The 113,970-nt window shown below is 37.2% G+C and overlaps 1 protein-coding gene, 1 long non-coding RNA gene and 5 other non-coding genes across 7 annotated transcripts; 1 reads left to right on the forward strand and 6 right to left on the reverse strand.

Moving 5' to 3' along the window:
- The first annotated feature begins 12,953 nt into the window (after positions 1–12,953).
- LOC121315906 (band 4.1-like protein 4A) lies at positions 12,954–100,450 on the forward strand. Its single transcript, XM_041250504.1, has 24 exons — positions 12,954–13,490; positions 13,808–14,182; positions 54,252–54,356; positions 63,044–63,095; positions 63,540–63,618; positions 63,898–63,995; positions 64,499–64,619; positions 68,813–68,900; positions 69,194–69,282; positions 69,370–69,433; positions 77,467–77,558; positions 78,492–78,569; positions 81,636–81,757; positions 83,692–83,782; positions 84,468–84,551; positions 86,412–86,525; positions 88,949–88,993; positions 91,475–91,552; positions 95,411–95,530; positions 98,343–98,390; positions 98,750–98,818; positions 98,912–99,022; positions 99,551–99,632; positions 100,101–100,450. The coding sequence occupies exons 2-24, from the start codon at positions 14,084–14,086 to the stop codon at positions 100,209–100,211; spliced, it is 2,040 nt and encodes a 679-aa protein (XP_041106438.1). The 5' UTR covers positions 12,954–13,490; positions 13,808–14,083; the 3' UTR covers positions 100,212–100,450.
- A 1,204-nt stretch (positions 100,451–101,654) lies between these two features.
- LOC121315913 lies at positions 101,655–107,470 on the reverse strand. The gene is made up of 7 exons (XR_005950344.1): positions 107,386–107,470; positions 106,479–106,583; positions 105,943–106,001; positions 104,085–104,223; positions 103,589–103,647; positions 102,367–102,424; positions 101,655–101,772 (listed from the first exon to the last, which is right to left on the reverse strand). It is a non-coding gene; the product is annotated as an uncharacterized LOC121315913 (long non-coding RNA).
- LOC121325956 lies at positions 101,974–102,104 on the reverse strand. Its single transcript, XR_005951394.1, has one exon. It is a non-coding gene; the product is annotated as a small nucleolar RNA SNORA13 (small nucleolar RNA).
- LOC121325946 lies at positions 102,501–102,635 on the reverse strand. Its single transcript, XR_005951392.1, has one exon. It is a non-coding gene; the product is annotated as a small nucleolar RNA SNORA13 (small nucleolar RNA).
- Positions 103,782–103,916, reverse strand: LOC121325935. Its single transcript, XR_005951390.1, has one exon. It is a non-coding gene; the product is annotated as a small nucleolar RNA SNORA13 (small nucleolar RNA).
- Positions 105,431–105,565, reverse strand: LOC121325950. The gene has a single exon (XR_005951393.1). It is a non-coding gene; the product is annotated as a small nucleolar RNA SNORA13 (small nucleolar RNA).
- On the reverse strand, positions 106,172–106,306 carry LOC121325940. Its single transcript, XR_005951391.1, has one exon. It is a non-coding gene; the product is annotated as a small nucleolar RNA SNORA13 (small nucleolar RNA).
- Positions 107,471–113,970: the final 6,500 nt, after the last annotated feature.

Below are 113,970 nucleotides of genomic sequence, written 5' to 3' on the forward strand. Positions count from 1 at the left end.
TTCAATCTCATTTTGCTTCCCCCTGTGTGATGTGTGGGCTTGTCTTTCCCTTGCTTTATCATTTTTTTGGTGTTTTATTTAACCTGTAGATCATCCTATTCCAGTTATGCTTGTACCTCTATTGCCACATTTGTAATTCACTTCTGTTGCCAGGCAGCTCTTCTTTCTCGTGTGATCCTTCAGTCTGAGATCAATATGCATTCGGAGCACATCATCATGTCTCACATTACTAATCTACATTGTTCTGTCAAACAGCTCTCTTTCCTGCATCTGACATCATCTGATCATTATTATGCAAATAGATGAATGAACCCCTGAAATAAAGGGACAAAGAGGGGGTGGGGTGCAGCAAAAAGGTTTTAATTTTGACATTTCCTGCTAAAGGTTGCTTTTTCAAAATGCACCTCTGTGTTTGCACTTGTTTCAAAATCTGGCATTCATTTAAAACTGACATATTGTAATAGTACAGATATAAAATATTTAATGAGAGGTAATGAAAATAAATAATTTGACTAAATTCCCATAGGTTATTATTGGTAACGAACAGTATGTGTCACTCACATAATAAGAACTTATATATGGTTTATTTTTTAACCTTCTGAAGTAAACTTTAAATACATCCCAGTTTGTTTAAAATACCAGTGAAGTGGAATTACTGAGTTTTCCTTTGAGTTGAACTTTATGAATATTGAACCTCTTTGGAAGATGTTTTGCTCTGACACTGAAAGAGATCATGTGGCATTCCTTGTAGGGGAGCAAAGGGGAGGGACTTAAGTCAGACACTGAACAATTAGCACCCTACTATGGCCATGTAACCCCTAGGATGATGTTTTAGTTAAGTGGGGTGAAGAAGAGATCAGGTTTCCCTAAAAGGATCTATCTTTTGTTTTCTGATGTTTTAAACTGGTGTGTGAGTTGTATTAGGCATTTAAATGTATTCCCTTGATTGCGTTTCATATTGATATATATATTGATAGACTGGAGTTCAAGTCATTTAAGATCAGGTTCATATCAATTAACTGATGCCATAAACACTCAATATTTATAAGAGATGAAATAGAGAAATAATAAGTTCTCGCAGACCAACAATATGATAAGTATTAGGGCATTCAATGACAGACTGGAAATTCTTCAATACTTTCAGGGTACAATACTACTTGTATTATAAGCGTGGTATTTATCACAGTTCTCTCTTTGGTTTTTTCAACTCTTCTGTGTTCTTCTCACAGTCCTTGGTGATTAAAAATCAATCAAAAGCTATTCTATATTATATGCTGCAGAATGCAAAAACACAAGTAATGTACATAAACAAGAACGGGCAAATACAAGACCAAGCACGAATGTAATGGGGATCTATGCTTAAGATAGACAGTTCTCTAATAGACATTTCTTTTTTAATCATAAGCTGTAGAAAACAAAACAGAATCACCACAGGCAAATATAATGCCCAATGATGAGGCACCACATACTTTTAAGAGAATCAGCCAGAGGACACAGGCAATGTCTCAGTGGTAGAATGAATCCCTGCACAGACGGAGGCAGCCCTGATTTCAGTGAGACTACTAGCAAGAAAGGAAATCCTTTCCATGTGAGAGGAAGTAAGTGGAATAAGGCAGACAAGACAGGCGGGCATAGTTTTGAGTTCAGATCAGTCAAATGGGCTTGACTCCACATCATGAAACTACCACAATAAATTGGCAAAATTCAACACAATTCAACATAATGACTGTTACAAACTGTGGTGAGCATTTTTTAGGTCATAATTAAGGTGTGCATGCAAAGCAAAGCCGCTGCAGCTGTTTCTTTTGGTATATCTATCATCAACACATCCTTTGTGGTCAGCAACCAGGCTTGTCCAAAGAAATGAAGCGCTCCACAAATAAAGTTAGTTTTATTTTTGGATTTTAAAAGTTTGCATCAGCAGTTCAAAGGTCGGGCAAATAAGCAGTTTGTGTGGCTGTGCAAGTTAAAAGTTTTACAAGTGGGATAAAGTTTTAGTAGATCAAGAAAGTATACCAGGACAGCATACAGTAGCAGTTCAGTATGAATCCAATCTAACATACCCTTGCACAAGACAATACTTATTAACAAAATTCTTACATTTACAATAGATGTCAACAGCATATTTAATAGCAAGGTATTAGGGTATTGTTCAGTTAAAACAATACATTACTGGAGCATTAGTTTGAAGTTAAAGCCCAAATTAAACTGTAATGCTCTTTAAAACAAAACAATGAATCTTGAACTCACAGTTTGGAATATCATTAGAAAATGATCACAATGACACTCTGAAACATTGGGTTAGGCAGCCTTTAACAAATAATACTGCAGTGTTCCGGGGTGGGTAGGTTCTGTGTGTGGAAGGTGCTAGCCGCTGTTAGATGCCTATTAAATCGCACTGTATTTGTAAGAGCCTTGGTGCGTGTCCATTACTCCTGTGCTCGCTACAATACACCCTTAGTTTTTCTTGCACTTTAGGGTTCTTTTGACTTTAAAAAGTGGAAGAACATGCTTGAAATTATTTCAGCTGTCTCTTCAGGATGTCAGAAACCATAGAAAGGAAAGGAAGCTGAGTTTGCTTTAAATATATCCACCCCCATCTTCCTATGTGTGTTATTGTGAAAATACACTAGAGGGAGTATTGTTCTTTAAATAGACACTCTAAACACTACATTTGCTCAATATTGTCAGCAATAAGAGCATTGCTGTTAGTTAGTCCAGTTACTAACAGAGTGTAGGGTTCTCTAATTACATTTTATCATGTTTATTGTGAGATCTTTGTGGCCTGAAGTGATAATATGTTTGTTTTCGTTTTTGTTAGGTTTTTTTTCTTGGCACAATTTGACACAATTGACAATCTTTACTTGAGAGGGAGCCAGGTCTGAATGACAGGAAGGAAACATGATACAAATAATGGAATTTTAGCAATTGGAACTATCGTGGATAAGAATTCTTAGACCACCCACTTATGTTTAATGGGTACAATTTAAATCTGCATTGCCTCACAATCCGGATCAATTTCATACTAAAATCTGATTGCTGGTCAACTGTTTATTACATTGTCCTGTTTGTTTAAAGGTTATTTCAGTACAATCATGTTAACAACAGAAAAAAAAGGATTTCTTTTACTGCAATAGTGTAAAATAAATAAAATAAAAATAAATAATAATAATAATAATAATATTATTATTATTATTATTATTATTATTATTATTATTATTATTATTATTATTATATTATTATTATTATTATTATTATTATTATTATTATTATTATTAGGAAGCATACACATGCACATTTTTTCAACATGAGCTTATAAACAACCTTGTTAAATATAACAACTTCCTGTATGGGCTCTACACCGTAAATAATTAACTGTTTTGGGATCTGTGTGTAAGTTGAAAAGTGTCAATTCAATTATTTAGAATGTGGCTGCAAAAAAAGTGGAACTGGACTGGAATAGCCTAGAAATTAACTGTGTGTAATGACTGGCAGGAAACTATACAGGCTGTAATTATGAATACAGCGCTACATATCGATTTTCTTTAAAGCAATGGTGCACAATTATGTGTTAAAAGCATACACTTACCTATTTAATTAATTAAACCAATTACACCTCTATTCAACTATTAATTATTCATTATCTGGTAATTATTTAATTGATAATCTTCCAAACCTGATATGGAATGGCCCTCAAGGGGTAAACAGTACAATACTCATTTATTTGTTTATTTATTAGAGGCAAGACACATGTTAAATGTAAATATGCATTTGTTTTTGGTTATTATTTCTATATAGTACTGATAATATACCAGATTAAAAATGATCTTTATGAAGACTAAATCATTTTGTCAATTTGTTTCATGGCTGAGATGTCAATAAACTGTGCTATTGATCTGGGTTGACAGCACTTCTGAACATGAAACAAGTATTCTGTAACCTTAAACATATCACAAGGATCTAAGCAACTTGTTAAGCTTAGTAGCCAGTCCCCGTTGATCAATAGTATTTTTCAGCCAGGTATAATAGTTGTCAATCATGTTCCTTTGTCTTATTTTATTGAAATTTAATATTCTAATATATTATATATATATATATATATATATATATATATATATATATATATATATATATATATATATATATATATATATATATATATTATATATACAAAATTTGACCATTCTTCTTTACAAAACTGTTCAAGCTCTGTCAAGTTCCTTGGGGAGTGTTGATGGACAGCAATCTTCAAGTCATGCCACAAATTTTCGATTGAATTTAGGTCGGGGCTCTGACTGGGCCACTCAAGGACATTTACCATTTTGTTCCTTAGCCACACCAGTGTAGCTTTGGCTGTGTGCTTTGGGTCATTGTCATGCGGAAAGGTGAACTTCCGTCCCAGTTTCAGCTTTCTTGTGGAGGGCAGCAGGATTTCCTCAAGGAGTTCTCTGTGCTTTGCTCCATTCATTTTCCCTTCTATCCTGACAAGTGCCCCAGTCCCTGCCAATGAGAAACATCCCCATAACATGATGCTGCCACCACCATGCTTCACAGTAGGGATGGTGTTCTTTGGGTGATGCGCTGTGTTGGGTTTGCGCCAAACATAACGCTTTGCATTTAAGCCAAAAAGTTCAATTTTAGTTTTGTCAGAGCACAAAACTTTTTGCCACATGGCTACAGAATCTCCTGAGTGTTTTTTTTTTTTGCAAATGGGATTCAAGGTGGGCTTTCTTGAGTAATGGCTTCCTTCTTGCCCACCCTACCATATAGGCCAGATTTGTGGACCTACACTTTGACCAGTATTGGCCATAAAAGCCTGTAGCTCTTGCAAAGTTGCCATTGGCCTCTCTCTCAGATCAGTCTCCTTCTTGCTCGATCATCCAGTTTGGAGGGACGGCCTGATCTAGGCAGGGTCTTGGTGGTACCATACACCTACCTCTTCTTAATAATCGTCTTGACCCAAGGGATATTCAAGGCCTTTGATTTTTTTTTATACCCATCCCCTGATCTGTGCCTTTCAACAACTTTGTCCAGGAGTTCTTTTGAAAGCGTCTTGATGCCCGTGGTTGCGTCTTTACTTTGAAATGCATTACCCAGCAGCGGGAACATACAGGAACTGCTGAATTTATCCTGAAATCATGTGAATCACTACAATTTAACACAGGTAGAGGCCACTTAACTTGTTGTGTGATTGGTTACACCTGAGCTAATTTAGAATTGCTATTACAAGGGGGTTGGACACTAATCCAACCAAACTTTTTCAGTTTTTATTTTGAATAAATTTTTTACAAATTTCTAGAGTATTTTTTTCACTTGGAAGTTGTGGTGTAGGATGTGTAGATAAATGAAAAAAAAACTATTGATGCTTTTTTTGTTTGTCAACTTTATATTCTTTTCGTATTCCTGGACATGTCTGGAGACTGTAGATATGATTTTCACCTTGATGCTGCATGACTTGCAGCTACAGACTTACATTAGCTTTTGTTGATAGCTCTTATCTACCAGACAAACATTGTTGCTCAAGATTCAATGTCAGCCAGTCTTTATTCTTGTTGAACATGTTGAAGACATGGCATTGTTAACACCTCAGTATGTGTAACTTGATTATCCCAAGGCTCTGTATGGGATTTTATCAGTATACCCAAACAATGCAGAGCTGTATAAAGGGCTAGGAAACATTATTCCATTCACAACTGCACAGAACCATTGCAGAACACCTATAGAAAAGAGAACTCCACTCAAATAGATATGAAAGGCCATTTTTATTTATTTTTCGAGACACTTAAACTAATTAATTTGTTATCCTTGGTTCTATAAATGTAACCATTGCTGATATGGTTAGAAAATATATTTGTAATGAATAAATGAAAACATATAATGCAATATATAAGTATATAAGTTTATAAAATATATGTGTATATATGTAATATATGTGATTACAAATATATAATCTATCTTCAAAAGTACTGAATATTATAAAAGCATAGGTTTAATGCAGGATGACCTTCTATATGACAATACCGTTATTTCTGATGTTTCTGTCACAGGGTTTTCAGTTTATCATGGACGATGGGATATCTGAACAGAGGGCACAGCAGCTTTGGATGAAAATCTGAAAATGGCAAAGCTTCCATGTAGCTGATGAGGCCCAGGCCTCCTATTCTTTGTATCATGAGTCATTTATAAATTTTGGAGTGCAGATTGGTTTCCAGCTGATACCACATTGTGTTAAAGGAGTGGGTCATAATATCATTCTGTGTATGAAATTAACAGAATTGAAATATACAGAGGAGGGTCCTAAGCCATTCTCTGTGTTTACTTGGTTTCAGTTCACAAACTCCTCCACTGACAAGGAATGCCTTTAAAAAGAGTCTTACAATAAATACTGGGCAAGTGGTTTATCTGCACCGTTGCTGAATGACTCCTTCGGTGCCGCAAGCCAGACAGTTCTGGGTGCTTTGACACCTAGGACAGAAAACAGTTCATCTCATAAATCCAGCTGACAGGGGGCGGAATAACGAACCAATTGAGAACAAGAGGCCACATTGGAACGAGAACAACCAATGGGAAGCACCATGTGGACTCAGGCACCACCCAAAATAGACAAATTATCCAATCACAGGGTGTGATAAAGAGAGAAAGGAACAATGTTGCAATCTCCCTCTCGATTAGAAAGGGCGCTATGTAAGGATAGTGGTACGCTGCCTCCTCATGGGACAACGGGATGGTAGGTGGAAACCAGAAGGTGACTACATTAGGGAGAGCGCGTAGTTGCAAGTACCCGGAACGACTCTACTGCAATCAGCTGCGGGACGGCTCTCTATTGGAGAAACCATGGCAACGGGTTGATTGCAGGGAGGAGGTTGTGGGTACAGAGGGGAAGCAGCTACGTCAATACACTGCCTTGAGCTGAGAAATGTAATTACCGGCCAGAGCGGGTTTGGTTTGGTTTTGCTACGTGTTTTCTTGTGTGTTTTGTGTCTTTATAGAGGAGGAGTGAGGAACCGGGGACTAAAGCCTCGAAGCCAGCCCACTTTACCAGAGCACTACCTTCACCTCATGACATCAGCACACCCCCACCCCCACCCCACCGCAGATCTAAGAGCACATTTTTGTGCACAGGACTGTGGATTGGGGATTGATTAGGAATGTACGTTTGTTTTGGTTTGCAAACCAGCCGTGTTCCCCCCGATACCATTGCTAGTAGAGAGGTGGTTCTCTTTTTGTTATATCATTAAGAACACAGACGTTTTGGGAGAAATAACTCACACCACATCACACCACTCTCACCTATCACACAGGGGTAGAGAAAAAGTTACAAAAGAATGAGTGCGACACTCAAACACGAAATCCAAGGCTCTTGATACACAAATAAGTCTCTGAACTTTGATCTGAACTTCGGTCAGCCTGCTACCGGCTTGTACAGAGATACCCTTTTCGGACACTAATATGAGATAACTACTCTCGCGTTTGCCTTGGTATGGAAGTTTCCTGCGTAAGATGTCTAAAATCCTAAAAGTACCTGTAATCAAATCTCAAACTTAGCCCCGATTGATCACAAGAGAAAGAGTTGGATGAACATTTGAAGTCAACATAAATTGAAATATATTCAGTCTTGTATTAGTTAGCTATGCCGAGTTTGCGGTGGAATATCCCAGACATAACTGGAAGAAGAGTGCACACATTGGTGCAGGAATTGCTGTTTTAGTGGAATACCTATATAGTTAATGACTCTTGTTTTTGCAAGGACATTTTTTTCGTACCCTGAAGTGGAAACGAAACGAAGGCAGACCCCAGAACCTGGACCTTTCCTTGCCAACAGGAGAGCCTTTGAGCGCCTGTATTGTTGAAGACATGGATCAGTTGGAGGAGGCAGCAAACGTCCATTAAGTATTCGATAAGTAGTGTTTTAATTCTCTTATGAACTCGAGAACAAGCAGACCTTAAAGTAAAATTAACGTTTTGTTTTGAGTAGAATGTAAGAAAAGCATTATTGCTTTCAATTCATGTTTTGAGTTAATGAACACTATAGCATTTGTTTGTATATGATTTATACAAATTGATGTGGGTGTTACAAGGAAATTCTGTTACATTCTGCTTTAGAAGCTAGAATCCAAATTTAGCTGCCTTGCTCATAGATCATTCTCGATAGGTTGTCTGGACTCAAAGAGCGTCTTTATCTAGCAAGAGTGAGAATTGCCTTCTGAACCAAAACTACATGGATGAGGCTGATTTAACGATGCTTTGATTATCAAATGTTAATGAAAGTAAATATTTGTGTTACTACTAGTTAACCTTTGTTTTAAAATAGCTGTCAGGAATGCAGTTGTAACCTTTAAGGGAATCTCCCATAGATTGCGTTGGATCTCTAATCAACCAGCGGGAGTGGGGTGTAGCTGTTTTATTTTTTCTTTTCTTTTCTGTACTGTTTAGTTTAGTTAATTCTTCATTTCTGTATTACTTTAGCTTAGTTGTTACACCTTTAATTTGTCCTTCATTTTTTACTTCTAATAAAACTGTTCCTTTAAGTTCACTAGAAGCGTTGTCAGATTATTTCGGTAAAGGTGGGTTCTACATTATTTTAATTCAAATAAGGTATTATATTATTACAACTTAAACTAGTCTAAATACAGATATAGCTTGCACACTACATTGTAGAATTATTATTGGACATTTTATGCAGTGCAAATGAGAGCTTGCCATGAAAGGTAGCTGACACTTACAGACTGCATATTCTGAAAAGATAAGTGGAATAGAAAATAAAGCTCATTAATAGTCAACTTGTTCTGCATGCATATAGGTTATAAACAGGGTCATTCATACAACAATTATGATCATGTAAATATGTTTGCAAATAGGTATTACTCATGCAGTTTTATTAGAATGCATTTCTCTGAAACTGTTGTATACCTTACACATATATTTAAATAACAAAGATTAATGAGTAGCACCATGCTACTTTCACCTCAATCAAATTAATATAGTAGACTGAGTAAATATGTGATACTTCATTGATGGAAAAAAAGGGAAACAAACCTTCAAATGGCACTGAACCTTTTAGATGCACATTGAAGTGTTGCTTCACATGGTAGGGGCATCTGGGTTTATAGTTGCTTGGCTGGCAAAGTGGACAGTGGTACAGTGTGCAGCACTTGGTACACTGTTTCAGCTCAGGCAACTCTCCTCCTTTAATAGCTGTAATATGTAACTGAAATATGAAGAGCAAACAGGAATTTCACCTACATCCATGTACAGTATCTACATTGAGAATAGATGATCTGTAGCTAAGGTAACATCAGAAATTGTGGAAAACAATTGAGGATTTTACTATATCAAAGAACTAACGACAATGTATTACTAATTACATTGTCAAGGAATTTATTTCTACAATTGTTCTACATAAATATATATATATTTTTTTTTTAATCAATCTTCATTCCTCAAACACTTCACTTTTGACATCTATTTAATTAATTTTGACACACAAAGACCTCTGCTGAACCCTCTCTTTATCTGTTAATGGAGGTGATCAGATAATGTCCTGCTGGTCTGGGCAATCCTGGTCATGAAGGGCTGGTGTCCCATATGGCTTTTGTTCCAGATATACCCTAAATTACTTCAGTGGGCTAATTATTGGTCCAATTAAGTAATTTCTGGCACAGTTGGAAGAAAAACCACAAGGGACAACCGCCCTCAAGGACCAAGATTGCCCACCCCTGAATCTTGAAGTCTGAGCCTTGTTTACTTCAGATAATTTATAGCATCTATAGTGACTGTCAACATAATACATACGGTACACACATAAACACATACATTAAAATGTGTTACTGTAACTCCATATGAAAAGGCCACTGTCCCCTGAAAGGCCATACTAATCTACAGAAGAAAAAGTAAAACAGACTTTATAAATAGCAACCAAAGGTGAGTCAAATGATATATACACATACATATTAAATATATGAAAGAAAGTGTAGTTGTATGCACAACTGTACAACCAAAACAATATAAATAAGAAACCAAAAAAATACAATTAATAATTAAAGTCTGAATTACTTTGGGTAACTTCTGATGCACTGTATAGCAACATGAATCTTCAGTTTATATTTGAGTGGAAAATAAACAAAACAATAAGTATAACAAGAATAATAAGGAAAAAAAGACACAATTCCAGGATCTAGAATTTTTTTTGTAATGGTTGATTTTCTACGATCTCCCATCCATCATCCCGAGCCTCATGTTAACTTTCTACATCCATCCACCTCCCCAAACCTCACACCCTCTATTTGCAAAACTGTAATGTATTGTTATAAATATTGCTGGCTAATACCACTGACAACTCTTGTAAGGGTTATTGATCATGTTCATCTGAGCAAATGGCAATTACAAATTTGGTGAATTAAATAATTTAAGAAATCTATGAAAGTCAATAAATCAGATAACATAATTTCCAATGAAAAGTACAAATACTGTCTGCTGTTATGCCTTTTTAAAACAACATTTATGTTTATTTTATTGTTACTCATTTATATTTTCAGTCTTGTGAGATTTTCTATGCCCGCACATCATATATATATATATACTGAGTGTACAAAACATTAGGAACACCTGCTCTTTCCATGAAATAGACTGACGAGGTGAATCCAGGTGAAAGCTATGATCCCTTATTGTTGTAACCTGTTAAATCAACTTCAATAAGTGTAGGTGAAGGGGAGACAGGTTAAAGATGGATTTTTAAGCCTTGACACAATTGAGACATGGATTGTGTATATGTGCCATTCAGAGGGTAAATGGGCAAGACTAAAGATTTAAGTGCCTTTGTACGGGGTATGGTAGTAGGTGCCAGGCACACTGGTTTGAGTGTGTCAAGAACTGCAACGCTGCTGGGTTTTTCACGCTCAGCAGTTTCCCGTGTGTATCAAGGATGGTCCAACACCCAAAGGCATCCAGCCAATGGCAGCCCAGTGGTCAAAAACGGCTCATTGATGATAGCGGCCAAAGGAGGCTGACACGAATTGTGCAGAGCAACAGACGGGCTACAGTTAGTCAACTGACAGTCCAGTAAAACATTGGTGCCGAAAGACCCATAAAAGAATGCATAACTCGTCGTACCTTGACACGAATGGGGTATGGCAGCTGATGTCCTAACGGAGTTCCACTTCTTTCAGCAAAACACAATAAACTGCAATTGCAGTAGGCTAAGGAACGAAAACACTGGACACTGGAGGATTGGAAAAACATTGCCTGGTCTGATGAAACCCGGTTCCTACTGTTTCAAGCTGATGGGAGGACTAGGGTATGGAGAAAACCACATGAGTACATGCATCCATCATGCCACGTGTCAACATTGCAGGCTGGTGGTGGTGGTGTGATGGTGTGGGGTGTGTTTTCATGGCACACATTGGGCCCCTTGATAAAAGTGGAACAACGTTTGAATGCCACAGGATATCTGAACATCATTGCCAATCAGGTGGATCAGTGTATCCATCTGATAATGGATTCTTTCAGCAGGATAATTCCCCATGCCACAAGGCTAGGATTGTCCAGGAATGGTTCCACGAACATGACAGTGAATTTAGCTTACTGCAGTGGCCTGACCAGTAACCAGATCTCAATCCAATTGAGCATCTGTGGGATGAGATGGAACGAGCGATTCGAAGTAGAGATCCACTACCAGCCAACTTGACACAACTGTGGGAAGCAATGAAGTTAACATGGGCCAGCATCCCTGTGGAACGCTTTCGACATCTTGTAGAGTCCATGCCCCGACAAATTGAGGCTGCTCTGAGGGGTGCATCTCAATATTAGGAAGGTGTGTATATATATATATATATATATATATATATATATATATATATATATATATATATATATATATATATATAATGTAGCGTGAATGGGGGAAGGCAGCAGCAGGGCTTGTAAGTGACATAATCACATACAAAGACATGCAAAGGAGCCGGCTCCTTTATACAACGGTACTGTTGCTATGTTCTAGTACGAGAGGTCCCAGATTCGCGCTCGCCCTCCACCAGTGTGTGGATTGCCTGGCCCTGTGTGATGAGCCTGCCTGCGGGAACCGAGATCGCTACATTGGTGTCAGAGTGGGTGCAGGTACCCCGGGATACACTCGTCGGACTGTAGCTTGGTGAGCAAGTCCAGGGCGAGTTGAGGCTGGCAGGGGAGAGTGTAGCGTGCACGGGGGAAGGCACCAGCAGGGCTGGTTGGTGACGTAATCACATACAAAGACATAAACATGAAATATTCTCCTTGCAAAGGAGCAGGCTCTTTTGTACAGAGATATGGACACTATACTGCCATGTGAGAGGTCCTGGGTCTGTGCCCGCCCTCCGCCTGTATGTGGATTGCCATGCCCTGTGTGAGGCGCCTACCTGCGAGAACTGAGAATGCTAAGAATATATATGTGTGTGTGTGTGTGTGTGTGTGTGTGTGTGTGTGTGTGTGTGTGTGTGTGTGTTTGTGTTTATTTATTTATTTGTTAAATGTGACATTATTCTCCTGGTCAAAACGGGACTCTTGAATTTCTTTCTCAAATTTGGCATTTAAGGTCGTTATTGTTATTAATGTTATTGTATTAATACTCATGCAATTTCAACACATTCAGCTGAATTAAACTTACCCAACTTGTCTCACACTCCTCTTCTCTAGTTGGTTGAAATACAACAGCACGGTTTGTGTGTGCGCGGAATTACATGAGCTTGGATCCATGTGCTAGGATGCATGAGATAGGGAGCGTCCGCCTGCAACGATACCCCTTTCAAAGTCATTGGACATCCTGGACAGGCGATAAAAAAAGCAGGTGATTTTTGTGACTTCGCTTCATCTTTTTCTTCTCCCCGACAGATGGCAGAAGCGTATCATCCACGTTTGCGTTGCCTTAGGTTGAAAGTCAATTGAAGGCGGAGTCACGGGGGGACAGGGGGGAGCCATCACCAGGGAGACGGACACAGCTACCGAGCAGCAGATTGGCAGAAATACGGGAGCACTGTTTCATGTTCATACTAACAAAAGGACAAGGAAACTGTATCACCTGGACCGAAACAAACTCTTACACTGGGAGAAAGAATTGTGGACCAAAATAAACACACAAGCCTGAAAGACTATAAGAAGAATGGCAAGAAAAGTGACCGACCCTCGTGGATAAATTAGAGCGCGAACACTTATGTGCTTATGACTTGAGGACATCACACCATTTCTGAGAAACTCATCACAAATGTAAGAAGTAATCATAGCCCCAGACCACACCAGGAGACCGCAGTCACGGTCTTCATGTGAGCTTAACCCCTGTAAAAAAAGAAGGAGAACAATAATGCATTTTCTTTTGTAATGACGTTCTATTTATTACATTTGAAGCTAAAGTCAAACCAAACTTTGTTTGTTTTCCAATACCCTACTACAAAAATAAAAGGTGAAAAAAAACACATTCACCGCACAGCCAAAACAAAGCCCTTTGGGATATTTCAGAACACAAGGTAAGACAAAGCAGAATTTTTTGTTATTAATAATTCATTGTTGTAGGCAGCATGCACGTTGTTCAAGTAGGTTTAATACAGTTACAGGTTTATAAAACGAATGAAAAAAAGGCAAAATTAGTATCTCGGTTCTGTGTTTTATGTACCATAGAATTTACCTGCACCTACAGTATGTGGTTTCCTGATATGTACCTCTAAATATTATAGATTTGAAACTATTATTAGCTTAATTTTGTAATATTACTTTATGTGTTCAACATACTTTACAGGGTAATTAACATCGTGTGTTAAAAGTTTCTTTATCATGTATTTTACAGATTTGGCCGAAGAATTTAGAGAGTGAGATACACACGAAGAGGGGGATATTGAATTATTTCTTACTTAATTTCTGGATTTTTTTTATTATTATTATTATTATTATTATTATTATTATTATTATTATTATTATTATTATTATTTTTACAAACATTATGTCGATGAATGCACATCTGTCAACCAGCCTTCCGTGATTCACTGGATTGGAAATATTTATATTTTCGTAAGGTTCTTTCTTCTACTCGTTTGGATCTTTAAGTCCCCGGAACTAAGCCGGGATGGGTTGTTTCTGTGTTGCTCAAGAGGAGTTTTACTGTGAAGTTCTCCTTTTGGATGAAACCAAGTTGACATTAACCACCCAACAGCAGGGGATAAAGGTAAGAATAAACTGACACCCTAGTTCAGGCTCCTGTCTGTTCAATCGAAGGGTCTTTTCCTGACGGGCTCTATCGGGATTTCTTATTTTACTTTGATTGCTAGGTACTGTTACACCCTCACGAAAACCCGAGAATGTGCCAGTACCCTTACGAAATAGCGTGATTACGAAATTATTACGAAATAGCGTTTATTTGGGTATCACTTGGTAAAGAACTGATCAAGTGCCCTAATTTAATGTTGCAAAATAACATAACAGCACAGGAAATTACTTTAAAGGTAAAATGAGAAACGTATACATGTGTGTTTCATATATATATATATATATATATATATATATATATATATATATATATATATATATATATATATATATATATATATATATTTTTTAACGTAATTAGTTACATTTATACAACGTTTCTGAATGCATTATTGGACGATGCTTGGACATTCAGTGGTTGTTTGATAAAAAAATAAAAATAAAAAAAATCCCAGTATACATTCTTGAGAGGTTCAGTGGTGCTCTCAGCTCTGATAATTGTTTTGTTTTTTTTTTGTTTGTTTTTATTACTCACATTGATTAGGGATTCTGGTCCTCAAGCTGCTACAATTCATCACCACTGACTACAGATATATTATATAGTGTAATATGTAATGTGCCTATTAATCTTAAACATTGCTGTCAGATGATCTTTTGCGATGTAATGTTTTAGCAATGCAATTTCACATGCACTCTGCTATAAAAGTGCAATCTGGCCATTTTATATCAACACTGGCTGTAAATCTAGCAGGAGGAGACAGATATGGTTTGATCATCAGATGTGAGGTTAGGCAATTGCTTTTTTTAAAAAATACACAGATATCAATGCGCACACACATATGTAATACTTTTAAATGCTGAAAATATCAGCACTATGTATCATTCCTTTTAAATGTTATTAGTATAACATAAGAACATAACATAATATATTTATGAACGAGAGATGGCCATTTGGCCCATCAGTGCTTTCCTGGTTCATAGTAGATGTTTGATCTCAAAACTTTGTTACCTTCCGTTTTAAAGCATCCCGTGACTCAGTATGAACAACATGTCTATGTGTAGGTAACACATTCCAGACCCACACCACTAAAGAAGTGTCTCCTACCCTCTGGTGAGAAAGGGCAATCACCAATCCCCTAAAAGGTGACGTGACTTGCTGCTGCAAGTAGCTGTTGCTAATTCCCTACAGCAAATAACCTGATTGGCACCAAGGTCTACTTTCTGAAAAAGAGTGCACAGAAAGCTAAATTATTGCATCATAAGCCCCTTATAGCAAAATCTAAACACAAGCGGTGTAATTATTTTGTGTCTAGTTAGTGAACAACTTTACATGAAGCATAGTTCATTGTAAGTACACAGCATTTTCTTTCAGTAAACAGCGCTGTGAAGTTGTGAAAAAATATTTTTACTTTAAAGCTCATCAATTAAAACATATACATGTCTAGTACACAGTGTATGTATGCTAGTTGGTTAAAACACATTTTAAATACCTGTGTCACTGATATTCTATTGACTATAAAACTAATGATGTCAACAGTACAGTATAATACAGTGTAAAAACAAGTGTAGCGATTTCCATGAACCCTGAAGAGATTAACAAAAACAGCAAAGACTTGTAATTTATTCAAGAAATGTGTTCTTTGATGATAGTTTATTACTGGTGAATATGTCTTTTCATGCTTCTAGTCAGAATATTAAAATATAACATAAACAGTCCTTTGAAACCAAATTTGGCAAAACTACAGAGAGAGTAATTAGATCATGTCATTTAGCAGTTCTTTTTAAACTGTGCTTAACAGAGAGTGATTGATTGTATATCTTTGATTGATTATAGTCTCTCTAACTGTTTAATTAAACATTCCAGTGTGAACACATTCCTGTTTCAATGTACCAGTCGGGCCTCTGTTTAAACACTACTAAAGGGCTTATAGATAAGAAAACTATTTTATGTACTCAATTTATCAATTGCTGCACAGTTTTGTATTAAAAATATGTGTTAAACACAGATCAGTAAATAGCAGATTTCTGATTACACCTTTTATAAAATAATATGTTTATAGGTCTAGTCAGTACTGGGCAGTGATCATTATTGATATGTGTGGATTTTTTGTTTTTGTAGACAAGAAATACAGAATTGGTACAGCACACTGTATGTACACAGTTATAACGAAAATGCACCTTTTCACCTCTATATAAATTGATCTGCTTTTAAAATGATGATAATATATCTGAAATTGGTCAGTAAGGTATAAAGAGTGCTTTGCAGATGAGCCCAGCTATTCAAGACTCTGCAGGGAATTGTGAATACAGTGACACTGTCTTCCCTGATGTGTGCCAAATTAATTTAGTGAAAACACTATGACACAGTTTAAAAAATGAATTACCGGTCTTTTAATAAGATTAGCTCTTAGTCAACCTGAGTTTCATGCATCACACATACACGATTTGAATGGAGAGCTGCAAATATAAGAAATACATCTACCTTTTATTTTCACATGCTGAGCTGATCGAGTGCAGATGTTGTGCAGATGTTGACTGATATTCTTATGGTGGGGATAATGTGGTTTTCTATGTAAAGCAGAAGTTATTTGTGTAAAGAAAAAAAAAGAGAACATTTTGTTTTTCCTGACAGTGTTCTTTAATTATAGATGTTGATATTCGACCTTAGCTGTATGGAAGCTGTATGGAAGCCGATATTACTTTAATAAATTAGGTATTAGGTAATATTGTAATGTCATCTGACTTTAATAGTTCAATGTAAAATTGCAGTTTTTACAATGGCACTGTCCGTGTCTGAGGGGTAGCATTCTATTTAATGACTGTGATTAAGTAACTGTGATTATTATAGTAACCAATCTTCAATAATGTATTTAAAATTACTGGTAATTGAACATGCAAGGGGTATATGACGGTGCCAGCTAGCCATGCCTGGATGCAGAGGCTTATAACAGCACACAACAGCAATGCACTGAGCCACTGGGTGGATGTTCTTAATCTTTGTTGAATAACTAACTTCCAGGCATTAGCTATTATATGTGTCTTAGGCTTCAGGTCCTGCGCCAGGTAACATAAAAGCTTCTCTCTCCTCTGTTCGCCAGAAGTTGTTGTGACCCTTCTGTGCAAACAGTAGTGACCTCTTCCCTCTGTCTACTGTTTGCTGCTGCATTTCTGAAACAAGCATGTTTCCCTGTGTCATTAACCTCCTGCAGTTCTGTTCTCTCTGCACAAAAGGCTGTTGGAAAGATCAGGTGGCCCATTCCCTTTTAATTGTTAATGATAACACGAACAGATGGACCAGCCTATACCTTGTAGAATTGTGCAGGCATCAGTTCTGTGTAGGCCAGATAAAAATACAATAAATGAAAGCCTGAATATTTTATTTAATTCACAGTTTGTTTGTTTTTTCTCCACCACCTTGTGTTGGCACAACAAACAACAGGGCAGGTAAGATTAGACTTTTACAGAGCTATGTTGTGAATGAAACACATATTTCTTGTGTTTAGATGCACTAACTGCTAGACCTGAAAAGGTAATACTTAAAGAATAATTAGCTTCACATTCCATTTTCATATATAGAGTCAGCACTCACATATCCGAGCCTATACACTTTTGATCATTTGATCATATCTGAAAGGACTGTGTTTTAAAATAAGTAAGCTTCCATTTTGATGTACTGTATTGGTTTTGTTGGTACAGTGCTATATTTTCAACAGCAGAAGTATTTAAATTCAGAATGATATGATTCTGCAAATATCGCTTGCCAAAAGAGATGACCCTTGGACCGTAATACTGTACATACTTTAAAAACCGGTACAAATTGTAGCAGTATGTAAAATTCCCCGATAACGACCCAACAGCAAAATGTAAATATTACACCTACAATGCAAAAGGTAATGCAATTTAGCAAAAGATTAAAAAAAAAAAAAAAAAAAAACAGTTTCCAGAATTAAAACAGTATCCAAAGTCAGTATTCAGAATTGCAGAATATCTTGCCCGATAAGGCCCTAATGTCACAGTTCACTTGCAAATGAAAATGCACAAAAACAACTAGATCACAGATTTAAAAAAAATACATCACAGTATCTAAAACATTTTAATGATTAACTGTTACAGTAGCTTGTCTCTTTGTTTTTGCTGCATTTTCGTTAGGTGAAACTCGAGGAAGCACTGTGTTGCTGCACAATAAAAACAGACTGATTTGGTATGCAGAGAGAAAAAAAAAGGCTGTGACTGATATTCAAATAAATTGTAACATCTGGTGAAAGACAATCTGACAACTAGAAAAAAACGTGTCAAAATTGAATTCAGCTAAAGATTTAACTAACTGCAATTACATTCAGAGTGAGTGGAAATGTCGTAAAGGGGTAAGTAAACAAATATATGAAAATGCTTAGTCAAATAATTGCATTTGGATGTCACAGCACAGTGAACTTCACAGTCTTGATCAATTGTAGGTTAAAGGTAGCCTCACACACTTTTGTGGAACCAAAAATTGTAAATTGTACTGTTGCATGCAGTACAAAATGGTTATTAACTGTACACTAAAGTGATTTCTAAAGGTCAAGAATTCTTATTGCACTAAACAATCAGTCCTATTCAAAAGCATTTCAAGCTGAGTCATATTTTCATGCATCACAAAAATCATATAGATTTGCCCAAAGATCCACCCCTAATCTAAACAGTGGTGTCTTTTAATGCTGGTATTGTTCCGGTTTCTCTGGCATTCCACCTTCTATGATATATTGATCTGTTTTTCTTATTTTCACATAGCCATATATAAAATGAATGATGTACTGTTAACAAAATGGTTGATGAATTAATATAAATCATATGCAACATATTTCAAATACATGTTGTTATTTATGTACGCTGCCATTCTTATGTTGGTGGTAACCCCTTCATAAAGGCAACATAACACTGTATAACTATGTATGTACATAATTCATAACAGTTTTGTCAAATGTGTTTTCATAACAGTTTTTACTGTAATGCTATAACATTATATTTAATAGATCTCAATAATTGCATTGATTGTTGATGGCTACAATTCAAATACCTGCACTTGAAATGCAGAATTTCAATAACAGTACATTGTTTGGTAGCATATGTTATGAAGACATCTTTTGAATACTGATATTCATGATATGTTGGTTTTCAAATGAAGGATAATGCACAGTTATACAGATGTTACAGAGTCTTTATGAAGGTTTTATGATTCCTACATAAAATATACATTTTGATGCAACTAAGATTTGTGTACTGTGAACAAAATCAATGTTTCCATACTATAAATGTCATACTCCAATACAAATAGACTAAAACATTTTGATCAAAATAATTACAACTTCAGTATAGCTGGCTTCTGTGAGTTCATGGAACGTTTTTGAGGCGCTCATTTGTTGCGCATTTACTCTTTGCATGATTGTCAATACATGTAGATCTTTCCACATTTTAATAATTTAATGTGCATGATAATGTCAGAGACTTGCCCGTAACCACCGTGATATCAAAAACCCCAGCAGTCCAGCCGTATCTTTTGGTCAGTTGCTTATGGTGAAGGTGGAGGTGGCTTACATTGACTGAAAATGGGCGATCAACAGACACAGCACTCAGCAGGGGACAAGCAGAGGCAACGTAAAGTGAAACTGCACTGCTTACTTTTTCATTTTAACATGTATTCCTTGTGTGATGTAAAAGAAAAAAGCCTTTTTCCATTCTCCTTTAATGCATATACAATAAATGTCTTCTTTTTGTTCTGCTTACTTGATAAATATTGATTGATGAGATGTAGCCTTAATTCTCTTCCTTGTCGGCATTGTCACCCTGCAGAGCAGGCTCCATGGATCGAGGTGCCAGTCAGGGGTGTAGTGCTGTGGGGTTGGCACAGAGCTTTTGCTCCTATTAATATATGGAGCTGGATATACATGCGCATAACCCATACAAATAAGCAAAGAATACAAATGTAAGAAACCCTTGAGAGATAAATAATGAAAAAGTTAAATATTTGGCTAGCAGGAAAAATGCCTAGACCGATCTCTAAATGACACCTGTGCATTTTACAAAATAAACACAAGGGGTGGGCTGGAACTGGTTTGGCTCATTGATATAATAAGGAAAACCTCTGGCTTAGTCAATATTTACAGCATTCTCTCCAATGGCCTTTGTGAAATCTGGTTCAAGGAATTTTTTTCAATGTTTTATTTGGAATTTGCCACAAAAAATAGGAACATTTCTGACATTATTACTGAGAGATTAACTATTTTAAACTTCTGTGAACTACAAACGGGGACAGTGGTTCCTTTGAAGGTTCAATAAAACTGTGATTTTCAGATTACAAAACCCTCATGTTGACAAAATAACACAAACATGCAGCCGACAAACAGTATTGGGGCAGTTCTCACTCCTAAAGTGTTTGTATATTTTTCCTGCAGTCCACATAAATGCTTACACTTCTTTTTTCGAATTTCAGAAATAATTTATGATAATAAAAACAGTTTCAGCAAAGGCTACGTCTATTTTCCTGTCACCATTTTTATCTTTATATCAGTTTTTTCACGGCATATTGAAAATCTTTTATCAGTCTCACTCAAAAGGTCACTTAACTCACCAAAGAAAAGTTAATAAGCAGGTCAAACCTTTGTTAGATGTAAGTATCACTGGCCAGCACACAAGGGCAAATACTGTGCCATTCAACTGAGCCTTCAAATAAGGGCTAACAATCAATACTAAATACTGGTCATAAAAATGAAATGTTATTAGAAATCATCCATTAATGTAAATTAAATGGGGACATTCTGACGCATTAAGTGTTTGTGGGTGAAATGAAACCATTAAGGAATGTTCATTGCAAATTTACATGCAATGTTCAATACTTTGACGTGGGACTTTCTACTTGGCAGGAGAAATAATCATTAAAGACTTCTGTTTCTCATTATTTTTGCTATGATTAATTCTATATTTTCTATATTTTCTATATTGTGATGGCATTCGATATTATTATTATTTTTTTTTTATTTATTATGTTCAGTATGTGAACTAAATGCTAACAGAAGGAATCTTGCCCTGCTTTCACAAAAAAAAGAAAAAAATGTTAATGTCACAATCCTTTCATTTAAAACACATGAAACTTTGATACATTCACTTTTTATCAAGTTGTTTGGCCATTAATGTGGATGAACATTTGGAAATAAACAAGGTAAACCCAAGTTTGGTCTTTAAATTGTTTTGAGACTTGTTTGCTTTATTTGTTTAGCTTCTTTTCTTAACGCTAAGATCTTAACAACAGGACATTGATGTTTATTAAAGAGTATTAAAGGGTTCAGCGACATTCATCAGATAGTATGCACTTATAATTCTTTATTCAGCAATATTAGGAATATTGAGTATTGTGAATACTTATTCCAATGTCTGCTTTTCCAAGCATTACGTATTTTACATCTCTTGCACATTAATCATTCTTTCAATATACAGGAAATTAGTATATTTTTCAGGATTTCCCCTTGCAACACCATAAAACCTTTTCATTCTAGAACACTTCTTAAATGTATTCAGATCTTCCTCAGCAGGAAAAAGGCTGTCATTTGTAAGGCATTCATTTACAAAGCATTGAGTTTAATACCATTTCAAATGTTGTATACCTCTTGGAAAATGTGTCTTCATTTTTGCACTTGCTTAACAATAGGGCCCAGAATGTATTATAAATATATTTATAATAGCGTTAATATATAAAAAAATATTAATCTGATATGACAAATAATTACCTGCCTGATAGACAACTAGAAATGAGGTAATGTAATCTTAATTTATGTATGTAATCCCTTAAATTGTATCTGGGCAGACATACAGTATAACCGTTTGAAAAAAAACAAACTGTTTCTTATGAAGCAAATCTTTATACATTGTGGCATAACCAAAACCTTTCCTAGCCCAGCTTTGTTTTATGTACAGTATTGAACCATGTAATGTGCAAGCAGAGGTGAGCTACTGCACCTTCATGTCAGTGACCCAAAGTTGCCCTTAGCAGACTGACAGCTAGGTATTTCTCCCCAAAGTATAAATAAGCTGTAAGAATGGAACGTTTGAGGAAGGTTAAATAAAGGTCATGGGTACTACTGTATTTGGTTATGTACCCAGAACTAACAGTAATGCTGTGGGCTAACACTGGCTTTAGTATTGATGTGCTGTAGCATTATTAACTGATTTAGTCACAGGCTTTGTTCGTGCACCACTTCAGAGATTCCAGAACTAACACTTCAGTTCTTATTTGCTCAGTCACAATCAATTATTTTTCCCATTCTTTGATAAAATGCTTTACTAATGCAATGGCTTCCTCATTATTATGCTTTACATTTTTTGTAAATGTGTTTATATATGTTAACTGTTGTGATGTTTATGCCTTACCTCAGGCGTTGTTTAATTATATTACCCTTAATTTGAATGGTTTTATATTTAACACATAGTCAATAAGTACCAGGAAACCTCAGGAACTTCTCATTTAAAGCCTGTTCCCCAAGATATCTGCATGTTACAAATAGAAGTGTAAAGAACAAGGAAAAAGAACATTAAACTCTTCACCTGAAGAAAAAGGGGACCACTGATAACATACATTGTGCAAATGAAAAGTAAGAAAACAGTAACAAAAGCATTTTTAAAACCGTGGTTACTACCCCTGTGAAGGGCTGTATAGCTGCATATTCTTTTTTTCCCCCCCAAGACTCTTTTGTAAGCTAGGAGTTTAATGGTGTCTTGGGATCCTCCTGTCATGTCTTTTGTCAAGTAACTGTATTGTGAATTGTAATGGGATTTTATTGTCCATGCTGTGGATGTGGTGGGGGATATGTGTATTGAATATTAACTCAGTGATAAAAGCAAATATCACTAGGGATACTGGAGTATTGAATGGAAGCTGTGGATGATGTTTCATTTGTGTTTGGGGTCAAGACAAAAGTGTTTAAAAGATAAATAATTATGATGTAGTTAATATAAAAAAAATTCTTAGAATGCGTTCAGAGACAGGAACTTCTCTCTGATCTGCAGATTTTTAAATTGTTTTTATTTGGCACTATTTTTTTAAACAGGCATATATATATATATATATATATATATATATATATATATATATATATATATATATATATATATATATATATATTAGTTAGTAATCAGAATAACTGTAATTGACATTCTAAGATCTTTCAGTTTTGACACAGAACTAAGTTTTTGTAACAGAGCTTTTGTTTTTCAGTTTAGTTAATGTGATATCACTAATTTAATGCATCCCCTATCCAGAGGTAAATATTTTTGTAAGCTACAAGGCACTGCCAATTTATGGGGTGGTTAAATTTGTTACCAAATTAACTTTAATTTTAATTATATATTTATAATATACAGATTAATAATATCAGTTAAAATAACACAATAGAAAAAAAAAACTAATTGAGTCTAGTTAAGGTTCATTTGAAAAACTATTAAAAGTTTGATTCCATTCCGATATAGTACCATTGACTTGGCTACATTTACACAGGGTCCGTTTCAGACAGACTCTGACTGGTTTGTTTGAAACAGTGTATCAATGTGCTTGCTGTTCACATGTACAGTGCCTATAGGAAGTATTCACCCCCTCTTGGATGTTTTCACAATTTGTTGTGTTACAACCTGAAATCTTGATACATTTAATGGGATTTTTTTTCCTTTGAGTTACACAACCTAGTCAACACTTTGAAGAGGCAAGAGAATTTTTATTGTGAAACAACAGTTAATGAAAAAAAAAAACTGAAATGTCTTGGTTAGATAAGTATTCACCCCCATGAGTCAATACTTCGTAGAACCACCTTTGGTAGCAATTACAGCTTTGAGTCTTTTGGGGTGTCTTTACCACGTTTGCACATCTGGATCATGCAATATTCACCCATTCTTCTTGGCAAAATTGTTCAATCTCTGTCAAGCTGGATGGGGATCGTTGGTGGACAGCAATCTTCAAGTCTTGCCACAGATTCTCAATCGGATTCAAGTCCGGGCTTTGACTGGGCCACTCTAGGACATTCACTTTCTCGTTTTTAAGCCACTCTGTGTCGCTTTGGCTGTGTGCTTTGGGTCATTGTCCTGCTGAAAGGTGAATCTCCGTCCCAGTCTTAGGTCTTTTGCAGACTGAAGCAGTTTTCCTCAAGGATTTGCCTGTATGTAGCTACACTGACAAGCTTCCCAGTCCCTGCCAATGAAAAGCATCCCCATAGCATGATGCTGCCACCACCATGCTTCACAGTAGGGATTGTGTTACCTGGGTGATGTGTGTGTTGGGTTTGCACCAAACGTAACGCTTTCCATTTAGGCCAAATAGTTCAATTTTTGTTTCATCGGACCACAGAATCTTTTGCCACATCTTTTCAGTCTCCCATATGCCTTTTTGCAAATTCCAAGCAGGATTTTACATGGGCTTTTTTCAGAAATGGCTTCTTTCTTGCCACTCTTCCATACAGGCCAGATTTGTGGAGTATCTCAGGTATTGTTGACACATGGACAGTTTCTCCCATCTCAGCCATGGAACGCTGTAGGTCTTTCAGAGTTGTCATTGGCTTCTTGGTGGCTTCTCTGACCAATGCCCTTCATACCCGGCTGATCAGTTTGGGAGGACGGCCTTCTCTAAGCAGATTCTGGGTGGTGCCCTATACCTTCCACTTCATAATGATTGGCTTGACTGTGCTCCAAGGGATATTCAGTGCCTTTGAAATCTTTTTATACCCCTCCCCTGATCTGTGCCTTTCCACAACTTTATCCTGGAGTTGTTTTGAAAGCTCCTTGGTCTTCATAGTAGTATCTTTGGTTTGAATGCAACACCCAACTGTGGGACCTTACAGAGACAGGTGTATTTAATCTGAAATCATGTGAACCACTTTTATTGCACACAGGTGGACTCCAATTAACTTATTGTTTGAATTCTGAAGGCAATTGGTTGCACCTGAGCTTATTTAGGAGTGTCATAGCAAAGGGGGTGAATGAAGACTTTTCAGGTTTTTATTTTTAATTGATTTGTTTTTTCACTGAAAACGTCCAAGGGGGGTGAATACTTCCTATAGGCACTTTATCTGCGAGCAGAGGGACAGAGTTTGTTTGGATGCAAGCTATAAAGTTCGTTTTTTTATTTTTTTTTTCGGACCTAGTTTGATATGGTCTGTGAGCCGGATGTTTACAATGTCCTGTAAGGTATCTTGAAAGATGGCAGCTATTGAAGTATTGCTCAATTTATTAATAGCATGTTTTAGATTTTTACATATTGCTGCGTAAGAAAGCAGGGGAACGAGGGAGCACTTTGCTGATTTAATTAATACATGTGTTGAATGACGTGCAGTAGGAGAATAGTGCAGTATTCAGTTACATAACGCTGCACTGTTCTCCTACTGTAGGCAATTTGAGAAAAGAAAATATATTTTACTATTTTGGTGAGGTTTTTTTTCCAGTTGTTCATCTTGAATTTTGATGTCTGACAATTTATAGCAGTGCTTTAGTTTCTTGCACCCTTGTAATTAGGGTTACCAGATTTGCAGAGTGAAAAACTGGGAAGTTTTTTTTCTTCAATTCACTGATGCCATACCAACTCTGAAGCTGTTAAAATAACAGTATATAATAACACAATAATAGTTTAAAAATTAAACATCGGGTGCATTTATTGTAGATGATAACAACAAATTATTTTCTTTATATTGTCATCTCAAAATTATTATTTAGTTTTGCCATTTAAACATGATAAACATAATCGGAATGATTAAACAAATAATCCATGATTGTTTAGTTTATTTTTTAACCTGATAATCTTTGTTTGACTAAGTAAGATATGTTTTCATATTCTTGTCTTTCAAGCTTTACCATGGCGATCACCCACTCTGTCCGGATGTTTACGATCTTTTAGATTATTGTTAAATCATTCTTGATCAGTATGCACTGTGACAGGGCTGAGGCCCTGCACATTAGAATGTGTGTTTTGTGTCTGGCAGCCATCTTGTCTCAGGAGCAGGGGAACAGCCTATAACTGAGATGGCCACCTTTGCACAGCCACATGATTTTAATTGGGTTAAATGGAAACATTGGCGCCTATAGCCGTATGCACATTACGCACAGTGCGTACCATTGGTTTGCAGAATTTCGGCTTCATAATGTGGACTTGCATTTAATCTTGTTTATTTAGTGGTAGTAATGAGCACACAGAAGCAGATACATTTGGTTGAAGCCTTCAGAAAGAGCTAGAAACTGTCTTCTGATGATCCACAAAGAATATCAGGGAGAGAAAAAACAGTAAAAGCACCAAACCATGTTTCTGGCACTAATGGCAGTGGAGTTTTAAGTGCCGAAAATACGTTGACGGTATTGAGTGTTACAACTGCATTATCAGAATTGTGCTCCTCTTCCAGGATTGAGCACAGTAAATGCACATTTAAAATTTAATTTTATCAGTATCTTTCTTATATTAAAATGAATCTTATATTAACATTAACACATCATTTCCAATTTGGCTGTCACTGTAGTTGCTTTTCTGTCTCGATGGCAGTGGGCTGTGTTTATTCTTTTTTTAGAAAGGGACACGGTGATGCAATTTGATTGCATTTTTTTAATGTGACAGTGTGGTGCTGTGAAATGCAGGAAAGACGAAAAATGTAGCACTCTGATGGTGATGCAGAGTCGTAATCAGCATGATTGAATGTCAGTGTGGTTCAGTTTTGCGTACCATGTGAAATATTTCTGGGGGCGCTCCTGGTTAGAAAAGTGTGTAATGTGACCAGGTGTCTATTGATTTATTGTCAATTAATCCCTGGCCACATTCTTTAAAAAGGGAACAAATGTGTGTTTGGTGCAGCGGAGAAGAAAGAGAGACAAGGGCAGAGAGCAGCAGGTTGTGCTCTCTGTCTCTGCCTATGCACCGAGATAGCCATAGCTTGAATACTGCTTTTGGAATGTTTTGATTTATTTATTTAAACTTTTTGTTTGTTTGATAAGGAATAAAAGTGTGCGAAGATCCTGACCACTAGGACACTGTTCCATGACATCTATTTATGATTAGTAGATTTTTGGTGTAGTGTTTGTGAACATATTAGGGTTTTGTGTGTACTGTACTTTCTTTATAGTGTTCCACCTTTGTCTTTTGTGTTAGTTTCCCGGTGTTTGTAGTTTGTTTGCAGCATTAGAGGGATCTGCAGGCTCGAACGACGGTCATACTGTTAGTGTTTTACGGTCTTTCAAATATATTTTCCTTTTTGATTAGGCCCGTAATTTCCGTCTGTCTGTATTCTGACATCAAAACATCACCTTCTGGGTAGATTAACCTTGTCTGATCCTGAAATGTAGTTTAATAAACTATACAACTAACATCATCAAACAGGGGGTCACTCTAAAACTTAGAATCTAACCTGCCTTTTACAAATTGGTAGTTAATTTCCAAGATCCCCTTTTTAAATAAAAGTCAAACACCAAACATGAAAATCTCTGAACATTTAGTAGCCAGTGGTGGTACGGTAGGTCTTTAAACTGTTAGTATCAGGTTCTGAAGTTCTACTTTTTTTTTTTTAATTCTGTTTTTTTTTTTTTTTTACAAAGGCTCTGGTCAATAGGAGATAGAATGGGAGTCTACAAGCAAGCTGCAAGCTACTTAGAGAAGCAGCTCTGAAGCTGGGGAGCTGTAGAACAAAGAATGAAAAGCGCTGCCATCCCAGGAAAGCAGTGCCAGTCTGTGACAGATGTCTTTTCAAAACGAAGCACTAGTGACATTGGCTTTCTGGTTCCTTTTATACATGTGGCCACTCCCCAGTTAGCATAAATTACCTAACTGGGGAATGGCCACATCTGTGATTGCTGACAGGAACAGATTTAACCCCATCTTTGCCAGCCTTACATTCCCACACACCATTTACAGCAGTAGGGCATCTACCCTGCAACAGTCAGACTAGGGATTTCCACTCTCCTGTAACAATATGTATTCTCCATGAACACACTCTATCAGGATCATTTCTTACTGCCAGATTATGTAAATCAGCAAAGACTGACAAAGGATGTGCAAAAAAAAGTGAACCAGAGTGGTTTGGCAGAGTGAGTGAGTTAGCATTTGGGAATTTATTCTGATACCATCTAGCTAATGCATGAGCAACAAAAGACTTTATTTTAAGGCTTTAAACAGGTGTGAAAAGGTCTCCTAAGCAGGTGTAAAATGTAAGCAAGTGTTCCATAATGTCGTCTGTTTTTCGGCATTCTATATTGACCACATTACCCGTTTAAGGCAGTGTACTTAATGTTCAATCTTCCTACTGGCAGTGTAAGATTAAGCTTATTTACAATGTTGTTAGCTACTGTGACCAAGATGGCCTTATTTCAGGTTTTTGCCGCTATAAACGTGACCCAGAAACTGAAACTTGATTTCAGTGCTTTATTTGCGCATTTTTATTTTAAACAACAAAATAATCAAAAAACAAAATAAACACCTAGCTCTTCCGAGCACTTACTATTAGGGATGCACCAAATCCAAGCTTTTGGGATTCGGACGAATACCGAATCCATCTCAAAAGATTCGGCCGAATACCGGACTGAATATTGAATCTGAAAAAACTGTCAAGAAAACTGAAGGAAACTGTTGAGTGAAAAACAGACTGGCAGCTACTAACAAGGGACGCACACAATCTATAGTTTTGAGCCTTTTCGTTAACAGTATTTTTATTACCAAATGGAACCTCTGGGCGTGTAGTCATATTCCCAGTACCTTCAAGTTATCTCATAAAATTCTTTCTTTTTAAATTCTCAACACAGTTGTATCAAGTCTGCGAGTTCTTGCGTGTGCTAAAGAGAGACAGTCCGCTGCCACGTTCGAGCCTACTTTAAATTACTTTGCGATTTCAGCTTGAGTGCCTTTAAGTAAGATGACACTGGCTGCAACTCTATTGTCATTTTTTATACACAAATAAGCTTACTTAATTTGAAAAACCATGAACGATACAAGCAACTTCTTGCACTACTTGGTTTCATTAAAGGAGTAGTACACAACAAAACATGAAACAACAACGACAACTTTTTAATGAAAAAAAAATATTGTAGCCTACTTCAATCGGAACATTAGCCTGCTATATTATATTAAACCAAAACAATAAAAAAATAACTGTCTGGTTAACTCTTGCATTTTTCAATGAATATAACTTAATTAATAGAGACTAAAAACATAAGATAACTACCAAGCCTAAATTTAATTAATCGTTTTTGTAATCTACCAGCGGCTTATGTTGCATACACATCGCTGATATATAGTACAGACTGTGGGTCAAACCAAGTCCTATGAATGCCTTTTAATTTGTTTGTTTTTAAACCATTTAAATGCAGAACATAACAAAACATGTATACATGCTTTTTAAAAATATATATATTACTTGTCCTGCGGTTGCCTTTAATTATTTTTTCTGCACATACTACTACTTTGTATATGATGTAGAATATGTGAATGTAAACATCTAAAACTAGTAAGTGCAATACTCTTTCAAATAAACGGGTTATGATTTTGAATGTGCGGTTCTTTGGGACGGTATTATTGTCATTGCTTGCGCCCAGCACCTCTTTCTTTACAAATGAAGCACTGCCGAATGGAAATATATCCCTGAATAAGATTTCTGCTTGAAACTTACACAGTTTACAACTAGCCCTCTCCCCCCACAACAGAAACATCAAAATGCACAACTGCTTACTTTACCTTTGCATCTTCACCATAATAACCCACTATTTTCTTTAATGACGTTTCAACCTGTGCGTGCACCACCAGTAGTTTAGGGAGCTGAGAGCTGCGACAGAGTTCAAACATGATCTTATTATTAAATACAACAGTTACATTCAATACCAGATTCCTGTCTTTTATTTAAAACACTGCACACACTGGGGGGCTGTTGGATGTTAGTCTGGGCGGATATATAGGATTTGGATTCAGTTCACCGAATCGTAAGTATTTTTGGATTCAGTGCATCCCTACTTACTATACATTTATGCAGGTTCCCTGACTAGCGTGCAGGACAGCAAAGCTGTTTACCTGGCATAAAATCCAAAACACACAGTACCTTCTTTTTCTTTATTCTGCTGTTTTGCCTTCACCCAGGCTGCACGGGGCTGTTTCTCCTTTAGCTAGTTTTCAGCAGCCCAGAATGAACTAACTCTGGTGTTTATATGTCCCACAGAAACAGGTATAGGCAGCTGGCTCTAATTTAATTATAGTGGGACCAACTGCCAAAACAATTACCAATTAATAATTAAATGATTAACACAAATTAAACACTTTAGGCTGGCAGGGAGGCTTTAAACCTGTCCCTGCCACAAAGTACACATACAGTGCCATGTAAAAGTAATTGCCCCTGTCTGATTGTCTGCATTTTTCACATTGAATTTGGTCAGATCTTTTTGTGGGTTGTAGTAGTATATAGAGGGAGTCTGAGAGAAAAAAATGACACCAAAGTTTGGTGCACCTTTCATTTGTTTGGTGTGCATGGTAATCAAACATGCAATCTTCAGATGTGAAAAAGTTATTGCCCCCCTAGTTAACTCAACCCAATTAAAGGGATAATTAGGGTCAGCTGTTTGTATACTTTGGTTAACAATCAGGCCTGATTTGGGCCAGCCCTGCCCAATATAAATCTGACTAACTTTGGCCCTTACCATCAAGTGAAGTTATCAGCACACAGGTTCTAGAGGCACATCATGTCACGATCAAAAGAAATTCCTAAAGACATCTGGAAAAAAAGTTATATATATAAGACAAATAGGTTCTCAGTTTCTTAGTTACCGATTTCCTATTCAGTATTACATAATGAATAACAATTTTTACCGGATCTCATTTGGCATCTTGCAGTCATTCAAATACAATAATAATCGAGTGAATGACTGTTATATTATGCCATTTTTGTTCAAATTAAAGTATTTCAGAGCATACAAAGTGTAGTGTCTTTGCTAGGTTAGTAAAAAAGACAAGAGTACACGTCATGCAAGAGGTGCGCATCATACAAGGGATTTAACCAAAGATTGCTCAGACTGGCGTAATATACCTGGTGTAATATACTGTAACTGTCTTTGTATTTGAGTCAGGTAGTTGTCAGACTTGCCATTCCACATCCCTGTATTATTAATTGATGACTTCTTGTGATCAGAAAGCCTTCAGCTATATCTGTATTAAAACCTGGAAAGAGACTGTTTGATGTTCAAACTGTGGAGACTGGATGAAATTTGAAAATTGAACTCCATTAGAAGCATTTAAAAAATATATATTTTTTTTTTTTATTGTAAGCCTGAGGCATCTAATAACTAACAGCACCATCAAGGAAACCAGATGCACATATAACGCTTATTATAGATTGATAAGGATCTTTCAATCAATCAGAATATTTTGCCCACTATATGCCGCAATCACAAAGAACATCCATTCATCAACCATATTACATTGGGGTTGTACCATAGTTTATTCTTAATATCAGTACGGTTGACGACACCTCCTTTTGAAAAATCATGTCTGAGATACCTCTCTGAAGTCAATTTAACTAGAAAGTAAATTCAAAATAGTGACATCACAATCAGCCACTTACCTCCGCTATATAGGTTTTTTAATAATAATAAAAAGGTTAAATAAAAGGTGTTGTTTATAATTTATTTGGTAGTTGATTCTTACAAAATGAGTGTGTGGTTAGCCTGTAATTGATGATGCACAATATGACCTAAATGGACTACTTTTAGATGTAGTTGGCTTTGCTCATAAATTAACATGCTATAGGCATCAGTATTGAGTGGACAGTGTTGTTGCCTCCAGATGGAACCCAGGCTGCAGTATGAATACAATCAATATTCCTGATCGCAGAAGGAAAGCCTAGGTAGAAAACAAATTTTTCTTCTGGTGTACAGTTGAAGGAAACTTAATGTAATTATAACCGTCAGCCAGTGCCAGTGATGAAGCTTCTATTTCAGCATCAACGGGCGGTGGGAGTCAATTTAATTGCAACTCATGTCGGTGCAAGAAGTAAGCTTTAACAAAGCTTTGAAAAAAAAAAAAAAATGATTGTCATAAATCAATGATGTGAGCCAGGTAGCTTTTTTATGGGTCTGTTTTCATCTAGATTTTTTGTTTTAGAAGCAGGACAAACAAGGCTTTAGTTCCACCTCAAATACATCACTACTGCATTAGTACAAATTAGGTTAGTCTCTGGTCTTACTAGCACAGATTGGCCTGTAGGCACAGTTTTGAATACCACTTCTACAGTATATAAGAACAGTTGTTTTTTTTATGTGTGTGTACTGTCGGTATATTGGCTTGGAAAGCGAGAATCCTGATTCTGGCAGTCACTCAATGCATACCGATATGCCTGCACCCACAGAAATTCATACATTTAATCAAACATGCAGCCAGTGTGATTATAAATCACCCTGCAAGAATGAGGTAACACCATAAAGGCATGTTAGTAACAAGTGAAACAGAAAAATGAAATCCTTATTAATAGCAGCCCTCAGACTTACCCTTCCACAACTGCATGAATAGGGCTCAGTCAGGCTTACCTGAAAAAAAGAAGCCAAGTTAGAAGCAACAATTGTGTGAATGTTGGGCCCCAGCACCTTTCCAATTGTGCCTATCTGCTTGATGCCTGACCAGGTTGCCCCAATTGCTTCTCCTAATTTGGGCTTTTGTGTTTGATATCACCACTTCAAACAGCTGTTGTGTTTTTCTAACTTGTTTTTTTTTACATTGAGTGTTTTTGTTATAGATATCACTTCTTTTTTTAACCAAGTCAAATAATGAATAAAGCGAGGGAAAGCTATTAGAGAATGCATAAGGTAAATAGACAGACAGACAGACAAGAGAAGAGAGTAATAAGCAGAGTAATATAAGCGAAATTAGAAAAGATTTGAAAGTAAAATAATGGTAGACAGGACTTTTAGGCAGTATTGAAAGTGTAAACGTTGTATTCTTTTAGTTGCAAGATGTACATCTATGAGTGGTGAAAACAATACGTCTATTTTGGTAGGTATTAAAATATTTACATAGGTACAAAACTACAATGTTATGAATGGTTAAAAAAGGTACATATGCATGCCAGTGCTAATGGGTAGTATACTAACACATTTTAATGCTGAAAAAAAGAAAATATTATTCTCCTTGTTATAAAAGTGTTATTAACTTAGGCCAATGTAAGGCATTTGTAAAGCATTCAATCTCTTCATAAAAGGCCATGTCCATGTCCTTTGCCTTTCTTGGCCATGGTTTGACTTCAATGAGTGCATCATTTGCATGCACCCATTTCCCAGTAGCACCCACAGCAAGAAGACACACACACACACACACACACAAAGAACACGCCGTCCAGTGGCCACGCCCCCTGCCCGTGTCACAGTACTGACTGAGGTCTCAGCTGCAGTGTCATGCGCAGGAACATCCAAAGTTTGAGTGTAGCAAAGCGAGCCAAAGTATATGGATGTTTTTCTCGGTGCTGTAAAGGAGCGGATGTTTCCGGCCTGCTCATTTACAGCACCGAGAAGAACTGAGCACAGTTTTATTTTTCTTAAATATATGTTTGCCGATGGATTTTGGACAAAAGAGTTTTTTTGGACAAGAGAGAAAAAAAAAGGTGACAAATACAGATGCAGTCACTTTACAGTATTTTCCAGCATGCTTGTGCATGGTAACCACTCATTTTCCAGTTTCAAACCACAATTAGGCACTTTTATGTTTTGCAAAAATTGCATTTTTTTTTTTTTTTTTTTTTTAACTTTTATTTTTCTTTTATAGTCAATGTGATTGACGTGGCACTTTGTAAATTTTGATTGCTATGATTGATGTATCTACTATAGATAATAATGAAAACAAAGCAGATACAAAAGAGAAACAGGAACCACAGATCTTTTCAAGAAAGCTGGGAGACTTTGTATAAGGAAAGTACAGCTCTGCTTGTGAAGCATCCACACTATAATTTGACAGAACAAGTGATTTATTTGCACTGTGCAGAACCTTATTTTCCACCATTGGTGTTTGAGCCCCGCAGCACTCACAGAATCACCGCCTGTACACCTATTATCAGTGATTAAAGCCTGGTTTTCAAACAAACTGATTATCCCTCAGCAGTACTGTATTGGTATAAGAAAAGTGTGTTTTTAAAAAAGTCATTTTAGCTTCCAATCACTTAAAATACACTGGTGATAATGTAAATAACACCAAGCTACAGACAGTGAGTCCCAAGCTTCAGTCAGGGTCGCAAACAAGTATAAATCTCCACATTTTTGTAAAATCACTTTATACTTACTTCTAAAGATGCAATGAGTTTCAGTAAATTAAAATGATAAACTTTGCATCCAGCGCAGAGGGAGAACACAGTCGTAAAACACCATTAAGTGGGGTTGGCATTGCAAGGGAGATGAAGGGAGGTTTCACAGTTCCGATTGAGTTACTGTTGTCTAAGCATTGGTGAATGCTTATTCACCATTGCTACACCCCGTTAGAAAATTGACGTTGTTGCATTTTTTTTTTTTAATTATTCATCATTTAATCATAAATTCACAATTTACAAGATGAAATACGCTACTATACCTACTGGGCGCTGCCAATAGCGTCATACGACTGTGATACTGCACGCCGATTGGCTCCTTGGATCTGTCGGATTTTGCTAAATTAGTCGTCTGGCGTATAGTACGTTATGGAAAGAAATGATCATTTGTGTTGTATGTAACGTGGTGTGTATCGTGTTTTCAGGACAAAGGACACTGAACATCAGAAAGTAGGCACTGTGAGATGAATGATCCTGCTTTTGGCTCAATTTTGGTGCGAATGGCATATATTGTGTTTTGCATCTAAACTCTTCATATATATATATATATATATATATATATATATATATATATATATATATATATATATATATATATATATATATATAGTGGAGCTGCATTTGTGCCATATAAAAATGTGAGAAACGTCATCCGTGTGTGTTTGTCTACCTGTCTGCGGTTATTGTTCTTAGACAGTTCTACGGTTATCCACCACACATCGATGTGAACACGGTTTATATTTTCTGCACTCTTAAATTAAGTATTGTTCATACACTAGTACAGGGTGGTCCGTCAGCCCTGTCGACTCACTCATATGTGTTCATGGGTTGCTTTGAGCTCCGTATGAGATGTTTGGATACAAATAAGCCCTATATAAAGCTAATTTGATACGAATCATATGCAAAGTTTGAAATGTATACATTTTTTCATTACCAAACAGTATTAATGAGAAAGCGTCTTCGAATTCAATTAGATAACTTCTCCGAGCACTTTATGTCAGCGTTTTTCTTTGCTGGTTATAGCTGGGGATTTTATTTATTTATTTACTTGAGTCAAGGTATGCGATTAATAAAGACAATTAAATGGTATTGCATTCTGAATGTACAGTACATCTTTTCATCTGCAGTCGGCAAGATGATGGGGGAAAAACAGCTAGTTTATTTACTTATATTTAATACCATTTTGTCTGGAGCAGGGGAGCGGAGCGCAATGAAAGAAAGAGCCGAGCGGATCAAAGAAAGAGCGGAGCAGAGCAGAGCAGAGCGGATGATATTATTATGAGCGGTGAACGGAGTTGGCACCGCTTCGATCTGCTCACATTATCTGAACACAACACAGACGCTCGCTGTTAAAATATATTGTCTTTAACACAGGATTTGCGCATCACAGGAGAGTAGAAGTGGGTAAACTCTATCCCTTATATGAGAAGTGGGTAAACGATATATTGCCCAAATTCAAAATGGGTAAACGCAATTTACCTGCGTATACCCTCGACTAAAGTCCAAAGAAAACTATAAAGTACCTGATATTGCCAGGCAGTGTCCCATCCAAGTACAAACCAGGCATGTGTATTATTATTATTATTAGCAGACACTTATCCAGCCCAATTTACAATGTGGCATACAATTACCCATTTATACAGTTGTTTTTTTTTTTTTTTTAATTGGACAAATCTAGGTAAAGCAGCAATATGTCATTCACTTATGATTAAACTCAGAGCCGTCCAGTCAGGCGCACAATGCTCTAACCGCTACTCCACAGATGCTGCAAGTAAAGGCTCACTAGTGTCTCGTTGTATAACTAAATCTGTGCAGTTTCCGACAAATTTTTCTAACTTGTATGAGGAACTATATATATATATATATATATATATATATATATATATATATATATATATATATATATATATATATATCTATATATGAAAAATATTCAATATATTTACAGTTAACGAACTAAATAATGTGCAGTAAACTTTTACTTTTTATATAGTTATATAAATGTCAATTGCTGTGATTAAACACGTCAGCCAAATCAATTATTATGACATGTATTTTTCTAGCTTGCTAGTTATTAATTTATTTATACATTTATAAATATAAACGTATTCATTTCTACATTGATTTAAAAATATTTATTTCTAAATGTATTTATTCCTCTATGCATTTGTTTAAATTATTTATTTATTTCTACCAAACAAATTATTTATGTATTTTTAATTAAACGATTAACTAAATTCTACCAAACAGGGAACCAGATATTTTCAAACAGGAAATATAGCATTTCTAGAATCGCGCAGAACCTTCAAGTTTTCAGCCAAAGCTGGTAAGCTTAAAAAATGAATACCCCAGTGGTGCAGCAGGCTAAGGCTGTGTGCTCTTCAAGGCTGTTATGTTGGAAGTTCAAACAATGGTAATTTTTATTTATTTATTAATTTTTCTTCTTTGTGCCATAAACATAAATACATTGTTTTATATAAATGGTGTGGATGTCAAACTGCTTGCGATCCATGGTTTATTTTGACCAACATGTTGGAATCACATGACTGGTAGATGTCCAGTTAATTAGCTTTTCAGTTTGAATAGTCACTACACACTCTTAAAAAAGTAAACGGAAGAAGAAGAATAATTTATGTTGTTTTTTTGCCACATTTGATGTAACTTTGAGACATTTGGTACTGGTACAGTTGGTTGACTCAGGCAGGGGTGAAATTACAGCCATTAATAACATTAGGTAGCTAGGTTACATTTAAAATTAGGCATGCCTAAAATTCAAAGGTAGAGCACATCACACAGTAATGCTAAAGAATCAAGTAGTGCAGTTAACATATTTAATGACTGGTGAAATACAATTCAAAGTTGCTGTTGACTGTTTTGTCATTTCAAATCTTTTCACAAAAGAAACATTAAGCTGAAAAAACTAATTTGTAGGGGAAAAACGCTAGAATAAAAATCACTACATTTAAAAAATATATAAACGTGAAATTTTCATTCCACTAAAATCACTACATAATCACTGTAGGTAAGAAATTGGAGTGTCCAGTGTGAAAACACAATATGAAATAATAAATTAAATGTAGCATCCAAAGTAGCACCATAGCATTAAAATGTTCAGTACAAAAAAAATGCCTGAATTACAAGCTCTTGCAGTGTCCAAAACAATAATAGTAACAATATGGATTGTAGTGTAACAGCAGGAAAGCATAATCAATCAGACTATGGAGTCTGTATCACCTGAACCTCATCTATTCACGAAAAACGGAAATTAATGGTGAAAATTGGAGTGTTGACTTGGCTGAATCCGGTCTCTCTCTTTCTCTCTCTCTCTCTCTCTCTCTCTCTCTCTATATATATAATATATATTTTTTTATATTTATATATATATTTATTTTTTTTTTTTTCATACTGTTCGTCATTTGCAAACTGCATAATTCTTACCTGTCAGACAAAAAGGTACCGGATATGGCATCTGGTGCAATCTGGCACAAATTAACCCCTGGGTATTGGTGACAGCGAATGAAGGGAGTTAAAATGGAAATAATGACCATTCTGTATTGCCTGCTGATCAGGGGACTGTGCTGTCACAGCAATTATCTGTCCTAGGGATGATGGAGCTCCTATTGGGAGTGGGAATAGCAGGGGGTACTGAACCATCAAACTGAATGTGCATGTAGTTGGCTTGGTACAAAAGTGACCCTCTTGCATCAGTGTACAGCTATGGACAAAACTTTTGCATGAAATGTTAGGATTGAGACATAATTAAAAAAAACAAAAAAAAAAACCTATATGAACATAACTTAGATATCTTATTTAACATCGTGTATCAAAGAAACTGCAAAATGATATGGCAAAAGTCTACAGGAAGCCATAACAGTAGTACAGCATTTATGTTAGATTTCGAAAATGTCAATTTTTTTTTTTTTTTGTTTCGTTTTTCGTTAAGAGTAAAGAAAACTACAAAGCAGTATGTAATTCAATTTGTTAACGTAACATTATTCAGCAGTTAATTTTATAGGTTTTATATTGATAGAAATTAGCCTCATTTAGTAATACAAACCAGGCAACATCACTGTCACTGTTTTTGCAGGATTGATTAGCAGGTTACGCAGCTTTTTCATTAGTGCCTGTAGCCAATGTGGAGGTACCTTGGCATGCAACTTATGAATCACAGCAGTTTTGGTTCCTGCACCCACCTGGCAGATGTTCCTTGGATCTCACCTCAAAGCAACAATAAAGTCAACAGTAAACATTTTGAGGAATGGGTTACCAAGGGCAGGGGGCACCTTTGTGTGAAGGACATTCAACCCCTAAGTTGTGCCCCAGGAGTTGTGGCTGTATCATGTACTGCACAGTATGTGTTCAATTCCCAGGCACTCCCAACACAGGTGAGCACTCTGCTTATTGATAATAGTACCAGCTGTAGGAGGGTATGGGACATATGATATCAAAAGCCTAATAAAAATAACATTAATAAAACAGTTATGAAATAAATAATAATGGAAGCACCTTTGGTTGCTTGGTAGTAAGTTACATTTTTTACATTTTTCCATTACAGTATGTTTTTTGAAAAGGGTTACACTTCATTCATTTTGTTTTTTCACCCAAGTTTCTGTATGTTTGCGGTAACAGCTCCCACGTTGTGCAAGTCTTTACAAAACTGTTTGGAATGCAATTATAGAAACGAGATGGAAGGAACACTTTCTAACGAGGAGTGGCATTAGCAGTAAATCCTTTTTAGGATTGCATAATGGTAAGATTCAATAGGGAAGCATTTCAAAATCTGGAAACATTACCACTAAACATACTTTACATTTTTTGACACCCCCAATCCCCCGCACACATGTTGCTGTATAATGACGCTTCAAACCTCAAATCAAGTACTTACAGTGAAGGTGAGAGAACTAGAAAAGACAAACTTGGTTAGTTGCATATAAAATAAATGCATCGTTATGCCTCTCTGTACTTCGTTTTAAGTGACATTTTATCCAAGTTGTACACGCCTCATTAAACCTCTTAAAAAATGTAATGTAAATAGGGGTCCCGGCGTGACTCATCTGGTAAAAGTACAGCCGTGTCGTGTGCAGGGGTGGAGTCAAACAGTTTGCACAGTGCAGATTTGCATCCTGCAATGGCTCTTGCGCTCCCACGGCTTAGGGAGGCAAAACCTGCCGGGATTTTCTCCTTATCATGCTGCAGTGAACCTTACTAGCCAGGTGCCTAGTGAGCTCTGCAGAACTAAAGGTTCAGTGGGCATCCTCCTGAGCTCAGTAGGCCTGTGGCCAGTAAGCTTTTGGGGGAATTGCTGTAGTGAGAAAACATAATTGGCCATTCTAAATTAGGGAGAAAATGAGGTGTAAAATAATTGGGCACTGTAAATACAAAATAAAAAAAAGGTAAGTAAATATATGAGCCTTGTTAGAAAACAAGTCCTCAGCAAATGTAATGTAAGTCAAAACATTGAATGGATTACCAATGCATTTCTTGTAACACTATTCCTGTACCAAAAAACATTTGAAAAGGATATATTTTTCACTGAAGCAATAAAGATGTCTCATATTTATCAAAGACTTTGGTTTTATTTCTTTTCCAAAAGACTGAGCCTGCAGCAGAAAGGAACCCACACAGTGTTACCAGATAAACATCTTATGGCCTTGAGGACATTATGCCGCCAATGCAAGCTGCTTCTGCAGAAGGCAACAGAATTAGTCACTGCAGTCCGAGTCAAATGTTAACAATTCCATTGCTGTTGTAGAACCACCTCCACAGAATTCTATAAATACAGGCCTATATAATTCTAAAGCACATAATTCCACTTTCAAACAACATTCTATTTAATCTTTTTTTGCCACTGAATCACTAACAATAAAGAAGCGTTCTTGGTTACAGGTTCAATTATATTCCCATAGAATAATTTTTATATGATTATCTGTAGCACAGTTTACCACCATGTTTAGTCTTTAGAAAAGACTTTATTGATGTAGCTTTCATATATGCTTATTAAATTTGAGAAAATGATTTCTGCCAGCCAATAAACTTGACTGAGTCACAATGCAAACCTGATGGGATGCATAACTGGTGGTGCTAACTTTCTAAACTTACAGGGGTTCTCATTATTAAACATCCTTGTTGGTGGGGTATTTGAGGAATTCCACCTTCAATTTTTCATATTTCAGAAACCATTTCAGATGGTGGTGTCATTTTCATATTTTCTGTACTGTTTTGTGAATAAGGCATTGTAAGAGGTTAGTGGGCTGAGTCAAATGGTGGGACTGGCAAAAAGTACACAGGAGGCTTGTTTGAGTTCTCCCCGCAGCAGGGTTTTTATTGAGTCTGGCGTAAAATGGCCACCGACCAGTATCTCAATCAAAAAAAAAAATAGAACAAAAGTAATGAAATAAAAATAGTCAAATTTCTTTCTGGAATTCCCAGACGGTTTGACCTTTGTCTTTTCGCCGGTCTCGTCCCGTTTTATGAAATGCCACCAGTGATCGGGAGGATCGACCACAGCTCCAACCCATTGCACCCCCGTCACATATTCCCCTCCTCAGAGTGGAGCCGTAGGCCCACTCAGCCTCTCCTGCGTCCCCAATTGACCTCCCTTCCCTTGAAAAGAAACCAGCATTTTGGTGTTCCTTACCCGCACGATGTCTGATAGTATATTGGAAGGGTTGCAGCGCCAGACTCCACCGAGTAATCTGGGCATTCATGTCCCTCATCATGCTTAACCACTTAAGAGGGGCGTGGTCTGTGACGAGAGTGAACGGTCGCCCCAGGAGATAATATTTAAGGGAATTCATAGCCCATTTGATAGCGAGACACTCTTTTTCAATTACTGAATAATTTCTTTCTCGAGGAGCCATTTTTTTACTAAGATATAGAACAGGGTGTTCAACTCCATCAATCTCCTGAGACAGAACAGCCCCCAGTCCAAGTCTGAAGCATCGGTCTGGAGGGTGAACTCTTTGCTGAAGTCAGGTGACACTAGGGCTGGAGCTTGGGAGAGAGCACTTTTGATACGATCAAACGCCTTTTGACATTGTTCTGTCCATTGTACTGAATTTGGGGAGCCCTTTTTCGTAAGGTCAGTGAGGGGTCCGGCAATGGTGGAAAATGATGAATCAGAGATAATAGCCTGCCAGTCCCAACAATGACCTTACTTGGGCTTTGGTGTGAGGAATCAGAGTCTCCACCAAGGCCTGGACCTTGGAAGCGACTGGTTTCACTCGCTCGTTACCCATAATGAACCTTAAATATTGAGTCTCTTGCTGTCCAAACGTGCATTTCTCCAACTTGACTGTTAGCCCCGACTCCCTCAGAGATTGAAGGATGGCGGCTAATTGATCCAAGTGCTCTTTCCAGGTAGAGCTGAAAATAACTACATCATCAATATATGCAGCTGCATACCGATGATGTGGGGCTAATATCCTATCCATCATTCTCTGAAAGGTGGCTGGGGCTCCATGCAACCCAAAGGGCATGGATTGAAACTGAAATAACCCATCTGGAGTGGAGAATGCCGTTTTCTCGGCAGGGGGTTAGGGGAATCTGCCAATATCCTTTTGTCAGGTCCAGAGTTGACAGATACCTCGCGTCCCCCCAGTCGGTCAAGGAGTTCGTCCACTCGGGGCATCGGGTATGCATCGAATTTGGAGACCGCATTTACCTTGCGGAAGTCAACACAGAAGCGAGTAGTACCGTCCTTCTTGGGTACCATTACTACAGGACTGCACCACTCGCTCAGAGAAGGTTCTATGACCCCCAATTCGAGCATACTCTTTACTTCCTGGCGCAAGACCTCTCGTTGACTCACCGGGACACGATAGGGACGCTGCCGAACTACTACTCCCGGCAAAGTGATAATGGCATGTTGGATGACGTTGGTTCGGCCAGGCACCTCCGAAAAAACATCTCCATATGCCGCCATTAACTGTTCCAACTCTTGTTTTTGGCGGGGAAGTAACTGGTCCCCCACCTTAATCGAAGCTGTGGATTTTGGAGCCCCTATTTCTGGTCCAAAATCCTCACTTATGCTATCTTGCGTAATAAATGGAGCCTCTCGTTCTTGCCAGGGTTTTAACAAATTAACATGATAAATTTGTAGGGGCTTTCGGTGGTCCGGTTGCCGAATTTCATAATTCACTGGCCCTACCGCTCGAACCACCTCGTAAGGGCCTTGCCACTTTGCATACAGCTTCGATTCGGTGGAGGGAAGGAGTAACAGTACCCGGTCACCCGGTCGAAAAGTTTGAAGCCTAGCTCGTTTATTATAATGCCGCATCTGTTCTTGCTGGGCGTTACGTAGATTCTCCTGGGCCAATCGCCCGATTAGTTCTAAGGACATATTTAGCCACATTTTTATTGTCAAATTCTCGCTCCTCCCAACCTTCTCGTACCAGGTCGAGAATACCCCGTGGCGGTCTCCCGTATAATAGCTCAAACGGAGAGAACCCCGTAGAGCTCTGGGGCACTTCTCTCACTGCAAACATGAGAAAGGGGAGGAGTTTTGCCCAATGTTTCTTTTCCTGATCTACGAAACGCCTCAGCATCTGTTTTAAGGTCTGATTAAATCGTTCCACTAATCCGTCTGTCTGTGGATGGTAAACTGACGTGCGGATGGAGCGGATTTTGAGCATTTTGTAGACCTCTTGCAGGGTGTCGGCCATAAAGTTAGTCCCTTAGTCCGTTAAGATCTCTTTAGGAATCCCTACTCTAGCCATAATGTGAACCAATTCTTGGGCGATGTTTACGGCATTAGAAGAGTGCAGCGGCACCGCCTCGGGATATCACGTTGCGTAGTCCACCACTACCAATATGTGCATATATCCCAAGTCGGCCAGCAGCAACGGTCCTACAATGTCCATCGCAATGCGTTCAAAGGGGGTACCAGCCAAGGGCAGAGGAACCAGTGGAGCTGGGCGCACTGTAGCCGGCGCTACTCGCTGCATTCGGGACACCCCGCTACATATTTTGCCACGTCACCGTGCAGTCCCAGCCAGTAAAATCGGGCCAGTATTCGTTCCAAAGTCTTTTCTCGACCCAGGTGACCGAAAAAAGGGATATCATGTGCTAACCGCATTATCTCAGCGCGAAAAGGTTTTGGAACAAGTAACTGGGTTACAGGCTGCCCTGTGCCCGAGACTCGGGATACTCTATATAGTAGTCGCCTGGACACGATAAAATGGCGAAAAACAAGCGGCCCGGCGCCTTCAACATCCTTCCCCTCGATCGACCGGACCCGTTCCCGGGCATGTACCAGAGTGGGATCATTATTTTGCTCCCACTCAAGGTCCACATCCCGGTCCCAGGTCGATGGTAGCTCGAGCGGTGGTGACGTAGCATCTGCCCTTGGGGCCTCAGTGGCCAGTTCCTGTGGGTCACACTGAACTCCCACCCCCTTCTTTCGTTTGGTCGGTTCAGAACACTCTCCCACCAATCCCCATCCTTGTCTTGCTACTGCCCACCCAAGCTTCTCAGCCCTCCGCTCTCGTTTTGTTTTCCGGACACAATGGTGTGGTTACACCCCGAGTCCACTAAAGCGTGGGTACTCACATTCTCTATCTGAACAGATACAAGACAAGGTTCCTCCCGACCCCTTCCCTGGTACTTACCCTCCGCCGGTGTTAGGTATCGGGAGGCCACGTCACCCTCCATTGCGGCAGGACACACCCGGGCCAAGTAGCCTGGTTCGTGGCATCGAAAGCAGACCGGGGTGGTGGACGTTGCAGGAGACGGCTGCTTGTTTCCAGGTCCACCTTGAGTGAGGCTTCCCGGTTTTGTTCTGGCCCAGATGGGGGCTAACTTTGCTCTCCACTTTGGGGGCAAAGCGCCCGAAGGGTCGGTGGAAGCCGGAAGCCTCATTGTTGTCGTATGCAATGTCATCTGGGCTCGGGTCCGGGTGGGCGGAGACGGGTTCCGAAGTTCCCGTCATTTTGCAGCGTCTTCGCAGGCCTCAGCCAGTTCAATGGCCTGCTGCAGGGATTCGGGAGCATGACGTGCCACCCAGTCCCGAGTTCCCAGTCCCATTACTGTGAGGAACTGGTCAATGGCCACTCATCTGTTACGGCGTTCTAGATTTTGGGCGGAGCCATCGAGTGAGGTGATCCCACAGCTGTTGGGCCACTTGCCGTGGCCGGGCACCAGAGGGACGCACATATGCCCGGAACTTCCGACAGTGCGACTCTGGTGTTAAGTTCAAGCGTCGAAGAATGGCTGTCTTGACTTTTTGGTAGTCCCGGGCCTCCTCATTATCCATGGCCTGGTAGGCAGCCTGGGCTTCCCCAGTGAGACAGAGACCCAGGTGTAGCGCCCAGTGATCCGCCGGCCAGGATGACTCTTCGGCGACCCATTCGAACATAGTCAGAAAAGCCTCTGGGTCGTCCTCCGACGTCATCCTTTGTAGTCTGATCTTGGGCAGGGCAACTCTTGCCTCCATCGGGGTTGAAGCTTTGGCGGCTTGTTGGGCCTGGGCCAGGACCATGGACTGTACAGACTGGCAGATGGAAAGCATCCTATCCGCCATCGTCTGCATAGATGCCGCTTGTTTGGCCTCCCTCTGGGTGTCTCGTTCCTCACGTCGACACTCCACTCCGTCCCGGTGTCTCTCCAGATCCTCCAGGAGAGACCTGAGTCCTTGCCAGTCCAGACTCATCCCACTTCTGACATCAAATGTAAGAGGTTAGTGGGCTGAGTCAAATGGTGGGACTGGCAAAAAGTACACAGGAGGCTTGTTCTAGTTCTCCCCGCAGCAGGGTTTTTATTGAGTCTGGCCGTAAAATGGCCACCGACCAGTATCTCAATCAAAAAAAAATAGAACAAAAGTAATGAAATAAAAATAGTCAAATTAAATTCCCCCACCAATATCAAAAATGATAAAGTTGCAACTAACAAAGTCCCGAATACAGTAAAAGATTAAACAAATAAATATAAGTTCCACTGGCGCTCCCGCGCTGACCTCTAGGGGGCTCCCGGTCCTGGGTAGAATTTCAGTGACGAGGTCCCGGTCGTTCTTCCGGGTACCAATCCGTAACACCGTCTCCTGTCTCTGCAATACAATACACTCTGATACACATTAACCAATTTAACAGCACGTCTCCTTTCACTGTTCCCCAGGACTGAGCAACCGAGCTTAGATCGGTCACATCCCGTTTTATGCCGCGCCACCAGCGGTCGGGAGGATCGGCCACAGCTCCGACCCATTGCACCCCCGTCACAGGCCCCTTTGCTTCATACTTGGTACTCAACTGTGTTTTATGATTTTATCATGTAGAAGCAATTGCTGACAAAGCAGTAAATGTGCTACAGTACCTTTACCTATACCATTTTGAGATCATGTGGTATTTGTAGACTTTTTCTGTGGTACACTGCTGCATTCTATGATTCTCTCGGTCAAGTTCTATTACCTGTATTGTGTAGTAAAAATAATCAGTTTTTACTGCTTATATTCTTGTAACCTCCAGCCTTATAAAACACACTTTTATTCTCCATTCCAGTTTTTTGTCCTAAACAATGGGCCCTGGTGAGCCAATTAATGTGGATTACAAATTATTCTGATATTTCTGTACAGTTTGTCTGTGCATTGAAACAGACTAGCAATGTCTTTATAGACCCCACAGACTCCTTTCCAGTGCCTGCAGGACGTCGGGGTTGCTCTCACACATTTGTATTTCAGTGTGACATTCTTTTTAATCACATAGAAACATAAAACTGTTAAGTGTGGCAAGGCTGGGAGGCCTGTGTTTTATGGCCTAACCTTAATAGGACCAATTATAGCTGTAGTACTTCTTTTTTCCAACCAGTGACAAATTCTTCATGTGACATTCAATGCCACATCACTAATTAGATTGCCTGTGGTTAAATGTCATACATTGTAATTACTGCAGAGATATGGTGTGTTTGTTTATGCTGCAACAGTACTTTTCCCTAAGGATTTCAAAATGCTTCTTTCGCTTTTAATGGGCAATGCACTTACAATGCCAGAAAGTCTGGGAGGCAAGAATTAATAAGAACCAGTCTTCCTCTATTGTGCTGCTTTTGAAAGCCTTTCCAGAAGGGGGAAGATACTTAGGTATTTTTTTAAAGAGTAGTGGGAATCACAACCAGGTTTCACTCTACTGATATTTTTCCCTATGGGTCCTATTCCTAGAGCTTTTATTCAAGGGTTATTAAAAAAAAAATTAAAAAATGTTAGTCTGTTCTTCTGAATAAAAATGGTTTGATCTTCTGAAAACTGTTCTGGACTGCTGTTGGCCTCTTTAACAACAGTCTGTGTAAGTTTCATAAATATCAAACTTTATATTCATAAAAAGATAATTAAAGCTTTGTGAATTGTTATTATTAATAATAATAATAATAATAATAATAATAATAATAATAATAATAATAATAATAATAATAATACCAGATATAAAAAAAACAAACAAATGATATACCTTGGTAAAACACTACACCTAGTATTGATATTACATTGTTCATGCTTTAAGAGAACACTAAATACCCAAGGACAAATGTAATCAGATTCCCTTACTTGTGAGAGATAGCACATTGTTAAGGGCATGAGTTTAAAAAACAGGGTTCACTATTATGTGAGAAGTTTTTAGCATTATTTTTTCAATTTTTTTATTTAAAATCAACTAAGCCTAAAATGTATGCTTGGCTTTGCTTACTTGAGTTTTTCTTAAAATACCCCATATACTAAATTTTTTAGTATAGTTATAGTTGGTAAAAAGGTGTGCGTGTGTGTGTGTGTGTGTGTGTGTGTGTGTGTGTGTGTGTGTGTGTGTGTGTATATATCTATATATATATATATATATATATATCTATATATATATATATATATATATATATATATATATAGTGACGGTGACGGTTTCCCTTCTTCAAAGCTTCTTCAAACAAATACTTAACAATTAGGATGCCAGGAAACACCGTAGCGTGTGTTTATTTTTTACAATACAAAGAAAATAAACAAAACAAAACTTAACAGGTCAATTGCAACAAACTGAAAGCAGTGTACTAACTGGGGATGATCCTGTGGTTAATACACACCTCCTTACTAAACTAGTGTGCAAGTTAAATACCAAATGCAACGAACTTGGCAGCTGAAGTTAGTCCCCAGGTGCGTACTAGAAAAGGTCTTAATTGCAACGAACACAAAAATAACTGCATACTAAGTATGAGACTAAGTTAGTCTAACCCTTTCTATAGACTAACGATTTGATAGTACCATACTAAGAAGAACAAATGTGAAAAATCTCAAAATGTATTGACAACTTTTGTAACTGAACAATTCATAATCACAAATCCAGGTACCTATATTTTACATAAAAGACATATTTACTAGTGTGTGTGTGGGTGTATGTGTGTGTATATATATATATATATATATATATATATATATATATATATATATATATATATATATATATATATATATATATGTCATTGCAATTTATTCATGTAGTGTTAGAATGAGTTTCGCGACATTATAACAATACCAAAAACAATACCCCCACACTGATCAGATCGCTTCCACAGTGAAAAAAATGATCTAAAAGCAATATATTACAATTACGGTTGAAAGGATTTATTACAAATATCATGAAATAATTGAGAATATATTTAAAGCCATACAGTAATTATGTATTACCCACATTGAACAGAATTGCAATATTTAATATACGAGTAATATATTTTAAGCTATATTTAGCAGGCTATATGTATACTTGTGTCAGAGTAGTCAAAGTATGCTTTTAGTAGCCAATGCTACATATCAGTAGGTTGTAGCATGCATGGGGTAGGGGTCAGGACTGGTAGGTGACGCAACACAACAATATTGATACACTTGTAAGGGGTCACGGCTCTCTTGTATAGAGGATTGGCGCTGTAGCCACTGTGCCGGGTTCGATCTCTGCCTGTGCACTGCATTATCTTTTTTTTTTCTTGCGAAAAAAATTTAATATTTAAAATAAATATAGTATTCAATGTTTAGACTACATCAACAAGTTTGTCAAGTGCGGCTTGCAGGGGGGCGGGTGTCGGGTGTCTCATTATGATTTAAAAAAAAAAAAAAGCGCAAAAGGCAATTCAATATTTGTTGTGCGTAAATATACCTTTTCAAGTTTAAAACTTAAGCATGAATAAATAAAAATAAATAAAATTAAGATGTTTAGGTTTTGTAAAAAAAAAAAAAAAAAAAAAAAAAAAAAACCTTTACGAAAAACCACGCTTCTGAAATATAATTTGTTCCAATCGATTTTGATCCCCGGCCCTCTTCAGTTCCTGTTTGGACCCACACCAAAACAAATCACAATCTTAAGTACCATACTAAAGCTGGAGATCAGCTATCCCCAACTTTGTTCCTCTTCTTTTTTTGTTGCAATTGGTATTAAGTTAGTACGCAGCTGGGGATGATCCTGAGATAGTACCATACTAGCTAGTATTCAGCCCTGTACTAACTGCAAGTGCGTTGCAATTGACCCAACCCGATCTTGGGCGCTAGCTAAACAAATGATGTTCCTAACTAATATCGAGGCAGGCTAAGCCTGTTACCTCATCACCAAAACCAAATCGCAATCCAAATTGTAATCCAAATACCTTTTCCAATAGCACTTATGTGCGATTTTATTATTTATAGAAACAAAAGAAATTAAAACAAAACAAAAACCTAACTAACACATGGAGTACTAACTGTACTTTGTTCAATCTTTAACAAGATAAACTTAAACAAAAAGGTTTTGCACACCTTTTTTTTGTATTATTCCTATTTTTTTTAAAACCACACAGATGACAACCTCTCTCTCTCTCTCTCTCTCTCTCTCTCTCTCTCTCTCTCTCTCTCTCTCTCTCTCTCTAAAATAAATTAAATAAATCAATTAGAATAAATAATTACACCTGTGGCTGTGCAAATGATTCTTAGTGTTAGATCTCCCTCCCGACATATGAGGTTGCTGTGTAAAAGGAACAGAGTACCTTGGATTGGATGGCCCAACAGTTAATTCCCATGATTAGGCAGAAGTTGGCCATCTAGAAAGGGGACAAAGCTACGGTACACTAAATCAATGTGGCAGCCGCGGATTGCAGGAGCTGGTGCACTAGTTAACCAAGGGGTCATGGGTGAAGTATAGTCACTGTATATTCACAACAAGCATTAGAGCATGCACTGTGGACTTGTGTTTGTGAATATATAGTCCTTGATGAAACAAAGTGCAGTGATGTTGATTCGGGTTTAGTGCTGGCCATTGATAACAGGTCTAGGTCGTGTTAGCCATCTAAATAACAAAAAACAGTATTTAAAAAACAACAAAACAAACTCTCACGATTATCACAGCGCAGTTCTCCTTTTAGTTACCAGTTTTTAACCATTCACAAAGGAACAGATCACATCACTAGATCCCCTTAAATACCTTCAATCATAACCCCTTGGTTAACAAGTGCACCCGGTCCTCCAATCCACAGCTGCCACATTGCTTCCCATCCGGGTCAATGATTTAGTGTACCGTAGCTCCATCCCCTTGCTAGATGGCTGACTTCCACCTAACCCTGGGAACTGTCGGGCCATCCAGTCCCGGGTACTCTGTTCCCTTTACACAGCAACCTCGCAGATCAGAAGGGAGATCTAACATCAAGAATCATTCAATCTCTGTCACAAGGCCGCATATACAAAAACAACCAAAAACAACCAAAAAAAAAAGGATTAATTGAGAATGTGCAAAAGAAAGCAAAAAGAAACAAAAAAAACATAAAAAAACACATTTAAATTATTCATCCAGGGACCCTGATCATGTGGCACAAGATAGGGCTGTTCACTGTGGCTTGAATGGCCAGCACAGTGGCGACCATGGCAGTATAACTCTAACACCTCTTGTGTATCTGATCCACAAACACGAAAAACAAACATATATTTATCGGAAAATAGGTCCTTGTGTTTTTGTCACCAGGTCTGTCTTACAGCACAGCAGTAACATTATAAAACACTTGCATTCATGGCTGTCTCCTAACATGGACACTTACCAGAAATGCATAAAGGACCTTGTTTTAAAGCTCTGACTCCTCTTTCCAATGGTATATCGCAAGTAAGGCTGTCTCATACAGTGCTTGATTAAAAAGAGTTAAAAGGACAAGTCGCTGGTGAGATATTTAACATTGGGCAGTTTATTACCATGTTAAGAATATCAAATATCCATGGTTGACTCAGACTGCTTCAAAGCTGCAGAAAATGACTTGGATCAGAACATTCTAAATGGAGCATTTGGAAATCAAAGCAATCTGTGTATGGTGATCAGCATATAATACCCAAACAACTTTCTGATCCCATGAAGCCTGTCACTTTTTCATGAGTTCTTGTTATTCCTACTGACAGCTGCATGACCTGCAGCCAGTGACCCATGGTAGTGGTCAGTGAGGCTTTCTTATAAGGTCTGCACACAAGGAAATACCAGCTCACTGTGTTTGTTTTTTCAAGCACAACTAGAAGTGAACTCTCACAATAAAAAATAAAACTTGAATAAAATGTTAGCTTTTCACGTCCTCTATTTCCATAGTGCCACACAATACACTTGTAATGAAAAGAGCCTTTTAACTATACGGATACCAAAAAATGTGTGACCTTTTCTTTCAAATCCCGGATAATTTCTGAGAGGTGAGGGATGTCCACTTTAGTTTAAGGGTCTGCTGCTCACTGTTTTTTGTTTATTGATGGGTAGCTTTCTGAAACAGATTAAACAGCAGGATAGGGATAAGCAGGAGGCCTTTAGTTTAGGTCATGGGTTAAATTCTTAGAGAAGGTTGACTTAGATTCCGTTCACACTACTGTGCTGGCCTGGGGCCGCCTCAGGGCCACTGCATATTTAGGTATGCAACCCTGTTTGCATTTGCAGTTTAAGGCACCTTTGTGTGTAAAATGTAGCCAATTGTTTTTTTTTTTTTTTTAAATGGAACTATAGCCTGCACTCAGAATGGAAGAGCTACTGGGACCGGTAATGCTTGATTTGTAGCAGATGTTTCTTATATATAGCACAGTAGCATTTTAGATCAGTGTGTGTGTGTGTGTGTGTGTGTGTGTGTGTGTGTGTATATATATATATATATATATATATATATATATATATATATATATATATATATATATATGTGTATGTGTATATATATATATACACACACTGATATATTATTGACTATTTTGACTTAATGCTTAACCCACCCACAATCACATTATTCTCTCAAGAAGACGGAGGTATTTAGAACGCAGGAAACAGCAACTTGCTAGTGTTCACAGGTATAAATGTTTATTTTCTGAATGAATACTTCACTCAGATTGCAAATGACTAACAGGTTGTACATACAATGACTGACATTCACAAGACAAGGTCACGGCTGTCCATCTAATGCTACTGCTCCCTCTTAAGGAATAAGACACGGCATTAGATAATTAATTAATTGTTCAATAACTGGTTACACCTGGAATCATTTCATTCAAAAATAAACTATCATTTAACAGTCATTCCATTTACAATAAACATTCATATATTTTACATGACACATGTTTCTTCTCATTTATATGTATTTAACTTGCATGAATACCGTCTTTGTTTACAAACACAATCTTTAAACTATTCTATTGCTTACTCGTTATTATCATTGTCGTTACTGCTCTCTAGTCCCTAACCATTACCAGTAAAGACTGAACATTAGTATTACCCCTTCTCTTGGAAGATTACCGAACATATGACTATAACAAAACTCTCAATACAAAACCTTCATTCAAGGAAGTGCCCTAATTTAAATACAGCAATACACGGTCAACACCATGCAAGATACATAGTAAACAACTGCTCTGTCGCCAGTAGAATAACATTAACAATAATAAACACAATAACAGAAATATTCTAATTGTTACACTTTCATATTCTAAGCAAGTTACAGCTTACCAATGCCATTAATCAATAAAACAAACAAACTTAGTTTTTTTTTTTTTTTTTTTTTTTTTACTTCAAATATTACAAATAGTTTCCTATTGTCAATGTTTTAAAAAAATCATGTTAGTTCAACTCTGATTGTTGTGAAATGCAGGCACAGAAAAGAATCAAAAGATTGCTGGTGTTTACATTTCCTTTCATTCAATTTATGTTTAGCGCTTCCCATGTGGTCTGCCTATGAGTGTAATCTACAGCCTTGCTGCATGAAGTACAAAACAACACATTACCATCAACTTGAAATTCATCCTTGCCAAACTTGTTGATCCAATCTTTAGGGGTGATTGTATTACCTAAAGCAAAGTTGCCTGTGTTAATGTTTATATATGATAAGTGTATTGATTTGGTTATTATCAAACAAAAAAAAAAAGCCTTGCTTTTTTTTTGCCCCTCTTCAAATGTAAAAAACAAAATCTCCAACATCATAGAAAATCAGTGTTTTTCCGTGTTATCATAGAAAATCAGTGTTTTTCCGTGTTATCATAGAAAATCAGTGTTTTTCCATGCAGTTATAGAAAATCAGTGTTTTTTCGTGTTATCTTAGAAAATCCATGTTTTTCCTTGTTATTCTGCAGCAAACTGATTCCTATGATTCCTGCTACTGAGCTACATAATCAAGTTGATAATGTGATACGAAAAAGCAGCCCTAAGTCTGCTTTGCGTTCATACATATGTAAAGGCTGGCTCTGGTCTTGGATTGCTGGCCCTGGGCCCCATCAAAACAGTGGACTAAATCTAGGCCGGCCCTGGACTGCCTTTTCTTTTTTGGAGCATTCACATGTGAGAAAAGGCGGCCCTGAGACCTTAAATTGCAAGGGTGAATGGGGTCTTAGAAAAGAAAACCTACAAAATAATATGAGGCACATTGACTGCCTGTTTATGGGGTCCTGACTTCATAGATCCACCTGCAACAAAGCGATGCCGCCAGCAGTAAAATAATTCTGGGTATAGAATATGTGCAGTTACCCCACTTTACCCTGATGATATGTCTCAGGTCTGCTCTGTCAGGACCACCCACAAACGATATAATCAATTCAGTCCCTGTGCCCATCCAATACTTGAATTATTTGAATGACAGCCAACAAATACCATTTAGTATAGTTTTTTGTGATGTTTTCATGCAGTCCGCATGGAACTTTGGTAAGATCACTAGAACCTGGTTCATGCACATCCCCAGTAATCCGGACTGATATTTTTCAGTCACTTTAAACCTGGACTTTTAAAAGTCGCCCTCAGAATCCATTGAGACAGACAGCCCACTTATACAGATTCCTTTGTGAGACTTGGAGGGCCTGTGTGTTTGTCATCTGGACAAAGGTTACATTTAATGATGCTTTTTTTGTTGGATATTTGAAGATGAATGGAAATGGGTTAAGGTAGCATTTCCCAAGTTTACTGGGGACAGCAGTGCACATCACAAGCCACATTTCCATTCTTGGGTATTTCAACCATTTAACCCTTTCATGGATGAAATATTGAAAATAGTTGAAAAAAAATAGTTTTGGACACATAATAAATGTCCAGCAAGAAGTTTACCAGTGGCATAATGTACATTGTGCTGACAAAGCAACATGTTTATGAATATATTATGTACATTTTAGAATAGAGAGATACAACGTGAATCCAGAGAGGACACAGCAAGTCTAATAGATCTGAATCCCTTTCTGAACAAAGCTGAGTGTGCTGTTTATTGGCACCACACACAGCAAACAAAGCCTTGGTATGTTTCTAAAGGAACTCTTTAAATTCTTTCCCACAGAAGTCAACGAAGGGGTCGGTTGTCCTGGACTACGTATTCAATCATGTAAACCTGGTGGAGACAGATTACTTTGGACTGCGTTTTTGTGACAGGAGTCATCAGACGGTAGGTGGATGAAAATGGATTGATGCACAATTGCTTTCACATTCATATTTAAATGTAGGCATTTAAAATACGTACATTTATTTAGGTTTTCATTATACACTTGCACTCTAATAGGGTCTGAATAACCCTTAGAGGAGTTACTCTAGCTTTTTAAACAGCAGAAGCAATTGAATGACTTCCATAAACCTAGCTCAGAATTCTCTAAGCAAGATTACACAACATTTAAATGCACGGTGCAAGGTGTGACACTAAAGTGTTAGGAGGAACTTATTATCTTCGCCTCCAGGCAAACTCAAAGGTCAAACAGAGTGCAGAGATGTGAACACTCAGGATTTCTTGATGGTTGACAGCTTCAACATTACTGGTGGATATTACCCCTATGTCTGTGCCGTGGAAATCTATTGTTCCAGGACATCACTAACATTACAACATAGCTGTGCAAATAATACTTCTTGTTCTCTTTTCTTAAAGTTAAAATGTGTTAGAGAAGCATTGCCATCCAATATCACACCCAAGACAACCCAAAACAAAAGATAAGACTAACTTAGTAGAAGATCTTCAATTAAAGCTAATGTGTGTGCAGGTGATACGTAGGTACTGATTTACAAAGTTGCTCTACTGGTCAATTAGGCTTGCAAAGCTAAACCTCTGGGTCTTAATCAACCTGTGCAGCTAGTTCCTAATACATCTGGCTCTTAATGCCCAATGGGGAACTCAGTTAAGGTTACGCTCATGGATTCTACAATACATTTAATTAAAATAGGTTTATCGCAAGCTTTCTGTTTCAAGTGGTTTGTTTTTTTTTTGTTTTTTTTTTAACCAGGCTTTTATAATAATAGTTAGGCATGCCATACACATTTTTGATTATTCCTAACAGGTTACAGCCTTAGGAAAATGCAGCGATCCTCATTACAGGGTTGTCCTTCCAGTGCAAGTTTGTGGCCCACAGATGGGAGATTGTAAAACACATTTAAGCAACTTGGGCCAGACTGATCAGACAAAATCTTTACTCCACAGTGCAATTTCAAACCAAAAGATACACTTCAGCCTAGACAAAAAATATTTAAATAACCATTGCTTGAAATGTATTTGTACGTATAACACAATTTATAAATGACTGTATAAAACAGATGTCATACAAAGGAAAGCATCATTGCATACTTCTCTATAGAAAGGTGTTTTGTGCCTTTCTAAATTAGGTTTATTAGTCCCCTCAGATTTTCTGTAATATATTATTAATTATACTTTTGTTTTCCAACTTAAACATTTGTATATTTGAATATTTGTTTACATTTTGAAAGAATATCCACACATGGAAACTCCATGTTTGTCCCAGCACTACTTCAGCCCCACTGTGTACTGTACAATACTCAAATCCAGTTTATACGATTACTAAACTCTACTAAATTTTACATTGTAGACCCAAGGCTAGGGAAGACCTTAATTCTTCACCTGCCTTAAATTCATCAAACAAACATTACATAATCTGCAAATTATCAGAGTAAAGTTATGCACCTGGTTCTGGGTTGCAGAGATTTTGGTGTGAGCAACAGCTGATTTATAATTAATTATCTGTTTGATCTGCAAACTCATTTGCCAAACAAACCTTCAAATGACAATTGTTATAATGACTCAAGCACCACATGACCTTCTCTAACATTTGCATGTGATCCTGATCACAGTCTGAACGCAATTAAATTACGAACCATTTAACAGTTAAGTGACACAAGCTCAACAGTAAAAATGAAAAAAAAAACTGCAAAGACAATTAGACATTTAGAGTACTTTTGAGGCTCGTGTAACATTTTGAGCTCCATTGTCTGATTTTGTTGCTGATTTTGATAATGATTTAATCCCAAAAGTATATGGCTCCATTTTTATTTCATTAATTCATAACCCAGATTATATTAGGGGTACATATCAAAAGCTAGTATTATTTTTTACACATTGTAGATACAGTCAGATGTTTTGAAACAGCCTTTTATGTGAAAAAAAATATACTGACTTAGAAAACGGGGAGTACATGATAAACACTACCATTAGTCTAGAGTACTCACTCAGCAGAAGTGCATTGTTTTTAAAAACTCTGAACATAGCTTAACTTTAATATGAACTGAAAATGGTTGGGTCCTTGCGATGGGTTAGAGACCCTTTTGCTATTCATGTTGCTGTGCCTGGCACTTCTCAGTGTTGGTGATTTTTTTAACATTGGTTTTGCCTTTAGCGTCGGTAAGAAAACATAAGGTCCTTTCATCCGCATGTACATTTCCATCCTTGTCCCATTATGGGCACTATAGTTTGTAATGGGCAATAATCCCTTCCAGTAATATCCCACTCTCAGCAAAGAACCAAGCAGCAGGAGGTTGTCCCAGACAAAGGGGGGCAATTTAATACACATTACTGAGCGATAAAGAACTGCAAGTGGGAACTGAGTTTGGGTCACAGGGCATGTAGAGAATGAGAAATCTGCTTCAGAGCTAAAGGAACAGCTCTGCCAACCAGTCAGCAGATATATTTATAGCTCTCACTGTATTTATTTAAAATTTAACATTTTATTTCATTCTGTTTTTCCCATTCTCATTTCAGTTTTTAGTCCCACTAGTCAGATTGAACAAGAAAACAATGAAACTCCTTCTGGACGGGAACATTTCTGCATTACTAAAAAAGCAAAACAAGCAGCATAATAAATCAAAAAGACTAGAATTCTTATTGTAATTTAAAAAAAACAAATGTTCCCTGCTTTCTTGCCTTGCTAACCTCCAAGATACAGGTATTGATCTAAATCTGTACATCCGTCTAACAAGTATATATTATGTCTGCCTGGGTGAGAGAGATTGAGGGCTGCTTCTTGATGAACATTATTTGTCAGGCTATATTTGGTTTGGCTGTAAGTAGTGCAGTATGCGATCTTAGACAGTCAAAAGATGCGTCTGGTGGGTTCTGGAGGTTTTTAAGAAAACACACACAGACTGGTTTTAGACAGGGAGAGACACACTTTATTGTTTAATTTTAGCCTAAACAGGTGGTTAAGCAGCTTACTGTCCTTAATTATTAGTGGGCCTGAATGGGCGCAACAGCCACCGATGTATGTGCACCTCCAGTGTCACCTTCTGCTCTCAATCCTACATTATTTGTTAAACCCTGCCCCCCTCAATCTCTGGCGACGTATGTGATCCCATCCCAATCACACACACACCTCGAAAAATCACCCATGCTCAGCCTTTAAGTGGGCAAACGACCCAATGATAGGACGTAAAAGAGAGGGCCCTCGCAATTATCAACTTGCTACAGCCACACTGAACATATCCATGACTGTAAACATACTGTAGATGGTACCCTGTGGCACGCTCCAGTAACAATCTCTTGATTTAATATAATGTAACCAGATAACTTTTATTTGTATAATCAGGAAGGTCATTGTGTGCATTCTCCTGTGCTACTCTAACTACTCCAGGTACACTTTAAGAATACCATTTTTTTACCTAAGGTGATGAAAAGTTGGAGAAACGAGACAAGTGATGGATTAAATTATATATTCTAGATAATGTCAATCTGATTATCACTGGGCAGGGTTTCATTTCTGCATGGCAGTCTTTAGTTAATGTAATAAAATGTGCAATATGACAGCTGCATGGTTGGCGATTCTCTGAATCTCTGCACATATGACACTTTGATTAGATAAGTGTGTCAGTTTATTTTACTTTATTAAAAGCATGAAACTGAACCCTTTTTGTCAGGGAATCTGTACCATAATATTGTGAGAATGCAGTCATTTATACCATATCCCATCAATATGTTACACGGCCTGCAAATTGTTTAACTGAAGTGCCCTTCTCTGTTTGCCAGGTCAGACCCAGTGAAATGATATTAGCATAACATTAGTAGTCACTGAATTACACCAGCTTGAGTAATTTAATTAGTACAAATATTAAAAATTAAAAATTTAATTCACTTGTTTTATTATTTGTCATGCAGAATTTTCTCCTAATCCTGTTTTCTATATTTAGTAGGGGTTTGTGCATTCCATTTGATGATCCATTGAGGCTTTCTTTTATTATAAACAAGTATAATGATCAATGTTTGGATCTACTGCAGAACTTTATCTTTATGCAGTAGGTACTGTAGCTAACGCTAAAGCCTTCCACTTAAAAACAATGCACTTGGAGAGTTTTTTCCAAGTACTTGACTAGCCTCTGTGGCATAATAGAGGGCCTCATTTTCACTGAGATTTATCAAAGCATTTTTGCACTTGTGTATGTTAATATTTGTGCTTCAAAAGACAGTTTACCATCTCAAATACATGCTAATTAAGGGCCTGGACTACATATTTTTAAGAAGATAAGGTCTAGATTCATAAAGCTCCAGTATTACATCAGGCTATTATATCTGTACAATTATATATTTAGTATATATGTGTGATAGAGAAAGAATGAATCTTGGTTATAAATCTCCTTCCTGATCTGTAAGGACACTGCGTAAAGGGAACAGTGTGCCTCAGACTGGATTGTCTGACAATTCATTCCAGGGGAAGGTGGAAGACGGCCATCTAGAAAGCTGGCAAAGCCACGGTACACCCATGGGCAAAGCCACAGTACACTAGGTTGGTGCTGTCGCTTAGGCCAGCACCAACCCGAATAACACATCACTGTCCACTAATAAATTGTATTTCACCACTTGCACATTAGCACTGTATATTTTTTTATAAATAAAATATCTAAAACACAGAGAGATTTCTAATTGAAATGACAAAAAAAGATTAATAAAAAAAACAGAATTGCTGCTTTTGACCTTTCCTCTCTTGTCACACTGAAAAAGCTCTGTATCATATTGACCCTGTGCTTTCTGCATGGCCAGTGTACTGCGCAAGCAGCTCCATGACAACTCCTGCTAACACAGTAACATGATTATTTCCCTGCAGGTGTAATCAGATGTTAAAGACATGTCTCCTGCACCAGGCCACCTTGCCATGGTCGTGTCAGCCTTTGTCTTGTTTCAGTTTTGCAAGCTACAAAACATTCCTGCAAAAAAAGCTTTTTTAAGTCAACCCTTTGTCTGTACAAGTCATTAAGTGAAATGTAGAAGGTCTTTTTTGTCAACTTTCATATTCTCCCTGCAGGTGAAATCTGGATTTTAAAAAATGTGATGCCTGTCTTCATTTGAAAAAAAAAAAACAAGAAGAAATTGTCCTAAAGATTAGTTTTTATGTTTACTGAATAGAAAGAGTTCCACAAGCAGGCCCCCTAGAGGCAAATAAGCCTCACAGATAGTAATAACAATAAATGAAAGTATTCTCACAATAGTCTTACATTTTAATGATATAAATACTACTACCCTCCATATTAATCCTGCTCCCTCAGGACTGATATAAGGAGGTCTGTGACCAGAAAGTTTTAAGATTTACTTCTATGATTTTTATTTTAGCTACAACTCAGTTAATGTGTGTGTGTGTGTGTGTGAGTGTTTGTTGCTGTTTGAAGAAAATAGTCCACTCCACCCTTCTCTGTTTGACAGTACATTGAGTCACACTAGTAAACATATTAGAAAGCGAATAAATAGCTGTATTAAAAACACCTGGATATAGTGTTTCATTTGTAAGACATACATTGATGTAAAATGACAGAAACTGCTGATACCAGCAATGCCCAGAGCTTCGCCTAATAACCAGTACTTTAAGTTACAAATGTAATTTAAGTGCTAATACTTGCAACTAAGTTGTGTCTTGATATATATGTAACTTAACAGTTTCAGTTTTGCATTTGCTTTCAGAAAATGTGTGAATTTTAGGCAGGAGCAAAACGCTAGACAAAAATATATCTATATATAATTAGTCTTTAATAGCTAACAGTAAGTATATTTTTACTTGTGATTGGCACCACTGGGACCAATCAACTGTCAAAGAGAGCTGGCATTAAAGCCTATACAGTATTACCAATTCAGCATAACATTTCTTAGTTGTTTTTTTTTTGTTTTTTTTTTTTTTTTTTTATTTCTTACTGATCCTTTGGAGAACCATTTTAGTTAATTATTTAATACAGTGGTGTCAAGAGGAATACATTCGTTTTAGTTAATATGCCCTAATGTGCCTGAAAGAATTTGAATTAAGAACACAAGAGATTTCTTTCCATGCTGTCCTATTTTATAAGCTTGGTGATCACTTGGTTCTTGTGCTGCTCACGGGTGATCATTCTGACAACAAGATGACATTTTGGTTCAAGATTCTATCCCATATACACTACCAGTCAAAAGTTTTAGAACACCTCCATTTTTCCAGTTTTTATTAAAATTTACGCAGGGTAATGTCTCAATGTACTCTGAAATTAAAGCATAGAACAAATAAACAATTGGAGTTAAAAAAGAAATCATGGAATCGTTTTGTTTAACAAAATTTAATCTAAATTTTTGACTCATCAAAGTAGCCACCTTTTGCAGATATAACAGCCGAACACAATCGTGGCATTCTTTCTACAATGGAAATCAAATATTGTTCGGAAAGTTCTTCCCAACACTGTTGCAGAAGTTCCCACAAATGTGTTGCACTTGTAGGTTGCTTTGCTTTCACCCTTGTGTCCAGTTCATCCCAAACCAGCTCGAAGGGGTTTAAGTCTGGAGCCTGTGCTGGGTATTCCATGATTTGAAGCCTACCGTCTTGTTCTTTTCTTCTACGGAAGTTCAGACATAGCCTGGAGGTATGTTTTGGGTCATTATCTTGCTGTAGGATGAACCCCTGACAAACTAGGAGTATACCAGAGGGTATTGCATGGAGCTGCAAAATGCTGTGGTAGCCGTTTTGGTTCAGGGTGCCACTCACTCTGTGCAAGTCGCCGACTCTGGATCCAGCAAAAGAGCCCCAGACCATCACGCTTCCTCCTCCATGTTTCGCCTACACGATGGCGTACCAAAACCCTGCGTGATGAACCGAAGATTTCAAATTTTGATACATCAGTCCATAAGACCTCCTTCCAGTCTTCAGAAGTCCACTGGCAGTGCTTCATGGCAAGCCTCTTTCTTATTTTGCCAATGCCTTTCTTACTCCCACTCAACCTGTCAAACCTGCAGCTCGAAGTCTTCTCTTCACAGTTGAAACTGAGACTTGCTTACTTCGACCAGTGTTAAGCTGTGCTTGAAGCGGTTGTCCTGTGAGCCGCCTATCACGCAAGCTGTTGACTCTCAGAAACTTGTCTTCTGATTCTGTTGTGGCTTTGGGTCTGCCAGACCTCTTCCTGTCAAAGTTTCCTCCAGTTTCCAAGTGCCTTTTGATGGTGTAGGAAACTGTATTCTGACACCTTGGCTTTCTTTGCAATTTCTCTAAAGGAAAGACCTTTGTACCATTTCAGGTTATTCACTAGACTTCAACTGCTTAAATTTCAATAAAAACTGGAAAAATAGGGGTGTTCTAAAACTTTTGACCAGTAGTGTATGTCTGGGTGGTAGGATTTCTTCTTTACAACTGGGAGATGTTCTGTTAAATTAATTTCCACCTTGCCAACAGATACCTGCTTTCCAGCCAGGATTCTTGCATTTTATAAAGCAGTCAGATTCCTAGACCTCGCTGGTGCATGCATGCTGCTTAATCAGCAAGCTGGAGATTTCCTTGCTAGCTGCTCTAACAACATGAAGTTCACTGTACATTCTCTCCTACTGGGTTTATTAGAAACAATCCTATTCAGCATGAAAGGGGCTGTCCCTACACAGTGGTGTGCCTAATAAATCTGCCACACTGCAGTTCTGGGACCTGTTTCATAAAAGTTCTGTGATGGCAATGAGGTTGTGATGTCACAGAGGTTGGCATTTCATAAAGCACTTTGCCAGTGCCGTCACTTGCGATCACTTTTTTGCGATCTGCAATGAGTGAAATCAATAATTCGGTAATAAAAAAAAAACATAAACACTGTGCAGTAACTGTATTTAAAGAAGACGTTTACAGCTCTGTGTTTACTTTTCTTGCTGAAAAGGGGCTTTTGGCTGAAAGGTATGTTGCCAGCAAAGCACACTCGCTACCTTGACACTTATATTAGTCTTTATTAGGGGGCATGTCTGATAATCAAGCTGCGTTTAGTAGGTGGCTGCTGCAACAAAGTTAGTTTATATACCTTCTGTGGACTTTTAATGCTTTATCTGAATACAGAAAGATTAAAAAATTCTACAAATTGCTATCTGGAAGTGACCAAAGACATACAGTTGGCTTGGATGTGCACGTGTTGTTTTCAGGCATATTTTATAAATATTTCCCATTCAAAGGAAACACAGCAAACATAAATCAGGCTCTACAAATCATTTACTACAGGAGTTTCAGAGTCTAGTGCTAACAGCAACCGAGGCAGGAATCTTGAAGTTTGAGTTGTTAGGTGAACCAGGATCCAAATACTAAACCCCTGGAACTTGTGGTAACCTGCTGAACACTCCTGCTCTCTAATTGCTGCAAGTCCTTTATGAGCCCCATTCCACAGCCATTACATTGAGTCTCTCGGTTGTTATGCTTACGTTAACATGTCATAACATTTACCTCCAGCACCTTGTGTATGACATTAGCATATTATTTGGTGACGCCTTTTTAATTTTGATCTGCAGTATGCAAGCAGTCCCTCTGATTTAAAGGCATTGTTTTCCAAAATATTATCAAATATAAATACTGTAGTTTTTTTTAAGGTTGCTGGTTTTTTTTATTGTTTTTTTATCTTTTTATACAGTATTGGCTGGACCCTTCAAAGACCCTTGCTGAGCACAAAGAGTTAATAAACAGTAAGTTTGTTCTGAACATAACTCTTAACTCTTTATTCTTGGTGGGTTATGCAGAACTTACCAATTGTGGTTTTAATAACTTAGGTACACAGCATATACAGTGTATTCATATAATGATACACCCTTAATTTCAGACATGATATTAAAGTAGCTTCAAATGTAATTTTAATAGTTATTTTTACATCTCCATTATCATGATGTTTACCATCATTCTGAGGGACAGAAAAATAATAATTGTACTTAAAATTTTCAATCAGTTACCATTTTTGTTAAAAAAATAAATTAAAAAATTGCAATATCACATGTGCTGCAGCAATATTAGGTGCATGTATTTACCAGTATGTATTATTTGAGTAACAAGAAGAATAGTACAGTTAAGCATTTACTCAGTAGAAACAGTAATTGTTGTCACGTGTGAGTCAAAGATGTTTTATGCTTTCTTAGCAGGACCCCCCTATACTCTGTACTTTGGTGTAAAATTTTATGCAGTTGACCCCTGTAAACTTAAAGAAGAAATAACAAGGTGAAGTATTAATACAATATTATATTCAACCATTTGCATTTCAATTTTAATACAATCTTTTGGTGTTTTAAAAGTAATCTGTATGGTTGTTTCCATAGCCTCTGTAGGCATGTTAGTGATTATATAGTAATGTTACTGTATCAGAAATTCAAGGTAAGTATGAAGCCAGCAGGATTCTAATGTTATATTGCTCTGTGGCGTATGATTTTGTTTTAGCAGCATTGTGTATTTAAAAAACTTCAAACCACCTGTCATTATTGCATTTCTTTTCTCTCGTAGGTATCAGTTTCTCTTGCAAGTCAAACAAGATGTCCTTCAAGGACGCCTGCCCTGCCCTTTCAATATCGCAGCACAACTGGGTGCTTATGCCATCCAGTGTAGGTTTATATTATATTATAACATTAAACCCTGTGAAAGATGAAGTTGCTCTGCTAGTTTGCTTGTGATTTATGATGCACTCCCATATGAATTAAATGTGAATCTTATGTGAAAGATGTGTAAGTGTGTGCATACTGCATACCTTTAGTTGTAAAATACCTAGTGATTAGGAGAACAAGAAAGGGTTCCACTATCTAAGCTGAGCACTCCCTGATTTCATATGACACTATCACATATGGATGCATGAGATACAAATTCAGAAGCAGACTTCAGACACAAATCATTTACTCAACTCAGCTCGTGATATTAGACACCGATCTGCATTAATCCATCCCGGTTTTATGTGGTGGTGATTACAACAGCTTAGTTGGTGTCATGAATGGGTTGAAACAAACTCCTGAACTGCCACCTAATTAAACAACACCCATATAAGTTATGGTGCGTGTAGTTCACATGGGAAATGACTAACATTAATGTGTTTTTTCTTTATCCTTCTTACCAGCTGAACTTGGAGATTATGATCCCTATAAACACACAGCAGGCTATGTGTCAGAATATCGCTTTGTCCCAGATCAGAAAGAGGAGCTTGAGGAAGCAATTGAACGGATTCACAAAACTGTAACGTAAGGAATATTTGACGTGTAAAGGTCTTAACTGGCTTTTAATCTCAACCACATTTGTAATTGAAGTAATAGTATTGGATATTTAAACTGCCATGTGAATCCAGTCAAACGTCTGTGCTTTTTAATCTTTAGATGCATTTTGTAATAAAGCTAAATTGTTTCTATAATCAGTTGTTATGAAAGTGGTTTTGATTCTAGTCTTCAACTGTCAGATCTACAAAAGAGCCCTTGGGCAAAGCATTTTAATCTATAGCTGTATTTTGTAATAAAGCTAAAATAAATATATAATCAGTTGTTACAAAAGTGGCTTTTGCTTATAGTCTTCAATTGCCAGATCACTATACTATCGATATATATATATATATATATATATATATATATATATATATATATATATATATATATATATATATATATATATAGTGAAGAATTCGCTGTCGTTCACCAGGTTTAAAGACGTTGTGTTGTGTAAAATAGTTGAACAAAACCAAACAAAAGCCGTACTTGAAATGAAACATGCCGGAGTGTGGTTTTATTTGAAAACAAAACAAACAGAAAACAAAACAAAAACCTACCCCGTTCTCAGGTCCTAAACTAAACACTTATTATTTTCCTTTTAAACTAAACAGGGGCAGGCTAATTCTGCTTACCCTCCAAACAAAGTCTCCTTTTCAATTTTAAAGTTATCCGATCTCTCACCGTTTCGTCTCTCTCTTGGTCTCTCCTCTCTCTCTCTCTGACCATCTCAGCTTGACCCGTTTTAACTGCCGGGCAATCAAGCAATCACATGATTAAGACCAATTGATAATTACTCTTGACAACAGCCTGTTCCCCATGGTCCTAAAACCCATGACCTTATTTCCCAGTTTGTTTATGTTGTCTTCAAATTATTTTAGTTTCCTTTTAACTTAACCGTACAACTCTTAAGTAGGCAGATAAGGAATGTACGGTCCTTACGCCACAGCCTTCCACTGTTATACAATATTTGTTCTGGAATGTGTGTGTATATATAATATATATATATTAATATCTATATATCTAATATAATATAATATATATATTATATATATATATCTATTTACTTAAACTGCCTCAGAAACTGAATTTCAACTATTACTGGGAGTAATGTGATTCCAATACCAAAGGATACTAGACATGTTCATAATATAGCAGCTTTTGAACCCTTAAGCTAAAACCAGGATCCAAATGTAATTCAAGCTGTTCATTTTATACTATTCAAAGACCCTGTCAAAGAATTACAATGGTGACCTGTACTCACCCTTCTCACCTGTTTGGCATGCTAAAAAAAAGGATTTTGAAAAAATAGATTAGTGGCATGGTGACAAGACTGGTATGAATGGCCTCTGTTGTGTTGGTATTACCACGTACACTCCATCCAAGTGATTAACCGAAATTCCGAGACAGTGAGGGATTCTGCATGGCCCTGTTTGTTTGTGGTTTCTCCATTGTCTCAAATTATCAATAATCACTTTCATATTTGTGGATATAGAATGCTCATTATGTTATAACAGACCGCTGTGGAAGTAACCAGGTAGAATGCATCAGCCGACAAACAAACAAACAAAAAAAACAAAACAAAAAAAAAAAACACAACAACATAGATTTATACTGTGTTTTAAATCTAAAAAGGAAAAGTAGTTTAACAGCCAAGGTTGTGCTGGTTAATTATTCTTAAAAATAACTGTACAGCCAGACTGATAACTTGTATTTTCAACTTTGCAAAAACCTTCACTTGTCTGTTTTATAGAACAGTCTATGCTGGCCACTTTGCAGTAAAATTTACTAGCTGGGGGGTGTATACTTCTGCAAAGCAGAAAGATGGCTTACTTACAGAATAGGGTGTTTTTTTTTTAAGGGAGTTGTTTAGTTATCCCATATTGAATCTGTATTTCCCACATCTTTCAAGAAGTGTATGATTACATTAAGTATGCATCTTATTTTTAAAATAGAAAAAGAGTTTTCTCAGTCAGATTATGTAGCAAATGTATATATAACTTGGCTGTAGACCTGGGCTGTTTGACAAGAGTGGGCCTTATTTGTGTCTCATCTGAAGGACAGCTGTCCTAGTTTGTTGATATATCAAACTTAGTGATTCTTTGATCTCACTTTCTATAATTATATTCTCTTTATATATTTTCCTTTAACTCTTAATTGACATTTGACTTTGACAAATGCATAAGGCATTTGCATTGAATTTTTTCCCACAAAAATTCACATAATGCACTCTCAAGTAGAACAGAGCTGTGATTTTGTTTTATCATGCTTTTGCTCTTTGTGCATTACCGCGCTTGCCTATAATTTAGAACAGTTTAGTACACTTTGCATTGCTTTTACCGTAATAAACTTTTATGAGGGTAATGTGATTATTACTTTTTATTTTCCTTGCTCTCAGGTTTCTTGAACTCAGATCTCAGAATTCTATAGTGCTTGGTATGTAACCTGAGATTCAGCAGAGATGAACAGAGCCCTTGTGGAAGCGACACTAGTTTTCTCGAGGACCACTTTAGCCTTGCCAATATCTGATGATGTTAGAAGCAGGCGTGCCATTTCTCATGTTAAGATGACATATTCCACTTTGTACTTAGCCACCTAATCTAGAGCTGATGTCAAGAAATGATTAAAAGGTTAATTTTGTTTGAGCCCCCATGCTCCTGGGTATTGACATAAATAACTTCTTTGCCATTTTATGCTCGAAAACTGTTACTTTCTATGTACAGTTTAGATATAAGGAATTACGTTCAACATAGCTGAAGACAAATGACTTCCGAAAGCTGTTTAGGGTTTACACACTTGGCACTGGAAGATTTTTCAGTGGAGTTTTCTGAAATGTAATATGCAGGGTGACAGCTTATAATAGACGGAAATGACAGATTGTGTTCACAGCAGATTATCCTTGTTACAAACCACTACAAATATTTAAATAAGTATATAAAATATCAAGAAAGTTAATTGCAGTCTCAAATTAATTCATTGGCTTTTTTTTTCAAGCCGTTGCATATGCTGTTTGTAATAACCAAAGCAAGAGCATACTTGTGGTTTGTGCAAACATTTGTTCAGGCTTGGTTAAGGATTTCTTTGTGTTAACAAATAATTGCTTAGATACTCATAGTTATTTTGCTAATATATTATAAAATTAAATGCCAAGAGTTTGGGATTAAGAAGATTAGCTTGAAAATAATAAAGCGTAGTTATCCCAAACAAATGTGATACCCATATAATCATATAAAAACCAGTAGTACAAGTGAAATTGACTTCCTTTACTGGAATGGATGCTGGAACAGTGAATGAGATGGTCACACAGGAAGCTTTATTATTGTTAGACTTTGCAGTTATTATTATTATTTTTTATATGGTAGCAATTTCCATTCAAATAAAGGGATCAGGTCTGCAATGGTATATTTGTATGCCTCCTATCAACATGTGTATTATTACTGAGTGTCTAATTCAATTATCAGAGCTTTTACACTGACTCAGGCACTTTGGAATCTAATTCTAGGTTTTTGTTTAAACTCAAAAAAGGCAAATATGAGGCATTCGCCCATAATATTATCTGTACTGACAAAGTCGAACCACCTTATAACGACCACTCATTGGACAATCTGAAAATGGTCTTTGCCGACAGGTATTCTTCATAGCTAGTTTAGCATGGCAAATGGTTTAACAGGGATTCTTTTGAGTGGTCACTAGATAATCCTTTATAAGTAATCTTTAATACAGGTTTGACTGTATACAAATATATAAACAGCAGTATCCTTTAATCTTTACTGCTCTGTTTTTATTGTTATATTATATTTATATGTTAAAGAACTTTGATTTATGCATTCACCTCAGTAATGGGTTTATAGGTGCAATATACAATGTGCATGATGTTAATGATAGCATAGTAACAGTTGGTACTCCTCGTTCACAATGAGCACCTTTGAGGTCTGAGTATGTCTATCAGTCAATCTATCACACTCTACATAGTGAGCAAGATAATTGCTTTTTCTCCAAACTTTTATCATGGACTCCAGGTCTCCTTTAGATCACCTACACATGAATGCAGTCCAAGATTCTGGGGACCCGCTGTATGTCTGTGCCTGGGTTTATTCCGTGTAGAGTTAAAATTTAACAGTTTTGAAAAGCCACTAAACTGCAAATAGATTAACCCCATAAACTTCTTTTTTTTTCAGAGGTCAAGTTCCTGCAGAGGCTGAGGCTCATTATTTAGGAGTCGCTAAAACACTGGATATGTATGGAGTGGACCTCCACCCTGTATTTGTAAGCCATTCCATTGCGAAAATATTATTTGAAGTTAACAGCAAAACCATAAGGAAAATGTCAAATGCAAAAAGGAATGTGTCTATACATGACTATAGAATCCTAGCAATTAGTCTAGTTACATGAGTAGCAGTTTGCATCATTCAGAATTGATGGTTTTGTTTACCTATAGAGAATTCTGGACAGTAATTAAAACACTGATGTTGAGTTGAAAGTTTTAAGTAAATACAGTATGTATCATCTAAAAGTAATTGCTAAATAAAGACTTGAATTGATTAATGTTTACATTCCAGGGAGAAAACCAGTCCGAATATTTTTTAGGGTTAACACCAATCGGAGTTGTGGTGTACAAGAATAAAAATCAAGTCGGAAAGTATTTCTGGTGAGTGTATTTATTAGCAGTATTATTCTAATACCTTTTGGCTTGATTTTATTTTTCATATGAATTGTAATTTTTTTAAATTTTCAGGCCAAGAATTACAAAGGTTCATTTCAAGGAAACGCAGTTTGAACTCCGGGTGCTGGGAAAAGATGTAAGATTTTTATTTTTTTTGTCAAAACATATTGGAATGAAAATTCCTGAATGAACAGTGTTCTAAATAGTGTGAAATGATCTCTGTTTGATAGTGTTATCTCTTATAGACTAAATACTTTAGGCTACATGGAAATCCATTCAGCAACTATGAGGAAAATGAACTATGCTCCAATTTAAATGTAGTATTTTTATTTTCAAAGAGAAGGGGGCACTTAAAGAAAAACAGTGGAGATTTGTATATTTGTATGGCATGCAAACAATTTTTGTTGAAACCACTTGTGTTTCTAATAATTGCTATGCTAAAATAATATTTAATAAAAGAAAACAAGAAACACATCATAAAACAATGCACTCCATCACTCTTCAGCTTCTTCCTGAACCTCTTATCCAGTTTATTAACACCTTGATTTTGTGGAAACTTGAGCTGTTGCTGTCTCCAGAGACACCTTTGGAAATCAGACAGTTCCAAAAACATTTTGTAGGGTATTGTTACCTATTATATGAGAATAGCACATATTAGCCTGTAATCAGAAAACACATATATGGTTATGATGTGATTCAGTTATATGACTCATGGTTCTATATAAACTAGCACAAGCCTTGTACAGCTTGCACTTATCTAATGGCGATTTCAAAACAGACTTTGATACGATAGCCAGGGAGGATTTGGGCTGTGCGCATTAAAAGAAGAGAAAAATCAGCAAGTACACCTTACTCACAAACAAACTAATCCTATCCACTGATGTAGTTTGATACCAAATGAATTACTTTGGGGGTAAAATAAACAAAAATCCCAATAAACATATTGAGAACCTCTGCATTGCACACACTATTTGGTTAAAAAATGTTTACTAAACACTACAGTATATGGCTATGGTGTTTGCCAATGCTTCCTAGTTTGTATTGAACCATGTCTGAAAGCTGAGAAATGATTGTTAAGAGGTAGATGATTTGAACATATTTGTAAACAACATAATTTTAATATATATTTCATGAGGCAGGAGCCAGGCCTCCGTAAAGGGACTACTAGAATAAGACTAAGTGTAACTTTAGCAACAGAATAGGGGTTTCCCCTTGACTACTTTTGCTGAACCGCCCTTGCTGAGGTGAGGCCGAACTGATCGACCTCCAAGGCCGGGAAGCGAGGAACTTTCCCCAAGGGGAAACTAAGGCAGGATGGAGGACAAACTAAGGTCTCCCTGGCTTACTGAGACGTTTAATTGAGAGAGGTCAGACTCGGTGCAGGGAGAACAAAAGCTCTGGAAAAGAGAATAAAGAAATAAACACATAAAGAGGGCCAGGGGTCCCCCCAGCTGCAAGAGCTGCCTTTGATAAGTTGTGTCAGTGACTAGCTCGAAAGTTGGGAGCAAGCTTGCTCACCAAAGGAGGAGATTGAATGCAAATGAATAGATTTAAGCAGGAGAATGGAAAATGAAATATAGTTAGATTTTTAGGCCGGGGACGTTGTCAGCCTCTAAGGTTGGGAAGTGAGCCAGTGATTTATTACAATTTTTTTTTTTTTTTTTTTTTATTATTAAAACTAATTAACCCCTTGGCAGAGAGGCACCCCCCCCCCCCCCCCACACACACACACCCCCACACACACACCCACTTTTTGTGGGAGGAAACCTCTGGTAATGGCCCCAACTCCGGGCATGCTAGCAATACTTTCTTGAGCAGAAATAATATCAAGGAGAGAAGAGCGAATGTAAGATTCCACTGTAGATGAAGATCAAATACTGGTTCATTTTATCTTTGGCTGCTGATGTTGCTGCACCTATAGGAATGAATGGGAGAATACAATTGAGGAAGAAGACCAGCTTTAGAAATGAGCTAAAGACAGAAGATTGCAAATGTATAAGTTTAGTTGAAAACCAGTTAACCGAATGGAGGAATGGGTAGAGGGAAAGGTTGAACTGAGGGAGCCAGATGTCTGACTTGAGCGTTCTCAAGTAAGGCTGCGGATTTAAGCTGAGGAGGGAGATTTTTTATTTCTGGTGGCCAGACATCTGAGAACCGTTGCTTTAGAAAAATTCCACCAAAACCGACGGAAGAGCTATCTGTATGGAGTGAGAAGTTGAGGGGGGGCAGAAATGAAGTAATTGTAAAACAGAGAAAGGCCATTCCAGTGCTGTAGGAGAGAGGATCACATCCTAATGTCTTTCCTGGCTTCAGCTGTAATATTAATGTGAGAGTTGCAATTTTTAGCTTTTGTAGAGAGAGCAAGACGAGAAATAAACATCCTACCTTGAGAAATGATGCAAATTGCAAAATGGAATTGTCCCAGGGGTGAAATAAGATTATCTTTAGAAATGTAATGATTGATGTCAAAGAGAGAAGAGAGACCTCAGTTCTAAGAACACTTCAGCTGGAGGGGCTGATGGAGGAGATATAAGGAGAAGGTCGTCCAGTAAGTGCAGCAGAAAGGGGATGTGATTGATATTGAGTAGAATCCGGGAGAGTGCTTCAGAGTGAATCAAAGATCTTAGAGCTGCTGCGGCATCCAAAAGTTAGTTCAGTAGCAATGTAAATTTGCCCTTTCTAACAGATAACAAAAAGATGACAGAGTAAGTAGTAGAAGCATGACTTTAACAGTGTCGGAAATGTCTGCTTTAGCTAACCAGGAACCCCATCCTGATATTTTGATGGAATGGGTAGCATCAGATATGGTGATATAATGGAAAGAAAACTGATCCTAGGGAATGAGAGTTAATGCTGTTGATAGAAGAGCCACAAGGGGCAGAGATTGGATGTTTTTTACAAGTAATAGAGGAAGAAGGAATGGATTTTAAACCAATAGAAAAACCATTAGTAAGTCCAGAAATTATATAATTAACAAAAAAACGATCAGGATGATATTGAAGAGCATCTGAAAGAGTCGGGGTGTTGATGCAGGTAGAATCGATTAGTAATGATTGATGTCATTTAGATGAAAGAGGGCAGATGGAACATGAATGAACATTGCCACAGAAACTACACTTATGTAAGAAAACAACATCCATTAGAAATGCAGAATTAGGAATTGAAATCATTGCACAGCTGTCTGCCACCAGAATATTTGATGGGTCTTCCATGAGAATCTTTGCTTGTTGAAAAAGCAGGCAGAGCTGAAGAATGAATAGGAGAAACTGCAGACGCACGATTCCTAATCGACAGCAGGGGAAGAATAATTTGAGGCTGATGAGGAGACTGAAGAGGAGGCTCCTTTTGGATAAAGAGAAGTAGAATGGGCAGTAGAAGCACAAACTCTGCAAGCGTTAGCATGGAAACCACTGAAGAATCTATTAAAAAGATCATGATTGGGTTGAGAGCAGTCAATCAGTGTATTGTCCAATGCTTTGGCTGAAAAAGCTTTATGATACTCATAAAAAATGGTATTGCCATATCTGACCGAGATCAACAATGTTAAATAAATACGAGTCTAGTTCTTGTTGTCTGTGAGCATAAACTTCACAAAGGACAGCACAAATTCTCCAAGTGTACGTTTTTTACACAGCTGAGGATCCCGAGATTTCAGAGTAACAGACATCTCCACAGTCAATTACCCTGTGATCCAGAAATTCTGAGGTAGCAATAAGAATAGAGACCAAACTAACGTCTTTACCTGCAACAATATTGTGTCTCAGTTGAGGAGAGTGTGGCAAAGAACAACTGAAGCAGAGGAGGTTCCTGAACTAGACGTGAACGCTAGAGTGAAGATTGGAAACTCGAGAGTAGGTGTGGCCGTGGCTGAAGCATTGGGAGAAACAAATGCTGTTACTGTTGCCACTGATGAGAAATTAACGGCTGATGGTTCCAAACAAGTGATCCTGCTATTTAGCACATCCAGGCGATCAGATACTGTAGAAATTGAGGTGGAAAGAGGATAAACGAGTTGCTGCATATCATTTTAAATCTGATAATGCAAATTGGAGGAAGGATCAGATAAAATTGAAAACTGAGGGATTGTAGTTGCTGGATCAGAGGTGAGTGAAGCTTACACAGCAGCAGGGGCGGAGCGTGGAATGAAGTTTGGATCTCTGCTGTGACTTTTGAGGGAGAAAAACATACTTGGCAAATATGGAATTGCAATACAAACAAATAAAGCAGCCCGATCACTCCCTGCTTCAATGGTCAATCCTTTTTTCAAAAGAGCTTTGACGAGTTTGTCGATGGGTCAGTGCTTGTAAAAAAGTTGCGCTGGAGAATCATCCTGAGGTTTGATGCATTTGAAGAGGAATGGCAGCGGGAATAGTTGGATAAGTGGAGGTTGAAGCAGCTGGATTAGTGAAGGCTTGATGGAAATTTTCAGCAGCATTGTGACATAGAGGAAAAGCAGGATGTGTGGATTTCTTTGAGAATTTTTTCGGTGGATTGTTTGTCTGAGTCAGATGAAAATGAAAGCTGCCTCGGGTGAGTAGTCAATTTAAACAGATTGAAAACAAAGTTTTTTTAAGAGTCGGCAAGTCTGGGTGGTAGCTGCAAACTGAAAAACAAGACAAGAATTGAGACAGTTTAAAAAGGGTGACTGACAGATATTGTAGTGGGAAGACAAGGGAGCAGCCCCAGCTCCAGCCCCCTGAAATACATGGAGGTTACAGACACCCACACACACACACACACACATATATATATATATATATATATATATATATATATATATATATATATATATATATATATATATATATATATATATATATATATATATATAACACAGCAGGGAGGGGGTTAATATCCTCCCTGCCTAAAAACATGAGTTATGATTTCTAAATATTCTAAATTATTCTAATAATAATTACATGATTATTACTTTATTCTAAATTATTCTAATAATAATTACATGATCATTACTTTATTCTAAATTAGAGTGAGGTGCAGGGTATTTAAGGAGAGCAGTCTGCTTAGGTCTGGTGCTGTGTGGAGAGCCTGATTGATGGTGTGTTCAATTGTACAAAAAGGTACTGTGTAAAGCCTTTGTTCTTTAAAAACTGTGTGTTTTTCACCTGGTAAAGCGCTTAACTGTCCGGCTTATTAGAATAGGTTCCTGACAAATGTCTAGTTAGCGCTGCTGTATATATATATATATATATATGTACACACACACACACACACACACACACACACACACACACACCATATTTGCTGGAGTATAAGTCGGACTTGTTCTGTTTCACTGAACATGCTTTTATGATTCACTACTCTGCTGCTGTGTACCTGCATTGCCATGCCTATCTTTCCCTTGTGGATTACAAACTAACGAAGAATGAAGATTTAATTTGGACACTAAAACTCAGGTCATCTCATTGCTACACTAGTCTCAAATGGGTTTGATAAACACAGTTTAATAATTTTTTCTTGCTGGATGGCTAACTTGGATATTATTCTTTAGCCAATATAGATTATGCTACCTCTTCATAAAAATTACCATTCTCTTGTTGTATGTTACAGTTCTTTAGAAGCAAGTTCAAGAATAGGTTAGGAAAAACTACAGTAAATAACCTTTGTGCTGACATACCTGTATGCAACTATGAAAACTAAAGATTGGGGGCAGCAAGCATTCTTATATATTTACTTAACCCCCTGCCCCATTCTTCACTAGTCTGTGCTACCATAGCTACAATGTTGCGCTCACAACTTGTCAAATCCAGTTTTGCGCAGAACTGGGAGGACTGCAGATTATCAGAATTGATGTTGGATGACATGCAAAGCTGAACCAAGCTTTTGTTCTGCAAAATAGCCTGTTTGTGATTAATATCCTACTGATATGGTGGACACTGAAGAGAGTATGCTTCTACCACACATACACACATTCATTGATTGGACATTTTAACATGAACCATATGTAATATAAAATCTTGTCACATCATGTATTGCCAGCTGCATGATCACTGGCATAAGCCATAGTGCTGGAGGCTGCAAGAGTCTTTCATTCTATTGGGTTTTCTTAATTTTCCTGATGACTCTGACCTGACCTGAAACTGTGCTTTAAAGGACTGCATTAACTCAGTCAGAGGGAGATATTTCCATGTTTACCTTAATCAATCCTTCCGGTCACATTTAAATTTAATCCCATTAAAAAAAGACATATTTGGCTATCAGTTACAATGTTGGCTATAATATATTTACAGCAGGCTAAAGGGACAGCATCTGTCTCATAATAACATTCTAGTGTGCCATCTTAGTCTGTGGTCCAAACACAATTCCCAATCTTCAGTGACTGGAGCTGTTTTTTAGTTGTAGCATTCTGTATTTATTTCAGTTATGATGTAATGTAGTCGAATTTGGATTCATATAAATTAACCAGATGAGTAAAGACTCAGCAGTGTTTGGGTGAAGGGGATGAAAGGTTGTAACTGCACCTTCTGGGACATCAAGGACTGTTGTGTCTTCAAGGAGTGACGAACCTCCAAAAAAACAGAACAGTCTGTATACTAGTTAAAAATACTAGTGCTACTAGTTAAAAATAAAAACATTCAGAACTCATTGCATGGTCCTATACTGTAGATTCCAGGCACTACATCAAAGACAATAATGAAATAAAAGGCAAACTCATTCCGCAGAACAGCACAAAGACAATAGACTGGATGAATGTTTAAAGATGTATACCACTTAGAAATCATCAACATGGCAGTTCACCTTCAGTGATCCAAAAAACCTACTTTGTGGGACAATTACTCTGCTCCAGGAAAGATCTTATTTTAATAATGAAATGAACGGATTCAGATCCTCCTTTATTCATATTAATTCAATAGACCCTTAAATATTTGTAAAACTATGTCAGATTAATTTTGCAGTATGTATTAAAAAAATTATAGTGAATATTTATTCCAGATCATTGAACCAATGCATTTTTCATTAAAAAAAAGAGTATGCAGCTATGGCTTTATCTTCAGACAGGCATGTGAAATATTGAACAAGTGCCACATCGAAATGACTGATTCAGGGGTAAAGGTTTGTAGATAAATAGTGCTTAGTAAGGCATGTCATTTAATTTACGAAGCAGGCAATTAATATCAAATCCAAGACTTAAGTTTGCTACAGTGATTTTTGATGTGCCGTGCTAGATGAGGACAGAGTATTCTTCTGAGTGATTATATATATATATATATATATATATATATATATTAGGATATATATATGATAAATATATATATATATATATATATATAAATTTGTTTATTTAAGCCTTCTGAATCAACATGATGTTCTCAGGAAAATATTCATTGCTTATTAACCTACAGAAATCCACTACAGTCTGGGAATATATCCTACATCGCCTTAGCAGTTATTTATTGTAGATAATGCTGCACAATAATGCTTTCACAGTACAGTAGCACAGAATGAAGCTACACAAATTTGACTTTCTGAGGTATAGGTTATAAATCTGCGAATGGCAACCTTTTAAATATGATACAGTTAGAGACATTTGTTTTAAACGGTGATGGCTAACTTGTTTTTTTACCTTACTGCTCATATGAAAGTCTGAACGGGATGTTTATTTATGAAACCACTTTATTCATAGTATATTTTCAATGATACAAGAACAGTGAAAATAAAATAAACAGTTGTAAGCTATTAGACATTTTAACTGGAATAGAAATGCATTTATATTTGATGATTATACAAAGTGCAAAATAGAATGCTTTCCAATATTCTACAGGTGTTGAAAGATGTAGCATGGAATGACTTTTCCATTTTGAGTGATTAATGTTGCATTCTTCAGTGGTAGAATGGCTGGCAAGTGGAGTGCTGTGCTTATTTGATTCATGAGAGTGGCCGTAGACAACACGTTCCTCAGTCCTCAGTCCAGGAATAACCATAGTACTCCCAAGCATGTTCACTGTGCACACTCTATGTTTTAAAAGGGTACAGTTTAAAATAATGGTATGCTTTCAGAAATATTAAAATGCTTCTAGCTTTGGCATAGTACTGTATATGGTAGGGTTGTTATAAAATTTTTGAAGAAATGTTACTGCCCTTGACAATGGCTTACAATCTGTGGAAATCATACTTCTCAAACTCTTTTTTTTAAACTCTTTTGTTTTTCAGTGCAATGAGACATCTTTCTTTTTTGAAGCACCAAATAAAACGGCTTGTAAACACCTCTGGAAATGCTGTGTAGAATACCATACATTCTTTAGGTAAGCAAAACAGAATCTCATAACATCCAGTACTTCATTAATCCCAGCTGTTATTTTAAATGCCACTGGCATTAAAAATGCTCAAGAGAATAAAGTGTAATTTCTGATGTTTATTTTATTAAATTATGGAACTTTTTTTTTTTGCACATAAGCATACTAATATTATAACCATGTATTCATGAGAAACTGCTACAGTCATTACTTAATAAATTCAAGCTGTGTCACAATTGCATAACACTGCAGCAAACTGGCATCACATGCCATCTTCACAAGCTACTGTGCATAGTTACATTAAAGATGCAAAAACTAAAATTCCATTGAGATACCATTATAATAGGAATGTACACCCCTGGAGAAACTTTAACAGAGAATATAGCACACCACAAGAAAACTAGCCATGGCAACACAAACATTTGGAAGAAATAGTGAGCAGGGCACAGTAGCCCTGATACGGTAGATCTTTGGTATAGAAGGGTACCATTGTACAGCAATATATTACAGGTACATGCCATTGTGTTACAATTACTTTGCCAAAATATTAAAAAATTACCTCCACAGTACCATTCTAACAATGGCTAATACTGTACCTGCCAAATGTCTTTCATAAACCAGTCACCACAAAGCTCTGTACAAAACAGAGCTAAATTATTTTAAAAAATGGAGTGCAAAGCCAATCCTAAATAATGAGTTAGCTTTCCTCAATTTTCAAAAAAATAAATAGTCCCTTGCTGCATTCAGAACCTTTGATGCCTGTATTTTATTGAGGATGACAGATTGCCTTAGGCCCTTTAGAATTGTGTTAGAACAAAGGAAAGGCACTGTTCTTAGATAACAACAGTCATGTTTTGACAAATGATAGAAATATTTGATCATACACCTCATCATTGTTTTTGATGGTTTTTTATTTTGTTTTTTGGGTTTTTTTTGTTTAAGAATGCCAGAAAATTATTCCAACTCCTTGACAAGAAAGTTAACAAAGTTTGGTTCCCTTGGATCAAAACATCGATACAGGTACTAAGAATTAATTTCACTTAACTTTTTTTAAATTAAACTTGTTCTTAAAATAACAGTTTACACAAGTTAGTGCATATATGTGTGAAATGCAGTGTTTAATGCCTTGAAATTCTCATGAAATTCTATGTTATCATAACATAGCAATGTAAAATGTACAATTTCATACTTTTTTGCTATTTATTATTGATAACTGATAACCAGGAAACCTGTTATCATTCATCAGGTGTGGATGGCTTACACTTACGGTTGTCATTGAAACAACTTTGATAAAAGAAAGCAAACTGTATGTATCAAAGATACACTGCAAAGTGTGTCTGTCAGCTTCCTAATATCATTGTGAGATGTCAGCATGGAATAATTACAGAAAGTGACATTGTAACACAATTAACACTTCCATCAGTCAATGTTTTTCTCCAGTTATTTAATTGACTAAGGCCCTTGGCATTAATGTTTCTCATCCTTGTAAGATCACAGTCTGGCAGTATCTTAGAAACTTAGATTGAGATACAAACTTTATTAACACACTATGGCTGGGAAAAAGTCCTGTTTACATAGATATTGTGTATGGGACTATAAGGACAGCAGGGATGGGGTTAATTCTGTCCCTGCCATCAATCACAGATGTGGCCATTCTCCAATTAGATAATTGAATGCAAATTGAAGAATGGCCGTCTGTGTAAAAGGGGAAGAAAGCCTTTGTTTGGTGCTACATATGGTGTCAGATGTGAGATCGCGCCCCCTAGAGGCAGAGGAGTAGGAGGTGGCGGGAACTGAAGGGGCTTTAATATGCGGGGCATATCCCTTGGAGCACGGTCAAGACGATTATTAACAAGTGGAAGATGTACGGCACCACCAAGACCCTGCCTAGATCAGGCCGTCCCTCCAAACTGGATGACCGAGCAAGAAGGAGACTGATCAGAGAGGCTACCAAGAGGCCAATCGCAACTTTGCAAGAGCTACAGGCTTTTATGTCCAGGACTGGTCAAAGTGTGTATGTGACAACAATATCGCAAGCACTCAACAAATCTGGCCTGTATGGTAGGGGGGCAAGAAGGAAGCCATTACTCATGAAAGCCCACCTTGAATCTCGTTTGATGTATGCAAAAAGACACTCAGGAGATTCTGTAGTCATGTGGCAAAAAGTCTTGTGGTCGGACGAAACTAAAATGGAACTTTTTGGCCTAAATGCAAAGTGTCATGTTTGGCGCAAACCCAACACAGTGCATCACACAAAGAACACCATCCCTACTGTGAAGCATGGCGGTGGCAGCATCATGTTATGGGTATGTTTGTTATCGGTAGGGACTGGGGCACTTGTCAGGATAGAAGGGAAAATGAATGGAGCAAAGTACAGAGAAGTCCTTGAGGAAAACCTGCTGCCCTCTGCAAGAAAGCTGAAACTGGGACGGAAGTTCACCTTTCAGCATGACAAAGACCCAAAACACACAGCCAAAGCTACACTGGTGTGGCTAAGGAACAAAAAGGTAAATGTCCTTGAGTGACCCAGTCAGAGCCCCTAACTAAATCCAATCAAAAATTTGTGGCATGACTTGAAGATTGCTGTCCATCAGCGCTCCCCAAAGAACTTGACAGAGCTTGAACAGTTTTGTAAAGAAGAATGGTCAAATATTGCCAAATCTAGGTGTGCAAAGTTGGTAGAGACCTATCCCAACAGACTCACAGCTGTAGTTGCTGCCAAAGGTGCTTCCACCAAGTATTAACTCAGGGGGGTGAAGAGTATGATTCACTATGGTCCAATTATGATCTTTCAGTTTTGTATTTTAAATATATAATTTTTTTCTCATTAAAAACTTTTTTTTCCCCTCGAATGTGGAGTATGGGTTGTAGATAAGTGACAAAAAATCCTCATTTAAATGCATGAAACTCTGAGGCACTGACACAACAAAATGAAAAAAAGTTAAAGGAGGTGTAGGCACTATATATATATATGTTTATACAATGTGTGTGTGTGTGTGTGTGTGTGTGTGTATATATATATATATATATATATATATATATATATATATATATATATATATATATATATATATATATATATATTTTACAGGATGATTAGAAAGTGAGTTTCCCACATCAATGATATGGTGCGTTGACGTGGTAAACTTACTTTCTAATCACCTAGGGTGAACATTAGGTTGAATATGATTTTGATTTTGTGAGCTTTACCAATAGGGTTCATTCATATTTACTGAAACTCCAGTACATATGAACTAAGGTATGTTGGGCGCAATAGTAATAATACTTTAATATGTTATATTAGCTACAACAGAAAAGAAGCTTGGAGATTTGTCAAATCTCATACATAGCCTGCAGTGACTTTGCTGAACCCTGAATGAGAAATCAGATAATGAAGGGATTTAGTATTGCAAGTGTTTGTTTTGGTATGACATAAGTCTAAACAGCCACATTCTTGGCCATGTGCAGTATATTACTTGTGTCCAATTCATTCATTCCAGGGAGTAAAGAACTTGTTTAAATATTTGTATTCTAAAAGACAATGCTTTGACAAGCTCCTGTTATATAACTTTGAGGCAACTAATTCAACATTTTTTTAGTTTGTTTTCAGCAACTTTTGAAACCTGCTTAAACATGTTTCCAAAAACTGGGTGCTTCAGCAGTTGCCAATCCACAAAAGTGGTTCTCTGATCCGTATTCATAACTCTACTAATGTATTGGTATTCATTTAGCTAAGCAAACCTGTTTGCTGTTATTACAAATCCATTAGAATTTTTCCTGGTTTTCACTGGAGCATATTCATAAGTAGGCAGTAGGGTAAAAAGATTTTTCAAAAAGAAAGGAACATGCTACCTTTGTGCATTCATTATCAAACATTATTCTGTATTCTCACAACTCAATTCATATAAACTTTATATTATAAAGGCTTTATTGATGTATTGATTATTATTACTGTGTAAGACAAATAGACTTTAACCTGACAAGCGCATTCCTATCTTTGGTACATCACTGGTCTGAGCCCTATGGGTGGATTCACCACACACAGACTCCTAGTATTTACAATTACCTCTTTTTCATACTGTTTAGTGGAAAGACAGCTGTGCAAATGAGCAGACATCAGTCTATTGAGCTGCCACGGCCAGACTTACAAGTACAAAGAACTCGCAGCAAAACATACCCGAAAAGGACAACTCAGTCTCAACAAGCAGGTAAACCAGCAAGAGTAAGCCCTTTTAGTCTGTAGTTTCCATATACTAATGTGTAGCCAAAACTATACCACTGGTAAATATGTAATGCATGTTTTATCTATTGTGAAACTGAGCGTATTTTGCCATTTTCTGCTCCCTTACATTCAGGAATGACAAATTTGTAGTTTGTAGCGGCGTGTAGTCTCCTGGCGACAGAGGTGGGAGCAGCGTGTAGTCTACCCTTGTTACAGGGGACTGGTGCGGCTCTCCCTCACTTGCAGGGGGGACTGGTGTGGCTCTCCCTCACTTGCATGGGGCTGGTGCGGCTCTCCCTCACTTGCAGGGGACCTGTGCGGCTCTCCCTCCTGCTCTGGAGACAGCAGCGGGACCTCTCCCTCTGGCGCTGGAGACGGCAGCAACGGCTCCTCTCCCTCTGGCTCTGGAGGCGAAACCAGCAGGCATTCTTCCTCTGCTGGTGGAGTTGGAAGCTGCAAGTAGTCTCCCTTCAGCCCAGTGAGGATGCAGGTAGGCGTGGCTCTTCCCACTTGGAATGCAACCTGCTGGGGCAGTCCCATATCGGCAGCCAAGTAGTTGATCACCACAGCTGCCGGGTTCACGAATGGCACTGGGTAGTAATGTTCCCAGCGTTCCCAACGTTCCCCATCTCTGGCCCACATCAGGTCAACAACCAGTGGGAGGTCCTCCTCGCTCCACTCCAGGTCCGACATCCAGTCCAGCATCTCCTCAGAGGACAGGAAAGGCTCTGTCTCCTCCCCCCCTGGGCTCTAGTTCCTCCTCTTCATAACTTCAGAAGGGACAGCTTGAAAAGCAATGCCCCTGTTTGCAGAGGGGGCACACCGGTGACGGCTGGTTGTATCGCCCTGGGTTCCTCGTCTTCAGGCAGAACTCCTCTGTGTCCGCCTCCTGCTGCAGTCGTTGCTGCCGCTTTCCTCTCCTGCTTCTTCTACCCATTTCTTTATTATTATTATTTTTTTATTTTTTTTTGTAATCCAAAAACACACACACCAAAAAAAACCAACCGTCTTTTTTTTTCTAAAAAAAACCTGCGTTCCCTGGTCTGGTCTGCATCTAGGAGGCGCTGGTAATCCTGGTTCTGACACCATGTGTCACAGAGATGACTGCAGTGGGTGACGTCAGACCAGAAACCAGGAACCAGGAAATAAACAACAGAGCAGTAGAGTTTGGTGAAGCTGAGCGATTGCTTTTGCTTAGCATTTAATAATGAACAAACAGAAAATAAAAGGTAGCTAAGACAAACAAAAACACAGCACACAGCACTTTCGCCAAAATAAAGAGACAAACAAAACGAACTACACAGACAAACACGGTGAGCTGATATTTTAACTATTATTATTATTGTTACCATCCCATTCTCCACTCACCGAACACACAACCCCGAGTGAGTAAAAACAAGCTGCTTTTATGCAGCTGTACCGAGACTCGATTACTAATCAGTCATTCAATTGGAGTCTCGGTACAACTGCACGTGAATTAATAAAAGTGCAGTTCCCTGCGCTCACATATTATTACATTTTACATGCACGTGAAGTGCTGTTCAATCCTCGTGCCTAAATACAAATATGCATTTTAAACACTTGTGTTACACAAACCCATTTATATCCCATGTACCAATGACTATACACCAACATTAACACACTACATGTAACATACAACACAAATAAATAGCCCAGGGGCGGGGCACTTTGCCACAAGGCAACAGAGAAAAATAAAATGCTAATTGTAAAGTGTGAATAGAACATTTTTTGATGCTGTCTAGACTACATTTACAAGTTTGTTAGTCAAATGCTAAAAATGCTTTGGTGATCCTTGTACACAGCTGAGGATCAAGCAAAATGTATAGAGTTACATTGTAAATGTGACCCATAGAAAGCTGTGCATGAGAAGATAAATGCTTTGCATTCATTTTGTTTCAGGACCCAACAATGGGAATCGAACTGACACAAAGACTGAGAACGGAAAAAGTGACGCAACTACTAAGATTATTGCCCCTTCTCCAGTAAAAAGGTAAAGAAAAAATAAGTCTACACTGATATGTTGCTTTTGAGGCAGTAACACGTTTCTACTAACTTACAATCTGTGACAGACTGTCAGTGTTAATGTTGTTAAAGGTTGTACCAGTCAGACATTTCCATTTGCTAGAATTCTGTATTCTCACAGTCCTTCCACTTTGACAGAAGCACATGCTGTAGCAAGCATGGATTTACATTTTAAAACATGATATCTGCTACTACATGAGTTTAAAGAAAGTTGTTTGTCTTTTTTTTCTTGTCTTGCTTTCAGGTAGTCTGATACAGTTTAATTGCATAGGTTATTTCCCCTCTGTAGTGTCTTTGGAGCAAATATAGTGCTGGTAACAAAGCAAGCATGCAGTTGATTGGATAATGACAGTAATGGCATGAAATGGTAAGGGACAGTTTAACTCTCCCAGTGAAATGGCCATGGTAGTGCGAGCCTACCTCTAAGTAAGGTTTGCAAACAGAATGAAAATACACGTTCCCTGTTATTCTTTTAATACTTCACATTTGAGACCAACACAGCAAATGGAAGTGTAAGGTAAGATTACTGTCAGTAATTGTGTTAGCTACAACCAATTTAATTTGATTTGCACTCCTGATTGAAGTTTTAGTGTTTACATTCACGAGTGCTCTTAAATCCCATTGAAATAAAAGATTTATTTTTATTTTTCAAGTTCAAAAATTATAAAACCAGACAGCAGTCCAGAAACACAGCGTGGGAAAACTAGTGCACCCTGGGATGAGAACAGGCCACAGAGGTGAGATTACACATATACAGCACCTGTACATATGCCAGCTTGTACTGCTTGAAGTTTCAGAAACAGGCCAAGACATGATTGTGTCTCTATTCTAAAATCTTTTCTTGCTGTGTTTTACCTCAGATCTTGGATCAATAAGGAGCAGCCATGTAATTATATAATAATCACAAGCAACCGCAATAAATTCTCAGAACATATCTTCATTCACACAAGTTAGACTTGAGACACGTTCTCTTGTTATCCATAATTAAAAGGAGGCCCTTTATACCGCATTATGAGGCAGTATGGTCATAGCTGCATTTGGCCAATAATGCTATTATACTGACACTTGTATTAAGGCAGAACACAAATTGCCCTGCCTCCTGACTGCAGCGTTACAAAGGGGGAGCACTGTATCAGTATCACGTTAACCTTTCTATGGGTGTAGTAGCCATTCATGATTTAACAGCTAAAAATGCACATATAATTTTTTTTTTGGTCTCAACAGTTTAGTTATATGCTGTGTGTAAGGCAACATATTTGTATCCAGTTTTTATTTTAATGTTTAGCAGTTTGCTTGTCTAAATCATTTTTACACAGCAAGGGTATTTCCAATTTGTGTAAAATAATACATTCAATAAAATACATAACTGTGACTGTAAGTAAGCAGCACAGCGACACTTGACAGCATATTACCATTTCTTTAAACACTGCATTGCGTTTTCAAACATGACCTAGTAATTAAAATTGAACAGAGGCAAATGTAGCGAACGTTAGAGCTGTATGAGTTCTGGAGGCACGAGAAAGTAAGTGACAAGCACTTCCAGACCTCAGCTGCTCGAGACCTCTGTATCTGTCTGTCACTCTGACTAGTGTACTGTAGGGGAACACACACTGCTGGTCAGCTGTACAAAGCAACAGAAACAGTAATCTTAAGTGATTTTAAGTGGCAGACAAGCTGAAAGAAGTGGGTAAGGTCTGAGATTGGACTGGAATACTAGTTAGCTGGATTCCCTTGGGGATTCCAAAGCCCCAGATGGTGGAGGACCAGCCTGTACCGAGTGAAATGAAAATGATAAATACATAATGAGCCGCAACTTCATTAACAAGAATGATTGTGCATTATAGGCTGTTTATCTCCATCCTCGTGCTCATATCCAAAAAAGTTATACAGTTAACAAACCATTGTCACATTAGGCCAGAATGATCAAAGTCTTTCTGACAAAGTTCTGTTTGTGCCATTTTTGATTATGGGTAATAAATATGTTCATGTTACAAAAATTTTAACAAAGACAATCTGAACACCTTTTGATTCTGTAATAATACCATGTCAGTTTTTCCTCAAAAATGACCTCAATACAGTTGAACCTAATTTGATGAAAATCATGCACAATTTTATAATTCCTGATACATGTTTTATATACATTAGTACCAGATTACACATTTATCAGATTTGCATTTTAATCATAGCTGACTTTTATAGATATCCACCCTATTTCTACTGATTAACATCAAAGAAATTAAACAGTTATTTTGTACCTAATCAGTACCGAGAGCCTTTGAACACCCAACAGTACTTCAATATGATAATCTTCCTTGACTTAAAGAGTGTGGTGTGTTGTTAGGTATTTTGATTTATATGGTTAACACCACAAAATCCATTTACTTCAGTGTGGTTATAAATATACAGTATACTGATGTTTTTTGGCAGAGAAAACAACGTCAAGATAGACGAGTGCTTCAGAATTGTACCAACTGTGACGATGGAGCACAGAATAAGAAACAAAATAAACAATACCTCAGTATACCATTGTAGTGTTCTGAAATGAAGGGATTATTTGAATTATATGTATAAATAAGCAATTTTTTTGCCTTTTTAAGTGGTTTATATAATTCTCCAAATGAGCGAAAAAAATCACCAAAATTTCCAAACCCACGAAGACGGACCCCTTCTGGTGGAAGTGAGAACGACGCTGTGCAGCCAGCGAGACGCAGGTAACAATACACACCCTGTTTCACTCGTGGCATTTAGACCTGTATGCACTGTACTCATGGGCTGTTTACTAGGATCAGTGCATTATGGAATTAAGCACCAAGAATTAGCATTGTTGTACCATTTTTATAAACAGTTTACAGATGTAGTATATGTATTATGTTAATGGCCCAAACTGACACATTGTTGGCTGTTCCGTGGAATACATTTATAATGACATTAATACCACACATACATGTTAGGAATAGTTATAATTAAATGTCTGTGGCAAAGTGGTGAGTATGTGCAGGTGAGTGCAGTGCATGGTGAATTAATCATGCAGACAATGATTTACAGGTGCAAGGGTGTTTATTAAATTATTTATAATGTTCAGAGCTTTATGGCAAAACGTGTAAACAATAATAATGATGGAAGTGGTACAGCGACTGTTTGTAATCCCACGGGTTTGACCCGAAACCAAAAGTCCAGTCTTTTCTCACCCACACAAAACACAAAATACAGACACAGTTCCTACAGTGCGTGAATTACATGCTCATGGTGAAAAGGTTCCTCAGTGAAAAGTGAGTGATGATATCCAAGTTTGATGCTGGCCTGTGGCTGCAGCTCTGGATCATGTTAGTAATCTTGAAACAGACAATACAAACAAACAGCATTACAAGACAAAACTAACAAACACTCATGGTTACTTTCACAAATGACGGGGACTCCTTCTAGGTTGTTGCTAACCATTACAAAGGAAAAGGTCACTTTCACTACGCCCCCTATTTATACCCTCGCCCATGACCCCTAGGGTAACGAGTGCATCCACTCCTCCAATCCTTGGATGCCACGCCGTCTACCGTCCAAGTCAGTGAGCTTGGGTGCCGTAGCTCCGCCCCCTTCCTAAATGACCGACTTCCACCTGCCCTAAGGAATAAATTGTCATGCCATTTAGTTAAGGGTACTCCATTCCTTTTACATAGTGCCCTCACAGGTCGGAAAGGAGATCTAACATCAGGATTCGTTCGATCTGTCACAATGTCTTTAAACACTTACCCCTTACATTTAGAACAGTTTACAGAATGCACACGTTAACTAAAACTAGCTCAAAAAATGCTTTGTGGTTAAAGATCACAATGCAATCCCTTAAACTGGAAGAAATATGTGTTGAGGGGACTTCTTAAACTTTCTGCTTTTGTCTGTCAAGCTTTTTTTTTCTAATGGATTATTAATCATCAATTGTTATTTTTTTGTATCATGTAAAAAAAGGCTAGTTATATGACATAGTTTTGCGTTCAAAATTGGTTAATAAATCTGTTTCATAGTAATAATCACTGAGAGAATGTCACCCGAGAATCTTTACATTCAGATTTTCACTGTCCTGATTCTCAGACGACAAAAGGTATTGGGATTTCTTTGTTCAAGCATTGCTGTCGCAGTATCATCACTCCCTCTAGTGGTAGCACACAAGCTTAATGTGTAACAACATTGGCTGTTAATGTTTAGGTAATACATTAGTCAATAAATTCAGAACTGCAAATGTCATTATGATTACAATGTCATGTTTCATTCTCTTAAAGGTTATTTTACCTCTGTGTGAAGGGCAAGATACTGTTTAGGTCACATGATGACTGCAGAACTCATGTTATCTAATAGCCTGGAGGGCAATGAGTGGCTGAATAACAGAACAATTATCTTGTTATTGTTAAATGTCCTACCCCCTTCATCATTGTTAGTTTTTTTCTGGCTTTCTGTAATATTCTCTGTGCTGGGATAAGTGTCCTATGAAAAGGGACTCTCTGTCCTCCAAAGCCAGCACTAAAGAAACAAAAGCTGCAGGCCACCACATGGAAGAGTGCTGACTTGTACCATCAGAGACTTCAAAGTGATGAGACTATCTTAAAAATTAACTGTTCAGTTGCACAATGATAAGGAGGTCGAAGGTTGAAAAACTGGATTTGAAAGCTTAGGGACTAGCCCTTTGCCTTAATGCTAAAGACACAGCATTCCTCGCTGGTACGAGGTTACAGCCCGCTCCAATATTAAAAACGTACAGTACGATTGTAGATTGATTGTAAATCATTGTCTTGCATAGATCCTCTTTGAAGAGCAACAATGCTTTGAATCATACCTGGAATCTATTATTGGAACGGACCTAGTGCACCTGCAGGAGCTTGTGTTGGATCATTTACCCAAAGAAAAGAATCAGAACCTAATGTGCAAAGTGTTATTGGATATAGAGCAACTCCATCTGTTTTACATTTTACTGCATCTGGACTGCAAATGCTTTTCATAAGAGCCAATTTTCTATCTACCATAGAAAAGTAAATTCAATGTTGTCTCTTTGTGGTGTACTCCCAGAAAAGTGTTTGTAATTAATAAATAAACACCAATAATCTAACATGTACTAAAATAAACTCATATTTCTTTCTTTTAATTTTCACAGGAAAGGCCAAAATAATGATGAGACAGATTTAAAACATGGCAGAAGGTATGTTTATTCATTTCCAGTGTCCTAGTATCAAGTCAAACTGTAAGTATGTACTGTATTTATATGGGTGAAATGCTATATCCCCTGTGAATGTAAAAAAGGCTGAAGCAGCGCATTATAAAACCTTGCTTAAAAATCACTTGCAAAATTTATGAAAACATGAGTCCATATAAATCTCATTTGCACTATTAAGAACATAAGAAAGTTTACAAACAAGAGGAGGCCATTCTGCCCATCTTGCTCGTTTGGTTGTTAGTAGCTTATTGATCCCAGAATCTCATCAAGCAGCTTCTTGAAGGATCCCAGGGTGTCAGCTTCAACAGCATTACTGGGGAGTTGTTTCCAGACCCTCACAATTCAAGTATATCCGAGCACCTTGCTGGCCTTTTTTATAGCTTCCCCACATTGTCTAGATTTGGGGAAGAGACATTTCTGAGTCAGCATAAACTCCTATGTCTTTTTCATAGATTCCTTCTTTAATTTCAGTATCTCCCATATAATATTTATAATGCACATTTTTATTTCCTGCGTGCAGTACCTTACACTTTTCTCTGTTAAATGTAATTTGCCGTGCGTCTGCCCAGTGCTGAATCTTGTCGATCATTTTGAATGACCTTTGCTGCTGCAACAGTGTTTGACACTCCTCCTGTTTTTGTGTCATCTGCAAATTTAACATGTTTGCTTACTATACCAGAATCTAAGTCATTAATGTAGATTAGGAATAGCAGAGTACATAATACTGATCCCTGTGGTACTCCACTGGTTACCTTGCTCCATTTTGAGGTTTCTCATCTAATCAGTACTTTCTGATTTCTACATGTTAACTACTCCCTAATCCATGTACATGCATTTCCTTGAATCCCTACTCCGTTCATTTTGAGAATTAATCTTTTATGCAGGAATTTGTCAAAAGCTTTCTGGAAATCTAAATAAACCATGTCATATGCTTTGCAATTATCCATTGTCGATGTTGCATCAAATAAAACAAGCAGGTTAGTTAGACACTTTCCTAAAACCATGTTGACTGCCTCCCAGGATACTGTTACCATACAGGTAATTTTCCATTTTGGATCTTATTATAATTTCCATAAGTTTACATGTAATAGAAGTCAGGTTTATTGGTCTGTAGTTACCTGGTTCGGTTTTGTTTCACATTTTGTTATGTTTGTCACAACTTATGATAGATGTGCCAAATTGGTGCTTCAAACAGAAATGGATGCTGCATCAGCATTCAAAGCAAACACAAAACAGAACAAGGATAAAACAAATATAAACACACAAAAAATATGTGGTCATGATATCTCATTGTTATAAAACATGTTTCTATTTTTATTTTTTGCAATGGATGTTCACTTGTACAAGTCTTCATAGCAGGCTGTAGAACAAAAGAATATAGATTTTTCTGGTTAGAGTCTGCAATCAAGACATCCCAGGGGAACATCCCTGTGATTGTTTAGTAAGCACATATTGGGAGAGTGGTAGAGAAAATGGAACATTTTGGCCCTTGTCATCAGTGCTTCTCGGTGTCAGTTGTGTAGACTAATGCAGCTATAACAGTGGTGTCTCATTTACCCCATTAAATAATTACTAATCCAAAACTTGAAGTTATTCAAATGAATACTGAACCCTAGCAATTCTGTGATTTGCACACCCTTTTGGGTATGTCAGCATTTTTGCTGTCAGATCTCCACTGGTTTCAAACTAATGGATTGGCCTGGAGATAATACATCTGTATAGTCAAGACCTAGGTCAAACAACAGCCCAGGGCAGTACTATAGTTAAGTAAGCAGACAATGCAGGTAGCCTACATATCATTAGTGCTCTGGGGGATTCTATTGTGCATACATATCCTTTAAATAATTTGCTTTTGTTTTGTAGGAAGACAGATATATAGAAACACAGCATTATCCCAAGCAACACACATTGTACTATATTATCTGCTTTAGTGTTGAACAAAGTGTTTGAGGCTCATAATACTGCATGCCTCACTAAAAACAGATTTTACACATTAAAGGAAATCTGCTTAATTGATACATACTTTTGCAAGTATAATATTTCAAATCACCAACTATAGATGACTTTACCTTCTACTTAATTGGTCTAGTGTACAGCCAAGGAAACACTGCAGTTTGTGGTGGAAGACATAAAACTATTAGTCATAACAAAGTGTTACTAGCCTCTTTAGTGGAACCAATGTGAACATTGGAAAACCATTGGCAGGTTAGGTTGAATTGCAGGGACATTTCACTGAGAAACTGAAACTGACAGCTATACCAGATCCATTCATCAGTACATTTATGGTGTTAAGGTAAAACATAAAAAACTAAGTCAAGTATTGAAGGTGTCATTAACCAAAACCACTGTCTCTACTTGACTTGGTTTCTTATAAGTTTTACCATAGAATCTCTGGCGTTAAACTAACCCACTAGTACAATTGAGTTTTAAGAAGAATTGATTCATTAAGCCTCTGTTTCTCATCAGGTCACGTTCCCGTGGAAACACCAGCAGCGGGAGTGAGTCAGAAAATTCCAACAGGGATCATCGAAAAAAAAGAAATAGGTAGGATGTATCTGCTACCTGCATCCCATTTTATTGAGCTTGGAACCAGCCCAAGGGTACCTTGGTTATTTCCAGATAACATTGCTGTGAACAGGATGGCTTTGCTGGTGACATCAGTCCAGGAAATTAAGGCACTACACACAGTCATTGCGGGGCAAAACTAGAACGCAAAGGTGCTCAGCTTTTATTAAATAAAAAGATTGAACAAAACAGAGGAATTACCATAACTTGCTATCAATTATCTTGTTAACCCCTCGGTCACATTTTGCACGGGTTTACTAAAGATGAATGACTGTCAGCTAATTCAATAATTACTAGCCGACAGTCACGCATTCTCACAAGGTATTTTAAAACACAAAACAATAACAGTGATGGCGGACAGCTTTTCGTCCACCCTGTATTTTAAATAATAATAATACAAAATAATACAAAACATGCACAGAGACAACGAAGTACCCCGTCAATTGTATAGAAGATTTACTTTTTATGTGATATCAAGTGCGGAACCAGAAAAAGCCATATTATTGTGGTAATAATATCTCACACGTAACAGTCTTTACATCGATAGCTCATTGGGCACATACATAATGTTGTTTACGTTTTAAATAGTGAGCAGATAGGTTTGTTGATTTGTTTGAGTAGCATTGTTCCTTGGGATAACTAAATACTGAGCTCAAATCATGTGATTTCATAAAAACTCAGGGTGCTCAGTATCTGGTATTTGAATTGAGTGGTGCGTCAGGGGGGGGGGGTGTGGCTTGGGTGAGCTAAGGTGTCCTTGGCTCACCGCGCACCAGCGACCCCTGTAGACTCGCCGGGTGCCTGCAGGTTTACCTGTAAGCTGCCCAAAGCTGCGTTGTCCTCCAATGCTGTAGCTCAGGGTTGGCGCCCTGACGGGCCTGCAGAGTAGTAAACAGAGCTTAAAAATACAATTGGATATATCAAATTGTTAGAAAAATGGGATCAAATCAATTGCCGACTACTAAATTAAAAAAATTAAAATGAGTTGATTAAAATCTGTATAAATCTGTATAAATAGCCATTCGATAAGACATGATTTTAATTAAATCAAGAGGAGTGAAAGATACAACCGCGCCCCACTTGAGTAGTGAAGATCGCCTGGTTGCTATCAGCATGATTGAAGGCAGCCTGTCTGTGAGAGAAGTTACCCTGAGAATGAGATGTTGTGCTTCAACAATCAGCAGACTAGTCCAGAGAAACCAGGGACAGGCCACGTCCTAGAAGACAGAGGGTCACCAAACTGGCTCAGGATCATTATGCTGACTGCTGCATTGTTCAAGCCAACTGGTGGAGCGGTGGAAGTGTGATGATGTGGGGAAGAAATCTCCTTTAACACAAGAACACCTTTGGTGCAGATTGAGGGCAACCTTATTGCTCAGCGATACATTGAAGTCTTTGAGACGACAGTTTTTTCTGTTCCTGCAAGCCAATCCAAAAGTGTTGATTTTCCAGCGGGACAATGCAATACTGCACAGTGCTAGGATTACAATTGCACGACTTCAAGAAATCAATGTTGAGGTCTTGCCGTGACCAGCTTTTTCTCCTGTCCTGAGTCCAATAGAACATCTGTGGGACCAAATCGCCAGTGCCATCCACAGGAAACAATCGCAACCAGCCAACTTTCGCCAGCTAGCTGCAGCTGCACAGGAAGAGTGGCAGAACATCCTGCAGCAATCTATCCAGAGGCTGATCTGGTCTATGCATCAACGCTGTCAGGATTATGTTAATGCTCAGGGAGGACATACATGATACTAACTTTGTAATGTTTTCATTTTGACAGTGTGTCATGTTTCATACTGAAAATTTGATTCTTTGATCTGTATTTTTGTTCACATTTTCTGTGATTTTGTTTGATGTCTCTGTTTAAAATATTTGATTAAATCCAAGACACCTGAGTGTTACGTTTCTTTTGTGCATCAGTAAAGAATTTCTTCTCTAAGCCTGGGAAAATTCGGAGGTTTTTCACACTCCTAAGCCACTGTCGTATTCGGTCATAACTGGTGTTGATGTAGTACTTAGTTTGTATGTCGCAACCGACGGTCTGTACAACAGTTGTCTACGATAAAGATTTCCCTACGGATAAAACCAGTCTCAGTAAGATTCTCACTTTAAAACATAATCGTTTAATTATAAGACAATATGACAAGTGTACAACGTTTGCAGCAGTAGTAGTTTCATTAATATAGATATATTATATATATAAGTATATATATATATATAATATTATATATATATATATATATATATGAGCAGTGCGGAGTCGGAGCAGTGCTGGGAGTCGTTACTGATAAAAAGTAATGTATTAGTCGTTATATGTTTCTTGAGAAAAAAAGTAATAATATTAGTATTACATATTAGTTCCTTTAAAAAAATAGCGCGCTATATTATTCGTTATATTATCCATTACATTCCTTCCTTTTGCCCTGCGAAACAACTGTGACTAATATCCATAGTCTGGTAGTGCGTTTTCTAAATGTATGCCAAACAAATAAACTGTAAGGCCGTGGGTTACGTTAGTTCACGGGTCAGTAGCGTAGACAACTAAAAATGAATCAGGCTGGGCGATATTATCTTGCTTCCACTCAAGTTTCATTAATCAGCTACTTCATTACAAAGGCTCAGCAATAATAGAAAACAAAGTAATCTGCCAGTAGTATGTTCTAAACCGTGTTACAATTAAAACAGTTAAATAAAATGGAAGCACAGTACGGATCGTTGCACACTCCACAACATCCCCTGCACAAATTCACACTCCTCACAGTATTCTCATTAGCTACGGAAACAATTAAGGTACAAAACAAATTAACACCGTAAAATCAAACTAAATATTGCAATTTGCTAGCTTCAGTTAACAGTTGACAAAACTAACAGCACGTAATCATTTACTTTAATTGAGATAGCCTTTCAGTATATATGAACGCAGACATTAAAATAGTGACACTTATCTCTAACTCGCCCATATCAGGAAAAAAAGCTTGAAATCTTGGCAAAGGCTTATGGTCACTGTTGGCTGTATTAAACTACGTGAACTTTGAACAAAAAAAAAAAAAAGGTTTTGAAGCCGTCCTCATTTTTACTGTATATGCAATTTGAGTTCTTCAAACCGCAGGTTAACCTTTAGTTTAAAAATCCAAGTAATCTTGTTTTAACGCATCAATTGCAGTATACTACAAGGCATGGGGTTATTTTCACAATACCAGTAGGTAGGCTATGTTCCTTTAATTATCAAACAGTCCAAGTGGTGCTGTTGCATAGACATTACATGCTGTGTGTTCTTGTATAGTGATTTTCATATGGCGCTCATAAGTAAATAAGCCTTGTTGAATTTACTGCTGCTTGCTTCCGATTTAAACACCACATCATTTAATAATAATCTAATAATGTAGCGAGAACACACTTGTTACTTTTTTACGGAGAGTAACTGTAATATTATTACTCAAATCAAAACTCTTAACGTGTTATATTAACTCGTTATTAAGAAATGTAATATTATTATGGTAGTGTGTTACGTTACCAACGCGTTACCCCCAACTCCGATCCTGAGTTAAACAAACAAATGGCACTTCACTTTTGTTAGACCAGCAAGAAATTCCTTTCCTGGACACAATAGACTGGTTATCCCCAGGAGACCTACAACAAAGTGAGAAGAGTGTTTGGTGGTTATAAATGTACATGCTTTACATACACTAGGGACTCCATCAGTGTTGCATGTCAAGGTTTTTAGTTTTACGCTATATTTTTTTAAAAGAAGAAGTCTAGATAAGATTTGGACTTCACGATGGATGCATTAACGCTGTAGCGAGGTGTAATACATGCTAACAGTTTGTTGCTATATAGGTCACGCCAGGAAAATGAAATGGTGGATTCAGCGCCTCAGTGGGAAGCTGTGTTGCGACGGCAGAAGGAGAGGTCTCAGAATGACCCTAACTACAGGCGATCCAGACACCGGTCACGATCGTAAGTGCTTTTCCATGTATCCACATTTTGTTTCATACAAATTACTGAACTGCAGTAATATCCCTAGAAAAGTGTACATGTTTTATATAATACACCTGCCTCTAGCAAACACAGCTATAGCTCCATAATACAATTAGTACCAAGCAAGCACTTTGTCTCTTTGTTTCATTATCATTATTTTCCACGTGTAGTACATTTATATATATATAAAGGTCTTGTCTTTTGTCTTACGTTTTTGGTTCACTTGCATTACCCTAATGTGTGTTTCTACCTCACTGTTATGAAAACAAAGTTCTTAGAACCAATTAATGGAATGAAATTGGAAGGGATTTTCAAGCTGACAGTGATGGCTGTACCCTGCTTTTCAATAACTCCTGAAATATGTTTAAGAAATGTTATTTTATGTATAAAACCCCTTCAGTATTTCAAAGTGGTTATTGAATGTTAGTTCTTTAAAATGTTTTACTTAGTGTGAGGTCTAGGTTAAAACAGAAAACCCTAACCAGAGGATACTGCATGTGCTGATTAAAATTCCTATAATATTTAAACCACATTGCTTTTCATATTAGTAGGTCACTAACTGACACTAAATAATGGCCATGAATATTGTGATTTAACACAACTATAAAATTTTACTTGTCTTTTCACATAAGATTATATTTTTGGCACATTCTACTTTTTAAATTGATTCCAAATTGCATTTCGCAATTCGAAAACAGCTTTTCAGGAAAGAGCATTTTGAACTGGTCCATTAAGTTATTTATAAAATAAAATGTTATTCAGTGTCTTCAAAGTCAGATTGTTTAGTAGTTTGATCATACAGACTGACACTGCTCGGTTATAACAAGTAGGTGTGAATTTGGATCTACAGTGGTTTGCAGAAGTATTAACCCCTTTGCTACTGCAGCCCTAAATCAGCTCAGGTGCACATGATTTGTTTGAAAGGTCACAACATTAGTGAAATGGTTTCAGCATGTGTGTACTCAAAGTGGTTTAAGTTATAGATAATTTCCCTCAGGTATATAAAGACTTTCAAGCTGCAACTCGCATAGTGATCCAACAAAGCAACCATGAAGACCAAGGAGCTTTCAAAACAACTCAGGGATAAAGTGGTAGTAGGGCACAGAGCAAGAGACGGGTACAAGCTGATTATCCCTCTCAGCGCAGTGAAGTCCATCATTAAGGTTGCCTTCCCAAACTGAGCAGCCGGGCAAGAAGGAAACTGGTTCGGGATGTCACTCTGAAGCCAACAGTGACCTTGAGAGACCTGCAAAGTTCTGTGTCTGAGATGGGAGTCAGTGTTCACACATCAACAATAAGCCAGTCCCTCCACAAAGCTGGCCTGTATGGACAGGTGGCAAGAAAGAATCCATTACTCAAAAAGCCTCACCTTAAAGCACGTATGGAGTTTGCGAAAAGGCATGTATATGATACTGCAGACATGTGGAAAAGGGTTTTGTGGTGAGACGAGACAAAAATGGAACTGTTCGGTCTAAATTCCAAGCGTTACGTCTGGCACAAGCCCAACACGGCACATCACCCAATCAACACCATCCCAACTGTCAAGCATGATGACGGCAGCATCATGTTATGGGGATGCTTCTCTTCAGCAGGGACTGGGAAGCTTGTCAGGATAGAGGGAATCCTTGTCAAGTACAGATGAATCCTTGAGGAAAACCTGTTTGAGTCAGCCAAGACTGAAACTGGGGAGGAAATTCGCATTTCAGCAGGACAATGACCCAAAGCACAAATCCAAAGCAACACTGGAGTGTTTGTTAAAGAAGAGAATTAATGTTCTTGAGTGGCCCAGTCAAAGTCCTGACTTGAATCCAATTGAAAATGTATTGCGAAGATTGCAGTCCATCCCCAACAAACATATCAGAACTGGAGCAATATTGCCATGAAGAATGGGCAAAAATTTCACCATCCTACTGTGCAAAGCTAGTAGAGACCTATCCAAAAAGACTCATAGCAGTAATTGCTGCAAAAGATGCTTCTACCAAGTACTGACTTAAGGGGCTGAATACTTATGCAACCAGTACATTTCATTTTGTACATTTTCTTTGCAAGTTTTGCTGACATTTAACCACCTCTTCATATAACAGTGTTCAGTTTAACCACTACAGCTTTGAATAAAAAAAAAAAAAAGTTTGTTTGAAAAACTGCGTAAATTATTTATAATTCAACAAAATGTGACATTATTGGTAGGAATACTTCTGCAAAGTTATTTGTTATTATTCTTAGTCGGGCTTCCAATTATTGAACAGCTGCTTCACAATAAAACATAACCTTTCTCTGATATGTCCTCTGAAAACGCACCAAGTCTACACACTAATGTAAAGCTCTGTAGCCTCTCGCACGAATAATCAAATACAGTTCATTATTCAAGGTTGATTCACACGGATGAATATAACTCCTAAGAATTTGTCCGAGCAATGAATTTATTAAACATGCAGCCAATTACACAACTAACATGGTACACAGGATATTACGATAAGCAAGATACACAATTATACAATTAATATTATATGGAAAAATGTTATGATGAGCAATCAATATCACGTGCAAAACTAAAAACTAAGATACCAAGATCAATGTATTCTGCTAAGCATTCTTTGAATTATCTGTACTGAATTTTACTGACATCCAAACTAACAAGCATGCTTAATATCACACCGACCAGAGAGAGAGAGCTTATTATAGGAGCAGTAAGTTAACCCTTTAAATGTAGACCTGGGTCTAAACCAAAAAATAAATGTAGAAACTCATATTACCAAGCTTATTTAATACTCCCATTTATCTTTTCTTGTAGGAGAAGCCCTGATGTTCAAGCTAAAGAAGAACTATGGAAACATATTAAGTGAGTAAACACCACAATTATGTTTCTATGCAGCCTATACCAATATGTTTATGTATATTATGTGCATTCTAGTGAGGGACCTTAATTTTTTTTTTTTTTTTTTTTTTTTTTGGAACAACCCCACCAATGAGAAACTCATGCTTGTTTTATTTTACAAGTCATTATTGCATTTTTTTTGCTAACAAGTTTTGCATTAGATAGCCTAAACATTAGAAAATATTATTTGGATATTTGCTGCCACCTGGCTCTGATTTCAGGAGTTGCATTTCTGCTGGTCAGCAAAAAAAGAGACCGAAGGACTACATAGACCAGTTAAAACTGTGTATTGTTGTTGTTTACATCATTGCTGTTATTTGCAGGAAAGAACTTGTAGATCCATCTGGTTTAACTGAAGAGCAGTTAAAGGAAATCCCTTACAAGAAAGTGGAGTGAGTAAAACATTTTTTTTTGGGGGGGGGGGGGGGGGGGGGTCCTGAATTTATTTGAATTTTAAATTAATTGTGTATAATGACTTCTGTTAGAACTCAAGGTGACCCTGTCAAGATCAAGCACTCCCATTCACCGAGGAGCTTCCGACAGCACCGCCGCTCCCAGTGCTCTGATGGAGAGAGATCTGTGCTTTCAGAAGTAAAGTAAGTGGGAATAAATTATTTAACTGTAAAATAACCACCACTTAACTTTATAGTTAAAAAACTTTGAATTTAGTTTTTACCTTGGGGCACAGTGGTCTTTGTCAAAGTTAAATGTGCATCCATTTCTTGTTAAACTTACAAAAATATCAACAAATGTCTTGATGTACATTAATGCATACTTTTGTGTCCCGACATTAGCCTTCTGAGTAGTTTGTAATTACTTGTATATGCTTACTATGTTAATTGCCAATTCACAATAAACTGTTATCATGTCTTAACCCTTTTTTACTGTCAGATATTGCTTTCAGAAACCATTATTATTATAGATTGGCTTCTGTCTGTTTAGGTGTAGTTGTGAGAGGCGTCGGGAACCAAAGTTTTTGCCATGTTACAGTAAAATAAATAACATGGTGTGTTTCTGAAAACAGTTCCTGTCGAGTTAACCAAACACTGGATAGTGATATCAGTCATGTTGAATTACCCCACTGCTGCTGTTGCTGACATGCAACACTACTTTACCTCATTTAGCTCAAGGACTGACCTGGTTCCTCCATTACCTGTTACTCACACAGCTGATTCCCAGGGCCCTAGAGGTCCTCCCTCCCAACAGGTCAGTTAATCATCTAAAGATGTTACTTCTGAATATGTGTGTCAGTCTTTACAACTGTTTGTATTATTATGAAATGGAAAAATACACAAGTGTGTGCTTTGTTGCGTAAATAACTTTTGAGCAGATGTTAACACGAGTAGTGTTTATTAATGCACATGTATCAGTTTTAGATTATTTTGTGGATTTACCCTCGTAGAAGACTGCCAACTACTATTTGGATTATTTTAACCACATTATAAAGTTAACCACATTATAAACCTTCTCTTTGTGACTAGCATCCTATTACAGCTCACACTGTCAGTCCCATTTCAACAAAAAACTGGTTTGATACTGTGATTTATTAGGGCCAGCACTCTTATTTTACTCAGCCCCTGGTGGTGTAATTGATAATTGAGGAACTGCGTTGTAGAACTGTTGCCGTTTGGAGTGAATCCATTTTTTTTTTTTTTTTTTTTTTTTTTTTTACAGAAGAAAAATGGATCTAAAGATAATCTTTCAGAAAGCACTGAGCTGGATGTAAAATGCAGCACGAAGATTGTGAAAACAGTTCACACAGCAAGGCTGAAAGCAGAAACGTGACCTCCACCCAGGAGTATTTAAAACACATCTGCTATTGCTTGAAACCGAAAACGTGAATGTTCCCAAGATCTCATCTCTCCCACAATCCCAGGGAGGAGTTAAATTAAACAAATTGTACATAGAAGCTGTAACATCGCCATTCATCGCGTTGTAGAACATTTTATTTCACTGGTTCTTTACTTCAGCAAACTGTTGATCTGTACATCTGCTTCTTGCATGGTAATAAACTACAATATACAGAAGACATATGTAAGACCCAGTTATTTCAATATGTTTTAGGCTGCTTCAGCATTCCATGGATATGTCCCTGGCAAGTTTATTCTAATTTGTTGACAGTGGACACAAGAATAAACAAGACCAATTTAATGTTGTATATATGCCATTAGCTCCAAGCTACTTGACCTCCATTTTATACAGTATTAAACTTTGTGTGTACCTAATAGCTACATAAAATAAACGTGTATATTTGTAACGTCCCCCCCCCCCCCTCCGTTAAGGATCTAGTTATAAGTTCCCATAGTTTTTGTGATGAATTTTAAACATCCAAGTGGAGAGCTTGAATAAGTCTGGAACTCCCTGCTGCCAGTATCTCATAAACCACTTCAGATGTCACATTTTCAGCTGAAAAGATCGAATGGTTGATTTCACTCAAACCTTAGATTTAAGACAACTGCCATATGTGACTTTTAGCATCTCAAATTTTATATAATGTGTTGGTGACCGTGACATTGACCTAACAATACACTTTGAGTTAATACCTTTGACAGGTAAAGCTGTATCATTTGATTTTCTCAATTGAGTTCAACTACTGTTGTTGTCCAATTAAAAGTAACCTACACTGATGTAACCTCTGGCCATATCAATGATACAGACCACATGCTTTGACAGTGTCTGTATTGTTAGTACACAGCTCTAGATCATTACTTTAAATTACAAGTGCCACATTGTTTGATCAGTTGGTCACATTAATGACACAGATCACTCACTTTCATAGTGTCTTTACAGATGTTACATAATGATTCTGTAGTGTAAGTGTTTTCCACTATAAATGAACTCCCATTTTTGGTTTTGCCTTTCTGCAATGATCAACATTAACAAACAGGAATAATTTCCCAAATATCTTATCCAGTTTACACAATTTCTCTCCACACTTTTAAACTTCCCTGCAGGTTTCACATTTATATTGCCCCAGTGCAGTTTGTAACGAAATAACCCAAGACAATGTCTCTCAATGTGCTACTGTTGGACAGAAACCATGAAAGACACAGTGTAGAATGGAAACTTGAAAAATTATATGTAAACATTTGGGAATAAAAGAAAAACCTGTTTGCTTTTTAAGCTAAAAAGATTGAAGAGGACATTTTAAAATGAGTAATTCAGCTACAGACTGCAGTAACAAGCAAAACTGTTAAAAAAAACAAAACAAAAAAAAACACAAGTTACTTTGTATTTCATTTTTTATTGGCAAGATGATTAACGCTTTAAATTGCTGCACTGCAGCAATCAATGCCCATCCACATAACAGATCATTTACAAGGCCTCCAGAAAGGTGATTGTCAAACTGGAAGAAGAAAAAAAAATAAAAAAAGTTTACATGGTACAATTACTGTTGCCTACTGATGCAATAAAAAGGTATGCAGGATTAAAGACATATATAAATACATACATAAAATAAATAGCTATCTGGCCACATACCAAAATCTGATGTTTTAAACATCCAACTCACTCATACTCAGGCTATAATTATATTAGGTCATGCAGCACATGTTTCTTCTGCCATGAATAACGTAGAGGGTGTATATTCCCAAAGCTCAAGAAAAACAGCAAAATGACACTGTCTGCCTTTTTTGAGACTCCATTCATAAGGAGCCATGAATGGGCAACACAAAGGCAAGTTATTACATAAGGCTAAGCTCATATTAAGTTACACTAAATGATAAAAGGCAGTACAATGAAGACTCAAGCCCCAGTCATATGGTCAGTTCTGGTACAGTCCTAAAAGCTTTATGCCATTCTTTTAAAACTCTAGCACCCAAAAAATACTCCAGGACTTGACATGCATATTTTATATAAATTTGGCTTTTACTGGAATGCATCATGTAGACATTTCACTCTGTGAAAGTGTTTAAATTATATACATTTACCAGTAGCTTACCTCCAAGTGTGATCCCAGGGAGAAGTGCAATTCATCACAACTACCCATTGGACAGTACCTGCAAAATGTAATTCCAATCAACACACAGCAGAAGTAAAAAGTAGAATCTTTTGATATCTGAAAGACATCTGTATTGTTGTCCTTGCTGGGTAACTTAATACAAGGTACACCGTTGAGTACCTTGAGAAAAGCCTATGCAAGGTTCACTGTATGCCTAGTTTGACACCTCATTCATCTGGAAAATGCAATGAATGGGCAACACAAAGGCAAGCATTGCAGGGCTTTGTATTTATGAGTATCTAAGTCTTTGATAAAAGCAAACAGGCAACAAACTCGTGTAAATGCCTTTGCATTGTCATGTTAGTGGAAATAAAATGAAAATATGCATGTACTGCCCTACTGCAAAAGTCCAAGAATTCAAATGAATGGAACCTAGCTATAATAACAGTGCTATTTCACTTTTTAACCCTTTGCAGTCCTATGTTGGACTAGGTCCGATATTACCATTTTCCCTTTTCAAGCCGATGTCGGACCCTGTCCGACATCAAACAGACGTAAAGCACAGGTCTCTAGTCGTTTTTTCTCCTGAATAAGCCAAGAACACCTTTCAATGGCCGAATAAAGCAGAAAAAAAAAAAGAAAAAGCGTATCTGATAGCCCCATGCATCACATAGATAACACGGACATGAAGGAGATACTTCTGCATCCTGTGTTCAAAGAATACCATAGACATTTGCAGAGCTTTTTGAGATGCTATAGTAATAAAATAATGACTTGGATCAGATTATTGCGGAGTTTGGTGATAAACGAGTGATCAGGAGAGGATTTCAGTATGCACGTCTATAAATAGGTATGTGAAAAATACAGCGAACAAGGGGTGGGGCTTGGCTGAAGATATAGTACTGGGTGTGCTTTAACGATTCAGTGCCTTTTAAACCCGTTTTACTCTTGAAAAAAACATTTTAAACAGCACATGTAAAATTAGCAGCGTGTGTGAAAATAAATTGGACCCGAAGCACCTGACAAGCGCTGAATAAATGGACTGCAAAGGGTTAAACACATATTAGCCAAGACTGACCATATTTCAGTTAGGATACAAAAACAGGTTAAAAAGAAGTTATTGTTTTAAATTGTTACATTGCACAGATGTAAATTCTGCAATGTTTTCTGCTTGGTTTAGCTAGAATATCCTTCCAGAAATACAACTTATCATTTTACATACCTTCTCACTAGCAAGAATGACATTTTGAATTCAATCAAATCACTGCATCAACACCATACCTAAGAGGGGAGAAAGTATCCAAAATGTAATTAGCATCCAGACTACCACTTTTTTTTTTTTTAAATGGTATTGCTATTTACGATTAAAAAAAAAAAAAAAAAAAAACAGAACTGTTTAAAGTTTATTTAAAAGTCGCTGTCCTTGCCAGGTAACTTGGAACAAGACACACAGTTCAGTTCCTGAAGGAAAGCCTATGCAAGATTCACTGTATGCCTTGTTTGACACCTCACTCATCTGGAAAATGCAATGAATGGGCAACACAAAGGCAAACCCTAATAAAAACACTAATTAAAATATTAGTCTCGCATATCTGACAATAAAAACTTTGCTTGAAAAGAACTGACAAAACATGTTTGTCTGTGCTGAAAAAATATTTGATTAAAAGGGGTTTTGTAAATCTATTAACCGTAATCATAATCTATATTAAACCACTCACATTTGCTGAATAAAAGGAATTCTGCATTCACGTGTCTGTGTTTCCTGACCACAGTTCAGCTGACTGTACCGACAGGACCATTCCTTTGGTGTTATCTACACAACATGTGGTTCATCATGCCCTTTCTCTGCTCCAGCAGCTGGAACATACACATTTTAAAAGTTGATTAAGCACAAACATCTGACAATATTAAAGTATCCCTCCTCATTTTAATATATTTTTACCTCTCCTCCTGGCAAATCAAAATTAATTCAGGGAGGGAACCATACTAGAATATTGTTGTTTTTTTTTTTCTTTAGCGCACATATATCTCAGAAATATATTAATATCCAATCAGAGTCCAAGGTGGCATATCACTAACACGTCATGTCTGCTGGACAAACTGCGAGGACAGTTTTTCTCTCTCTCGTCTTTCTCGCTCAAACTCAAATTTAAAAATGCTTGGTATTACAAAATAAAAAAGGTATGACACCCCTGTCCTTAAATTTTGGTAGCGAGCATGCAGATTTAACATTGTGAGACAAAGCATTCCTTGAATGGGGCGTACAAAAGTTTCACTCTCAGTATGCACAATTGTCTTTGCTTGGAACAGATGTACTTGTGGTGGTTCAATACAGTAACAGATACTAATCACACATGCCAGGTGTTTTATTTTATTTCACTTTTTTTTTTTTTAATGTGGCATTTCGAAATCTAACATTAAGTACTACTGCGATGGCTTCCAGTACACTAGTGATATTTTGTATTTTCTTTCATTACATGTTAAATAAAAGATCTAAAGTATGTTCATATAGTTTTTTTTTTTTGTTTGTTTTTTTAATTATGTCTCAATACTAAAATTAGGCGATGCAAAACATGTGTACTGGTTGCAATATTGTCAAATTCACTACTGCTACTTTCTGTCTACCTTTGACACTCCATTTATAAAAAGAATCATGAATGGGCAACATAAAAGCAAGTTATTACATAAGGCTAAGCTCATATTAAAGTTACAATAAAAGGCAGTACAATGAAGATCAAGCCCCAGTCATGTGGTCAGTTCCAGTAAAGTCCTAAAAGCTTTATGCCATTCTTTTAAAACATTAGCACCCAAAAAATACTCTGGGACTTGACCTGCTTATTTTATATAAATTTGGCTTTTACTGGAAAGCATCATGTAGACATTTCACTCTGTGAAAATGTTTATATTATATTCATTTACCAGCAGCTTATCTCCAAGTGTGATCCCAGGGACAAGTGCAATTCATCACAACTACCCATTGGACAGTACTTGCAAAATGTAATTCCAATCAACACACAGCAGAAGTAAAAAGTAGAATCTTTTGATATCTGAAAGACATCTGTATTGTTGTCCTTGCTGGGTAACTTAATACAAGGTACACCGTTGAGTACCTTGAGAAAAGCCTATGCAAGGTTCACTGTATGCCTAGTTTGACACCTCATTCATCTGGAAAATGCAATGAATGGGCAACACAAAGGCAAGCATTGCAGGGCTTTGTATTTATGAGTATCTAAGTCTTTGATAAAAGCAAACAGGCAACAAACTTGTGTAAATGCCTTTGCATTGTCCTGTTAGTGGACATAAAATGAAAACGTGCATGTACTGCCCTACTGCAAAAGTCCAAGAAATCAAATGAATGAAACCTAGCTAGAATAACTGTGCTATTTCACTTTTTAAACACATGTATTAGCCAAGACTGACCATATTTCAGCTGCCACATTTTAATCAGGATACAAAAACAGGTTAAAAGATGCGATTGTTTTAAAATGTTACATTGCACAGATGCAATATGTTCTGCTTGGATTAGCTAGACGAACACCCTTCCAGAAATACAACCTTTTTTTCATTTTTACATACCTTCTCACTAGCAAGAATCACATTTTGAATTCAATCAAATCACTGCATCAACAGCATACCTAAGAGGGGAGGAAATATCCAAAATGTAATTAGCATCAAGACTTTTTATATAATTTGATTTATATATATATATATATATATATATATATATATTATTATATATATATATATATATATATATATATATATATATAAAAAAAACAGAACTGTTTAAAGTTTATTTAAAAGTTGCTGTCCTTGCCAGGTAACTTGGAACAAGACACACAGTTCAGTTCCTGAAGGAAAGCCTGTGCAAGATTCACTGTATGCCTTGTTTGACACCTCACCCATCTGGAAAATGCAATGAATGGGCAACACAAAGGCAAACCCTAATAAAAACACTAATTAAAATACTAGTCTTGCATATCTGACAATAAAAAAAAAAAACTTTGCTTGAAAAGAATTGACAAAACATGTTTGTGTGTGAAGAAATATTTGATTAAAAGGGGTTTTGTAAATCTATTAACTGTAATCATAATCTATATTAAACCACTCACATTTGCTGACCAGAGTTCAGCTGACTGTGCCAACAGGACCGTTCCTTTGGTGTTATCCATATTCATCAGCATTAACCCTTTCACTGCTCCAGCAGCTGGAACACACTTTTTTAAAAAAAAGTTGATTAAGCACAAACATTGACAATATTAAAACATATCCCTCCTCATTTAAATACGTTTGCCTCACTTTCTGGCAAATCCAAATTATGGGAGGGAACCATACTACATATTTTTTTATTTAGCATACATGTGTTAGTACTATAACAGTAAAGTAAATAACTCCGCTTACTGTAGTTTATTTACCTGTAAAAACAGCAGAAGCAGACGGGCATGAGTTGCCATGAAGCAAACACACACACACACACACACATATATATATATATATATATATATATATATATATATACACACACAAACACAATGTTTCAATGTACGTGTTACTTTTTCCTGAGATGCTACAAATTTAGAAGACAGCGCTTTTGATAATTGGTGACGTTAAACATTTCCAATTGCCGTCTCCTAATGTTTGCATAAGCACATTTTTCACCTCTCTCACGTCGCAGTGCAGACACGTGGAAGGTGAAACACATTGGCATCAATACTGCAAATTTCTACCGATAAACAAATTAAGACTAAACATTTTAGCAATTAATGTTTTAAACCTTGTTACTTTGTATTCATTTTTACAAGTGATATTTCTGCCCCTAAACACATACGGTATGGCTTGAGTGTGCTACAGAGCTAGGCCTAAAAATCAAGTTATTCCAAAGGAAGGTGAACTGTAGGCATGCACACATCACAAAGCTGTTTAGCGTTTCTATAAACTGCACAATCTTATAAACTGCCCCACTGCAACTTCCTAATCACTGATGTAAAGTAATGTTTGAATGATTTTAACCATACTCACGATACACTACTATTTTTTCACGAGGTTACGATGCAACACATTGTTTCCGTGTAGACTACAAGAAGAAAAAGACCCTCGACAGGAAGTGACATCAGTATGACAGAGCTTCCAGTGCAGCACCCAACATCCAATCAGAGTCTAAGAAGGTGCATCACTAACACGTCACGTCTGGACGGCGGACAAACTGCGAAAGCAGGTTTTCACTGGCTTGTTTTTTGCTCAAACCCAATTTTAAAAAGCCTTGGCGTGCCAAAATAAATTTTAAAAAAGTACTTAAACAACAAACACCAATACAGACACGATACAAACAGATGACCCCCATGTCCTTAAATTTTGGTAGAGAGCGTGCTGCTTTAACATTGTGAGACAAAGCATTCCATGAACAACGGGACGTAGAAAAGTTAATTTCGCTCACAGTATGCACAATTGTCTTTGGAATAGATGATTTAATATAGTAACAAATACTAATCACTCGTGCCAGGTGTTCTATTTTATTTCACATACAGTATTTAACGAAAAACTTTTGTTTTTTATTTTGTTTGTTTTTTTTTTTTATGTGGCATTTCGAAATCTAACATGAAGTACTACTGTTATGGTTTCCGGTAGACTTTTACGATATAATTTTGCGATACAATTGGGTGATGCAAAGCATGTGGCCATAGCTGTAGTACTGGCAGTAATATTGTCAGATTCACCACTGCATGTTACAAAGACTAATGTAGCATTTGTGATACTGAAGACTTTCTTCTCATTTAAACAAGGTAACCTGCCATTTGGATTAAGAGAGGTTGGAAAATTGCTCCTATTGTGTTCAATGTGATTTCAGAAAGCACTGGAAAGTAGGATCAGAAAGCCATTTTGGGTTGTTCAGCCCACACTACCCTCTAGGGTATATGTGAACCAATGTCTTCAAAGGGAGGTTTACAGGAAAATAAATCAAATCTTTCAAATTAGGATTTTTAAAATTGGTTCTTTTTTAATTGAGGGATACAGTCACAATTGATTATTAACATATTGTTTTGTGCCTTGTTTGAACTCTAGTAATAGTGTACACCAAAACATTTTGGACTATGACAAGGAAGAGCAGCTCAAGAGCCAATTTAATGAAACATTTAAAAGCATTTGACCTCACTGAGAGAGAGAGAGAGAGAGAGAGAGAGAGAGAGAGAGAGAGAGAGAGAGAGAGAGAGAGAGAGAGAGAGCAATATGATTAAGTGAGGATATTAAAAGGATATCTTAAGAATTGTAATAACTATCCTTGCCAGGCAGAGCATTCATGTGTGCAGATGTATGAGCATCTTCAATATATAATCTCCATAGGGGATTTCATCACCAGCAAGGGGGGTAATAACTTCTAATTACTTGAAAACAACAAAAGTCAGTACAGCATGATTACAACCAACTTGTCGTTTTATAACTTTAAGATATTACTAGAAATTATTTATCATGAAGAGACCAACTTCATGCAAGAGTATGTTTTTAAATAACTTATTTAGACTTGTCCATAAAACAGTACCCTATTTGTCCTCATGTGTGGCCCACATTATTGTTTTTTTTTTTTTTTCAATTTAGTTTTCTCAGCAACATTTCATAATGTAATCCTCCAGTGATAATGAACATGCATTGAAACACACTGATAAAAATAGTTGACTAATGATATATCCTGTCTGGAATAACATAGTCACTTAACTATAGAAGGATAAATAAACAGGGAGTCTGGAGCTTATCTTGGATACGTTTTAAATGTAGCATGTTTGGCGTGAGCTGTAGACTGAGCTATTCAATCCTCATCCTTTTTACATGGCCTGTCACATACATTGGGTTCCATCTAGTTTAAGGGTTGCTTGTGACCTGGCACCACAATAACACATGAACTGACTCAATAAGATGGAATTCAAACACATTGCTTAATGTATTATCCATCAATATTTCCAAAACGAAATGTGGTTAAAATAATGAAGCCAGAAAACCGATGTTGTGTTCTGCACTAGGCATTTCACAAAAAGGTCATCAGTAAAGTTAATGGTTCATATTTTCAAGCTTCTGGATTTGTAGCAAAGCTGGCCAAAGATCAAGGAAAGCCAGTATAAGAAATTATTTATTTGGACTGGCTGAGCTTGAACAATATTTATCCTGGGAAACAGGTATTTTTATCATTAGCAGTAGGGCACTGTATGCCAAAACACATGCGCCTCATGTCTGTGAAATGTAGCAGCTGTGTGTGCTGGGTATTCCTTTATCACAATATGTCTGCGTCGTAACTGTTGTGTGAAAAATTGTCCTGACCCAGTCCTTAAATCTTTGTTGTATACTGTGTGGAAGGCGCTTTGCTTTACACCTCTGATATTATCATGCTGACATTCTATTTCAATTGTTTTTCATGGCAGGTAACCAACCTTCTGTTGCCAATTGCACTCATTCCCCTCTCTGAATAGGCTGTGGAACAGCTAGGAGGGTGGTGCCAAGTACAGAGCATGCCAAGTTAAACTGGAGAACTGTACTTCAGCATTTTGGCAGAATAATATATATATATTTTTAAAAAGTTCATACTGGTTTTTAATATCAGTAAAAAATACTCTACACTATTTTTCAATATATATATATAGTACTATAAAGGATTTTAAAAAACAAGAAAAGCGAATAAAGGACCTGTTACACGAATCAATGCGCTGGCAACATAAATTGCAGCAACGTGTTTGCTGTGACGTCACCGCGGGGAATTTGATCTGTTACACGATACAACGAACAGGTAACCCGCATTCGATACAAATTGCCTTTAATCCAAGCAATAGCCAATCATATTTAAGAACTACGTCACGTGGTTCTGGGATTAACAGTTTGAAATGGGAGCCGTTAAATAAAAAAAGGGCCTTAAGTAGGGCTTGGAGTTTGTCATGGAAAATTCGGACGTAAATCACGGAGCAATCACGATCAATGCGTTCAAAATCACGAGGAAAATGACACAGAGAGAATATAGTCACGGGGATAAAAAAAACAAACAAACAAACAAATACAATAACTATCTTTAATAAAAGCATATTGCGTCGTTGGTGCGCACAGGTTCAACAAAGAAGCACGAGACAATCAAATTAAGTTTAAATGTGTTGATTTTATATTTGCTCTGCAACGGTGACAACCTAACAGTAGCATTTATAAGCGCTGAACTAAGCAGAGAATAACGACAAACGGGAAAGGGTAAGAGACAGCAAGCCTAACACTCTGGGGGCGAGAAATACACACGAGGATCACACAGAGAGGGTGTGGGGCTGACAAGAGACATGTACATTAAATTAAGAGCAACCGCACAACAATTAAACAACAAGTGGAACAATCATTTCAATTAAAAAGAGGAAACTGTTCAATGTATGTCACGCAGCGAATGCTGGCAGTTAGTATAGTACACTCACATGCACGCACACATACAGACCCACTGAATTTATGAACTGTTAACATTCACTAAGTATTTAATGGAACAGCTTAGTTTGATTCAGAATTGTTTTTTCTTCTCCAAAAAAAAGGACAGGAAGTACGGTTTTGGAGTTACTTCAAAATATGTAACGATAAACGATAAATGCAGTTTTTAAAACGTGAAATTTAATGTTAAGGAGAAACACTTTCCACTAAAATCACTTAGAGCTTGAACACAATTTACTGACATCTCCGCAAGTCACGCACATCAGCAAAATCGAGGACAATAGCAAAGGTCACGGAATCCGTGAAACCCGCAACCACCGTTACTAAATCCCAGCCTTAGCCATAAGTGCACATTTACTAATGAATTTGATAGAAGATGAATTAAAACACAAACGCCAACGAAAGAGTATTTGGGTTAAGAAGTGGCAGTCTTACAGCGACAGGAAAAGGCTGCTTTCACAGTTTACTGAATGAGCTTCAAAGCGACGATACAATATACAGTAATACGATATATTTTATTTATTTATTGGCAGACGCCATCTATCTATCTATCTATCTATCTATCTATCTATCTATCTATCTATCTATACACGCACACACACACACACATTTTTTTTATTACATGCTACGTGTATGCACATTACACAGGGATGCACAGAAAGCGATTGCTTTTTTTTTTCCTTTGGTCAATCATAATAAAAAAACTGCTTTTCATGGTTATATTATCACAGTGCTGCGGAGACTTTATGTGAACGAAAAGTCACACATACAGTATAATCGTTTGCCATTTTTGTATTACTTTAGTATTTTCCCATTGGAAATGTTGTTTTTTTTCTGACTTTATGTGAACGAAAAGTCACACATTTGCCCGTTTTCCCATTGGAAATAGTGATATTTTGAAATATCATTGTCCTGATTACAAAAGCAAAGTTTGTGGGGAATAATAGCAATTTTCTATACTTCTGAGGCATAAGCAATTAGGAAATAACACTTACTACCCAGGAACAAAATAAAAAAAAAATTGTTACAGTGTTATATTTGGCTGTAGGAGCTGTTTGGATGCTTTGTTTATTAAACCCCACATCAGGTTAGCTTCTGCTACGTGACACTGCAATTGGAACACTGTGTAAATAACTGTAAATAAATAAAACCCGGATGTCTGTGTCTGCGTGTCCTTCGCAATCCCTCTGACTTTCGCAGTCGATTCCCACCCCCTATTACGGCGTTTAAAATACTAATGCAGCAAAACTGGAAATTAGGACTGTATTGTATTTGAATTTGTAACAAGTAATTACCTCATCCAAATATATAGGTAACATCCACATTTGTGGTTTGGAATTTTTTTTTTTCTCCACAGCAAATAAAATACAACGGTGCACTCATAGATTTATGAATTTAAATGCAAGAGACCCGTTATTACAGTGTAACTGGAAAGACAGCGAGACTGGACTCGGCAACTCAATAGCAAATTGAACAAGCAGATGCAGTACTGTGCTAGTCAGACTACATCATTGTTCAAATGTGTATAGCGAGAAATTCCATCTCCGGTCTCTTCCGTTTATTCAGTTGCTGCCAATATGACGCATCTTAACATCTGCTTATGTTGAGGAACAAGCTGTAAAATAACAATTTTATGAGGTTCATCAACCTCGAACAATGCTAAATCGGGAGTACTCACAAATAGCCACTGGGTCATGGGTGAATATTAATGTATGCTGATCTCTGAAGATGAATAATCGTCAGATTGAAAAGCCTGGCAGTAATATATCTCAACTTTTAAATAAGGGGTATTCATGTTCTTTTGCCACTTGAGTCCATAGTTCCCCAGTGGTTTTCCTTTGCATTACATATCCAGTATAACCATTCTTTGTGCTGAACTACTTTAACTCATACCAAATGATGTGTAATGATTTAATTGGTGCACAATGACAGCTTCTATAGTATGAGCAATGTAAGATTGAACCTCAAAGGGTTTTTATTTTTAACATGCTAGTGGTATCACTGCAATACAGTGACTGAGTAAAAATGTGAAAGTCTCTTAATCTTCAAAGTATGCAAAATCACGTGTATGAACAAATATACAGTTGCTTCAATAAAACAGTCAGATAAAAGACAGGATGATGGATGTATTTAATTATTGTTTAGTTATTCCAATAAAAGGTATCACATCTCTTTGTCTGTCATCTCTGGGCTGACACAGCTACCATTTAATCTATCAGCACATAAAGGAATTCCTTGGCACTGACTAAACAATCCTCTGTGCTAAATATTGTTTAACAGATCAAGAAACCATTGGATGGCTTTACACTGGTAATCATTAAGAATGGTATGGGAGACACAATAAGGTTTATTAATAAAAAAAATGTTCTCCTGTTGGAGATTTTAGAAGACTAGCTGATGCATGAATTCAGGCAGCGCATGGCAGAAATGTAACACATTTACTGTCCACCTTTCTATTTCAGAATAATATGGATCATGATTTTTCCAATTAAAGAATGTGCAATCAGAAACTCTGATCATGTTATCATTTTTTTTTTAAGTATTTTATTGTTTGATACAGTCTGTGCCTATGAGTGAGGGACGGTAGGCAATAACTGTCCTACAGCCAGAAAATTGGGGGAATTCTGATGTTAGAAAAGGCCAAGACTGTGAATCAGACTTGTTAGGACACTAACATCTTGCCATAATTAGAGAACGAAGTCTGGAAGTAGAAACCTAGACTAGACATCAGAGCTAAACAATTAAACACTGGGCACCAACTGAATATGTTTAAAAAATGTTGTGTGACTCACTCACCTTTTACTTCTATACAGAAACAAATCGATTTACACCTGAGATAAAAACCATAAGATTACGATCAGACCTGTGGCTTTTTCCATGTAACATCATCTAATTGTAGGCTTAGAGGCATAGTTGTACTGTACAATATATATCACACCTTACATTTGGTGCAATGTACATGCTCTGCAAGGAGGGGAGGGTAGGGGTGGGTGGGGGTGAATGCTAGTCTGCACTAGCCTTGTGTCTCAGCTTAGTCAACTTTACCACAGGCTGAACCCACAACACCTACATCTTAAGTGGCCTGGGCTAACCACAAGACCATTTCATTATTTAGCTGGCTTAAGAACTAAAGATCCATACATCCATTATCATTAACCGCTTAATCCTTTA

This window comes from Polyodon spathula, chromosome 1 (assembly GCF_017654505.1).
Source record: "Polyodon spathula isolate WHYD16114869_AA chromosome 1, ASM1765450v1, whole genome shotgun sequence".
NCBI lineage: Eukaryota > Metazoa > Chordata > Actinopteri > Acipenseriformes > Polyodontidae > Polyodon > Polyodon spathula.

Coding starts and splice junctions, on each gene's coding strand:
- LOC121315906 (XM_041250504.1), top strand. CDS start 14,084: ATGGGTTGTTTCTGTGTTGCTCAAGAGGAGTTTTACTGTGAAGTTCTC. Junction 68,901..69,193: donor TGGACCTCCACCCTGTATTT/GTAAGCCATTCC, acceptor TTTACATTCCAG/GGAGAAAACCAGTCCGAATA. Junction 86,526..88,948: donor GTGCAGCCAGCGAGACGCAG/GTAACAATACAC, acceptor TAATTTTCACAG/GAAAGGCCAAAATAATGATG.